This window comes from Salvelinus alpinus, chromosome 19 (genome assembly GCF_045679555.1).
Source record: "Salvelinus alpinus chromosome 19, SLU_Salpinus.1, whole genome shotgun sequence".
In the NCBI taxonomy this organism is placed as follows: Eukaryota; Metazoa; Chordata; class Actinopteri; order Salmoniformes; family Salmonidae; genus Salvelinus; species Salvelinus alpinus.
In genome coordinates, this window is record NC_092104.1 from 51,836,058 (window position 1) to 51,980,236 (window position 144,179).

General features: G+C 42.4%; 2 protein-coding genes, 1 long non-coding RNA gene and 1 pseudogene across 18 annotated transcripts; 3 read left to right on the top strand and 1 right to left on the bottom strand.

The window, feature by feature from the left end:
• The window catches only part of LOC139545978 (sesquipedalian-1-like), a 791-nt pseudogene extending 265 nt beyond the window's left edge, over positions 1 to 526 (top strand).
• Positions 527 to 13,694: 13,168 nt separating this feature from the next.
• Positions 13,695 to 81,625, top strand: LOC139545802 (SH2B adapter protein 3-like). 5 transcript variants are annotated; one of them, XM_071353999.1, is made up of 10 exons: positions 13,718 to 13,822; positions 26,374 to 26,464; positions 28,421 to 29,398; positions 72,715 to 72,816; positions 73,156 to 73,247; positions 75,959 to 76,135; positions 78,170 to 78,261; positions 78,750 to 78,964; positions 79,109 to 79,274; positions 79,533 to 81,625. In XM_071353999.1, the coding sequence occupies exons 3-10, from the start codon at positions 28,448 to 28,450 to the stop codon at positions 79,871 to 79,873; spliced, it is 2,136 nt and encodes a 711-aa protein (XP_071210100.1). In that variant the 5' UTR covers positions 13,718 to 13,822; positions 26,374 to 26,464; positions 28,421 to 28,447; the 3' UTR covers positions 79,874 to 81,625. The 5 variants fall into 5 exon arrangements, with proteins under 5 accessions (XP_071210099.1, XP_071210103.1, XP_071210100.1 ...); XM_071354001.1 differs by lacking the exon at positions 13,718 to 13,822 and adding an exon at positions 13,845 to 13,968; XM_071353998.1 differs by lacking the exon at positions 26,374 to 26,464 and having other exon boundaries at positions 13,695 to 13,822.
• A 911-nt stretch (positions 81,626 to 82,536) lies between these two features.
• Positions 82,537 to 113,416, bottom strand: LOC139545800 (ataxin-2-like). Of its 12 annotated transcripts, none has more exons than XM_071353993.1 (25): positions 112,905 to 113,416; positions 108,320 to 108,357; positions 108,078 to 108,137; positions 102,226 to 102,297; positions 100,946 to 101,096; positions 99,733 to 99,747; positions 98,850 to 98,983; positions 98,624 to 98,715; positions 98,251 to 98,448; positions 96,392 to 96,558; positions 94,602 to 94,802; positions 92,306 to 92,485; positions 91,929 to 92,105; positions 91,612 to 91,719; positions 91,421 to 91,491; positions 89,266 to 89,576; positions 89,014 to 89,080; positions 88,720 to 88,866; positions 87,849 to 87,866; positions 87,211 to 87,283; positions 85,031 to 85,224; positions 84,750 to 84,870; positions 84,090 to 84,481; positions 83,804 to 83,969; positions 82,537 to 83,145 (listed from the first exon to the last, which is right to left on the bottom strand). In XM_071353993.1, the coding sequence occupies exons 3-25, from the start codon at positions 108,108 to 108,110 to the stop codon at positions 83,126 to 83,128; spliced, it is 3,108 nt and encodes a 1,035-aa protein (XP_071210094.1). In that variant the 5' UTR covers positions 108,111 to 108,137; positions 108,320 to 108,357; positions 112,905 to 113,416; the 3' UTR covers positions 82,537 to 83,125. The 12 variants fall into 12 exon arrangements, with proteins under 12 accessions (XP_071210094.1, XP_071210087.1, XP_071210092.1 ...); XM_071353986.1 differs by lacking the exon at positions 108,320 to 108,357 and adding an exon at positions 108,415 to 108,448 and having other exon boundaries at positions 87,217 to 87,283; XM_071353991.1 differs by lacking the exon at positions 108,320 to 108,357 and adding an exon at positions 108,415 to 108,448 and having other exon boundaries at positions 84,147 to 84,481.
• LOC139545804 (uncharacterized) lies at positions 109,252 to 132,350 on the top strand. The gene is made up of 2 exons (XR_011669146.1): positions 109,252 to 109,437; positions 132,096 to 132,350. It is a non-coding gene; the product is annotated as an uncharacterized lncRNA (long non-coding RNA).
• Positions 132,351 to 144,179: the final 11,829 nt, after the last annotated feature.

Consider the following 144,179-nt stretch of genomic DNA (forward strand, 5'->3'; position numbering starts at 1 on the left):
GATAGCGGCGAAGAACCAGGCAGCCATGGAATCTTGGATGAAAGCTGTGTCACGAGCCAGCTTCGGCTACATGCGCCTGGTGGTGTGGGAGCTGGAGGAGATCCAGGATGGGCCTGGACGGCTGCAGGGCATGCCCAAGTCCTCCAGGAAGGTTGTGGCGGTGGCACGCTCCAAATCAGGAACATCATCCAGTGCTGCCCTGGTGCCCTCTTCCCAGGTTACAGGTTCAGCTATCGCACAGGGGGAGACTCATACCCTCAGCCTTCAGGAGGAGGTGCAACTCCTTTCAGGCAATTCTAAAGAGAGTAAGCCCTCTGCTCAGGTCAATGGGTGCGCAGACTGCCCCCCTCTGGTGTGCCGTGGGAGGGGAACAGAAATGGGAACGGAGGGGGCGATGTGGTCAGGCCTCCGCCTGTGCCTCCGCGCAGTAGGGGTGCGTCTCTCTCCTGAGTTTTGCTTCTCCAAATTTCACGACTGGTACAGAAAATAGGTTGCTGAACTGAGGGTGGAGTGGCTTCAGAGCTAGTTAGGCGCCCCTCCCTCCCACCTCACAGCCCAACATTAGAAAGGGTACTTGTCACCTCGCACATTTGATTTTAATGTGAGAGTGTGTCCTTGTAATTCCAAACACTGTCTTGGGGCAGTCTGGGAAGCTGGCTGGTTTGCTAAAAGCAGCACTTTCCCGGTAGTTTTAGCTGTCATGGGCCATCGGTAGTATGATGTGTGTTGTCATATGACTTTACTGTCACTTAATTTTATATGTGAGTATGGTATTTCAAAGAAAAGCTTTGTATTTACACATTTCTAGTTATTTTGTATTTTTTAAATCTTAAACTACAATTGAATCAGCTATTTTATCACGTTTTATATCATTGTTGTTTTCTACCATTTTTCTATACACAAAGGATGACCCCTGAATGTTACTGAATTGAGTATGTCTGACAGATGATAGAAATCAGTATATCGGTACGTACAGTACCAGTCAAAGGTTTGGACACACCTACTCATTCAAGGGTTTTTCTATTTTCTTGTCACGTAGCTAGGAGTGGTGGGTGTGGAGTCAGGCGCAGAGAGCAGAGGTTTCGGGAAAAAACATATTTATTTCGGTAAGTAAATGGTCACGCCAAAACAACAGGCGAAAATAATGACCGACCCAAAACAGGACACCAAACAGTCCGGAAAATACAAAATATAACCATCCACAAACAAAATAGAGAACAAGCCCGCACAAAAGCAGGCTGGCATAAAAGGCTTAAATAGCCCTGAAACAACCCCCAAACAAGAAACAGGTGAAACCAATACAGACATAACCAACAGAAAAAGAAAAGGGAATCGGTGGCAGCTAGTAGACCGGTGATGACAACCGCCGAGCGCCGCCCGAACAGGAAGAGGAGCCACCTTCGGTGGAAGTCATGACATTTCTACAAAATATCATCTATATTTGAGATTCTTCAAAGTAGCCACCCTTTGCCTTGATGACAGCTTTGCACACTGTTGGCATTCTCTCAACCAGCTTCATGAGGTCACCTGGAATGCATTTCAATGAACAGGTGTGCCTTGTTAAAAGTACATTTGTGGAATTTCTTTCCTTCTTATTGCGTTTGAGCCAATCAGTTGTGTTGTGACATGGTAGGGGTGGTATAGAGAAGATAGCCCAATTTGGTAAAATACCAAGTCCGTATTATGGCAAGAACAGCTCAAATAAGCAAAGAGAAACGACAGTCCATCATTACTTTAAGACATGAAGGTCAGTCAATCCGGAAAATTTCAAGTACTTTGAAAGTTTCTTCATGTGCAGTCGCAAGAACGATCAAGCGTTAGGATGAAACTGGCTCTCATGAGGACTGCCACAGGAAAGGAAGAGCCAGAGTTAAGTTCATTAGAGTTAACTGCACCTCAGATTACAGTGCAAATAAATGCTTCACAGAGTTCAAGTAACAGACACATCTCAACATCAACAGTTCAGAGGAGACTGCGTGAGTTGTTTGACATTTTTTTGGTTACTATGTAGTTTTCATTGTTTTGATGTCTTCACTATTATTCTACAATGTACAAAATAGTTTTAAAAAATCAGAAAAACCCTGGAATTAGTAGGTGTGTCCAAACTTTTGACTGGTACTGTACATTGTTGAAAATATGCATTTTATGATGTTTTACCAGAAGTCTTGAAATGGGGTCCATTGAAGAATGAACACGGTTTCATTATTTCTTTAAACCACAATGATTATGCTCATGCTATGGATTACATATTTTGGAAATTGTTCTTTCTCTTTAACCTGTGCCTTTTGATTTTCCTCCCAAACCTGTCATTGACGATTCGACACACAATATTGGTCCGTCTAATAATGACAGAGTACCCTCTGCCTTCATCTCTGCCTTGTGTTTTTGCCAAAGCCACATCTCAGTGGAATTTTGTTCATTTGTGACATTTAGCCAGATTTAACGCAAAGTATTATCATTAGTACCTTTAAAAAAATATATATATATGATTACCGATAATGGAATAACCAGATATTTTTGCGTTTTTTCTTTCCTGGTCACACCATCCTAACCTGGTAGCTTCAGACAACACTGTTGTGTTACTTGTCATGTAGGACAAGGAACAACAACAAGATCTGTGACCTGGCTAAACTATACTCTTTTATTGATTTCTTCTAGAGAAGGATGGACTGTGAGGCTGGAGGTGGTGATACAGATGTGATTATGACTAACCCTCACTGTTGCTGGGTGAAAGATGATCAGTTGTAATTTACTCATTATTATATAATTATTACATCAATTTCTCTGACACTAGGAGATCATTTTTGTACTTACTGATTATATAACTAGTTACATTTCCCTTTTTAATGACATTATATTTGGAGTATGTCAAATTATCGGATGAGACATTTCAAATATCTGTAAGGTCCCTCAATCGAGTACTACATTTCAAGCACATATTCAACAACAAAGACCAGGGAGGTTTTTCAATTACTCGCAAAGAAGGGCACCGATTGGTATATGTGTAAAAAAAAAAAAGCAGATGCTGAATGTCCCTTTGAGCATGGGGAAGCTATTAATTATACCCAGTCACTACAAAGATACAGGCATCCTTCCTAACTCAGTTGCTGGAGAGGAAGAAAACTGCTCAGGGATTTCACAATGAAGCCAATCGTGATTTTAAAACAGTTAAATAGTTTGATGGTTGTGATATGAGAACTGAGGATGGATCAACATTGTAGTTACTCCACAAAACTAACCAACAGAGTGAAAAGAAGGAAGCATGTATAGAATACATATATTCCAAAATCCTGTTTGCAACCAAGCACTTAGGTAATACTGCAAAAAATGGAGCAAAGAAATTCACTTTTTGTCCTGAATACATTTACATTTAACATTTAAGTCATTTAGCAGACGCTCTTATCCAGAGCGACTTACAAATTGGTGCATTCACCTTATGATATCCAGTGGAACAACCACTTTACAATAGTGCATCTAACTCTTTTAAGGGGGGGGGGGGTTAGAAGGATTACTTTATCCTATCCTAGGTATTCCTTAAAGAGGTGGGGTTTCAGGTGTCTATACAAAGGGTTATGTTTGGTGCAAATACAATACAATACATCACTCAGTATCACTCATCATATTTTCAAGTATGGTGGTGGCTGCATCATGTTATGGATATGCTTGTCATTGGCAAGAACTAGGGAGTTTTCTGGGGATAAAAAGGAAAGGAATACAGCTATTAGCACAGGCAAAATGTTGTCTGATTTCCAATAGACACTGGGAGACAAATTCACCTTTCAGCAGGACAATAACCTAAAACACAAGGCCAAATCTACACTGGAGTTGCTTACCAAGACGACATTGAATGTTCCTGAGTGGCCTAGTTACAGTTCTGACTCAAATCAGCTTGAAAATGTATGGAAAGACTTCAAAATGGCTGTCTTGACTCGTACTGTTAATACTTACGTAAATGAGAAATTTCTGTATTTAATTTTCAATAAATTAGCTAACATGAAATAAGCAGGAGATACAGAGGAACCTATAAGTCACTTAATTAAACAAATTTAAAAAGCTCCTTATTTTATCCAATTGTTTATCCTCGATTTAAGTGTTTGAATGAAAACATTTATGTTGGACAGATTCTCTATTGGCTGGAATACCTTTTTGAGGGTGAACTGATGCCAGTTTATCTGTGTTGGCATTGGCATGTCTGTAGAATGTTTGTGAATAAGGATGGGTGTCCCGCTAGCGGGACAACTTCTGGTGAAACTGGAGGGCGCGCAATTCAAATAAATAATCATACAAATTATGGATATTAAACATTTAGGAACATTCAAGTGTCTTATATCGGTTAAAAGCTTAAATTCTTGTTAATCTAACTGCACTGTCCGATTTACAATAAGCTTTACCACGAAAGCATGCCATGCGATTGTTTGAGGATGGCGCCCCACATCAAAATATTTTTCCACCGGCACAGGTTTCATGAATTCACAAATAGCGATTAAATATTCACTTACTTTTTGAAAATCTTCCTCTGATTTGTCCAAAGGGTCCCAGCTATAACATGTAGTGTCATTATGTTATATAAAATCCTTCTTGATATCCCAAAAAGTCTGTTTAGTTGGCGCCGTTGATTTGAGTAATCCACTCGTTCAACATGCCAAGATAGGAATGCAAAAATCTTCCCCTCTTCCCCTCAAAATACGTTTCTATTAAATCCTCAGATACCCTAAAATGTAATTAAACTATAATATTTCATACGGAAAGAAGTATGTTCAATAGGAAAAGTTATTAGCAGGTCCTCTTCCTCGCGCGCGCATACACGAATTTCCAAGTCTGTATCCCTGTGGTAAAACGTATTATTCTTCCTCGTTTTGGAAGTAACACGCCTGAAACCTTGAACATTGAGTGCTGAAACACAGTGGAAGCCATAGGAATTGCTTCCTGAGAGCTAGATTTCAGAATGTCCCTTTACTTTCCATTGTAAGAGCATGGGCTCTCAAAAAAGAAATGTCAGTTTGGTTTTTCTTTGGATTTTCTCCTATCATATAAATTGTGTTATAGTCTCCTACATTATTTTAACATTTCTACAAACTTCAAAGTGTCTTCTTTCCAATTATATGCATATCCTGGCTTCTGGGCTGGAGCAACAGGCAGTTTACTTTGGGCACATCAGTCAGGCGGAAATTGAGAATAAAGGACCCTAGCCCTAACAAGTTTAAATTAACGTGAGTGAGGAAACATAAATGCACGGCTTGAATCAACATCAGGCGACGAGTCCAGAGGGGACAATAGGAAATCAAAACATTTTACTCCACCAGATGTCGCTTCAAAGAAATGTCTAGGTGACTTCTCAAATTGGGGTATGAAAGCTGTATGGAATGGGTGAATATTATAAATTGTATGGCCAAATCTACAACAAGACAATTCGTGTTTTTATTTATTAGTGTTATAAGGATGTAATGTGTTGTTTTTTAACACTAAACTTTAAGTCTAACATGATAGTCTAAATAATAATTCAAATAACTTACCATACAGCATTGAATAATTTTTGTAACTTTATTCTTGCACATTTCACTTGTTCTGTTTCCCCAAAATATCAATACGGAATGAACTTGTTTTATGAGCTACTTTAAATAATTACATTTATATTAAATGCATAAGCTAGCCTAATCTTCTAGGGGGTGAAACCCAGTGCTTGACTTGGTCTGAAATAAGTGCTGGCAGGGGCACAACTTTGGTTTTAGAAGTGAGAGGGACATTCTTTTTGTATATATATATATATTTTTAATCCAGTCAGATAAACACTTCAAACAGCCTACCCGACGCTCGGAGGCGTCCGCATGGTCCTAAAGAACACCCTACTCGTTTTGTATCACATTCCAATGATAAAACTGGGGGGGGGGCAGACAAAAAGGCAATTTCAGAATCCCCACGTCCCCAGTGAAAGTTGTGCCCCTGGGTGCTGGTACTCAATTAATCCATGCTTTTGTTACTTCTAGATTAGACTACTGCAATGCTCTACTTTCCGGCTACCCGGATAAAGCACTAAATAAACTTCAGTTAGTGCTAAATACGGCTGCTAGAATCCTGACTAGAACCAAAAAATGTGATCATATTACTCCAGTGCTAGCCTCCCTACACTGGCTTCCTGTTAAGGCAAGGGCTGATTTCAAGGTTTTACTGCTAACCTACAAAGCATTACATGGGCTTGCTCCTTCCTATCTTTCCGAGTTGGTCCTGCCGTACATACCTACACGTACGCTACGGTCACAAGACGCAGGCCTCCTAATTATCCCTAGAATTTCTAAGCAAACAGCTGGAGGCAGGGCTTTCTCCTATAGATCTCCATTTTTATGGAATGGTCTGCCTACCTATGTGAGAGACGCAGACTCGGTCTCAACCTTTAAGTCTTTACTGAAGACTCATCTCTTCAGTAGGTCATATGATTGAGTGTAGTCTGGCCCAGGAGTGTGAAGGTGAACGGAAGGCTCTGGAGCAACGAACCGCCCTTGCTGTCTCTGCCTGGCCAGTTCCCCTCTCTCCACTGTGATTCTCTGCCTCTAACCCTATTACAGGGGCTGAGTCACTGGCTTACTGGTGCTCTTTCATGCCGTCCCTAGGAGGGGTGCGTCACTTGAGTGGGTTGAGTCAATGACGTTATCTTCCTGTCTGGGTTGGCGCCCCCCCCTTGGGTTGTGCCGTGGCGGAAATCTTTGTGGGCTATACTCTGCCTTGTCTCGGGATGGTAAGTTGGTGGTTGAAGATATCCCTCTAGTGGTGTGGGGGCTGTGCTTTGGTAAAGTGGGTGGGGTTATATCCTTCCTGTTTGGCCCTGTCCGGGGGTATCATCGGATGGGGCCACAGTGTCTCCTGACCGCTCCTGTCTCAGCCTCCAGTATTTATGCTGCAGTAGTTTATGTGTCGGGGGGCTAGGGTCAGTTTGTTATATCTGGGGTACTTCTCCTGTCTTATTCGGTGTCCTGTGTGAATTTAAGTATGCTCTCTCTAATTCTCTCTTTCTCTCTTTCTTTCTCTCTCTCGGAGGACCTGAGCCCTAGGACCATGCCTCAGGACGACCTGGCATGATGACTCCTTGCTGTCCCCAGTCCACCTGGCCGTGTTGCTGCTCCAGTTTCAACTGTTCTGCCTGCGGCTATGGAACCCTGACCTGTTCACCGGACGTGCTACCTGTCCCAGACTCTCAACTCTCTAGAGACCGCAGGAGCGGTAGAGATACTCTTAATGATCGGCTATGAAAAGCCAACTGACATTTACTCCTGAGGTGCTGACTTGCTGCACCCTCGACAACTACTGTGATTATTAGTATTTGACCATGCTGGTCATTTATGAACATTTGAACATCTTGGCCATGTTCTGTTATAATCTCCACCCAGCACAGCCAGAAGAGGACTGGCCACCCCTCATAGCCTGGTTCCTCTCTAGGTTTCTTCCTAGGTTTTGGCCTTTCTAGGGAGTTTTTCCTAGCCACCGTGCTTCTACACCTGCATTGCTTGCTGTTAGGGGTTTTAGGCTGGGTTTCTGTACAGCACTTTGAGATATCAGCTGATGTACGAAGGGCTATATAAATAAATTTGATTTGATTGGATTGGATTTTGTGTGCCAGCACTGTTTATATTAAGGTGCAGGAGAGCCACAGTACTTTTGAGCTAATATTCTGTAAGAGGGACAGGAGCTCAAGCAGTAGAACATTTTAGGTGCCGGTACTCAGCTCCAGTGTCCTCCTGCCCAAGTCAAGCACTGGTGAAATCTGAAAACATGCACTCGACCACTGCAATTTTGACAGCGGAAATGAGGCCAACTTTTTTCCATGTAGAGTTTCATCTGTGTGAAGCCAGAAAAGCCAACCAACAGCTGCCTACAAACATGCCCTTATCTCTGTGATATGCAAAATAAAAGTCCTGCGAATAAATGGCATACGAACGTCATAGTATTGGAGTATTTTATGTTACATTCTCATTAAACATGATTATATATAGGCTATACGGGTCATTTCACCAACAGGATTCCTTTTGGGTAGTGTAATTTGGTCAAAACGTTTTATTTTACCTAATTTTAGCATTGTCAATCAATCAATTAAATGTATTTATTAAGCCCTTTTTACATCAGCCGATGTCACAACATTGTCATAAAGAGCACACGTTCAAATTCATAAAAAAGCTTTTCTTCCCCATCTCAAGAGGTTTCAAATTAAGAACAATTACTATAGTAAGTGTCAATTAAAGTAACAGGGTTGAAGTTTTCATCTTAAATCAGCCATAACTCCCCTTCTGACAGGTGGAATGGACGCTTCTTCAACATAATGGGCTGTTTGAATGCAAGCTTCACAAAAAAAATTGGAATTGTTAAAACATGTCTAGCCTATCTATCTATGGGTATCAGGTTTGACATGTTATGCCCGACCTGCTCAGTTCTCCACCACAAAACACACGAAAATGGCCAAAAAGAGTAGAACCAGCTCACCTGCTTTCACACTATGATTTGACTACTTATTAATGTTCAATGTTTCTTTTGAAAAAAACGAATTATGATTTTTTTCACCACATTAAAATGAGAGTTCAGTTCACTAAACAGGGTTGACTTTAAAATGAGTGACAAACCTAAATGAATCACTAATCATGTGACACAAACAATCTTCAGAAATGTCAAAGCAACAAAGGAACTAACTAGGGATTTACAATTATAGTGAAAGCTTGGGGCCATTTTTTGGTTAAGTGGTTTAAAATCTACCTAGAAGTCGGAAAAGCTGGAGGGACATGTCAAAATGCTGATTATTTGGCACTTTAGAAAGTCTTTATTCATCTTAAAAATCTGATTTATAGGGCCTCCAAATTGGCGCAGCGGTCACTATAGACCGCTGAGGCGTCACTATAGACCCGGGTTCGATCCCAGGCTCTGTTACAGCTGGCCATGACTGGGAGACCTATGAGGCAGCGCACAATTGTCCCAGCATCGTCCGGGTTAGGGGTGGGTTTGGCTTGCCGGGGTGTCCTTGTCCCATCATGCTCTTGTGGCTGGCCGGGATCTTGTAAGCTGACTGGTTGCCAGTTGTAGGGTGTTTCCTCCGACACATTGATGCAGCTAGGTTCCGGGTAAAGTGAGCAGTGTGTCAAGAAACAGTGCTGCTTGGCTGGGTCTAGTTCCGGTGAACACATGTCTCTCCTGAGTCCGTATGGGAGTTGCAGTGATGGGACAAGACTAACTACCAATTTGGGAGAAAAAGGGGTATTTATTGACGTCAGATACCATAGGTTGATGATAGAGGAGGTTTTGTTGAAAAGGTATAATACCCATATCGTCGACCTACGGATATGCCATAGCCATGAATTTTCTGCAGCACCACGTTCAGCAGCCCGACTACATTGCATCAACCAACAGTTGTGTGCTACATCATTGACTAGGCATCAGATTGTTATATCATATGATGTGGTTAGCTGCTATGTTAAATACCTATCCAGCCGTTGTAAGATTTGACATGCATCTGCATGTCAGGAACAGGAACTCTGAAGAACGGTGTGCACCGTTTTGCAGAAAGGTGACATTCGACTCATTCAGTGCAAATCTTCACGCAACGTAGCAAAACTAACCTCAGCAACAGTAGTGTAAAAACTGGTTAGAGTAGTGATTGAATAAAGGACTGTATCTTGATGTTGCTGGTTCGAGGTGGAGCCATCATGGTGGTGTGTCCATTAAAACACAGAGATGGATGCATTTTAACGGTCTGTTGCTAAGGTTAGGATGATTTAAGGATGGGATAGTTAACTAGGAAACAAGAAAAGAGCATACATGGTGGTAATTTCATGCAAGGTAAAACAAATGCAAATAAGTACACTCAGGAATCTCAATAAAACAAAGGAATACTACAGGGAAGAAACTTTGGCAGTGGATTCAAGCATGAGTAAAACAAATGCATAAGGAAAACAAATATATCAGAGGAGGCTGGTGGGAGGAGCTATAGGAGGATGGGCTCATTGTAATGGCTGAAACATGTAGTTTCCATATATTTTATGTGTTTAACGTTCCATTAATTCCATTCCAGCCAATACAATGAGCCCGTCCTCCTATAGCTCGTCCCACCAGCCTCCACTGAAATAGATCAAATAATAACAGTACAAATGATAATGTAAATCAAGAAATAAGAACAACTTTGACGTAAACACATCAAAAAACAAAAAGGTGACTTAAAATGTTTTCTTGATGGTGTTGTATTGGCAAATGTATTTTCTGTGTATCATGTATTCAAGTATGCAGTGTGTTGTCTATTTTAATTTAATTTTAACAGTAAAAAAAAAAAGTAATATGTTTTTGGTTTTTACATTATGAGAGGATGAGGTGGGACCGCCAGGGGTATATTTGGGATGGGTAGAGTGGGATGGTGTGTTTGTTCAAAAATGAAATTGTTATTTTTTTAATGATTGTGTTGCTCTTGTGATCCATTAAAAACAATTGTTCACAACAACAACAAAAAGATAAAAGGTGACATGCAAACAAAGGATTTGGTCAACCACACTGATTGGGGACAGGTGCGAGTATTTGACCTGTTGGTGGAGCCAAAGTCCCACCTCTGATAGAAGAGGATTGGACAGGGGATGGTGGTTGGTGATAGGATGAGGGGGACTGTCAGGTTAGGGGCAATTTGACAAAAGAGCCCAAAATATGGCACTATATTTTATTTCCATCCTCTAACAATTGCCAACTGTCCATCCTCATCCTCTGGTTCGAGAATCTCAGCCCTCCGGAGTTTGGCTCCAACTCGAATGAGACCTGTGGACTTGTCCACTTCAGGAGAGAGGTTTTGGAGTCGGCTTTCGTTGACAAGTAACAACTAAGCCTACCTACAGTATAGGACATTCTGTGCAGTGAAGTCCAATATGACAGGAGTACATGCAATCTTTCCATGGCTGGATTACCGACCGAGCACGCAGGGCACATGCCCAGGGGCCCGAACTCCAGGGGGCACCCATTGATTTAGTCATAATGTTTGAGTGACTCAGATAGCATGTGAACATGGCCATTGCAAAATGTGTAGAATTGCAGGAAATTGGCTTTAATGCTGCAAAATCTTCTCAGCCCCATGGCAAAATGTGTGGAAATGCAGGAAATTAGCTTTGAAACTGCATATTGTTCTCTCCGCCGCTAAGATCCTGGGACTAAACACCTCCCTCTGCAACTGGATCCTGAACTTCCTGACGGGTCGCCCCCAGGTGGTAAGGGTAGGTGACAACACATCCGCCACGCTGGTCTTCAACACGGGAGCCCCTCAGGGGTGCGTGCTCAGTCCCCTCCTGTACTCCCTGTTCACTCATGACTGCATGGCCAGGCATGACTACAACACCATCATTAAGTTTGCCGAAGACACAACAGTGGTAGGCCTGATCGCAGACAACGATGAGACAGCCTATAAGGGAGGAGGTCAGAGACCTGGCCGTGTGGTGCCAGGACAACAACCTCTCCCTCAGCGTGATCAAGACAAAGGAGATGATTGTGGACTACAGGAAAAAGAGGACCGAGCACGTCCCCATTCTCATCGACTGGGCTGTAGTGGAGCAGGTTGAGAGCTTCAAGTTCCTTGGTGTCCACATCCCCAACAAACTATCATGATCCAAAGACAGTCGTGAAGAGGGCATGACAAAGCCTATTCCCCTTCAGGAGACTGAAAAAATTGGACATGGGTCCTCAGATCTTCCAAAGTTTGACAGCTGCACCATTGTGAGCATCCTCACTGGTTGCATCACTGCCTGGTATGGCAACTGCTTAGCCTCCGACCACAAGGTACTACAGAGAGTAGTGCGTATGGCCCAGTACATCACTGGGGCCAAACTTCCTGCCATCCAGGACCTCTATACCAGGCGGTGTCAGAGGAAGGCCCTAGAAATTGCCAAAGACTCCAGCCACCCTAGTCATAGACTGTTCTCTCTGCTACTGCATGGCAAGCGGTACCGAGCGCCAAGTCTAGGTCCAAAAGGCTTCTAAACAGCTTCTACCTCCAAGCCATAAGAATCTTGAACAGCTAATCAAATGGCTACCCAGACTATTTGCATTGCCCCCCCCTCTAATAGGCTGCTGCTACTCTGTTTATTATCAATGCATAGTCACTTTAACTCTACCTACATTTACATATTACCTCAATTACCTCGACTAACCGGTGCACCTGTACATTGACTCTGTACCGGTACCCTCTGTATATAGTTTAGCTATTGTTATTTTACTTCGGAAAGTATTTAGACCCATTGACTTTTTCCACATTTTGTTCCATACAGCCTTATTCTAAAATGGATTAAATAGTTTTTTCCCTCATCAATCTACACACAATACCCCATTAATGACAAACCTCGCTATTGTTATTTTACTGCTGCTCTTTAATTATTTGTTCCTTTTGTTTTAAATTTTTTATACTTATCTATTTTTTACGTAACACTTATTTTTCTTAAAACTGCATTGTTGGTTAGGGGCTTGTAAGTAAGCAAGCATTTCACTCTAAGGTCTACAGTACACCTGTTGTAAACTGGTCATCTCTGTATACCTGTCGCAAGACCCACTGGTTGATGCTTATTTATAAACCCTCTTAGGCCTCACTCCCCCCTATCTGAGATATCTACTGCAGCCCTCATCCTCCAAATACAACACCCGTTCTGCCAGTCACACTCTGTTAAAGGTTCCCAAAGCACACACATCCCTGGGTCGCTCCTCTTTTCAGTTCGCTGCAGCTAGCGACTGGAACGAGCTGCAACAAACACTCAAACTGGACAGTTTTATCTCAATCTCTTCATTCAAAGACTCAATCATGGACAATCTTACTGACAGTTGTGGCTGTTTTGCGTGGTGTATTGTTGTTTCTACCTTCATGCCCTTTGTGCTGTTGTCTGTGCCCAATAATGTTTGTACCATGTTTTGTGCTGCTACCATGTTGTGTTTTTCCCACGTTGTTGTCATGTTGAGATGCTACCATGCTGTGTTGTCATGTGTTGCTGCCATGCTATGTTGTTGTCTTAGGTCTCTCTTTATGTAGTGTTGTGTTGTCTTTCTTGTCGTGATGTGTGTTTTGTCCTATATTTTATTAAAAAGTATATTTTTAATCTCAGCCCCCGTCCCCACAGGAGGCCTTTGCCTTTTGGTAGGCCGCCATTGTAAATAAGAATTTGTTCTTAACTGACTTGCCTAGTCAAATAACAGTTAAATAAAATTAAATAAAATTTGGCCCATGTGACAATAAAAAAATTTGATTTGATTTGAAGAGGGGGGGACATCTGAAATGATCTTGCCCATGGCCCCAGATTATCCGGCCCTGGATTTTTCCATGGGTTTGACACAGACATCATTTTCATTCTCTATTGAGTTTTCAGTGGAGGCTGGTGGTAGTAAATATAGGAGGGTGGGTTCATTGTATTGGCTGGAATGGAATACATTGAACGTTATCAAATACATCAAACATATGGATTTGTTTGACAATATTTTTGAATCGTTTCCATTTATTCCATTTCAGCCACCAGCCTCCTCTGAGTTAGATACTGATTATGCAATAGTAAATAAAATAATTATTTCACCAGCAATTATTTCACCAACAATTTATAATAATGGCCGAAATGTCGTTAATGAATCGTTAAGAATTCACAATTAATTTCACCGCCGTTTGTACTTTTTCTTTCTTTTAGGTCCGTACTTTTATTTTGAAGGTTTTGCCGGAACGTCACCCGGAACTGATCACCACGATATTGCTAATGCTGCTGGCGTTACACCAGTCAATTTCCTTCCTGAAAGTTTGTAGCCTGTTGCACGCATTCAAAATGAGAGAGAAAGCAACGGGCTTTTGGGCATGCAGGTACATTTTAAATACATATTTATTATTATTTACCGAGGTTGGTTTTAGTTATTATAAATGTTTCTCAACGCATATGGGTTATGCTACGTCACATTTTTGGTACGTCGTCTTGCTACGTGTGCTCATCCAACAAAATAACAGAGAACGTAAGTATGTTGTCAAGAGCCGTGTCAAATTTGGTCTCGTTTCTGTAGTGCTCAAAACTCCAATCGTTAGAATAAGTGTCATAAAGAATATGGTGGCTTGCTTGTAGTTAGTTGTTCAGAAAGTAATTTCGGGAAAGATTGATAACGAACTCCGAATATTTTTTGTTGTTGATAGCGATCTAGTGTACTTTTCTGGATGACATTTAAAGAGCTGTCCTCTCCATCACTGAGGTGAGGACTGGTTGCCACTACTTTGGGTAGTTTCTTGCAAAGCATTTTGATAACTAACTAGCAAACTTGTTCTCAGAAAGACTACCACGTCAGACCACGAACTGGATTTATTTAGTTAGTAAAACAGCCAACCTTGCTGAATAGTGATGTAATACTGTTTTTACTGAAACACAATACCAGAAACATTACACCAGGGCACGTTCATCGCAGTTCTGTAACGTTATAGTTATGTAGAACTCACATCCCTCTGACAGGGTGAATAAGGAATCATGTCTATTTGTAACATTTGCCTAATGAACATGTCGTTTGGGTAAATGGAAATGGTGCTGTCTGAACTCCAGGGTCGCATTTAGAAGGGTGCAATATAGTGAACTTTGCAGATAGACATGTAATTTTTAAAAACTCAGCTGGCACAAATCTTACCTGTCAGGCATACATGTTTGCTTGCTAGACATGCATTTTCTTCTACATTATGTTTATCTGAACGCTCTACAAAATGTTGCCCTGTTGAACAACATTTTGCAACGGTGAAACCTACTGAAGATAACCAAGCAGCACAAAATAGCCTACACCCATCCTCCGGTTGCTCAGAGGGTGGTTGTATACTGTGCTACTGCACAAGCTTGTCAATTTCTTAAAATAGGTCACTTGCTGCTTGGGGTCACATACAAAGATCAGTGACACACAAAGATCACATTTGGTATCTGATCCAAACTTAATATCCCTTGGGTTGGCTTGGACTGGCTAATCAGCGTCCTCCCAAAAACCTATGGATGGGCTAAGTCTGGATTTGCACTCCACTAGAAGTAGACTACTCCGTAGAGGCTCCACAACCTCTTTGTGAATTCACCACACACCGCACAGAGGGCTCCACATGGAGATTTCGATGCATGGCAGAATTTGTAGGCCTAATTATGCAAGCAACAGTGATGTTTCACTAAGGAGAACTCTTCGTGGATGCTTCACCTCACCAAGGCGAGGTGATGCAAAAAAAGAAAAGTGGAAAGTGTTGTTTTACAGGGTCAGCCATAGAAGTACGGTGCCCCTTGAGCAAATGGGGGTTAAATGCCTTGCTCATCGACAGTTTTTTCACCTTTGTCGGCTCGGGGATTCGAAACGGGGAACTTTCGGGTTACTGGCCCAACACCACTAGGCTACCAATGGTTGCATGCCACATCATCGACTGACACATTTCTATAATATATTATGCAGTTAGCTGATACTTAAAATACCTATTTAGGTGTGGCATCAGCAACATTTAAGCATAGGAACCCCTAATCTTAGCTAGAAAACTCAAGTTGTCAAATGCTACACTTTGGATTACATTTGGTCATCTGATTGGGTGAAGGTGAACTGACATGACGTGAACGCGTTATTAGGCTAACTGACCAGTTTTTTTCTGAATTCTACGTTAGCGCGACTCCTAATTTGAATTTGCTAGTTATCTAAGTAAGTTGCTGAATTAATAAGTTGGACAGGGCATCGTATTGGGTTAGCTTTCTGCAGTGTTTGAGAAGTCAATGTCCTTTGGATGAGTTCTGTACAGCCGCCACTGCTATCTTGATTTCCTCGTTTTTTTCTTCCGTGTCTGCTCCTCCCCTCCCCCCTCTTCTCCAAGCAAAGCAGTATTTGTATCTATTAGGCCTATAGGCTACTCATCTGAAAGCTTACGCATTTCACTGTAGCCTAACCAATAACCTAAAGGTCTACATATTTCGTCTATGGCAATGTCGCTTAACTTTTAGCCTAGGCCAGGCTGCTTCATGTTTAATTATAGAATATCTGAAGGCCTACTTGAAGTACAATTCCTGCCTGCCTTTAGGCTTGTTGAGCAATTACAAAAAGTAATATCATCATATCCTATTTTTAGGTCAATTTGATCTTTTCTAAATAGCAACTGACATGGGCTTTATTCATTCTTGCTCACAGTTTACGCAAACTGAAGAAATGCAGAACTGACAAACGTTTCATACAAAATAACAAGAAAACAATTAACACATTTGTAACACAAATACAAACACTAAAATACATAATAGGCTACAGAGCATTTATTCTCTTGATGGGAAAACTGTGTTAACAAAAAAAAGATTACAATAGATTTGAGCTACAGCGAACTCTTCAGCTTATTTTCTGTAATAATTTTCAGCACGGGACAGCTCCTGTAACGACAGTTAAGTTCCACTTTGTAACAAGTGCACTGTGTGGTGTTTTTGGAAATGGGTGTGACATCGTCAGACGTTGACTATCGTAAAAAATAATGTGTAGAATAACACCCAAACATGCAAAGTAGGATATTGTACCTTTTTGTGTACCTATTCAGGACATGTAACCATGAAGAGAATTATAATTATGAATTTCTGTATAGTACAGATCAGGGACCCATGATGTTGTTTAACTTTGCAATCAATGGATTTTGTTTGGAGTCTGTCATTCTGTTACCATGCAATTAGTTGCAGTTGGTTAAACAAATGTGAAGGTATTGGTGTCATGTCTCCTAAAACTGCACACCGTTTTTGATATATAGTTTTTGTTTGTTCATTTTTCTTGTTGTCTATATTTTAATTTCACCTGGCAACAGTGTCAGCGTGCACTGCACCCAGCCCGCCACAGGAGTCGCTAGTGCGCGATTGGACAAGGACATACCTGCCGGCCAAACCCTCCCCTAACCCAGGTGACACTGGGCCAATTGTGCGCCGCTCCATGGGTCTCCCGGGCGGCCGGCTGCGACAGTGCCTGGACTCGAACCCAGACTCTCTAGTGGCACACTGCGATGCAGTGCCTTAGACAACGGCGCCACTTGGCAGGTGTACACCGTTAAACTTTATTTGAGGTACAGTGCATTTGGAAAGTATTCAGACCCATTTTTCCACATTTTGTTACGTTACAGCCTTGTTCTAAAATGTAATACATTATTTTATTCCTCAATTTACACAATGACAAAGCAAACACACGTTTTTGCCAATTTATTACAAATAAAAAACTGAAATACTTTATTTACAAACAAACAAAAGTTTGGGGTCACTTAGAAAGGAACATCGGAAAAATAAGCTTTTTTTGTGCATATTAAACATTTCTGGGATAATTTTATTATAGCTCATGAAACATGGGACCAACACTTTTCATGTTGCGTTTTATATTTTCGTTAAGTATACATAAGTATTCACACCCGAGTCAATACATGTTCGAATAACATTTTGGCAGCAATCACAGCTACACTATATATACAAAAGTAGGCGGACACCCCTTCAAATTCGTGGATTTGGCTATTTCAGCCACACCTGTTGCTGACGGGTGTATAAATTTGAGCACACAACCATGCAATCTCCATAGACAAACACGGGCAGTAGAATGGTCTTACTGAAGAGCTGTGACTTTAAACGTAGCACCGCCATAGGATACCACCTTTCCAACAAGTCAGTTCGTCAAATTTCGTCTCTGCGAGAGCTGCCCCGGTCAACTGTAAGTGCTGTTATTGTGAAGTGGAACCGACTAGGAGCAACTACGGCTCAGCCGCGAAGTGGTAGGCCACACAAGCTCAGCACTCGGCGGTCCCGTTCTGTAAAGCGTGTAGCGCATAAAAATCGTCTGTCCTTGGTTGCAACACTCAATATCGAGTTCCAAACAGCCTCTGGAAGCAACATAAGCACACTAACTGTTTGCTTCATGAAATAGACCAGCAGCTGCACACAAGCCTTATATCACCATGCGCAATGCCAAGCGTCAGCTGGAGTGGTGTAAAGCTCGCTGCCATTGGACTCTGGAGCAGTGGAAATGTGTTCTCTGGAGTGATGAATCGCCCTACACCAATTGGCAGTCCAATGGACTAATTTGTGTTTGGCGGATGCCAGGGGAACGCTACCTGCCCGAATGCATAGTGCCAACTTTAAAGTTTGTTGGAGGAGTAATGGTCTGGGGCTGTTTTTCATGGTTTGGGCTAGGACCCTTAGTTTCAGAGAGGGGAAATCTTAACGCTACAGCAAACAAAGACATTCTAGACGATGCTGTGCTGGGTAGGTCCTTTCCTGTTTCCTCATGACAATGCCCATGTGCACAAATAGAAATGGTTTGTTGAGATCTGTGTGGAAGAACTTGACTGGCCTGCACCGAGCACTGACCTCAACCCCATCAAACACCTTTGGGATGAATTGGACCGCCGACTGTGAGCCAGGCTTATCGCCCAACAACAGTGCCCGACCTCAATAATGCTCTTGTGGCTGAATGGAAGAAAGTCCCCCACAGCAATGTTTCAAAATCTAGTGAAAAGCCTTCCCAGCAGAGTGGAGGTTGTTATAGCAGCAAAGGGGAACCAACTCCAAATTTAATTTCCCATGATTTTGGAATTGATGTTCGACAAGCAGGTGTCCACATACTTTTGTTCATGTAGTGTATGTTTCTTTTTGCGTAAGTCTAAGAGCTTTGCACACCTGGATTGTATACTATTTGCCAATGATTCTTTAACTTATTCAAGCCTTGTCAAATTGGATGTTGATAATTATTAGACAGCCCTTTTCAAGTATTGCCATAGATTTTCAAGCAGACTTTTAAGTTAAAACTGTAACTCGGCCACCCAGGAACATTCACTGTCTTCTTGGTAAGCAACTCCAGTATAGATTTGGCATTGTGTTTTCAGTTATTGTCCTGCTGAAAGGTAAACTAATCTCGCAGTGTCTAGTGAAGCAAATTTTCCCTCTAGGATTTTGCCTGTGCTTAGCTCCATTCCGTTTCTTTTTTTATCCTGGGAAAATTCTCCGGTCCAAAACAATTACAAGCATACCCGTAACATGATGCACCAACCACTATGCTTGAAAATATGAGGAGTGGTACTCAGTAATGTGTTGTATTGAATATGCCCCAAACAACCATTTTGTATCAGGACAAAACGTTAATTGCTTTGCCACATTTTTTTCTTCATTACTTTAGTGCCTTGTTGCAAACAGGATGCATGTTTTGGAATATTTGTATTCTGTACGCTTCATTCTTTTCACTCTGTCAATTAGGTTAGTATTGTGGAGTAACTACAACGTTGTTAATCCATCCTCAGTTTTCTCCTATCACAGCCATTAAACTCTGTATCTGTATCGTGAAATCCCTGAATGGTTTCCTTCCTCTCCGACAACTGATTTAGGAAGGACATCTGTACCCTTTGTAATGACTGGGTGTATTGATACACCATCTAAAGTGCAATTAATAACTTCACCATGCTCAAAGGGAGATTAAATGTCTGCTTTTTCTATTTTTACCCATCTACCAATGGGTGTCCTTCTTCGCGAGGCATTGGAAAACCTCCCTGGTCTTTGCTGTTGAACCTGTGTTTGAAATTCACTGCTCAACTGAGGGATCTTACAGATAATTGTGTGTGTGTGTGGGGTGCAGAGATGAGGCAGTCATTAAAAAATAATGCAACGTGACTTAAGCACATTTTTACTCCTGAACTTATTTAGACTTGCCATAACAAAGGGGTTGAATACTTATTGACTCAGGACATTTCAGCTTTTCATTTTTAATTTGTACAAAATTTAAAAAGCATTCCTCTTTGACATTATGGGGTATTGTGTGTAGGCCAGTGACAAAACATCAGTTTAATCCATTATGAATTCTATCTGTAACACAGCAAAATGTGGAAAAAGTCAAGGGGTGTGAATACTTTCTGAAGGCACTGAAGATATAGTATAGGCAACAAAATAAACATTCCAGTGACACTGACAGGCTGACCACACCGCTCGCGTTGCAAAATACATTTAGGAATCTATGTTATTCAATTATTGCACCCACACTGCTCGCGAGCGTCTGCGTTGCTAAGGGCTAAAATAGAAGTTATTCCTATTTCTGACGCAGATCGCGCTGCAAGTCCTGCCTCTCCCATCTCCTCATTGGTTTATAGAAGCAGGTACCCACGTGCCATCTCCTCATTGGTTATACCCACGTGGGTGATTTAAAGACGAACTGTGTTGCCGGTCGGTGTAGTAATACTATGAAAGTTTAGATGCCAATCACCATATAAGTTCAAAGATGGAAAAAGCCTGGAAGGAGGAGAGCTGACTAGAAATGATTCGGTTGACCGTTTTATGTGTGGATTAATTGTCGGAGTAGAGGACCTTGTGCATTTTAGGTAAGATAACAACTCAATGTTTATATCCCAGGACAAATTAGTTAGCAACAGCAAGCTAGCTAAATAGGACAAATTAGCTAGCAAGTGCAAGCTAACTAGCGAAATTGCCATAAATGTTTAATGCTTTGATCGCGTTTGGCGTAGGGGGATAAAATAAATGTATGCACGATGGCGCACGCGCACTGCCGGTTTGATTTCCGTGTGACTCACCCATTGATGATGATGAAGCATAGGCTACTCACCGGTGATGGCCGATGTGCTTGTGCCAATATCTCAAGATAAGGTACTTTGAAAAACAGTACTGAAAATGTTTGTTTTTGATTAGTCTTCTCTTTTCAGCAGTAGGCATTTGCTTTCCAAATGGTAGCCTATGTTTTTCTTGCGATTGTATTTAGAAATTTGTGAAAGGCAAACTGACAGCTGCAATAAACCATAAAAATAGAATCCCTAGATGGCAGTTCCCATTCAAATCATTTCTGGCAGCCATTGCTAGTGTACCCATGAGTTTAACAGTCAGTGTCGGGGTTAGAGGTTCCAAAATCCTTCTATGGATTATACAGTTGAAGTTGGAAGTTTACATACACCTTAGCCAAATACATTTAAACTCAGTTTTTCACAATTCCTGACATTTAATTCTAGTAAAAATGCCTTGTCTTAGGTCAGTTAGGGTCACCACTTTTATTTTAAGAATGTGAAATGTCAGAATAATAGTAGAGGGCATGATTTATTTCAGATTTTATTTGTTTCATCACATTCCCAGTGGATCAGAAGTTTACATACACTCAATTAGTATTTGGTAGCATTGCCTTTAAATTGTTTAACTTGGGTCAAACGTTTTGGGTAGCCTTTCACAAGCTTCCCACAATAAGTTGGGTGAATTTTGGCCCATTCCTCCTGACAGAGCTGTAACTGAGTCAGGTTTGTAGACCTTGCTCGCACACACTTTTTCAGTTCTGCCCACAAATTTTCTATGGGATTGAGGTCAGGGCTTTGTGATGGCCACTCCGATACCTTTACTTTGTTGCCCTTAAGCCGTTTTGCCACAACTTTGGAAGTATGCTTGGGGTCATTGTCCATTTGGAAGACCCATTTGCGACTAAGCTTTAACTTCCTGACTGATGTCTTGAGATGCTGCTTCAATGTGTCCACATAATCTTCCTTCCTCATGATGCCATCTATTTTGTGAAGTGCACCAGTCCCTCCTGCAGCAAGCACCCCCACAACATGATGCTGCCACCCCCGTGCTTGACGGTTGGGATGGTGTTCTTCGGCTTGCAAGCCTCCACCTTTTTCCTCCAAACATAACAATGGTCATTATGGCCAAACAGTTCTAGTTTTGTTTCATCAGACCATAGGGCATTTCTCCAAAAAGTACGATCTTTGTCCCCATGTGCAGTTGCAAACCGTAGTCTGGCTTTTTTATGGCGGTTTTGGAGCAGTGGCTTCTTCCTTGCTGAGCGGCCTTTTAGGTTATGTCAATATAGGACTTGTTTTACTGTGGATATCGATACTTTTGTACCTGTTTCCTCCAGCATCTTCACAAGGTCCTTTGCTGTTGTTGTTCTGGGATTGATTTGCACTTTCACACCAAAGTACGTTCATCTCTAGGAGACAGAACGTGTCTCCTTCCTGAGCAGTATGACGGCTGCGTGGTCCCATGGTGGTCCCATGGTGTTTATACTTGCGTACTATTGTTTGTACAGAATAACGTGGTATCTTCAGGCGTTTGGAAATTGCTCCCAAGGATGACCCAGATTTTTTTTCTGACGTCTTGGCTGATTTCTTTTGATTTTCCTATGATGTCAAGCGAAGAGGCACTGAGTTTGAAGGTAGGCCTTGAAATACATCCACAGGTACACCTCCAATTGACTCATATTATGTCAATTAGCCCATCAGAATCTTCTAAAGCCATGACATTTTCTGTTATGTTCTAAGCTGTTTAAAGGCACAGCCAACTTAGTGTATGTAAACTTCTGACCCACTGGAATTGTGATACAGTGAAATAATCTGTCTGTAAACAATTGTTGGAAAAATTACTTGTGTCATGCACAAAGTAATGTCCTAACCGACTTAACAAAACTATAATTTTGTCAACAAGAAATTTGTGGAGTTTTAGGTTGGAGTTTTAATGACTCCAACCTAAGTGTATGTTAACTTCCGACTTCAACTGTATCTATGGCCACAATGCATCAAGCTGTTCTATGTTAGGTGCGAGAAATTCCCAAATTGCGGCCTTCCCGACTTTAAGTGCTTGTTATAAAACGTAATCCACAGCCAGTTTTTGAGAAGCTATTGATCCTCTGTGGCTAAATTATGCTCTCTATTGTAGTAATTTGAATGATGTTATTTATTTCTGTTTAGACAGGAGTAATATAATTTTGTGGGAAATATTTTTTGGTCAAATTTTATTTATCATTGGCCCCAGCACCCCTAATTCACGCTGCTATGGGTAAATCAATTTTAGTTCTATCACTTTTTGATTTGAACGAAGCCATCCGTACCTATTTGCCCGTTGTAGAAGTGCTCAGAAAGTGACCTTTTGGACCTGAATGCCAGAACATTCGAGGTCCTCAATGTTGACCCATTTTACATACCCCACTGTATTATGAGACATCCATATATTCATCACTGGAAAAGATAAACGGTTGAGAGTTGATATCATTTAAAAGCTTACAAGCTTACAGGGTTGTCAAACTATTGTATAATTTTCTGCATAAAAATGTTTTTAATAAAAGTATGTAATTTGTTTAACCTTTTAACGTCAATTAGTGCCTATTTTACATCATCTAAGGTTTTTGTGTTGTGCCCGCCATCAGCTGAGACAACATGCTCATGTTTAATAACTGTAAAAAAATTCAACATTCAAGATGGTTGGAGTGCCACACTTCGAATAATGTTTTATTGAATGGAATATCTGTTTTTAAATTATACTGTCAATCCTCCGTAGGAAACCTAAGGAAATATAGATAATAGAATATACATGACAATTTAACTTGACATTCAATGGTAGGTGGACCGGCAGTCATCTTTGTGGTAGTAATTAGAAGTAAAAATGTACATTTAAATATCAAGATAATCCGTCCACCTGACAGGTGTGGCATATCAAGAAGCTGATTAAACAGCATGATCATTACACAGGTAAACCTTGTGCTGGGGACAATAAAAGACCACTCTAAAATGTGCAGTTTTGTCATGAAACACAATGCCACAGATGTCAAGTTTTAAGGGAGTGTGCAGTTGGCATGTTGACTGTTGGAATGTCCACCAGAGCTGTTGTCAGATAATTTAATGTTCATTTCTCATTTTGGAGAATTTGGAAGTACGTCCAACTGTCCTCACAACCGCAGACCAAGTGTAACCACGCCAGCCCAGGACCTCTACATCCTGCTTCTTCACCTGCGGGATCATCTGAGACCAGCCACCCTGACAGCTGATGAAACTGTGGGTTTACACAACCAAAGAATCTCTGCACAAACTGTCAGAAACCGTCTCAGGGAAGTTAATCTGCCTGCTTGTAATCCTCACCAGGGTCTTGACCTGACTGCAGTTTGGCGTCATATCCGATTTCAGTGGGCAAATGCTCACCTTCGATGGCCACTGGCATGCTGGAGAAATGTGCTCTTCAGGGATTAATCCCGGTTTCATCTGTACTGGGCAGATGGCAGACAGCGTGTATGCCGTCGTGTGGGCCAGCGATTTGCTGATGTCAATGTTGTGAACAGAGTGCCCCATGGTTGCGCTGGGGTTATGGGCAGTCATAAGCTATAGGCAACGAACAAATTGCATTTTATCGATGGCAATTTGAATGCAGAGATACTGTGATGAGATCATGAGGCCCATTGTTGTGCCATTCATCCGCCACCATCACCTCATGTTTCACAAAGATAATGTACGGCCCCATGTCGCAAGGATCTGTACACAATTCCTGGAAACTGAAAATGTCCCAGTTTTTCCATGCTCTGCATACTCACCAGACATGTCACCCATTTAAGCATGTTTTAGATGCTCTACAGTGTATTCCAGTTCCCAACAATATTCAGCAACTTCGCACAGCGATTGAAGAGGAGTGGGATAACATTCCACAGGCCACAATCAACAGCCAGATCAACTGTATGCGAAGGAGATGTGTCGCGCTGCATGAGACAAATGGTGGTCACACCAGATATTGACTGGTTTTATTATCCACGCCCCTACTTTTTTTTTTTTAAGCTATCTGTGACCAACCGGTGCATATCTGTATTCGCTGTAATGTGAAATCCATAGATTAGGGCTTAATTTATTTATTTCAATTGACTGATTTCCTTATGAACTGTAACTCGGTAAAATCTTTGAAATTGTTGCATGTTGCGTTTTTATTTTGTTTGCGTTCTATATTGCAGTGTAAATCCAGGAAATTGTTTGTGTTCCTTCTGTGCATCTAAAGTATAGCTACATTGTGTTGGGCTGAGCTTGCATTGTTGTGTGTAAAGCATGTTGAAGGACTGGGGATTAAAACAAAGGGTAGACTTTATGGCTCCTCTGCCAAAGAGGAATCAACTATACTGGTAACGTACCCAGAAGCTACTAGAGAGGTAAAGAAAAGCTCCAGTTGCCAATACAATATACTCCACTAGTAGCCTATACTATAGTTTACGGCCGCTTTAGATTATTGCTTTGTATGGACAAAGAGTTGACACAGAGAACTGAACACAGCCTACGTATCCCATCCCTTTCCCACATAGCCTACACCAATATGATGTCGTTGCTGTATGTGGACTTCAAGCTGGCTGGTGTGCACTTCAGCTTCCTCTCTGGCTCAGGGTATTGAACTGTATGGGAGCTGGCTCCCACCGTTTCCAGGCTAGTCTGGGGGTAGGGTTTCTGTTGGAGCTGGTTGCCAGGCCCGGGCAGGGCAGGGTTTCCTGTTCCTGAGATTGCTGCCCAAGCAGAACTGGTCGCTAGAGCTATCTTTTGTCTCAGTGAGTCTGCCACCTGGGTTCGTTCCCTCCCTCCCTCAGAGACCCAGGCCAGAATGTGGCTTTTACATACTTCTCTGTGTGCCCAGTTTGTCAGTGTTTTCTTCTTTCCTGAAAACGACTTGTATTCAAACACCAAACCAGTGCAATATGGAGAATCAACAAGAGTTTTGGATTGGATTCAAGTTATCGTGCGATAACAGGGGATTGGCTACTTTAACAGTTACTTATGTAGCCTAAGAATAGAGGGGTGGTTTCTCTTGCTAAAAACAGCCTCAGTAAAACAGTCAACTTTATCTCTGTGTCATAATATGTTCAAGGTGAGTGTTTGTCATCTGCCTGGGATAAACTCTTTACTGGGCCCACTGCAGCAGGCTTGAGAATGTAGACAAGTCAGTGAGGGCTCTTTTGTCTTCTCCATGCCCGAAAGTAACCGCCGTTCCCACCGGGGCTAACAAGAAACACTGTGTAGTGTGTGAGCACAGATATGACCTCAGATATCTAGGTCCACCCTGCAAGAGGGCATCCACTAGGGCTGATAATATCACATGATGACACTGCTGTGTATGTGTAGGGTTGTCTCTGCTCTGCCTCTAGTAAAACATGATGGCACAGTGAGTATGGACTGTTGGTGACCCAGGGAGGAGGGTTGGGGTAGTGTCACTGGGCACACGGCTGAGCCCAAAGAGAATGCGGGGGACTGAGACAGCCTAGGCCAGGGCAAGGCAGGCACACTGGAGGAGAGGAAGTGTGTGTTGCAGTGCTGGAGGCTGCTGAGTCATGACTGAGCTGGCTACGCTGATAGAAACAGTGATCTAGGGGCCAGCGACAGGGGTGGGAGTGCCAGCGGGAGCATGCGTACAGGGGTTTTGGGGTGGTGAGGAAGGGTTAGTGGGGCATTGATGGTTGGTGACGCAATATATCTGGATGCTACCTATGCCTCTGAAACGCATTGAAGTGACGTCTCAGACTCCTATACGTTATATAAAAAAACATGGTTTGTTAGTGAGCCAAAACAGGAAAAAAGTGGGGCACGCAGTCAAATTTAGGTTAGAGATTTCAGTCCAAGAGACCGCACTTTTTTTTTCTTTTTTTTTTCTCTCCATGCAGGGCTGGGCCACTCCCCCTGATTCTGTGGTTTCTGTGATCTGTTGAAAGGTTCGCCCCCACTTCCTCTAGTAGACCTTACTCTGCTGCGAAGGTATGTAATGAGGAAATTATTGTTTAATACACCATGAAAGTGCGTAACTCCAGCATTGAGTTGTGTTGCTTTTTGATGTTGGGAGCCATGTTGAAAAACAAACCTTAGTCAGAGATTGTCTTTTGAAAAAAAAAATCCGTTCTCAGAAGGGTCATTGAATGTCTCTATTTTGGAGAGATGGATGCATCAGTCCATTGACCCATTACTTTAAGGACGCGTCCAGTGATTTGTTTAATTTCCTTATTCCGGTTAAAATGTGTATGAGAGTAGAAAGCTGAGGTTTGATCACTGCACCCATTGATAAGGCAACTGGTAAGTGATCTCATTTCACAGCATGTGACCTTTCGGTTTTTGAAGGCAGTTGGAGACTTTGACGTTAGACTTTGACTATTTCCACAAAAGCAATGAATTCTGGCTAAAACCGTAAGGTCTATACAATATCACAATTAAGCTCAGAATGTTGGCGTTTCACAGGCCTTGGTCTTCTGTCTCGAGGGAGGGAGAGGCCACAGATGACTGCCTAGTGTGTGTTTTGGCAACAGTAGTCCACAACATGGGCTCTCATCTTGAAAAAGGAGAAGCCTCAGCTGTTTGTAGCATCCATTGAGAAATGCTAAAGCCAACTTCCTCTATTTGCCCTTCATTCACTGTCACATTACTGTATTGGCTCCATTCATGTGGCCTTCTTCCTCTGTAAAGCATATGAAACTGATTTGGACTTAATCTAATCAGGTTTTATTGTCCCGCCTTTTTAGTAACTCCGGTAAAAAATTTTATGTAACCTTTTATTTAACTAGGCAAGTCAGTTAAGAACAAATTCTTATTTAAAATGACGGCCTACACCGGCCAAACCCGGGCGCCGCTGGGCCAATTATACGCCGCCCTATGGGACTCCCAATCACGGCCGGCTGTGATACAGCCTGGAATCGAACCAGAGTGTCTGAGTGACCCCTCTAACACTGAGATGCAGTGCCTTAGACCGCTGCGCCACTCGGGAGTTGAGGTTTAGTGAAGTTGTTCTCAAGGTAGGCTAGCAGGATACTTTTTCCTTATTATTGTGCTTGCCGAAAGCAAGAACACTAGACATCTCACCCTCTTTATTATTTGCATTTCAATGGTCATAGAAGTAAATAGACTCACTTTGCTACAACAATTACTTCAAGACTAGCAAGCACACACTTTTTTAGTTTTTTAAGGATATATGCTTTTATAGTTTGACTGAGGCTACTATAATCATCCAGTAACTTTTTCCTTCTGGTTGCTCTTCAGATTGATCAGAATCTTGTGTGTGTGAGATATATGTGTGTGAGATACATGTGTGTGTGAGATATATATATATATATATATATATATGTGTGTGAGATATATGTGTGTGAGATATGTGTGTGAGATACATGTGTGTGAGATACATGTGTGTGAGATACATGTGTGTGAGATACATGTGTGTGAGATACATGTGTGTGAGATACATGTGTGTGAGATACATGTGTGTGAGATACATGTGTGTGAGATATATATATATATATATATATATATATATATATATATATATATATATATATATATATATATATATATATATGTGTGTGTGTGTGAGATATATGTGTGTGTGTGTATTTTCCCAATGATTCAAATTATATTTTTGGGTGCAGAAGATACTTAATCTGTAAATAAATTGAATTTGTTTTATTGTATATAAAATCTGAAATCTGCTCTCCTTTTCCAAATGTCCAACTACGTGTTGTGTATCATACTCTTCCCTTAGACTTCCAAAGGTCTTGGATTTTGGGTGCACAGAGGTTCTTAATGATAGTTGAAGGTTTTAAGTTAGATTGAATAGGCCTTGGATCTGTATCAATAGATATTTTTCAAATGTAAGTGAATGTATTAAAATGGCCCCTATTAATAATACATCTCTTCCCTCCCCTGTCCCCCCAACACCTTTTTAATTTGTAGTGATTCTCAGCTGTGCTGGTTACTGCAATGAATGGTGACACTATCCATCAGGCGACAACCACAGCTTCCGTTGCAGCACCGTGTGGCTGGAGGGAATTCTGCAAGTTGCATGCCATAGCCACGGCCCGGGAACTAGCCAACCACTACCGTAACTTTGCCAGGGAGCGGCCAGATCATGATGTCATCCCACCGGACAGCTTCTCCAAGCAGTTCAGCGAGCTGTTCCAGCAGCACTTCCACAGCGAGGTGGCCGAAAAGATCCCTGCATTGGCCCCTTCGCCCATGATGGGCCAGCTCCGCATCACCTCCTCCTCCGGGGTGCTGGACTACCGGGAGGCGGGCCAGCCTGGTGCCCCGGCCCTGTTCACCGTGCTGGACCCAAAGCCGAAGCACGGGGTGGTGGAGCAGCCCCTCCAGTGCTCATCAGCCAAACAAGGGGTGCGAGCTCGAGCTCCCGTCCGGAGCCACAGCCAGGAGGAGGTGTCTGTGTCGGAGCGGCGGCCTGTGTCTGAATGGTACACCCCCACCTCACCCTCCTCCGCTGCTGCTGATGTCACGCACTTCTCTGTCAGCCAGATCAGGCAGAGCGTGCGCTGTCTTCTTAAGGAGCCCCTGCCGCCACCTCAGGACCTGCTGTCGAGAGGGCCGGGGGACAGGGGAACAGGAGGGACTCTGGACGAAGTGACAGCCTTATCGTTGTCAGCGCTGACTGTGAACCCCTCCCCCGAGACCTCTGCCTCGTCCAAGGCGGTCCACCTCCTAGACCGTCTGGCCAGCAGGTTTGGCAGTAGGCAGAGTGTGAAGCGCGGGCCGCAGGCTGCGGGCAGGTGCAAAGAGGGGCAGCTGAGGTACCTGGTGGTTGACGACACGATCTCGGACACACAGCATCGCTGGGAGCGCTGCCGCCTACTGGTGAGGAAGATCAGAGACGGCCTAGCAGGAGAGAGGTTCCAGCTGGAGCTCTATGACCCGCCCAAGGTAAAGCCCCCTGGTCCCAGCTGCTGAACTGGGCTCTCCCCTTCTACTATCACATTAATCTGGCTCTTTCTGATGGGGTTTTATTTCATTAAACTGGGCTTCACCTATTATTGGCAATTGCTGCTGCAGGAGCTCTGATAATTTGGAAGTGACGTTTAGGTTGCTCTACCTAAACTGGCTGTCAAATACAGGTGATCTAAAGCTTGACATAAACGTTTCAGTTCAGCTGGCATGGTCTTTCTCTTTCTCTGGGCAGTAACTACAATAGATGTAGTACCCTAAGGGGTACTATAGACACACACATTAAGCACATTGCTTATATTTACAACAGCAGTATAGCCTACCTAGCTGGCATGAAAATAAACCACGGGGAAAAGTGTCCTCCATTCGCTTTTTAAGTGCATAGATGACATCCCGCTGACCCGGTTTCGATACAGGTGCATGATAATGGTCCATTCTAAATCAAAACAACTTTCACACATAAACTCAGCAAAAAAAAGAAACGCCCTCTCACTGTCAACTGCGTTTATTTTCAGCAAACTTAACGTGTAAATATTGGTATGAACATAACAAGATTCAACAACAGACATAAACTGAACAAGTTCCACAGACACGTGACTAACCGAAATTGAATAATGTGTCCCTGAACAAAGGGGGGGGGTCAAAATCAAAAGTAACAGTCAGTATCTGGTATGGCTATCAGCTGCATTAAGTACTGCAGTGAATCTCCTCATGGACTGCACCAGATTTGCCAGTTCTTGCTGTGAGATGTTACCCCACTCTTCCACCTAAGGCACCTGCAAGTTCCCGGACATTTCTGGGGGGAATGGCTCTAGCCCTCACCCTCCGATCCAACAGGTCCCAGACGTGCTCAATGGGATTGAGATCCGGGCTCTTTGCTGGCCATGGCAGAACACTGACATTCGTGTCGTGCAGGAAATCATGCACAGAACGAGCAGTATGGCTGGTGGCATTGTCATGCTGAAGGGTCATGTCAGGATGAGCCTGCAGGAAGGGTACCACATGAGGGAGGAGGATGTCTTCCCTGTAACGCACAGCGTTGAGATTGCCTGCAATGACAGCAAGCTCAGTCCGATGATGCTGTGACACACCGCCCCAGACCATGACGGACCCTCCACCTCCAAATCGATCCCGCTCCAGAGTACAGGCCTTGGTGTAACGCTCATTTCTTCGACGATAAATGTGCTGTCTGGTCCAGCGACGGTGGGTTTGTGCTGACGTTGTTGCCGGTGATGTCTGGTGAGAACCTGCCTAACAACAGGCCTACAAGCCCTCAGTCCAGCCTCTCTCAGCCTATTGCGGACAGTCTGAGCACTGATGGAGGGATTGTGCGTACCTGGTGTAACTCGGGCAGTTGTTGTTGCCATCCTGTCCCGTAGGTGTGATGTTCGGATGTACCAATCCTGTGCAGGTGTTGTTACATGTGTTCTGCCATTGCGAGGACGATCAGCTGTCCGTCCTGTCTCCCTGTAGCGCTGTCTTCGGTGTCTCACAGTACGGACATTGCAATTTATTGCCCTGGCCATGTCTGCAATCCTCTTGCCTCCTTGCAGCATGCCTAAAGCACATTCACGCAGATGAGCAGGGACCCTGGGCATCTTTCTTTTGGTGTTTTTCAGAGTCAATAGAAATAGGCCTCGTTAGTGTCCTAAGTTTTCATAACTGTGACTTTAATTGTCTACCGTCTGTAAGCTGTTAGTGTCTTAACGACCGTTCCACAGGTGCATGTTCATTTAATTGTTTGTTTCATTGAACAAGCATGGGAAACAGTGTTTAAACCCTTTACAATGAAGATCTGTGATATTTGGATTTTTACGAATTATCTTTGAAAGAGGTTCCTGAAAAGGGACGTTTTTTTTTTTTTGCTGAGTTTATATTATTTAGTATATGTAAAGACAAGATTAAATCACGAATAGTCTAATGGGTGACAATATTAGCCTATCAGTTGTGAAATATATATTATCACTTGTGAATGATGCCCAGCATAAGAAACAAAGCCTTTTTTTGCGACTTTTTCTAATCATAGTCGCACACCCTATGTAGCTTAGCCCATATGCCTATAAGTTTTGATACAAATATTATTTAAACAAAAGGGGTTTAAATATGTAAACTCATTAATCCGCTTTACAAGGGGTGTAGAGCCTAAGTGCGTGAGTTTCAAGTTTGTGGAAGATAATTTTCACCACATAAATGCATCTTTAAACTCAAAGCATTACATGCATAATTGCATTTGCGGTCACTTTTGACAATGGTGTTTTTTGCGCTAATGGAACTTACTACCATGTGCGCATTGCTGCGCTTATAATGTGAATAAATTGTCTAATAGTTTATAAAAGCTAAACGTTCTGATCTGTTGCGTCAAAAGTTTTTTTGATGCTAGTGGTTGTATTAATTTGGGATCTATGGATCTATCGCATCCCACAACTGTCCCAGACTATGTTTTGGATTATTTAGAATAGAATAGGTTTACCTTTTGTACTATGGGGGATAGTAGATTGACAGACAGTGCTTCGAAAGTATTCTCTGGACTTTTTCCACATTTTATGTTACAGCCTTATTCTAAAATTGATTTCAATGTTTTTCCTCATCAATCTACACAAAATACCCCATAATGATGAAGCAAAAACAGGTTTTATACATTTTTGATTAATTTATTTAAAAAAATAAACAGATACCTCATTTACATAAGAATTCAGACCCTTTGCTATGAGACTCGAAATTGAGCTCAGGTGCATCCTGTTTCCATTGATCATGCTTGAGATGTTTCTACAACTTGATTGCAGTCCACCTGTGGTAAATTCAATTGATTGGACATGATTTGGAAAGGCACACACCTGTCTATATACAGTTGAAGTCGGAAGTTTACTTACTTAGGTTGGAGTCATTAAAAGTCGTTTTTCAACCACTCCACAAATTTCTTGTTAACAAACTATTGTTTTGGCAAGTCGGTTAGGACATCTACTTCGTGCATGACAAGTATTTTTTCCAACAATTGTTTACAGAGAGATTATTTCACTTATAATTCACTGTATCACTATTACAGTGGGTCAGAAGTTTACATACACTAAGTTGACTTTGCCTTTTAAACAGCTAGGAAAATTCCAGAACATGATGTCATGGCTTTAGAAGCTTCATAATTTGAGTCAATTGGAGGTATACCTGTGGATGTATTTCAAGGCCTACCTTCAAAATCAGTGCCTCTTTGCTTGACATCATGGGAAAATCTAAAGAAATCAGCCACGACCTAAATGTATTTGGCTAAGGTGTATGTAAACTTCCGACTTCAACTGTGTGTGTGTGTATAGATATATAGATATATATCTAGATAGAGATAGCTAGCTAGCGGGATCATTGTTTTTTTCTCAGCATTTTAGCCTGCAAGGTCCAGGCACATGCACACACAGTCCAGGCACACACAGAATTATTTATTTCAGCTTTTATTTCTTTCATCACATTCCCAGTGGGTCAGAAGTTTACATACACTCAATTAGTATTTGGTAGCATTGCCTTTAAATTGTTTAACTTGGGTCAAATGTTTCGGGTAGCCTTCCACAAGCTTCCCACAATAAGTTGGGTGAATTTTGGCCCATTCCTCCTGACAGAGCTGGTGTAACAGTTAGGTTTGTAGGCCTCCTTCCTTTCACACGCTTTTTCAGTTCTGCCCACAAATTTTCTATAGGATTGAGGTCAGGGCTTTGTGATGGCCACACCAATACCTTTTACTTTGTTGTTCTTAAGCCATTTTGCCACAACTTTGCTTGGGGTCATTGTCCATTTGGAAGACCCATTTGCGACCAAGCTTTGATTTCCTGACTGATGTCTTGAGATGCTGCTTCAATGTGTCCACATAATCTTCCTTCCTCATGATGCCATCTATTTTGTGAAGTGCACCATCCCTCCTGCAGCAAGCACCCCCACAATATGATGCTGCCACTCCGTGCTTCACGGTTGGGATGGTGTTCTTCGGCTTGCAAGCCTCCCCCTTTTTCCTCCAAACATAACAATGGTCATTATGGCCAAACAGTTCTAGTTTTGTTCATCAGACCAGAGGACATTTCTCCAAAAAGTACGATCTTTGACCCCATGTGCAGTTGCAAACCGTAGTCTGGCTTTTTTATGGTGGTTTTGGAGCCGTGGCTTCTTCCTTGCTGAACGGCCTTTCAGGTTATGTCGATATAGGACTCGTTTTACTTTGGATATACAGTGGGGCAAAAAAGTATTTAGTCAGCCACCAATTGTGCAAGTTCTCCCACTTAAAAAGATGAGAGAGGCCTGTAATTTTCATCATAGGTACACTTCAACTATGACAGACAAAATGAGAAAAAAAATCCCGACAATCACATTGTAGGATTTTTTATGAATTTATTTGCAAATTATGGTGGAAAATAAGTATTTCGTCAATAACAAAAGTTTATCTCAATACTTTGTTATATACCCTTTGTTGGCAATGACAGAGGTCAAACGGTTTCTGTAAGTCTTCACAAGGTTTTCACACACTGTTGCTGGTATTTTGGCCCATTCCTCCATGCAGATCTCCTCTAGAGCAGTGATGTTTTGGGGCTGTTGCTGGGCAACACGGACTTTCAACTCCCTCCAAAGATTTTCTATGGGGTTGAGATCTGGAGACTGGCTAGGCCACTCCAGGACCTTGAAATGCTTCTTACGAAGCCATTCCTTCGTTGCCCGGGCGGTGTGTTTGGGATCATTGTCATGCTGAAAGACCCAGCCACGTTTCATCTTCAATGCCCTTGCTGATGGAAGGAGGTTTTCACTCAATCTCACGATACATGGCCCCATTCATTCTTTCCTTTACACGGATCAGTCGTCCTGGTCCCTTTGCAGAAAAACAGCCCCAAAGCATGATGTTTCCACCCCCATGCTTCACAGTAGGTATGGTGTTCTTTGGATGCAACTCAGCATTCTTTGTCCTCCAAACACGACGAGTTGAGTTTTTACCAAAAAGTTCTATTTTGGTTTCATCTGACCATATGACATTCTCCCAATCTTCTTCTGGATCATCCAAATGCTCTCTAGCAAACTTCAGACGGGCCTGGACATGTACTGGCTTAAGCAGGGGGACACGTCTGGCACTGCAGGATTTGAGTCCCTGGCGGCGTAGTGTGTTACTGATGGTAGGCTTTGTTACTTTGGTCCCAGCTCTCTGCAGGTCATTCACTAGGTCCCCCCGTGTGGTTCTGGGATTTTTGCTCACCGTTCTTGTGATCATTTTGATCCCACAGGGTGAGATCTTGCGTGGAGCCCCAGATCGAGGGAGATTATCAGTGGTCTTGTATGTCTTCCATTTCCTAATAATTGCTCCCACAGTTGATTTCTTCAAACCAAGCTGCTTACCTATTGCAGATTCAGTCTTCCCAGCCTGGTGCAGGTCTACAATTTTGTTTCTGGTGTCCTTTGACAGCTCTTTGGTCTTGGCCATAGTGGAGTTTGGAGTGTGACTGTTTGAGGTTGTGGACAGGTGTCTTTTATACTGATAACAAGTTCAAACATGTGCCATTAATACAGGTAACGAGTGGAGGACAGAGGAGCGTCTAAAAGAAGAAGTTACAGGTCTGTGAGAGCCAGAAATCTTGCTTGTTGTAGGTGACCAAATACTTATTTTCCACCATAATTTGCTAATAAATTCATTAAAAATCCTACAATGTGATTTTCTGGATTTTTTTCCATTTTGTCTGTCATAGTTGAAGTGTACCTATGATGAAAATTACAGGCCTCTCTCATCTTTTTAAGTGGGAGAACTTGCACAATTGGTGGCTGACTAAATACTTTTTTGCCCCACTGTAGATACTTTTGTACCTGTTTCCTCCAGCATCTTCACAAGGTCCTTTGCTGTTGTTCTGGGATTGATTTGCACTTTTGCACCAAAGTACGTTCCTGTCTAGGAGACAGAACACGTCTCTTTCCTGAGCGGTATGACGGCTGCGTGGTCCCATGGTGTTTATACTTGCGTACTATTGTTTGTACAGATGAACGTGATACCTTCAGGCGTTTGGAAATTGCTTCCAAGGATGACCCAGACTTGTGGAGGTCTACATTTTTTTTCTGAGGTCTTGGCTGATTTTTTTTGATTTTCCAATGATGTCAATTGAAGAGACACTGAGTTTGAAGGTAGGCCTTGAAATACATCCACAGGTACACCTCCAATTGACTCAAATTATGTCATTTAGCCTATCAGAAGCCATGACATCATGTTATGGAATTTTCCAAGCTGTTTAAAGGCACAGTCAACTTAGTGTATGTAAACTTCTGACCCACTGGAATTGTGATACAGTGAAATAATCTGTCTGTAAACAATAGTTGGAAAAATTACTTGTCATGCACAAAGTAGATGTCCTAACCGACTTGCCAAAACTATAGTTTGTTAACAAGAAATTTGTGGAGTGGTTGAAAAACAAGTTTTAATGACTCCAACCTAAGTGTATGTAAACTTCCAACTTCAACTGTATATAGAAGTAAATGTTTTTTTGTATAAAAATAAAACATCTGGTAACATAAACATAATTGTAACATAAAAAACATAAATACCTTATTTACGTAAGTATTCAGACCCTTTGCTATGAAAATAAGCTCAGGGTGCATCCTGTTTCCATTGATCATCCTTGAGATCTTGAGATGTTCCTACAACTTTTACAATTCCAGGACTTTTCAAAGATTGTTGATTTAACACTTTTCTCATCTTTCTATCTCAAAAATATTACTGCCATGTATGAGAAACGCATTTCAGCATATAGTTTCCAAGAGAATCTTAGCTACAACACATAATTTTCAAGATATCAACAATTGCTTCCGTGAAAGCCTGAAGAATACATCTCAGAACAATCACACAATGTGGTGAATGCACAATCTTCTGAAGAGAATATATGGTGCATCAATAACCATCACATCCAGATCTGTTATGGATATTACGGATATCAATACGCTAAAAAAGGATACTGATAATGAAAAGAAAAAACAATTATAGACCATATAAAACCTTGAAAGAAGTTCGCTTTACAGAGAAAGTTTCAAGATGATCTGATGTAAGGTGCATTTTTGACAAAACCTTTTCCTAAAAGTACTTTATGAATGTTACATTGCTTGTCCCAGTTGCTTCAATAACATTTCATCTTCATAACTAACACTGGGGGACAGTGTGGAAAAACAAGTTCTGTGAGCCCTTTTTAAAAGCCATGAAATATGATTGACTGAAAATACTTTTTTGAGACATGACATCCTACTCTGTAATGGTCTAAATTCATACAATTTACTAACTGAACATTTCAAATAAAGCCTGAACTCTAACATATAGACCTTTTTTTAAAGATACATTTGACCATGGTTTCATTTGAAAATGACTAACTTCATTTGTGGATGCTCAGGTTGACTTTCCCACGGAATTGCCCCAATGGAAAATACTTTTTATACTACCAAACCTCATCGGCCATCTGTTTTTTGTTAGGGCCTATACTTCAAACCCACAAAGCAACATGCAGCGTTAATTTCAGTCACACTGCATACCACAACTAAGCATCTGAAAATTTAGCCTGAGCCAGTGAAAACAGTTACTCAATTAGCCGCCCTCAAGAGTTACAGGAAACGTAATGAGTGATGAAAAAGACATGCTTTAGTACTCAGAATAACCCTCTCTGCCTTCTTGTTCTTTTTATCAAAGTTAAAGCTACGCAAATTTGTACTGTCTTCTCTTAGGCTATCATTATGCACACCAGTGAGTTTCTTGTTTAGGCCTAGTCACTACACCGTTATGGAACTAGGAATGTGAATTGACTCAAACTTTGATTGAAATTGTGGGAATTGTTCCACTATTTGCTATTGGGGAAATGTTTTTCTGCTTTTTAATATAGTATTTATATAATGTTACAATGATCCATTATTGGGATGTAATGTAATATAAGCCTATTTCCATATGCTTATGGCCTTATGATATTATATGAAATGATATTGCGATCTAGGCCGAGACTATTTGGTAAAAAAACAAAACGATATCAATTTGAAGAGAATAGATAACCAAACTAGGGGTGCAAATTTCTGTCAATGTTGGTTCCGACTAACCAACCCTCATTAACCGATCAACAAACTGTATTTTTTTCCCCCAAACAGTAAAATAACAAAAAATGCTATGCATACATACAAGGAACTGACATTTTTCATTAAGAGCTTAATGAAAACATGGAATAATGGCAAGCCTATCGTCTTAAAGGCTATAGCCTATTATTGAACATGCAAATGCTGTAATGAAATCTCATCGACGGGGCTGTAGTGGAGCAGGTTGAAAGCTTAAAGTTCCTTGGTGTCCACATCACCGACAAACTAACATGGTCCAAGCACACCAAGACAGTCGTGAAGAGGGCACGGCAAAACCTATTCCCCCTCAGGAGACTTGGCATGGCAAACTTCCTGCCATCCAGGACCTCTATACCAGGCGGTGTCAGAGGAAGGCCCTAAAAATTGTCAGACTCCAGCCACCCTAGTCACAGACTGTTCTCTCTGCTACCGCAAAGCTTGCAGTTCCCGGAGCACCAAGTCTAGGTCCAAGAGGCTTCCAAACAGATTCTACCCCCAAGCCATGACTCCTGAACATCTAATCAAATGGTTACCCAGACTATTTGCATTGCCCCCCGCCCCCTTTAAGCTGCTGCTGCTACTCTGTTATTATTTATGCATATTCACTTTAATAACTCTACCTACATGTACACTTCCGTTCAAAACTTTGGGGTCACTTAGAAATGTCCTTGTTTTTTCCATGAAAACATACATGAAATGAGTTGCAAAATGAATAGGAAATATAGTCAAGATATTGACAAGGTTATAAATGTTTTTTATTTTTATTGAAATGATAATTGTGTCCTTCAAACTTTGCTTTCGTCAAAGTATCCTCCATTTGAAGCAATTACAGCCTTGCAGACCTTTGGCATTCTAGTTGTCAAATTGTTGAGGTAATCTGAAGATTTCACCCCATGCTTGTTGGATTGGCTTGATGGGCACTTCTTACGTACCATACAGTCAAGCTGCTCCCACAACAGCTCAATAGGGTTGAGATCCGGTGACTGCGCTGGCCACTCCATTATAGACAGAATACCAGCTGACTGCTTCTTCCCTAAATAGTTATTGCATAGTTTGGAGCTGTGCTTTGGGTCCTGTTGTAGAAGGAAATTGGCTCCAATTAAGCGCTGTCCACAGGGTATGCCTGTGAGGGATGGCCTTCCTTTTTCAAGATCCCTTTTACCCTGTACAAATCTTCCACTTTATCACCACCAAAGCACCCCCAGACACCACATTGCCTTGACCATGCTTGACAGATGGCGTCAAGCACTCCTCCAGCATCTTCATTTTTTTCGAATGTTGTTCTTTGTGATCTGAACACCTCAAACTTAGATTTGTCTGTCCATAACACTTCTTTCCAGTCTTCCTCTGTCCAGTGTCTGTGTTCTTTTGCCCATCTTAATTTTTTTTTCTTGGCCAGTCTGAGATATGGCTTTTTCTTTGCAACTCTGCCTAGAAGGCCAGCATCCCGGAGGCACCTCTTCACTTTTGACATTTAGGTGGATGTGTTGCGGGTACTATTTAATGAAGCTGCCAGTTGAGGACTTGTGAGGCGTCTGTTTCTCAAACTAGACACTCCAATGTACTTGTCATCTTGCTCAGTTGTGCACCGGGGCCTCCCACTTCTCTTTCTATTCTGGTTAGAGCCAGTTTGCGATGTTCTGTAAAGGGAGTAGTACACAGTGTTGTACAAGATCTTCAGTTTCTTGGCAGTTTCTCACCTGGAATAGCCTTCATTTCTCAAAACAAGAATAGACTGACGGGTTTCAGAAGAAAGTACTTTGTTTCTGGCCAATTTGAGCTTGTAATCGACCCACAAATGCTGATGCTCCAGATATTCAACTAGTCTAAAGAAGGACAGTTTTATTGTTCTTTAATCAGTACAACAGTTTTCAGCTGTACTAACATAATTGCAAAAGGGTTTTCTAATGAACAATTAGCCTTTTGAATATTATAAACTTGGATTAGCTAACACAACGTGCCATTGGAACACAGGAGTGATGGTTTCTGATAATGGGCCTCTGTACGCCTATGTAGATATTCCATAAAAAATCTGCCATTACAGCTACAATAGTTATTTACAACATTAACAACTGTATTTTTGATCAATTTGATGTTATTTTGGGGCGGCAGGTAGCCTAGTGGTTAGAGCGTTGAGCCAGTAACCGAAAGGTTGGTGGATGGAATCTCTGAGCTGACAAGGTAAAATCTGTCGTTCTGCCCCTGAACAAGGCCATTAACTTCTCTGTGCTACGGATCCCTTTAGCGGGATCATTTTCCTAAACAACCGCTGAATTGCAGGGCGCAAAATATTACTAACAATATTTATAATCATGCAATCACAAGTGAAATATACCAAAACACAGCTTAGCTTGTTGTTAATCCACCTATCGTGTCAGATTTTCAAAATATGCTTTGCAGGGAAAGCAATCCAAGCTTTTGTGAGTGTATCAATCAATGCTACAACAGCTAGCCCCAAATTAGCATGGTCACGAAAGTCAGAAAAGCAATAAAATTAATTGCTTACCTTTGATAATCTTTGGATGTTTGCACTCACGAGACTCCCAGTTACACAACAAATGTTCTTTTTGTTCGATAAATATTACTTTTATAACAAAAAAATTTGCAAGCCATTTGGGTTGCACGTTATGTTCAGAAAACCACAGCCTCGTTCCGTTCGACGAAAATTCCAAAAAGTATCCGTAATGTTCGTAGAAACATGTCAAATGTTTTTTATAATCAATCCTCAGGTTGTTTTTAACAAACATAATCGATAATATTTCAACCGGACCGTAACCTATTCAATACGAGAGAAAAATAAAATGGAGAGGTACCTGTCTCGCGCGCAGGAACTAATCAGAGGACACCTGACTAGTTTTGAAAAATCTTGCTCATTTTTCAAATTAAAAGCCTGAAACTGTCTAAAGCCTGGTCACAGCCTGAGGAAGCCATTGGAAAAGGAATCTGGTTGATACCCCTTTTAAATGGAAGAAAGACGGGCCAGGAAACATAGATTTAAAAAGTAAATAAAATAAAATCACTTCCGGGTTAGGTTTTCGCCTGCAGAATCAGTTTTGTTATACTCACAGACAATATTTTGACAGTTTTGGAAACGTTGGAGTGTTTTCTATCCTAATCTGTAAATTATATGCATATTCTACGATCTGGACCTGAGAAATAGTCTGTTTACCTTGGGAACGTTGTTTAAAAAAAATAATAAAAAAAAAATCTGACCCCTAGCGTCAAGAGGTAACCCACGGTTCCTAGGCCGTCATTGTAAATAAGAATTTGTTCTGCCTAGTTAAATAAAAATTTAATGGACAAAAAAATTGCTTTTCTTTCAAAAACAAGGACATTTCTAAGTGACCCCAAACTTTTGAACGGTAGTGTACATATTACCTCGACTAACTGGTGCCCCGCACACTGACTCTTTGCTGCTGCTCTTTAATTATTATTATTATGGGGGATTTTTTATTTTTTTTCTCTAAACAGCATTGTTGGTTAAGGGCTTGTAAGTAAGGTATACATACACCTGTTGTATTCGGCGCATGTGACAAATCAGATTTGATTTAATGAAGTAGCTAATAAAATTTACTTTTCAAACATTTGCCAAAATGCAATTCGCGGGAAAACACCGTTCTAAACAGCGCCCCTCATGCGGTTCCATATGTGACAGAGATAAACAAAAATTGCAGTTAGAAACTTAGAGGGGGAATCTAATACCAACAACCAGGGTGAGTTGCTAATATGATTATGATTGTGCCTTTGGCTTTTGGACAACAAAAGAAAGTTGATGTGAAAACCAATAGAACAGGGGAGAAATGCTCGTTAACGGCATGAGGAAGTCTATAAAATAATTGCCGCGACATTTCTACGGTTGGATTTTGGCTAGGCTAATTTCAAGCAAGGTAAGACATTCCTCGTTATTTGAGGTAAAGTAAGACGTTCAGGTTTCAAACAAGTATACTGCCTCAAGCTCACATTGTAGTTGTGGGTGACGCGCCGATTGCCTGTTTACCGTTGACTATAGCCTATGCACTCGAATGGGAGGCGCACTTTTATTTACGAGTTGAGAATGAGAAATAAAAATAATGTATTTTTAATCGTATCCATCAAAACAGTTTTAACACGCAATTGCATTTAGAATTGTTATTTGTTGCGCAATGACTGGGTTTATAAAAGCATGTATCACTCCAGTACCAGCTTTTTGAGGAGCTGCTCTTGCGCTGTCTGACAGGTGATAGGCCATTCCGCTCCTCAAACTAGACTCTGTATGCTGTGCGCCGTGTGATAAAATACGACGACAAACGAAAATACACATGCGCCAATTTAATTCCACAAAATTATGCAAATTAACCTATAGACCTATAAGCATGACCGGTCAAATGTATTTTCAGCGGCTAACTGATTAACGATTAATGGTTAACCATTAACATCCCTAAACCAAACACCATATTTTCTGGAATGTATAAATCAGAACACCTGCTACTAGCCTACCGCACTCAGACGAATGAAAACCAACTAAACTGGCTCTAGTACAGGGTTCATAATCATCCACAGATATTACTAGACACTGCAGTTTCAGTTTTCATCACTCGGGTCTCAATTTCAAACCAACTGTCTTTCTCTTACCAGGTCCTGTTTCTTGAAAACCCTAAGCAATTTTGCAACCTTGAAATTGTAGAATTATGTAGGCAAAACGAATCTATAAATTTAGTTTGCTTGTTCCAGGCAGGCATAAAGGCATTGCCAGTGTATTATCTGCCAAGTAATATGCCTACTAGGCCTGAATGCATTAAAATGCCACCATTTTCATTTTCATGTGCTATAATTACATTTTTTATTCATGCTTAATAAGGAATCATAGGCTAGCCATTGTATGGGAGTTGACACTACGCATATTATTGTGTATATCCACATGTGAGAGAGAAACAGTTCACACACCAACAGTGACTGTGTGCAAAGGGCAATGTGTGGTTAATTAATGTTGCTTTTAAATGTGCTTAATGAGATGCATGGCTTTCCGCCATTTAAAATGTGTCAGTGGCCTCCTTACGTGTAGACTGGCAAGTGTCCTCCGGTGGAAATAGATCTGAATGTAACGTGCCATGTTTCTAACAGAATTGTAGCACAGTCAAATGATCATGATAATTTTGCACATAACACCCAAGCTGCCATTTTGATAATGTATGTTTTGTGATTAAAAACTAGGAAAACCTGCTGTCACTGAAATAGTATTTAAATGTATTTTAAGCAGCAGCGGTCAAGTAAACGGTCAATGCTGATGCTGGATGTCATCAAAACGGTATTTGATTGACCTCTGCTCCTTAAAAAAAAAAACATTACATTTTAACACATACTGTGAGTGGAGGTTTTCGTTTTGTTTAGTTAGTCTCATTTTCAGGCTAAACCAGTTCCCAAAATGGCCAAATCAGTCCATTCTCCATGCGCTGACCTCGGGACCAAAACGCTGCTTTCTTACCAATAATCTTACTATAGGTCTATACAGTGAATTCAGAAAGTATTCAGACCCATTTACTTTTTCAACATTTTGTGTATGCACACATTTAAGTTTGTGCATGTGTGCGTGCACATGCGAGCACAGAAGCAAACCATCAGAGATAAGGAGGACTGGTAAAAGTGGGAGACTGTGAGTGTACACTCCAGACATTTGCTCTCCCTTGTCTTTGTCCACTGCTGGGCACAGAATGAAACATGTACAGCTCTGCAGTTTTGACCTCTGACCGGGGCTCCTAAAATAACAGGGCCTGGCCCCGGAAAAACAGGCCCAGAGGTGCAGCACCGATAAAGCAGCCTTCGTGGCTCAGGGGCTTAGTGGTGGTGCGTCTGGCTCTGTCTGTCAGTTGGTCTGTGTACACTGGCCCTGGCTCTGTAAAAAGCTATTCAGGCAGATCAGTCAATCACACGGGGCCACTCATCTTGTGTACAGGCTAAAGACGGTAAACCACACACAGTACCATGTCTCACACACACAGGGGGGTAGGGGCACACAGCCAAAGAGAGTGGAGGCATAGACCGAGTGATAGGGGAAAGAAAGGGGAAATGTGATTTAAAAGAGAAAATTACCTGAGACAGAGAGCAGAGGAAAGGGGTTGCAGAGACAGAGGTAAGCTAGATGAGAGACAAAGCTCCCCTTAGGGGCTTTCCACAGGCAACTCTGCAAGGTCACGTGCACTAGCACTGTGGTTACAGTCCATCACAGAGCGATGAGCATTGTTGCCCACAACACACACACATCAGCGAACTAGTGTTGCACGGTATACCAAAACGTCTGTACTTTTTCGATACTAGAACATAAATGGTCTGGTACTAGAATTTGTGTTAATTTCGTTACTTCTGAAATGTGTCTCACGGATCCAGACAGTATATCAGTGCAGCCGACCCCTTGTTCCTTGTTATATCGCGCACTGTGCCTGCTCCACTTACTCATGCTAGCCTGTTGCGCCTTTGTTTAGACGGCTCGTTGCGGAAGCTTCCGTAGGCTGGTGTCCTTGAGCAACAAAATCAAAACTATTCGGTTTCACCAAAATATAGTTTCCAGTCAACAGAGGCATATCCCATATCTCTAGGAACGATTTGACAAGTTGAATGTGTCCTTCGCTATCAAACAAGCATTTTAAAACACGTTTCTATCCAGGCTCTCCCATTTTCTGTCTGTAGAAATGGGAGATTACCTTGTACCTTGCTTTCGCATGACTGGGTGGTCTAGAATGGACTACAATGGCAACCCACAGGCATAAAATGGGAGACCCTGGATAAAAATGTGTTTTAAATGCTTATTTAACTTTTTAGGGATAGGGGGCAGCATTTTCACTTTTGGATGAATTGGTGCCCATAGTGAACTGCCTCCTACTCTGTCCCAGATGCTAATATATGCATATTATTATTACTATTGGATAGAAAACACTCTGAAGTTTCTAAAACTGTTTGAATTATGTCTGTGAGTATAACAGAACTCATATGGCAGGCAAAAACCTGAGAAAATATCCAAACAGGAAGTGGAAATTCTGAGGCTGGTTGATTTTAAACTCATCGTCTATTCACATCCCAGTAAGATATGGATCTGTTCACACTTCCTACGCCTTCCACAGTCAGTAGAACGTGGAATGAAGCCTCTAGTGTGATGTGGGGCCGGATGGCAGCTATTTGAGTCAGTGGTCTGGCAGAATGCTAGTTCCTGGTTATGCGCATTACTCATGATATGGCCATGCGTTCCATTACTCTGTAGACAAAAACGTATGCTCCGGTTGGAACGTTATTGGATATATATGATAACAACATCCTGAAGATTGATTCTCTACTTAATTTGACCAGTTTATTCGACCTGGAATATAACTTTTTAAAGTTTTCGTCCGAGTTCGCCTGGACCGGCGCCAGCGTTTGGACATGTGAACTAAACGTGCTAGCAAAAGTAGCTAATTGGACACTAGTAATGGACATTATCGAACAAAACAACGATTTATTGTGGAACTAGGATTCCTGGCACTGCATTCTGATGAAAGATCATCAAAGGTAAGGGAATATTTATGATGTAATTTCGTATTTCTGTTGACTCCAACATGGCGGAGAAATGTTGTGTATTTCTGAGTGCCGTCTCAGATTATTGCATGGTATGCTTTTTCCTAAAGTAAAAAAAAAAATATCTGACACAGCGGTTGCATTAAGAACAAGTGTATCTTTAATTATATGTAAAACATGTATCTTTCATCAAAGTTTATGATGAGTATTTCTGTTATTTGACGTGGCTCTCTGTAATTACATATTAAAGCTTATGCATACGCTAAAGTTTTCAGACCCCTTTACTTTATTTTGTTACGTTACAGCCTAATTTTAAAATGGATTAAATAGTTTTTTCCCCTCATCAATCTACACACAATATCCCATAATAACAAAGCAAAAACAGTTTTTAATTTAGCAAATTTATTAAAAGTAAAAAACTGAAATCATATTTACATATGTATTCAGACTCTTTACTCAGTACTTTGTCTGAATGCACTGTATATGCATAGGCCTATATGAGTCCAAGCCCCCAAAAACGTAATTAAAATGATTGTCCCGTTATACAAAACATAGCCTACCGCATATTACACACGGCAGAAAGACATTTAAGAAATATATATATATATTTTTTGTTGTTGGTACAGTTAGCCTACAATTATAGTGAATTTGTATTTTCTTTTTGAATAGCATAGTAACATAGTTAATAGGCTGACATATTAGCTTTAGCTACAGAATATCTTACCACCATGCATTTCCATCTTCTCCCCTCTCTCCTTTCCTTTTTCCAGTGCGCAGAGAGAAGGGCTTTCAACAGTTGAAATATGTTTAGTTGTGAAAACATGTTACTTTTAATGTTCCCGAACAGATTTGACTTGCTCAAACACTTATGGCTGCAGGAACAGGGTTGGAGAGCCCATGGCATACAGAGGTTGGGAGGAATGTCACGTAGCGAAATAACCGGAGTAGCCTACCCAACATGAGTGAAAAATGAACATGCGGTAAAGTGGTCTCCATTCGCTATTCGAGTGCATATTAAATCAAAACACACGGATCCTCTACCAAATCACTCCCCCCCCCCCAACCCCCTCCCATGCTCTAACAGAGCACCAACCCAAAACCAGACTTAAAGTAGGCATGATATACAATGACCAATATTATCAAATACTAAAAAATATATATATTATTCAAAAAGTTTTTAAAAATGATACAAAATCGAATTTGGGTTGGTTTATGGAGTTGTGAAATTAGCTGGATCCATGTCTTCTACAAAGGATAGGATGGAGTAGTGTATTTTCTCTAGCTTGTGATATTGCATAACTTCCTTTTCCAATGGTTAAAAGTAGGAAGAAACCATCCTTCCACTTAAATAGTATAAGACGTCTAGCTAGAAGAGTAGTAAATGCCAGCATGTTGCCCATAACTGTTTAACCTCTCTTGGGTAGGGGTCAGTATTTTCACGTCCGGATGAAAAGCATGCACAAAGTAAACTGCCTGTTACTCAGGCCCAGAAGCTAGGATTTGCATATAATTGGTAGATTTGGATAGAAAACACTCTAAAGTTTCTAAAACGATGTCTGTGAGTATAACAGAATTGATATGGCAGGCGAAACCCCGAGGACAAACCATCCCTTCCACTGTTTCCAATGGCTTTCATGTTTATTATGAGGCGAAGTCCTCCCAGATTGCAGTTCCTAGGGCTTCCACTGGATGTCAACAATCTTTAGAAAGAGTGTCAGGCTGGTTTTTGGAAAAATGAGCTAGAAGTTGTAGTTTTTCTTAGTGGCTCCCATTTTGGCTGTAGTGTTTCCATGCGCGTGGGTGAAAGCACGTTCTTTGTTATTTATCTTCGGTAATGAACATACTATTCTCCGTCTTAAATTGTATTGTTTATTTACGTGTTAGGGTACCTGAGATTTGATTATAAAAGTTGTTTGGATAAGTTTATTGGTAACGTTTGGGATTCATTTTGTATTAATTTTGAAGGAGGGAAACCGGTGGATTATTGAATGAAGCGCGCCAGCTAAACTGAGTTTTTTTTTTATGGATATAAAGAAGGACTTTATCGAACAAAATAACCATTTGTGATGTAACTGGGACCTTTTGGAGTGCCAACAGAAGAAGATCTTCAAAGGTAAGGCAATGATTATATCGCTAATTCTGACTTTCGTGTCGCTCCTGCCTGGTTGAATTTTTTTTCTTCATGTTTTTGTATGCTGGGCACTGTCCTCAGAAAATCGCATGGTGTGCTTTCGCCGTAAAGCCTTTTTGAAATCTGACACAGCGGCTGGATTAACAGGAAGTTAAGCTTTATTTTGATGTATAAAACTTGTATTTTCATGAATGTTAAATATTTATATTTCTGTAATTTTAAATTCGCGCTCTGCAATTTCACCGCATGTTGGCCAGGTGGGACGCTACCGTCCCACCTGCCCATAATAAGTTAAAGGGGCCTCCTGTGGTGCCACACTGAATAATGCAATAAAAGCAGAATGTTCTATAGGTCTCTCCAGTATCTTAGAAAAGGTCTCAAATTGATATCCAGAAGTCTGTCAATTTTGGGCATGTTCAAATCATGCAATAAAGTAGAAGGAGCCTGCTATCATGTACTCCCGCGTTTCCCTTCCAGCATTCGAAGCCGGTCCTAACAACCATAATCACGCGTACATGGCATCAAACATTACGCGCACCTGCGGTTCATCATGAGGCACACCTGGACATTACCTCACTCATTACCTCTCCTTTATATGGCACTCCATTAGGTTAATTCCCCAGGCAGTATTGCTTCTGTGTTTCATGTCAAGATGCTACTCCAATGTTGTATCATTCCATATTCGTTGTTTTATTAAACTTACCACCTGTACCTGCTTCTCGACTCTCAGCGTCTATGTTACAGAATGCTGCCTCTACAAATGGAAGCAGCAGGAAATCAGAACATCTCTCAGATGGTTGACGAACAGGGATACTTACTTCGTCAACGTCACGACCAGCTGGCGCAACTGTGGAAGGCTATGGAAGAGGTTCTTTGCAGTGTTAAACGTCTTGAACATACCCGAAAGGCTTTGACTTTCTCCACCACCAGTCGATCCAGCACACCATCCCATTCAACAACCCGCTCAGGTCAGCGACACCCATACGTCCCTTCCAGATGAATATGACGGCACCCCATGCCGTGGCTTCCTACTACAGTGCTGCCTCGCACCAGATGGAAGCCCCAACCGCCGAGAGGTCCAAGGTTGCCATGGTTGTTTCTCTGCTGATTGGGCGGCCGTTGGAATGGGCCATGGCCGTCTGGGAGACAGGAGAGGAGGAGCTGGATTCATATGAGGTGTTCATGGCTATCTTTGATAATCAACCGGAGGTCAGAGCCGGCGCTTCGTACGCTATTCAGAGGACTACACGATGAGGTCCAGACAGAACTGGCCTGTCGAAATGACAACCTCTCCTTTGAGGCACTCATCGCAATGGCCATCCGTCTGGATAACCTACTTCGCGAGCGTCGGTACTCTCATCGCTTCTCTTCCTCCCTCAGTGAACACTTTGGATCAGAGCCTGAACCCATAGAGGTAGGCGCTTCCCCGCGGCGGCGCAACGCAGATGGATACAGCTGGGGCTCTGTCTCTATTGTGGTCAAGGAGGGCTCCAGCAATGTCCGGTACGTCCCAACTTGGGATCCACGAGAGCGGAGGGCCGGTCACGTCGTCTTCCACCTCCTAGGGCAGGTGTGAGTATCCCCTCTTCATCACTTTCTGCCAAACCCTTTTTGGTGTCGATCACACTAGTTGACTGTCCCTCATGTACTGTTTCTACAGCATTAGTGGGTTCCAGTGCCGCAGGGGCCTTTTTTGACCAAACCCATCCTCTCTTACCATCACCTCATACCCGCTCTCATCTCCTTTCCCGGTTCAAGCCGTCGATAATCGGCCACTAGGTTCCGGGACCATCACACATCACCAAACCACTCGCCCTCACTGTGGAGTCCATCCATCTGGAGAACATTCCCTTCATCACCAGTGCACTAGCTCACAAGATCATCCTCGGCCTCCCTTGGCTTCAACGCCATAATCCCACCATCTCATGGTCGAGGATGAAAATTACAGACTGGGCACCAGAATGCCGGAGGACCTGCTTGCTCATCCCCTGTGGTTCCATGTCAGTTTGAGTCCTGCGGTTGCCCTTCAGTCCAACATCCCAGAGGTATACCAGGACCTGCGGGAGGTATTTTCCAAAACCCGCGCCACCTGTCTCCTTCCTCATCGCCCCTGGGACTGTGCCATCGGCCTGCTTGCAGGCTCTGCGCGCCCTGCGCAGATGCATCTACCCTCTGTCGGTGGCTAAAACCAAGGCATCCATGATGCACTCCAACAATGATTCATCTGCATGTCCACTTCTGCGTCTGCAGGCTTCTTATTCGTGACCGAGAAGGATGGAGTGTTACACCTATGTATTGACTACAGAGGACTCAATGATATCACCACCAAGTACCACCAAGTCCCGTTACCCTCTCCTGTTGGTGACGGCAGCCATCGAACAGATCATCGGGGCCCGTCATCCGCATCTGGGAGGGGGATGAATGGAAGACAGCTTTTAGCATGATGTCTGGTCACTATGAGTACTTGGTGATGCCATTTGACTTATCCAATGCTCCGTCAGTGTTCCAGGCATTCGTCAACAAGGTGTTCCCGGGACATTCTCGGACTCCAGGTGGTTGTGCATATTGACGACATACTGGTCTCCTCGGCTACCTTGGAGGATCACATCGCTCACGTCCGAGTAGTCCTGGAACGCCTCCTGGCTAACCAACTGTTTGTCAAGACAGAGAAGTGCCAATTTCATCTGGAGGCTGTCTCCTTCCTAGGCTACCAAATCAGCCTGCAAGGGGTGAAGATGAAATTCAATAAGGTAGATGCAGTCAGGTCATGGCCAGTTCCAACCACCATAAAGGGGTTACAATATTTTTTTGGGTTTTGACAACTTCTACTGCTGTTTCATCAGGAACTTTATCTCCATCGCCACTCCTCTCACCTCTCTCCTCAAGGGTGGTCCCTGTAGGTTGGTGTGGAGTCCATCAGCTGACGAGGCCTTCCGCCTACTGAAGGGACATTTCACCTCCGCCCCATTGCTGAAACGCACAGATCACACGATACCCTTTGTGGTGAAGGTGGATGATTCAGAGGTTGGAGTGGGGGCAGTTCTGTCTGAACGACAAGGTAATACACAAAAATTGTATCCGTGTGCGGATTACTCTAAGAATCTGTCCCCTGCCGAGAGGAATTACGATGTTGGTGATCAAGAGCTCTTGGTGGTGAAGTTGACATTAGAGAAGTGGAGACACTGGCTTGAGGACGTCAAGGACCCATCCGTCATCCTCACTGACCACCGGAACCTGGAGTACATACGGACAGCGAGGATGCTGAATCCGCGCCAAGCAAGGTGGGCCCTTTTCGTTACGAGATTTGACTTCACGCTGACCTATCCCCCAGGTTCAAAGAACACCAAAGCCGATGCCTTGTCCTGTCTCTACGACTCGGGAGAGGGTCCTGTCCTGAATGCACCCATAATCCCTTCCTCTCGAGTCGTAGCCCCTGTGGTCTGGGATGTAGATGTGCACATTCACCAGGCTCTGGAGAGCGAGCCCGCACCCACTACCTGTCCTCACGAGCGCATCTACGTTCCCACGGGGATAAGGGATCGGCTGCTGACCTGGGTGCACACAGCTGTCGTCGCTGGACATCCAGGTATTTCTATTTCCGAGAAGTACTGGTGGCAGGACGTTATTCACGACGTCAACTCCTGTTCCGTATGTGCTCCAACCAAATCCCCCCCCGGTGCGCTCCAGCAGGAAAACTCCTTCCCATGCATCAGCATCATTGGTCTCATCTATCCATTGACTTTGTCACTGATCTCCCCTCCTTTGACGGTTTCACCACCAATTTGGGTTGTTGTGGATAGATTTTCTAAATCGTGTCGTTTCATCCCTCTCTCTGGTCTCCCTACTGCTCTTCAGATTGCTGAGATATTGTTCCAGCAGGTCTTCCAGCATTATGGCCTTCCAGTGGACATCGTCTCTGACTGTGGCCCCCGATTCACATCACGGTATGGAGAGCCTTTATGGGGAAGCTCAGGGTCATGGTCCGCCTCACTTCCGTGTATAGGCCTCAGTCTAACTGGCAGGTGGAGAGGATGAACCAGGAGCTGGGGAGGTTCCTGAGGAGTCACTGCCAGGACCGGCAGGGAGAGTGGGCCCAATTCCTTCCATGGGCGGAGTACGCCCAGAATTTGTTACGTCACACCTCTACCGGGCTGACTCCCTTTCAGTGTGTTCTGGGTTTCCCTTTGGCTCCGTGGACCCTTGGCCAGACCGAAGCTCCTGCGGTGGAAGAGTGGTTCAGGCGCGCAGAAGTGTGGAGCGACGCTCACGTGAGACTCCAGCGTGCCGTCCACCGTCCGAAGGAGCAGGCAGACCGCCACCTCAACGAGACTCCCGTGTTCCATCCTGGGGATCGTGTATGGCTCTCTACCAGGAATCTACCACTTCGCCTGCCCTGCAAGAAGCTGAGCCCCCAGTTTTTGGGGCTGTTCAATGTTCTCCGGAGGGTCAACGAGGTGACGTATAGGGTTAGAGCTTCCCAGTGAGTACGGTATCTCACCTTCTTTTCATGTCTCCCTTCTCAGGCCGGTGGTTCCTGGTCCCCTGGCTGATGCTGTCCCCCACGACACCCCTGGACGTCGAGGGAGGTCCCGCCTATTCCGTCAGATCCCAACTGGACTCCTGACGTTGTGGGGGTTGGCTCCAGTACCTGGTGGAATGGGAGGGGTACGGACCAGAGGAGCGGTGTTGGGTTCCGGTGGAGGACATGCTGGATCCCAACATCATTCGTGATTTCCATCTTTGCTGCCCATCCGCTCCTTGTCCTCTGGGCCATCCCTCTGGTCAGCGTCGTCCTGCGGCTGGAGCTGGGGGGGAGGGTTCGATGTCGCTGGTTTACTAACCACCGGTCCTGGCAACCATCATCACGCGCACCTGGCATCAATCATTACGTGCACCTGCGCTTCCATTGCCTCACTCATTAACTCCCCTTTATCTGGCACGCCCTTAGGTTCATTCCCCAGGCAGTATTGCTTATATGTTTCATGTCAAGACGCTACTCCAATGTTGTATCGTTCTTTGTTTTATTAAACTTACCACCTGCACCTGCTTCTCGACTCCCAGCGTCTACAATACACCTGCGTACATCGTTCACAAGTGTGATCTATTTCTGGTCTAATTTTGGATAATTTGCCTTTGACCATAGCAGCCGATTTAACTATTTTAAATTGAATTTCAGCATGTCTTAGACATATAGATGAAGAATGTATTCTCTGAAGCATACTCTGCCAAGTTTAGTCATAAAGTTGTTCACCTAAATCCTCTTTCCATTGTTTCTTAACCTCTCTAGGGTACGTGGTACAGTAGCGTCCCACCTCTTCAACAGCCAGTGAAACTGCAGGGCGCCAAATTCAAAACAACAGAAATCCCATAATTAAAATTCCTCAAACATACATGTATTTTACACCATTTTAAAGATACACTTGTTGTAAATCCAGCCACAGTGTCCGATTTCAAAAAGGCTTTTACGACGAAAGCAAACCAAACGATTGTTAGGTGAATGCCTATTCACAGAATAACACAGCCATTTTTCCAGCCAAAGAGAGGATTCACAAAAAGCAGAAATATAGATAAAATTAATCACTAACCTTTGATGATTTTCATCAGATGACACTCGTAGGACTTCATGTTACACAATACATGTATGTTTTGTTCGGTAAAGTTCATATTTATATCCAAAAATCTGAGTTTACATTGGCACCTTACGTTCAAAAGTTCCAAAACATCCTTTGATTTTGCAGAGAGCCACATCAATTTACAGAAATACTCATTATAAATGTTGATGAAAATACAAGTGTTATGCGTGGAATTTTAGATGCACTTCTCCTTAATGCAACCGCTGTGTCAGATTTCAAAAAAGCTTTACGGAAAAAGCAAACCATGCAATAATCTGAGGTCGGCGCTCAGAGCCCAATCAAGACAAAAATATATCTGCCATATTGTGCAGTCAACTGAAGTCAGAAATAACATTATAAACATTCACTTACCTTTGATGATCTTCATCAGAATGCACTCCCAGGAATCCCAGTTCGACAATAAATGTTTGTTTTGTTCGATAATGTCCATCATTTATGTCCAAATTCCTCCTTGTTGTTCTAGCGTTCAGTACACTTTCCAAACTCACGACGCGCGGAAAGTACGGACGAAAAGTTAAAATTATATTACAGTCCATAAAAGCATGACAAACGAAGTATTGAATCAATCTTTAGGATGTTTTTAACATAATTCTTCAATAATGTTCCAACCGGAGAATTCCTTTGTCTTCAGAAGTGCGATGGAACAGAGCTCGCTCTCGCATGAACGCGCATGGTCAGCGCATGTTCAGCTCATGGTAGACCTTACTCAATCCCCTCTCATTCGGCCCCACTTCACAGTAGAAGCATCATACAAGGTTCTAAAGACTTTTGACATCTAGTGGAAGCCGTAGGAAGTGCAACATGACCAATATCCCACTGTATCTTCAATAGGAGCTGAGTTGAAAATTGACCAACCTCAGATTTCCCACTTCCTGGTTGGATTTTTTTCTCAGGTTTTTGCCTGCCATATGAGTTCTGTTATACTCACAGACGTCATTCAAACAGTTTTAGAAACTTCAGAGTGTTTTCTATCCAAATCTACTACTAATATGCATATTCTATCTTTTATGGCTGAGTAGCTCTTTTCATCCGGATGTGAAAGTACTGCCCCCTACCCCAAAGAAGTTAAGAGTTAAGGGAATCTAGATTGTGCGACTTTAATAATGTGTAGATCAAGCTTATGCCCCCTTTGATATAAGGGTTCACTTTAAAAATAGAATCTAGAAGGGAGGTAGGTGGGCGTGATGGGAAGTGACTAGAGTATGAAGAGGCCTACAATTACGTAGTTTTGTATCTAAAGAAATGGGATCTAGGAATATCAAACTTTTGTAGTAACTTATCAAAAGATGCAAAAGTCATATCAATGTACAAGTTGTTCAGTGAGGCGATCCCTTTTCCAGACCAGATATGAAATGACCGGTCTAATAATGATGGAGAGAACGTATGGTTCTTTAATAATGGAGCAGAATTTCTTTTAATTCCCAGAGACCAAACAATCGCCTGAACTGTTTCCAGATTTTTTTGAGAATGTTTCACAATAGGGTTTTTAGTGTATTTGGAAACAGGCTCAGCTAATGCAAGTTTTGAGCAGAGTAAGGCAGCGGGGCCACATGATGAGATCTCCAAGGTCATTCATTTCAGGCCTGTAACATCTGGGATTTCTGTCAGCCAATATAGAATGATTCTTATATTAGCTGCCCAGTAATAGTATTGAAAGTTCAGAGGTGCTAGACCACCCTGAGAGCGAGATCTCTGCAATACGCTCTTACGTATCCAAGAGTTTTTCTTGTTCCGGATAAAAGCAGATGTCAGTTTATCTATGGAGATAAAAAAAGATTTTGTCAGAAAGATGGGAATACATTGAAATAAGTATAAAAACGTAGGTAATAGATTCATTTTAATTGTGTTAATTCTTCCGCCCAAAGAAAGAGAAAGTAAATCCCAGCGTTCAAGTTTCTGTTTCAGGCGGAGTGTTTTTAAAATTTATTTTTATTTTAACCTTTAACTAAGCAAGTCCGTTAAGAACAAATTCTTATATACAATGATGGCCTACCCTGTCCAAACCTGGACGACGGTGGGCCAATTGTGCGCCACCCTATGGGGCTCCCAATCATGGCCGGATGTCATACAGCCTGGTATCAAGGGAAATTGGCTTTATAGATTTCTTTGAAATTGTGTGTGACTCAAATTCCTAAATATTTTAATTTCTTGTGTAGTGACTCTGAAGGGCACATGACTAAAATAAGTTTAATAGGCATCAATTCACTTTTTTGTAGATTAACCTCCAGACCTGGTTGTCTGGAAGACCAGTTAAAAAGTCAGACATATATAATAGCATGTTATCTGCATAGAGTGAGACTTTATGCTCTAAGCCCCCTCTTCAAATACTTTTGATAGTGGTGTTATTACGTATTGCTATGGCTAAAGGCTCGGGGATAGAGGACAACCCTGTCTTGTCCCACGTTGAAGTTTGAAATATTATTATTTGTGCGCACTGCAGCCATGGGAGGGGTAAAGAATTTTGATCCAGGACATAAAATTGGGACTGAATCCAAATTGTTTGAGAGTATATAATCGATAATCCCACTCCACCTTATCAAAGGTATTCGAAGGCATCAAGTGATAACATCTCTGGAGTGTCAGATGAAGAGGGATTATGAAGTATATTGTAAAGATGTTAAAAAAGATGTTAAAAATGAAATCTGTAGAGATAATGGAGGGAAGTACTGACTCAAAACAGCAGGTAATCATCTTAGAAAGTATCTTTACATCACAATGCAGTAAAGAAGTTGGCCTAAATGAACCACACTTAATATTAGTTTTTTTTCCTTTTTCAGAATAAGTGAAATACATGCTTCTCATTGTTGAGGGTAAAGAGTTTGAGGAGAATGATTCCTCATGTACGGAAAGCAAGAGGAGAGAGTTGATCTGAGATTTCTTTTTAAATAATTCACTCGGAAATCTGTCGGATCCAGGGGATTTACCACACTGCATAGATTTAATTACCAACACAATCTCTTCTACAGATAGCTGCTGAATTAGAAGAACAGTTATCTCAGGTTCAACTGTAGGAATATCTAAGTTCTCAAAGAAGGTGTCCAGTAAGGTGGCATTACCAGCTGATTCCGAAGTGTATAGTTGTGAGTAAAAGTTATGAAAGCATGAATTGACCTCTAAATGATCAATACATTTTTTACCCAGCTTGTCAGTTATCTCAGGTATGGTTTGATTTGCAGCTGGTGTGTGAGCATTTTCCCTGATTTCTCTCCATGTTCATGAGTTTTGTATCGAGATTTACTAATTTGATTTTCAGCTTGTCGAGTTGAAAGAAGATCCAACTCTGTCAAACATTGTTTTAGTAAATCTGCAGGTGGAGAGTGTGAATATGCCATATCCAAATCCAATATTTTATTTGTAAGTTCTCCTAGGCGTTGAATATTGCACTTCCTTAATCGCACTGTACGAAATAATTTGTCCCCTTAGATAAGCCTTCATTGCTTCCCATACTGTTGTAGGAGACATTCCAGGGGTTTGATTAACCTTGAGAAATAGCTCAATTTGAGATTAAATAAAAGCAACCAAGGTTTCTTCTGATTGCAGGAGTGAGTTAAGTAGAAGTAGTTTCATAGTAAGGGGAGAATGATCCAAAATGACTATAGCTTGGTAATCACACTCAGTGATAAGTGGCAGAAATCTATTGTCTAGGAAAAAGTAGTCTATACATGAGAAGGTCTTATGAACTGGTGAGAAAAAATAATACTCCCTAGCTATGGGATTGCGGAAACGCCAAGCATCAGATATGCCGTATGTCTTAAGAAATGGCTAATTTGTGGATACTGTGTTTGATGAAGATGATACCTTAGGAGAGCTACGATCCAGATTGGGCGACAGTGCACAATTCATATCACCACCTAGTATTAGGTGGTGTGTGTCCATATTTGGTAATCGAGAAAATACATTTGTGACGAATTAACTGTTATCCTAATTTGGTGCATAAATGTTAGCTAAAATAACAGGTGTATTATTACAGTCTTCCTACTACAATAATGAAACGGCATGCTGAGTCTGCCTCTACACTTGACATTGCGATTGGTATGTTTTTACTAATTAAAATGGCTGCTCCTCTAGTTTTAGAATGAAAATTGGAATGATATGATTGACCGATCCACCCTCCTTTTAAAAGAGAGTGGTCGAAAGTGCAGAGATGTCTCCTGAAGAAAGATGATATCTACTTTAAGGTGATATAGATGAGAAAGAATCATTTTACGTTCCACTAGGTGATTTTAAAGATTTAACATTCCAGCTAGCAGAAGTGTCCCTCCCAGTTGTCCCTCGTGAGATTAGGCCTGGCCATGTAAAGTCAGGTGGGGAAAGGATAGATGCCAGATTACAAGAATAACTGATCCATATTTTGTTTCTCCAAAAATGCAAAAAAAAAAGACAAAAAAAAGTTGAGGAATAAAAAAACAATACGTATGAAAAAGAAAACCCACCCTGGTCTCCTTAAAGAACAAGGTAACCGCTAATCCCCACGCAAAGATATCCACACTTGATGTGCTTGTAGTGGGGAACACTAAACCTAACGAGTAGAGAGCCCTGCTGAAATAGTGAAGGATTTTAAGCAAGTTGCGCATAACAAATAAATAAGAGTTATTTACAACCCAAACTAGGCTGTTTTAAAAGCAAGTATAAAACATTTTATAAATCGCATCTTACAGCAATACCACTAGCAGCAATGTCTTTAAATAAATGACTTAGTGCTTTTTTAAATGTGATTTTATTTACCCCCTTTTGCCCCCTAATTTTCGATCTTTTGTCATCGCTGCAACTCACCAACTGGCTCGAGAGAGGCGAAAGTAGAGTCGTGCGTCCTCCAAAACATGACCCGCCTAACCGCGCTTAAGAGCCTCCAGTTTAACCCGGAAGCCATCCGCACCAATGTGTCGGAACACTGTTCAACTGGCGACCGGGGTTAGCCCGCAAGTACCCGGCCCGCCACAAGGAGTCGCTAGAGCGATAAGTCATGTAAACCCACACCGGCCAAACCCTCCCTTAACCTGGACGACGCTGGGCCAATTGTGCGCCGTCCTGTTGGACTTCCTGGCCACGAACGTTTGTGGTACAGCCCTGGAATGAACCCGGGTCTGTAGTAATGCCTCTAGCACTCCGATACAGTGCCTTAGACCGCTGCGCCACTCGGGAGACCCAATAGAACTGTGCTTTATCTACCCTGGATACGGGTACCATCGAGAAATAGAATTAGGGATGCACGATATATCAGTAAGCATATCGGAATCGGACGATATTAGCTAAAAATGTCAACATTAGCATCGGTCCGATGTCTGTCTAGTTTAAAGCCGATGTGCAAAACCGATGTAAAAGCTGACGTGCATACCTACATAACGTAGGTAGATGTAGTAATGACGCCACAAAAAATATAGTCCTCACGTGCAACACAGCATTCCTAACCTAGCCCACAATGTCTGCTGTGTGGATCGAGCAGACAACAAGTCAAGCAGTCATTTGAAAGACTAAGAACATTTCAGCGAGACAACTCAAAGGCGAAATCCATTATCGGATGTACACAGTATTGTTGAAATGCACATCCATGAGTTACTGCTATTAGCTTCCATTTGGACCAGCGACGTCAGCCCCATGAGCATGCTGAGTCTGACAGCACAGTGGGTCGATGAGGATTTCGTACTGAGGAAAACCGTATTGCATGCTCAAGAATGTGCTGGTTCTCATACCGCTGCTGCCATTTCAATGGCATTTGAGAACATGTTTTTTGCCGTGGTATCGTTTTGGTATAGAGTATCGTGATGGTATCGAGTATTGCAATACTTAACCTCGTATCGAAATTAAAATTCCGGTATCGTGACGACACTACCGCAAACCACAGGCGTGCATCCACGAACACACATGCACACACCAAGGTTATTATAGTTTTGTGATTTTCCATTCGTTTTTATTTCTATAAGTTTTTAGATTTATATTTGAAATTCTGTCTGGTTTTCAGACTTGATTTACTAGTTTTTATTCTGTTTTTATTTTGTTTTAGTGTTAGGGACAGAAAGTAGCCTTATGCATGGGAGGCTAGGAGCAATTTATGTGATGTAGGCCTATAGCACGGGTACTATTATACAATTTGAGATGGTCCTGTAATAGAAATTTCCTATGTGACAAAAGTCCGGATGCATTGTCATGTATCGGCATAGTAACAAACGCCCACCTCGCAACCCATGAGACCCCAAACACCCTTCTTGTTGGCAGAGAGAAAAATGTGCAGTTTCAAAGCACATTTCCTGTAATTCTAAAAATGTTCCATGTCTTATGTGTGTTCATATGATACCAGGAGTCGAATCCTGACCGAATTGTAAAAATAAAATAATAGCTGTCTCACTCAAAATAATCCCATATAAGGCTTTGCCTTTTGCGACCGACCACTGCTGGTGTTGGGGTTTGCTCCTGCCATTGTTCACACCTATGGTTCACGCTCATGCTCTGCGCTCGCCCGTGGAATACTTCCCTGTTAGCTTCTGATAGCTAATGATAATATTGCACAAGATAGGCCTATTTGAAACATTGCCATCTACTGGCAGCATTTACATGCCAGATTCAGAAGCTAGAAAAGCCCTTTTGAAAAAATACTTGATTTAACCCATTTGATTTTTGCCACAGACAATAAAAAAAACTAAATTTTATGTTTTTTTATTTTGTATTGGCTAGTTTTGCAGTCAGTTTCAGTAGCCAATAGTTTTTATTTCAGTTTACTCAAATGTTTTTCCAATCTTAGATTTTATTTTAAGTTTTCGTTTACTATAAAAACCTTGATATACACACACACACACACACACAAACACACAGTTTTTTTCAAATCTGTCGGTTACAGACTCATTTTCAGCAGGCTTCATTTACCACTTCAGGCTCCTTTTAATTTAAAAGTTTAAATTCACTAGTACGTCGAGTCCTCTCCCGCTAGAATGAACGAAATGCATCTTCTAGTGATCTATTAAAGCGAGCAATGACAGGCAAACACTGCAGAGAGGAAGGTTTCACTCTCGCCAAAATCTGTCCAAAATAAGCCCAATGCGTTTCTATGGGCTTATTTTGGACCTAAATTTGTCACCTTTGGGACAACAACTCCTATTGTTAGGGCGGAGACATGAGTATCTCGTCATTATACTGTGTAGCTACAGATCTCTGGTTGCAGTCAAATTTCTTTACACTGATGGAGAGAGCATGATCCTCGATGAATTTGCTCGCCCCATGTAAGGTAATGTAAGTGGTAATGATGAGTCGAAATTCACAATTTAGGCTAATTATTGTTTTCTGACACATTCTTCACATAGCCAGCCACGCGGAGTCGTGGCGCATAGTATGCCTAGGCTATTTACTGTGCATTGAGTTACAACTGAACAGCAAGTGTTGATTAGTTTAACTTCTTGCAACTATAGGGGGTGCTGTTCCGCATTAGCATATTTGGGTCTCCAAATTAAACTGCCTCGTGCTAAATTCTTGATCGTACAATATGCATATTATTGTTATTATTGGATAGAAAACAGTCTATAGTTTCTATAGGAGTTGAAATTTTGTCTCTGAGTGGTACAGAACAATTTTTACAGCACTTTTCATGACAGGGTTCAGATTTCAGAAATTTTTACCTCTGATCTGGGGTCTGTTTATAAGGCCACAGTGAATGCTATGAAGAAACCGACACTGCCTACGTCTTCCTCTGGGTGTCTGTACGTCATCACGTTTTCAATGAAATCGATGGGACGTTCACAGCCATTATAAATGACCAAAATGTACAGAGACCGCCCTTTCTCAACGTGCGCCTCAAGCGTGAAGGCCATCGGACCTGTCTCGTTCCAAATCGTTTTCTAACCAGCTATATTTCTCCGGTCATGTTTTCAGTCGTTATAGTTGTTAAAAACATCAGAATGTAGTTAATTTTAACCGTTTTATAGCAATTTATATCCGTTTAGTGCGATTCTGAGGAATTTATTTGTCGTGCACTTTCTAGCTTTGGGAACGTTTCGCGGTCTCGGTCGTTGTTAGTGGACATTTCGAAGGACAGAGGACATCTATCGACCAAAAGACGTTTATAACATAGAAAGGATACATTGCCCAAGAATATGATGGAAGATCAGCTCAAAGTAAGCAATATTTAATATGATAAACCGTGTTTCTGTCGAAATATTTTAAACGCATACATCGCCATTTTGTTTGGTATAGCTTCACTTGGCCAACCCTGTATTGAAAAGTAAGGATAATTTTAAAAATGTAAATCAGCGGTTGCATTAAGAACTAATTTGTCTTTCGATTCCTGTCAACCCTGTATTTTTTAGTCAAGTATATGATTAGCTTTTAATTAAACTAGATCACTCTGATAGATGACGTCAGACATATTGAGGCTTGATTTCCTAGTATTTTTATTGTGTAACCACGGTTTTGTATGGCTAAATATGCACCTTTTCGAACAAACTGTATATGTATGTTGTAAAATGATGTTACAGGAGTGTCATCGGAAGAATTCTGAGAAGGTTAGTGAAAAAATTAATATCTTTTGGCGGTGATTACGTTATAGCGCTCTTTGGCTGGAATCGATGCTCTGGTAACGTTTTCACATGTAGTATGCTAACTTATCGATTTATTGTGTTTTCGCTGTAAAACGCTTAGAAAATCTGAAATATTGTCTGGAATCACAAGATCTGGGTCTTTCCATTGCTATGCTTTGTCTATTCTTATGAAATGTTTTATGATGAGTAAATTGGTCATACACGTTGCTCTATCTAGTAATTCTAGTCGATTTGCGATGGTCGGTGCAATTGTAAACTGTGATTTCTACCTGAAATATGCACTTTTTTCTAACAAAAACTATCCTATACCATGAATATGTTATCAGACTGTCATCTGAAGAGGTTTTTTCTTGGTTAGTGGATATCAATATCTTAGTTGAGCCGAATTGGTGATAGCACCTGAAGGAGTAAGAAACTGATGGAGTTAGAATAGTGGTGTATTTTGCTAACGTGTTTAGCTAATAGATTTACATATTTTGTCTTCCCTGTAAAACATTTTAAAAATCTGAAATGGTGGCTTTATTCACAAGATCTGTATCTTTCATCTGGTGTCTTGGACTTGTGATTTAATGATATTTAGATGCTACTATCTACTTCTGAAGCTATGCTATCTATGCTAATCAGTGTGTGGGGGGTGGGGGGTGATCCCGGATCCGGGGTTGAGGTTCTAGAAAGGTTAATAAAATGTGTCGAACTGACTGAATAAAGTCGATTTGCTATATCCCTTTGCCATTCATAAATCATGCAACGTCGTATCGCATCGGGGCAAGTAAACCAAAGGATTACCCAGGTTTCCTTTCCTGAGTACTAGGATATTGGGGCTTGCCAGACCGTGACGCTAAAGTGAGTGACACTTCTCGTCAGTCAGCGTAGACTATCGCATAGGTGAGAAAGCCATTCATTTGTCTCCTTAAGTTGTATACGCTACTGGTAGGCCTCGGCTTTTTGGTGATTATCTGCAGATCAATTATGAAAACACCTAATGAAGATGGTGAATCATCACTGTAGGAACAACTAAATGTATTGGAAATTATTTAATTTGCCCAAGATAGATATTTCGAGAATGCCCGTCTGTGTGCGGTGCGAGCGTCTATCACTTTGTGTAGCCATTAGCGATGATGCTAAGTCAAACAGTCTTCTGGTAGATGGAAAGGCTTTCACAAAAACCTTCTCAATGAAATGTTAACTACAAAGTAGCCTATGGTTACCTGGCAGAATATTATGATTATTTTTATCAATCCAGTGGGTACTTGTTTTGCAAACTCTACGATCAAGTGTGCTACAAAAACACTGCTAAAAAAAACAACCTCTGGCTAGGTGTGCACTTGAATTAAAGGGTAACTACACCCAAAAATCAAAATTTCTCAGATTTTTCCCAGTGTTCTCCTGATGTGGTTTAAGCATTGTTGTGGACTTTAAAAAACAACCAAATGCAATGTTCTGTTATAAAATCAAGGAAAAACGCAACCCCCCCCAAAAAAAGGAACATTTATTTTTCGTAATGTGTGCTATTTACTTCATATTTCTGTTTCAATAAAATACATAATTTGAAGAACAAACATCATTGTGGCAATTCATATCTTGCAGTATAACTGTAAATAAGGCTAGAATCTCAAGAGAAGACAGGTTAAATGTTTAATTTTTAATGTTCTCTTACTTAGAAAATAGTCCTGATCATATAAACCTGGACAATATTCAAAACTACTAGCAATACACTGAATTCATACATTTTCAGTGATTTAAATTGTAAAGTCTTTCTACACAATAGCACAACTAAAAATATAGTTTTTACAACCGTTTGAAGCTGGTGTAGAAATTGTATTTCATCTTATTAAACGATATTTCACAGCAATTTAGATGGCACAATGATTCCCTACACTATAAAGAGCTTGTTTTCTCACATAAACTGAAATTGAACGAACAGTGTAAAATTTTAGCAACCAGGAAATGACAGAGCGTTTTCCACTAGATAATATAGCCACAAAGTCACAACAGGTTTCCCAGTTTGACAACAGATGCCAGTCCTGCGTGAGAAATCAATAGGTGAATATCATAGCCAATCATGACACTGGCGGGTAAGTAATACAGTGATACACTATCATTCCACTATTAGCGGCAGATATATTCTGGACATTTTCTGAAATTACAATGCACAAATTCTATGTGTAGAACCTTTAATGTGCTGTAATATCTATTATTACCATTTAATTCGAAGATACTTGACACAAATTCTAATAGAAAAATAGGGTCTATTCATTTCTGTTGACCTCTTTCACTTTGTTTCCCTGGCACACATCAACAGACGGTGTCTCTGAAATGTTTCCTAGAAACCTGTCATTTCTCAGTTTTACCTCGGCCCCGCTGTCCCCACATCCTTGCTGATGTCATATCTCGCTAGATCTGATTCGGAGAGCTTTATCACCATTCTATTCGCTGCTGGTCCCTTTAGAGACTCCAGAGAGTCTAGGGGACTCTTTCTTTTCTGTGACACTTCTGAGGATGTAGAGTTGTTTGAAAACCTGCTTCACCATGAAGAATGCAATGCATCCATGCCGAAGCTGATTTGCAAGCACATAGCCTAGTGTACCGGAGGCCATGGGTGGATGTGGTAAAGGACCTATTCTAAACGTGAACTACCAAATTCTCAATAACCTAATGAGTTTGTCAACCAAATTAAATCTAAATCAAATGTGGCATATGAAAATCAAATCCCCTTTATTGTGTGTGTGTGTATTAATAGCAGAGGGGAACATTTGGAAAGTCTCTGGAGACAGTTCTGATGATGACGACAACCCCAGGGTCAGCGGAATGTTAGAGCAAAGCAGGCTTGGAGTCCTGCCCCGGGTGGACAGTTACAGCGGTCTTAACCCTCTTAGGGGGATAGCGGAATTCTGGGTGAGTGGGGTGTTGTCATGGAGACGGCCTGAGAATGGGACCCTGGGAGGCGCTAGGGGACCCCAAACTTCCTGTGTCTCCTCTCTGGTTCAGTATGACTGTGTGGGTGGGGGTGGGTCTGAACAACCAATATGACTTTGTGTTTAAAGGGATAGTTCACCCAAATTACATTTTGGTTTCCTAGTCTATTACATTGCAATCATTTGATATAGTGATTTTCATTACAAACAAGAATCTTAGTCTATGGACAAGGTGTGATGACGGCAATACATGCTTTAGTTTAGTTTCCCTGCTGCCACTGTTTCTAAATGCTAACGTTTTAGCATTTGTAACACAAATCCCATACGAGTCATGGGACCAATATAAGCATTTTCTGGACATGTCCAAATCATCAAAGTATCTCAAATTGATTGTGAAGCTCACCAAAGTCACTTATAGATGATTTGAACACGAAAAATGCAAATATTGGTCCCATGACTTGAATGGGATTTGTGCTAAAATGTTAGCGTTTGGAAACAGTGCCAGCCACCGCCAGGGAAACTAAACCAAGCATGGATTACTGTCATACCTTGTACGTTGGTTTCCTTACCCCGTAAGCAGTTTGTGTCCGTTTGTAATTTGGGTGAACTATCCCTTTAAGTGCAGAATGTTAAGGTCTACCTACAGCTGACACCAACACTTTTTTGTGTTGTCTTGTAAGTTGAAGCCTGTACATACAGTATGTGTAGCCTAAGTTTGTTTGTGAATGTGTAGATGAAGTAGGCCTATATGGGCCTAGGCTTATTATGTAGTCTAACTCACGCATGTTGAGGTTTGTGAATGTGATCGTGTGAGTATTTGCTTTGCCCACGCGTCTGTGGGTTAAATTGGCAATTTCCTCAAACCACAATATCAACTGTTATGTTTGTGTGTGACTGAAGCTGAAAGGCCGACGTGCACTCACTTGTCTCTCGGCATCATATTGAGTGGCTTTCTGCAGTTCAAACAACAATAAAAGGCACCCCGCCACTGTTTTGGTACGCAGCTGATCTCTGATGTGAGATGTGGTTGGGACGGGCGCTGACTGAGTAGCATGAGACCCCCCGTTCTGCATGTGTGCTGTCCGCTGTTGTCACCCAGTCATTTCTGCTTCGCATCAAATTTCTTGAATTTGTGTCGCATCTCTTACTGCCTACACCATGTTCTATTTGCTCATCACTTGTGGCTTCACAGGCTCAGAGCATACCTTATGAAGTACACAGAAATGTACAAAACAAGCTTGGAAACGGACAAACAGTTTCGATGCGTCGTGTATACAATCGAGGAGATGGTGTCTGGCATTTCGAAGTAGACAGCTACAGCAAGGGCAATTCCACAGTAACAGAGTGATGCTGTTCAGTGGAAATTGTTGAGAGTAGTCCTTGTGCATAGACATTAGTTTTCAAGTGCTCACAGGCTTCTAATGTCATCACCCTCACAAAGCCTTCCTGTCACATACTCTTAATACATCAGTCACATGTAGCCTCTCTGGTGTTCTTTCCTGTTTGTATTAAAGGTTGAAGAGCTCTGGAGTTTTTCTTTACGCTAGACCCTCTACCGAGTCATTCCACGACATTTCAGCATGCCATGACACCCACCATCTCTGATTGTTCTGAAATCGTTTCTGTATTTAGAAACAGATATTAGCATTCCTGCAAAATTGTTTTATTGAAAATTAATTTAGATATCTGAGAAATTCAGCTTCACGATTGCACCCAAATTAGCCCTTTTAATTTATAGGATTAACATAATATTCAAGAAATATAGTATCCAACATCTGATTTGCATAAGACATGAGGAATCCAATAAAATAGTAAAAAGCCACCCACACATCCCACGCAAATCCTACCCCAACAACCACTACACAGTATTCAGTTCAGTACTCAGTTCTCTGTCTGACAAGGCCTTGTTATGGATCTGCAGATTGGAGTATTGCTTCTTCATCCTTTGTCGTGTATTCCCTGTGAATCTGGTGATATTTTTCCCCCCCTGTTCAGAGAAATGAGCTGTTGAAGCTGCTTGCTTTATTTACCATGAACTACAGTGAACTTTCACACTAGATGCCGCTGTTCCTGCTACTGCCACATCCTTTTATACATTTTGCTGGTCTCTTGTGTTTCTTAAATTATGGATCGCAATATTTTCTTTGCAATTTTGGATTGAAAACCAATAGCTTTTGCTCATGATGAAAAGCAATTGTGTGGTGATCTTCACAAGTCAAGCCAGTCCTCCATGAAAGCAATTCACTCTCTAGTGGGCCAAACAAACAAAGCATCACCAAATTTAGGGCTGTGGCTGTCCTGATTTTTTCCCCCCAGCAGGTTATTGTCATGCAAAAGTCCGCTGGTCTCACGGTAATTGACCGTTAATTAATAAACACCTTTAGCATATCTAGGCCTCCACACATATAAGCTGCTGATGTGGCATTTTTGAACATCTACACATCTACAACCAATTTAATGTACACCATCACAATAAATCTTTTATTTTAGTCGGGTCTAAAGAAACAACATGATATGAAGAAATTGTATTTCAGGTGAATAGAATATGAGTTGGCTTACTGTAGGCCTATGAAATCTGGCTATGTGCCAATCCATAGGCTGTATGCTTATAAATCCTGTGCAATTGTTTTATTTTATATGATTTTAAAGAGGAATATAATTGAATTTAACTGAATAAAATAGAAAGGATATTTTTCACATTATGTAGCAAGTGCGCATATTGCGCTATGTTGAACGTAAAAGTGATAATTTGAAACCGGTCCTATATGCTAGATTTAGTTATTTGGCAATTTTAGTTGTGAACGATATCAACCTTAGAATGTCTTAGAAATCAACAAACTATATGGGCTACATGGTGGGACTATAGGCTATTGATGATTTGAGAAAGTAGCAAAAAAAAGCTTGCCCTCTGTTCCTTGCCTCAGGCTATTCTCAATTTAATTTGGTCTTTACTAATATGTAAAATTTGTTTAGATTCAGAATGGTCCATAATCAAATGGGCAGGGGAAAAATAAGGGGATGACAAGCAGATAAGAGGCAATCCGTAATTTCGATTAAGACATTAATGAGCGATCTAGGACGGACTTAGTCAATAAAAGTATTTGTTTAGCACTTTTGAAATGTACAGCGACAGAATTCATGACATGGGCTGTTCTTACAGTGTTCTCCCTGTACACCAAGTCAGAACCGTAGGATAAATCAAGGGGGCATATATTCTATGATTAAATTTCTCTACAACAGGCTATAGGCTACATGTGCACCACCAAGTCAATACAGTAGGAGAAATTAAGAGGGGTAAATAGACCAAATTATTAGGGTGAGGCACATGGGCTACTACCATCTTACTACACAACATACACTTAGTATTACTTTCTAAGCTACAGTATACATATCTCCCTGGCATATTACATAATTTATGCAGCAGCATACAATACATTTTTGGACTCGCCTTGTTGTGCTGCGCTCACTTGAACAGGAAGGTGGCGTGGCGGTCCTTAGTGGGCAAATTGTGTCATCAAAGGCTGGTACATCAAAGTCTGGCATTCTCTGGATTTATGCCGCTTTCAAAACAACTGGGAACTCTGAAAAAAACAAGTTTGAATCATGATGATGTCATTGATCTTCAGGTCGTAGCTATAGAAAGAGGCCATATTTACAATTCCGAGTTGGATGACAGTTCAAAACGTTTTTTCCCAGTCGGAGCTCGTTTATTCCTTACTTCCCAGTTTTCTTGAACTCACTGAAGTCAAGTTTTCGCAGTTCCAAGTTAACAGTTGTTTTGAGCGCAGCACAAATCATGCTTCATTGACAGCATGGCCAATGTTGAATGTTTATCATTTTAAACTTGGGAAAGAGCCCCTTAATCCCAGATTTGGGACCACACAGCCACTGTCACTGATTCCTTCCAAACCAATCATTGTTGAATTTGCAATTTCCAACTTGTTGTGTAATGTTTATGGCCGATGAGCACCAATACGTTTTATCTGTCATTTAAAAGGGATTTACCAGTAGATTGTCAACTTGATTCATGACGACGACTGCTAGCTAAGATTTTGAAAGTATGATGTTGACATGATCAGTCCAATCAAAGCTACTGTACATATAACGTGATTTGATGTCATTTTTCAGTGGCCAATGACTTTGAGCCTTCTTGGATGGGCACTTCTAATGTAACTCTATGGTAGCACCCAAGGGGCTAGAATTTTTGAGGTCTACCCTTAGACTTGGCAGTGACGTAGTGTCCCCATGAGTTACAGAACACTGAGCCAATCACGCCGCACCGTATTTTCTGCTGGCTTGCCCCACCACCACAGAAATCACTGAAATAGGCTGAAACACCTTCATTTTGGAGCTTCCTTACTCAAGAAATCAAAAAAGAGACCGTGTTTGTATGCGGCTTTATTAACTGAATGATATTTTTTTATACATTGTTTGAAAACTGAAATGTGACACGTATTAATGCCAACATAACATGCAAAACAGGCAAAACATTTGGAACTCAAAACCGGTGTGCCCTGAATGACGGGTCGCCACTGGCCTTGCGTAATATGCGGTAGGCTATGTATTGTGTAACTGCACAATCATCATTTTCATTCAGGTTGTTTTTTTATTTTAGGTTTAATGCATAAGCTCTAATATGCTTATTTGTGTTTTGAATGAATCATCCCCTTAGATAGCGCTGTCCATTTCGTTGTGTTAGGCTTTGAAACAACATCCACAACAACCATGTTATAGACTGTTTCAACCTGCTGTTGAACTTATTTCTTCCGATTGATGATCACAGTGAGATGAGTTTTACAAGTATGATAGGCCTACTGTTTGGATAAGTGTTTGATGTGATTTTCGATATCATTTGCATTGATGTCAGAGTAGTTAGAGGGAGAATTGAGCCCTGAGTACCAGGACATGATGATAGTTAGCAAGTTGAGTGCTACCAAAGCATGTCCAGAGTGCATAAAAGGAGATTATGTGACTCAAAAGTCACGTGGAATTTTACTGCAGTCATGACTCATGACTGCCGGTGTGGTGATAATATGGTCACAGCAATAGCCCTAACCAGATTTACAGGGAATACATTACAAAGGATGAAGAAGCTGCAGCCCTGTACTTCTTGTCAGACATACAGTATACTGAACTGATAGTGGACATACAGTACACTGGTTGTCGGGGTGGGATTGGCATGGGGTGCGAGGCATCCGTGGGTGGATGGCTTTTGATTCATTTTATTGGATTCCAGAGGTCTTACTCATTGTTAGGAAGAATTATGTTTGAATCCTGTGGAATCAATTATCTTAATTTCTCTTATGTTTCTAACTACATAAAAGATTTCAGCACAATCTGAGATGGTGAGGGTCGGATATTGCTACCTTTTCTTGCCAGTCTGTTCCACTTGTTTGACAGTGTCAATAGCTATTGATCTTTCTTGCTCTTATCAATCAACGAACGCTATGTATACATAAGTATTTGGACACCCCTTCAAATGAGTGCACCCATTGCTGACAGGTGTATAAAATCGAGCACACAGCTATAAGTGCTGTTATTGTGAAGTGGAAATGTCTAGGAGCAACAACGGCTCAGCTACGAAGCACACAAGCTCAGAGAATGGGACCGCCGAGTGCTGTACGTGTGTAGTGCGTAAAAATCGCCTGTCCTCGGTTGCAACACTCACTACCGAGCTACCGAGTTCCAAACTGCCTCTGGAAGCAATGTCACCACAATAACTTTGTCGGGAGCTTCATGAAATGGGTTTCCATGGCCGAGCAACCGTACACAAGCCTTAAGATCACCATGCGCAATGCAAAGTGTCAGCTGGAGTGGTGTGAAGCTCGCCGCCATTAGACTCTGAAGCAGTGAAAACGCGTTCTCTGGAGTGATGAATCACACTTCACCATCTGGCAGTACGATGGACGAACCTGGGTTTGGCGGATGCCAGGAAAACGCTACCTGTCCCAATGCATAGTGCCAACTGTAAAGTTTAATGGGAGGAGGAATAATGGTCTGGAGCTGTTTTTCATGGTTCGCGCTAGGCCCCTTAGTTCCAGTGAAGGGAAATCTTAACGCTACAGCATACAATGACATTCTAGACGATTCTGTGCTTCCGACTTTGTGGCAACAGTTTGGGGAGGTCCTGTTTCAGCATGACAATGCCTCAGTGCACAAAGTTAGGTCCATACAGAAATCGTTTGTCGATTGGTGTGGTAGAACCTTACTGGCCTGCACAGAGCCCTGACCTCAACCCCATCGAACACCTTTGGCATGAATTGGAACGCTGACTGCGAGCCAGGTCTAATCGCCCAACATCAATGCCCGACCTCACTAATGCTCTTGTGGCTGAATGGAAGAGTCCCAACAGCAATGTTCCAACGTCTAGTGGAAAGCCTTCCCAGAAGAATGGAGGCTGTTATAGCAGCAAAGTGAGGACCAACTTTATATTAATGCCCATGATTTTAGAATGAGATAATTGACAAGCAGGTGTCCACATACTTTTGTTCATGTAGTGTATGTAAACTGAGAGTTTGGGGTTAATGGTTACTTGGATTGTTGATACTTGACAAAGCTGTGGAGTGCGCACTGAACCTCAGGTACATTTGTTTGAGTGTCGGTACAAAGGCTCGGCTTGGCTCGGCTTGTGCTGTATCGTGGATATTTGTGTAGGCCAATTTATGATGGCTGGTGTGTGTGTTTGCCTATGTTTAGCGTGTGTGTGTGTTCAGCATTTGGTATATATTACCCCCATCCTCACTCAGACTCAGCATGGTGGATGGGACAGGTCACATGCCCATAGGACTGTTTAAAAAAAAAAATATTGAACTTTTTGGAGTGTGTGTGGAAGGTAGGTTGATGGAGTTGGCAGAAAGAAAAGCTGTGTGTGTGTGTGGGCACGCACTCATTTGTCTGCTTCTTTTTTGTACACGCTCAGTCAGTGAGATGGTTTCTCAGAGAGCCAGTTAGTCATTTCTTCTCAGATCCCTTCAATGAGTCAAATACTTTTAATTTCTCCCTAAAGCTGTTTGGATGAACAATGACTCTGTGTTATTAATTTATACTAAGACTCATGAGGAAAGGAAACGAGGGGGAAAGGAATCTCCTTTTGATGTGCCCAACCTGTCTGTGATTATTCCAAATGGCACACTATTCCATATGTAGTGCACTACTTTTGACCAGGGCCCATAGGCCTCGTCCCAAAATGAATTCACTGTATAGTGGATAGGGTGCCATTTGGGATGCACCCATAGACATTCCTCCCGCTCACACACTGTGACATTTGCATAGGGTCACACTCATCTGACTCAGCCTTCTGGAATACACCTCTTGAGTGTTGCGCCAACTGTGCTTTGTTGCTCTGCTGTTTGATCCCCATTTCTGGGATTTATTGTAAAGGAGCAGAGAGAGTGAGACGTTCTGGTGATTCATGTCATTGTCTTTTTAGGGATTATCTACAAAAATAATGGAGATCTAGGCTTAGTAATTGGCTGTACAGTGAGGAGATGTACATTTTGGGTTATGCCGTTCTGACTACACCATATGCAAATCCAGTACATATTGTTTCCACCCACCCACCCACTCTCTCCAAGGTACACCTGCCTTCACATAGCATAAGGATTCCTCATAACGAGGTGACTGGGGCTGATATCACATGCACTTCAGCCAGCTCGTGGAACAGCTCACACATGACACACACAAAAGCCCAGCTATCATCAGCACACAATGAGCACCTTCTGCTCTCTTTCCCTCCACCCATTTGCGCTGGGGGAAAAAGCGACGAGATTCAATTTGGAAAATGGTGAACTCTCCTCCTCTCGTGTCCTTTCCTCCTTCTGAGCTGGGCTGGAGAGTGCGTGTTCCGTGAGCAGTAGCCTTCCTCCAGCCCACTCTCTGGGTCTCTCCAGTCTGAACGGGGCCTGGTGCTCAGCCCAGAGAGCTCCACTGAGGGACGCTCCAGGGTAAGAGCCAAGCTGGATTTTCAAGAGCAAAGACTCATGCACACAGGCACACATACTTTAGACACACTGAAACTGAGAGAGGCACGCACGCACACACAACCTGCATGTCCCAGTGAATGTGCGTTTCCCACTAGTTCCTCCACCATCTGGTACCCCTCTCCATCCAGTTCTGGAGCTCCTGTCAGAGAGATCTGTAGAGCAAAAGGAAAACATCAAAACAGCGATAGATAAAATTCATGCAACCTAATATTTCTACTCTCCAAACCAACACAAACTTAACCTCCTCACCACAAACACTGGCTAAAATGGTCCTGACGAACGAAGATGTACGTAAAGCAGAAGCAAACTCTAGCTCGAAACTTCTCTTAATGTGGCACAAACACACCGGTGTGACGTACGTGGTGTTTTAAAGGGAGTTCCGTCGATGTGGTGTGTTACTGGAACAGAGTGGTGTTTGAGGGGTCTGGAACATGACATGCTGTCTCAATGTCTGCTTCTTCTCTGTCTGTCTATCTCTCTTTCTCTCTCTCTCTTTCTTTCTTTCTCTTTTCCAGGGCTCTAGTCCCAAACTGACAGTTCATTGCGCAGACATCCTGGCGATCCGCCGCTGCAACCGCCTGGAGATGCCCGACAACATGAACACGTTTGTTTTAAAGGTGAGGAGGAGACTCTCCCCTGCTAGTGATGCTGATCCATCTTCCTGCCTTGTGTCGTGTCCCTTCGCCACATGGTCCATGCACACATTCAGCCAAGGAGTCAGCTTGTTCTGTCCAAAAGCACTCTTGGATTTATAGTGCCCATTGAGCAGTGAGCTTCCACATGAAACATCACTCAAAAGTGTATACACGCAAGCAAGCATACACACACACACACACACACACCCTTTGCCAAACTTGTCTGTTTCTTTCCATTCCTGTTCTTGAGGGTGTGTTTGTCACATATTTCTGTGTGTGTGTGCATACAATCTCCTTTACCACTAGTTTTGTCTCCTCCAGGTTAATCACTATCCAGGTAGTCTCATATTTGAGACGGAAAATAACCAGCAAGTCAGCTCCTGGACAACAGAAATTAAAGAATGTATCAACAGGTGAGGGACACGGCACACTGTAATGTTATCAGTACACTAGTTATTTAACATGCTACTCTCCCTCCCCATCTATTTTGTATTTTCTTCATCTAGCTTTATTCCATGTGTTCTGTGGTGTGTGTGTGCACGTGTTTCTGTGTGTGTGTGTTTCTCTGTGTGTGTGTGTGTGTGTGTGTGTGTGTGTGTGTGGGGAGCTATGTGTCAGGCGCAGCCATGTGAAAGAGGAAGTGTGGGGGAGGTCTGAGTCTCAGTGGGGGAATCTCAGGACCTTTCTCATTTCTGCAGATGTCTGGAATTCTCTATCTCGCTTCCCCTCCCCAGACTCTGGTTTTCAGTCCAGCACGGCTTCAGCTCTGTAGCCCCCATGTCCCGAGGCCTTCCACACACACACACACGCACACACACGCACACACACAGAGTTAAAATGTAAGTAAAAATGATCATCTTCTTGCTAACGGTTGGACCCCCTTTCATTGGGGCGCCAAACATTAAACTTCCATCTCAGAAGGCAGTGCTTTATTTGCTAGACTATAACAAGCTAGCTACTGTAGCTGTCGGAATTGCTGACAAAGGCTAATGAATACAATACTTATTTCAGTCTCATGCATTTCTCTTAAGCAGTACTGACACATAGTATGGTAACACTTTTGTCATCAAAATGGACACCCTGTAAAATGGTTGAAGTGTGCAGGGAATGGTGAGCTATTGACACTGATAGTGCTGTCATTTCCTATTTCGGATGATAGGATCATGCTCTCTATCCATGGCATGGCTGCGCTTTCAACATGTATGCTATCATGCTGTTCCAAATCAGGCAGTTAGTCACAGTACTCAAGATTGTACTCAAGATTGTATGAGTGTGCACATTCATGAGTTTGCGCATGTGTGCGTCTATTTTTAGTGTGTGTGTCTTAGAGAAATATATAGAGGCTTCGTCTTTCTCCTTCTGGGTGGAGGACCTGTGAATATGTATGAGGAGGAAAAACTCCATCTCTCTCTCTCTCACTCTTACTCTCTTTCAAAAGACAGACAGACCGTGTGTGTGATATTGGGGGTGGAGTGGAGGTATCATGTACAATAACACTAGCGTTTTCAAGATTTACTGTAACAAGACATCCTTCCTGACCGAGCCCCGACGCTTTTGTGTGCCTCCGTCCTGCTGCTTCCTGTAGACTCGATGGCCCCCATCCCTCTCTCCCGCTTCCTCTTTCTTTTTCTTTTTCGTTCTTTCACTTCTCCCCTAGTGTAACCACAACTCCAAAGCTCCCGTTTGTGGTTTATATGATTGAATAAGCAGATTGTTGGATTAATATTGACCTAGTGTGATATAAATGTTTACTTTCTTGTGAATAATGCAGTATCTTTACGAGAGGCCAATGCACATACCGATAGGACGCATGGGGAGTGAGTAGCTCCGTTTTGTACCCTCAAAACTGTGATTCTATGTAGAAGTCGGACAATATCGTTTAAATTAAGCCTCTAAAGTCAAAAGATCAATATATCCCCAAGCAACTGGAGGAGAGTGAGCGGTCAGTTATTTACAGCCACGAACCAATCTATGTTAAGCGACGCCAACAAGCCATGGCTTCCGTTGACGAAGAGGAAAAGACAAAGAACAACTTGGAGATGCAAATGAGAGCCACGGACGGCTAAAGGATATCCAGGAAAACATAGCTAAAATGCTCTCAACGCTCACCAAAACAAGCAAACTGTTACAATCTGTTGTTAAAGAGGTAGATTTGCTCAAAAGGAAAGTAGAGTATCGTCAGATATGCATATACAGGGCAGGCGCGTGGACGAATAGGACAACAAAAATGGCCTTCTGGAGAAGAGAAGAACTCTAAATATCCTCACACGGTATGGGAACACAGAGGATGGAGTTCACAAGTGCCGATGAAGCCCTGAACAGGCTGCAGTAAGCCTTTCCAGTTGAAAGAGAGCCCAATGCCCTGAGGAGGAAGAGGCAGAAAAGTGATAAGCACACTAGGCTACATACAATGATGCCCAAGACCATCTTATCGTAAGTTGAGAAAATATTATTTCTCCCCCCCCCCCCCCCCATACAATCTAGACTCCATTGTCTCCAAGTAACTGTTCTTATCTAGGAAGTAACAATTGAATTAGTCAATGCCAATGAGATACATGGTCAATGAAAAGACAATATAAAAAAGGAATTATAAACCGGTGGTTCGGGCCCTGAATCTGGATTGGCTGAAAGACGTGGTACATCAGACCGTATACCGTCGGTATGACAAAGCAAATCGTGTTACTGGTCTAATTACGTTAGTAACCAGTTTATAATGGCACTAAGGCACCTCTGGTGTTTGTGGTATATGGCCAATATACCATGGCTAAGGGATGTACCCAGGTACTCCGCGTTGCGCCGGGCATAAGAACAACCCAAATACCACACCTCATCGGGCCTCATTGCTTAAATATAGCATGTACAGTACCAGTCAAAAGTCTGCACACCTACTCATTCCAGGGTTTTTCTTTATTTTTTACTATTTTCTACATTGTAGAATAATAGTGAAGACATCAAAACTATGAAATAAGACATATGGAATCACGTAGTAACTAAAAAAGTGTTAAACAAATCAAAATATATTTTAAATTTGAGATTCTTCAAAGTAGCCACCCTTTGCCTTGATGACAGCTTTGCACACTTGGCATTCTCTCAACCAGTTTAACCTGGAATTATTTTCCAACAGTCTTGAAGGAGTTCCCACATATGCTGAGCACCTGTTGGATGCTTTTCCTTCACTCTGCGGTCCAACTGATCCCAAACCATCTCAATTGGGTTGCGGTCGGGTGATTATGGAGGCCAGGTCATCTGATGAAGCACTCCATCACTCTCCTTGGTCAAATACCCCTTATACAGCCTGGAGGTGTGTTGGGTCATTGTCCTGTTGAAAAACAAACCAGATGGGATGGTGTATCGCTGCAGAATGCTGTGGTAGCCATGCTGGTTAAGTGTGCCTTGACACCAGCAAAGCACCCCCACACCATAACAGCTCTTCCTGCATGCTTTACGGTGGGAAATACACATGCGAAGATCATCCGTTCACCTACATGCGTCTCACAAAGACACGGCGGTTAGATCCAAAAATCTCCAATTTGAACTCCAGACCAAAGGACAAATTTCCACTGGTCTAATGTCCATTGCTTGTGTTTCTTGGCCCAAGAAAGTCTCTTCTTATTATTGGTGTCCTTTAGTAGTGGTTTCTTTGCAGCAATTTGACCATGAAGGCCTGATTCACACACACTTCTAAACAGTTGATGTTGAGATGTGTCTGTTACTTGAACTCTGAAGCATTTATTTGGTCTGCAATTTCTGAGGCTGGTAACTCTAATGAACTTATCCTCTGCAGCAGAGATAACTCTCTTATGCTGTATGCATGGGCTCCATGATGGGGGGAAAAAGCATATGGTTCTCGAACACTTAACCACATCTGCTGACAATCTCTTTTTCTTGCAAGAGTTACATTTTTCTTTTAAAAGGAGAGAAATGTAATATTTAAAGAGGAGCTGGATTGGAGAGGCCCATGCTGCCACCTACTGTAGTAACAGTAGAGGTGTACGCATCCTGATAAATGAGAATAAATGGGAACGGTATGAAGTCCAAAAGTTATGGTCGGACCTAGAAAGTTAGCTGTCAGAAGTATTGCTGAACAAATATGTAAATGCAACATTCAACAATTTCATTTTACTGAGTTGCAGTTCATATGAGGAAATCAGTCAATTGAAATAAATTAATTAGACCCTAATCTATGGATTTCACATGACTGGGAAAACAGATACCTTTAAAGAAAAAAAGGGGCCTCACAATGGGCCTCAGGTTCTCGTCACAGTATTTTTGTGCATTCAAACTGCCATCGATAAAATGCAATTGTGGTCGTTGTCCGTATCTTATGCCTGCCCATACCATAACCCCACCACCACCATGTGGCACTCTGTTCACAACGTTGACATCAGTAAACCGCTTACCCACACGATGCCATACACGTGGTCTGTGGTTTTGAGGCTGGTTGGACGTACTGCCAAATTCTCTAAAACAATGTTGGAGGCGGCTTATGATAGAGAAATTAGCATAACATTCTCTGGAAACTGCTCTGGTGGACATTCCTGCAGTCAGCATGCCAATTGCACACTCCGTCAAAACTTGAGACATCTGTGGCATTGTGTTGTGACAAAACTGCACATCTTAGAGTGGCCTTCTACTGTGTCCAGTACAAGGTGCACCTGTGTAATGATCATGCAGTTTAATCAACTTCTTGATATGCCACACCTTTCAGGTGGATGGATTATCTTGGCATATGAGAATCGCACACTAACACGGATGTAACCACAATTGTGCACAAAATTTGAGAGAAATAAGCTTTTTATGTGAGTATGAAAAATGTCTGGGATCTTTTATTTCAGCTCATGAAACATGGGACCAACACTTTACATATTGCATTTATATTTTTGTTCAGTATACAATGTAAACTTACTTTTAATCCATCTGTCTGCATATTTCAAGACATGGCATATGGGGTTGTCGTGAGGTACCCAATGGGCTAAATCCCTAGCAAACATAGGTGATTAATCAAATTGCATTCTATACTGAAGATCATGATTAGGTGATTATTGGAGTCAGGTGTGTTAGCTGGGACTGAGGCAAAACTGTGACACTAATCAGGCCCTCGAGGACTGGAATTGCCCACCCCTGGTCTAGACGATTCTCTTCTCATCACTCATCTTGAAAAAATGTATCAATCAGTCCGCCATCATTAACACAATGGAAAAATCTAATGATTTATTTTAATAGTACATTTCAGCCTTGTGCAGTTGATGGCAGTGTCATGTCAAGAAGGATGGGCTAACATTTTAGCCCAGTCTGGATTGGCTGCTGCTAACTGAAGTCATTGTTTATTACACAGGTCTGGCAGTGTGGATTTGGAGCTCCTAACCTACCCTGTGGACAATGCTGCGATGGCCAACCGGAGAGGGAACTCCGAGTCAGGGAGTCAGGGTGGGTGTCAGGGACAGGAAGGGTCGGACCCCAACCTGGAAGTGTGTAACAATTAATATCTCAGGATGATATTGTATCTTTATGTTTGAAATTATGCTGTAGTGGTTGGCCCAGTCACTTGTAACGGTTTGAGGAGTTGTGGGTATGATTCCTGCATGGGCTGCATGTATATCTTATGAACATTCCGGCAGGGTGACAGGTAGTCTAGGGGTTAGAGCGTTGGACCAGTAACAGAAAGGTTGGTGGTTTGAATACCCGAGTCAACAAGGTAATCGGTATTCTGTCGATTTCCCCTTGAGCAAGGTGATTAACCCAAATTTGCTCTAGGGGCACCATACTACTATGGCTGACCCTGTTAAACAACAAATTTCACTGCGACTATCCAGTGTGTGTACCCCCCAAAAAATGAGCTATTTTTGGATCAAAGTGTCTGCTAAATGACCATGTTACATTCTGTTCTTACACTTCACTTGTTGTCCCCCCACTAGGATCTGCGACCTTTGCCCTCTCGGAGCAGGTGTACCATAAGACTGACCACTTCCTGTGTTCATACCCCTGGTTCCACGGGTCCATCTCGCGGGTGAAGGCGGCCCACCTGGTCCAGAACTTGGGCCTGGAGGGCCACGGAGTGTTCCTAGTGAGGCAGAGTGAGACTCGCCGCGGAGACTACGTCCTCACCTTCAACTACCAGAGCAAGGCCAAGGTGGGGCGCACACACCTTGGATCTACCATAGGTTCTAGAAGAATACCTTCTTAGTTTTTGATATCATGAAGATGTCTGAATAAAAGCATTGTTGACATTGTTGTTCATGTCGATGCATCTCCCTCCGCCTCTCTCTTTCTGCAGCACCTGCGTCTGTCTCTAACAGAGTGGGGTCAGTGTAGGGTGCAGCACCTGCGCTTCCCATCCGTCATGGACATGCTCAGTCACTTTCGCCTCTACCCCATACCCCTGGAGTGTGGCACTGCCTGTGACGTCACCCTCTCAAGCTTCGTGGTGGCTAACTCCCAAGGTGAGCCCTCGTCACTGACCCCTGACCTACACTGGACACAAACACACGCACCCACCAATACTTTTGAACTTAGGGCTACTGCTAACACTTAACTTTACATAAATGTCTCTAAAAAAATTGCACACAAAGAAATACTATTTTATTATAGATGTGCCATAAACAGCTACTTGGATATAAAGTATATGGGAATCCGCACAGGATGTTACAAGTGAAACCCTTTGTCAGCATAAATAATGTTATGTCATTGTGTCCTCTCAGGTCAGATTTCAGCGGCTGTTCTGGTTCCCTTCTCCCTGAACTGCTGGAGCTCCGAGCCCAGCCTGGCCCACTGCAGCCCAGCCACCTGCCCCAGCCTGCTCCCCTCAGCAGGCCCCTCTCCAGGCCCTCTGCCCCAGCCCGGACACCCTCATCTATACACCTCACCCCTCCCAGACCTCCCCACCTCGGGTCCCCTGCGTCGGAGCGAGTCGGTGGGCCGCAGACCCCTACTGCGCCACCCCAACCCCCACCCACCCTTTACTCAGCGAGACTCCGACTACGAACTGGAGCCAGACAGGGGCCGCAAGCGGGCCATCGACAACCAGTACATGTTCCTCTGACCGGCCGACTCCCTTTCACAGCCGGCCCAGAGGTCACCGCAAAACTCCAAGCAAGTGCCAGATGGACTCATGAGTGAACGTGTATGCCCAAGTTGAGGTCTGTTTCGTGGTGGGGGTGACAGAGTTCATTATGAATGTATTTTTAGGAAAGTGTTTAATATTGTTATGATTATTCTCATTTTATGAAGCAGATGTCGTTGTTTTAAGGGATGTTGCTACATGGGGAAGGTCTTCCCTCAGGCAGGGGAGGGGGGCACCCTCACTGCCTCTCCCTCCCCCTGTAACCCCATAAAGAAAGCGGTCGGGAGGGGACACACCCTATTCTAGAGTCCCTGTTCCCCTCCACAGCCTCGACTCTCAAGCCCTGTGCACAACTCTTGTATAACACATTTCACACAATGTTCGTGATACAGAGTTTGTCTGCCCAAAAATGTTTACACAACCACTGTGCAAAACTCTGTTGTATCACAAAGCATTGTACAACTTGAATAGGGCAAAATATTAGCATGTTAATTTCCTGTTAGCATTTAACAGAAGAGTCCTTACCTTCATAGCATTAACTTCTTTCATCTTAACATTGTTCTCTCCAGCTCTACGACTCAAGGACAAAGCTGGACCTTTCTGAAGGCATTTGTTTTTTGCTAGTTAAATGTTTCCAAATGCTACATTTGAACGTTTGTCTTCTATGGCTTCTTAATCAGTGAGCTCTTGAAAGAGACAAACTTCGCCAAAGAAAAGACTGCACTCCCTTGCTTTGACGAAGAACCCTTGTGTACATGGCCCCTTAACACATTTTATGTAAGCAACCGTTCTGGTGTACATTTTGTTTAGTAATTAAACATTCTTCTTTAACATACCAGTACCCGTCACTTTTCTGTATGTACATCTTCTTTCCCTTGCCTAACACTAACTTAGCAGTGAAACCTTAATCATTGAGTTGTACAGCTTACCCTCTAGAAGTCCTACAGTATTTATGTTCATTTCTTATCATAGAAGGGCTTTGTTTTTAAGAAATGCACAAAGGCAGGTTGATTTCCTTTTTAAATGATCAGGACATCGACTTGCCTTTTCATTGCATGACCCAGCTAAAAATCTATCAAGGAATTTTACAATGGTTTTTAATCAGGTACCTTCCAAAATTTTAACTGACATTGTCAAATGTTTAGGTGGGAAAAAAGGTTAGACAATTGCGGTTTGTTTCCTGTGCTTAAATTTAAACTAATCCCAATCTGTTCTGCAAATGCAACAGGAAAGCAACGGTATCATTGACTTATCAGTCCCTGTAGCCAGAAAGACTGCCTTGCCTGAAAACTGCTGTTGCTTTACGTGTTTGAACTTAGTGCAATAACTGAGATATTTCCAATAATTTAGCCTATGGCACATTGAACGCTTTATATTATAGCTTAACCTGTACATCGTCTTTGCACTCAATCATATTGGGAAAACACAAATCACACCAAGAGTTCTGGCAAGCTTAGTGCATTCCACTACTGTAGTCTGGTGTTGCTCACTCTTCAACACCTGTCTGCACATATCAGGTTAGTTTTATACTCCAAATGGCCCCAATGTACCTCAGGCCTATGTATTAGAACATTTGCTTACATGCACTTATTTTGCCCGGTCAGTCAAGCTTTCTGACATTGTTCCAAGTTCAACTGATTTAATGTGTCTTCTCAATACTGTTGATTACCTGTTATGTATTAGCACTAAACATTCCATTCTCCCCAAGCTAATTAAACCACAAAAGCTTTCCATCTGTCAATCTTTGATCAACTGTCACATTTTCCTTAGTTATAAGCATTCTAAATTATCTCAACTGTATATTTGACTTTTGTAATATAAAGCTAACCCAAAAAATGTACCTACAACACAGCAATTTTTTTGTGACTATGAAAAAGCTCCACACTTCCCTCGTGGTTGTTTTTCTGCATATTACTTTGACAAGTCTAAAAATGTGTGCTCTGAAATTAATAGACACAGGTATAAAACAGCATTGTATGGCTCCTGCACATAGCCCTATAATGCTTTCACCGGTCTAGTCCTTTCAGATCAAAGTGGGTGAACCAAGAACAACTCAAGAGACATGGTGTGAAACGTGAATCTCGTTTATACCTGGTGGTAACCTGCATCCTGATCTCATTGACATTTTAAGACCGGTTTCGGTTCATCCTGACCACCTCCAGAAGTAGTCAGGGATAAATTGATTTGTTGAATGAAAGCAGTGGGCAGAGCTTAGTGACAGGTCAGGGTCAAATAAAGGCCTTTAATGATTGTAGGTTGGAGGGCGTTAATTATTCTAAAATTAGAGTAGCGTACTAGGCACAGGTTCTAATCTTGCAGATCTTAATTTTAAAAAAGGATTTGTAAACATATCTGGATGGTCAAATCATTATACCACCCTCTAAAATCAACGGGATAGGGACCAGAAAGTCACAGATTCTTGCCGATGCCCGTTCTTACGTGTGAACCTTGCTTGGCCATTTGCAACTGACTTGACCAATTTACCGGTAACTACAATGCATATTTACTGGAAATTAAATTGTAATTCGTATCGGTCAAGGCCACTGACAAACCTATACTTCATTTTTAGACGTAATCAATGAATGGCATTACAAAATTAACACTTGATTATGCAAAAAAACACAAGACTGCCAATACAGCTATCCGGTTTTTAAAACTTTTTTTTATTTTTCCCCCCAAATGTTTTAAATTATTTATATTATCTACAAAGTAAAAGTTACATAATGGTCAGGTGAGAAGTGGGATCACTTTAGCCATCATAATTAATAAATAATGTTTGTCCTTCAGGCCGAACTTGTTATTAATTACAGGAAGATTTTAATTTGTTTTAGTTTGGTTAAAACCTGTTCTGAAGTCTTGAATGCAGCAGCTGTTAAACAGTAACATTAATGCTGTCCAAGTTGGAAGAATTTTCATATCAAGGTGCAGATAATTATATATTTCTTTCAATTCTTAATTGGCAAGCTGAATCAAGTTTTATTAGGGACCCTCTGCAGGTTTCTTAAAAGGTGTGTGGGGAAGACCGCGGGATCCGTTCTGTTATTAATCAAACTCTTAATCCATAAAACCTCTCCAATGCAACAACCTGTTGAACATTCTTTATGACTGGGAGAGGAAAGCATATGTGTAGTAGCATGACGAGAGATCTGTGTGGCTTCTGTGTCAAGACCCTTGAAGAGAGCGAGGGCTGGATAAGGGGTCCAATGTTCTCAGTAGCACCCTCCACAGCTGCTACTGATGGTGCTGTTGCACTGGAGGGACACAAAACGGAGGAAATCAGTGAAATTGGCCAGTCGTGGTTAGAATACATTAATCATCCAATCAAATTTGATTTGTCACATGCACCAAATACAACTGGTCTAGACCTCACTGTGAAATGCTTACTTTACAAGCCCTTGACCAACAATGCAGTTCAAGAAAGAGCGTAAAAAATTCTAATCAATCAAAAAGTAACAAATGTACATGACTATATACAGGGGGTACCGGTACTGAGTCAATGTGCGGGGGTACAGTTTAGTCGAGGTAATTTGCAAAGTGACTATGCATAGATAATAAACAGTGAGAAGCAGCAGGATAAAAACAAAAGGGGGGGGGGGGGGTCAATGTAAATAGTCCAGGTGGCCATTTGATTAATTGTTCAGCGGTCTTATGGCTTGAGGGTAGAAGCTGTTAAGGAGCCTTTTGGTCCATAGCACTTATTACAAGAATTTCAGTTTTCAGCTAAATGTATCATTAACGATAAGGCTGGGGAAAATTGGATCAAACATTAACGTGATGAACAAACATATTTGCCTCAATTTAATACTTGGAAGTGTATTTAGTTGAACAAGCCGTACAGAGACATCCGTCAGGTGATTGGAAGAGTCCTACCCCTGAGGCATATAGGGATGGGGTGACGTAGAGATGTACCTTGGGGGTGTGCCAAGTAAGAGAAGTGTGTAGTGGAGGACACCGGGATGGGGTTGAGGGCGTTCTGGGGGAGTTGGGGCTGGTGGCCGCCTGGCTGCTGGGTGGCCATCAGCATCATCTGAGGGTGGCCAGGGTGGGAGGGAACCATCCCAGACTGCATATGGGCCTGGGGGGGGGGGGGGGTGGAGAGAGAGAAAGAGAGAGAGAACATTAGTAGAAAGAGATACATACAACTGTTACTGACTCCATAAAAGGGTTTTGTGTTTTTGTCCCTGGGACCACTAACCTGTTCATATAGTATGTACTCAGAGTGAAGGGAAGGGCTTCTGAAGGTGGAGCTCACCTGCTGCATGTGGGCCATGTGGGAGGGGTTATAGCCGTGCTGCATCTGCTGGGGGTGGAGGTAGACGGCCTGCTGGGCCGAGGGGAAGCTGCCCTGGGGGGACTGGGGGTTGGTCCCCGGGGTCATGGAGGGCGGGGTGGGGGCCAGGGCCTGGTACATCTGCTGCTGGGGCTGGTTGCCCATGTGCAGGGCCTGGGCGGCTGCAGCCTGGTGCTGTTGGACGGGGCTGGGAGCCGGGTGGTTTCCCCCATGCTGCCCGCCCTGCTGGGCCTGGCCTGTGGGCGTGACCGAGGGTTGGGGGTGCTGGTACTGCTGCGGCATGGGGCCTTGTGACACTGGAACCCCAAAACAAAGACTGGGTTATTGGCACGGACCAGATTGAATGTAGAGTGTTTGCTTTACCACAACAAAGTTATCTAAACGTAATTCTTTTTGGGGAACTGGAGTGAGTATGCAACGCTATTACAAATTTCTCTACTTCCGGTCCCAGAACCTAAATGAAGTAGCTAATTTTGTTCTGGGTGCCAAGATAAGGTACACAAAGACAGAAGACTAAACAAAGTGACAATAGAGTGACACACAGAGGGGGGGGGCGTTGCTTACCATACATGGTGTGAGTCTGCTCGCCATACTGGGTGGTGGAGGAGGAGACCAGCTGGCCGTGGTTGGGAGGGGCCATCATCCTGGCCTGACTCTGCATCACCGGGCTGAACACATGCTGAGCCTGGGGAGGGGTAGGGGACACATTGCTTGTGCATGTGTGTGGGTGTGTCCTATTCACAAGACACTGCTAATGATTTAAAGGCATACATGCCAATCTTTTCTGATACCTTTATGGACCGTGGAAAGACTCGAGTCGAGTTGTAATTTTGGCATATTGTTACCTGTGACTGGTAGTGGGGCATCTGCTGCATCAGTTGCTGGCTGGTAAACTGCTGTGGGCTGCAGGTGAAGTACTGGGCTGAATAGGTGGGGCTTTGGGCCACAATGGGCTGCCCCGCGGCCTGGGCCGGGTGCATCATGGTGGGTGTGCCCTGGGGGTGGTGCTGGTCTGACCTCTGCTGGGGCATGTTGGCTACTGCAGCAGCCAGTGGAACACAACATCCAGGATTACAGGAAAGAGATAGTTGAAGTCGGAAGTTTACATACACTTAGGTTGGAGTCATTAAAACTCGTTTTTCAACAACTACACAAATGTCTTGTTAACAAACTATAGTTTTGGCAAGTCGTTTCGGACATTTACTTTGTGCATGACAAGTAATTTTTCCAACTATTGTTTACAGACAGATTATTTCACTATCACAATTCCAGTGGGTCAGAAGTTTACATACACTAAGTTGACTTTGCCTTTAAACAGCTTGGAAAATTCCAGAACATGATGTCATGGCATTAGATGCTTCTGATAGGCTAATTGACATAATTTGAGTCAATTGGAGGTGTACCTGTGGATGTATTTCAAGGCCTACCTTCAAACTCAGTACCTCTTTGCTTGACATCATGGGAAAATCAAAAGAAATCAGCCAAGACCTCAGAAAAAGAATTGTATACCTCCACAAGTCTGGTTCATCCTTGGGAGCAACTTCCAAACGCCTGAAGGTACCACGTTCATCTGTACAAACAATAGTACGCAAGTATAAACACCATGGGACCACGCAGCCGTCATACCGCTCAGGAAGGAGACGCATTCTTTCTCCTAGAGATGAACGTACTTGTGCGAAAAGTTCAAATCAATCCCAGAACAACAGCAAAGGACCTTGTGAAGATGCTGGAGGAAACGGGTACAAAAGTATCTATATCCACAGTAAAACAAGTCCTATATCGACAACCTGAAAGGCCGCTCAGCAAGGAAGAAGCCACGGCTCCAAAACCGCCATAAAAAAGCCAGACTACGGTTTGCAACTGCACATGGGGACAAAGATTGTACTTTTTGTAGAAATGTCCTCTGGTCTGATGAAACAAAAATAGAACTGTTTGGCCATAATGGCCATCGTTATGTTTGGAGGAAAAAGAGTGAGGCTTGCAAGCCGAAGAACACCATCCCAACCATGAAGCACAGGGGTGGCAGCATCATGTTGTTTGGGTGCTTTGCTGCAGGAGGGACTGGTGCACTTCACAAAATAGATGCCATCATGAGAAAGGAAGATTATGTGGATATATTGAAGCAACATCAAGACATTAGTCAGGACGTTAAAGCTTGGTCGCAAATGAGTCTTCCAAATGGACAATGACCCCAAGCATACTTCCAAAATGGCTTAAGGACAACAAAGTCAAGGTATTGGAGTGGCCATCACAAAGCCCTGACCTCAATCTCATTGAGAATTTGTGGGCAGAACTGAAAAAGTGTGTGCGAGCAAGGAGGCCTACAACCCTGACTCAATTACACTAGCTCTGTCAGGAGGAATGGGACAATACTGACCCAATTTATTGTGGGAAGCTTGTGGAAGGCTACCCGAAACGTTTGACCCAAGTTAATTTAAAGGCAATGCTACCAAATACTAATTGAGTGCAAGTAAACTTCTGACCCACTGGGAATGTGATGACAGAAATAAAAGCTGAAATAAATCATTCTCTACTATTATTCTGACATTTCACATTCTTAAAATAAAGTGGTGACCTAACACAGGAACTTTTTACGAGGATTAAATGTCAGGAATTATGAAAAACTGAGTTTAAATGCATTTGGCTAAGGTGTATGTAAACTTCTGACTTCAACTGTATGTTCACGGGGGGGAACAGCCTTCTTAAATTCAATATTAGTCTACAGTACTGAATTTAACCTATGACATGGTTTCCAAAAGCACTGTTAATCAGAGCAGCTCCCAAGCAGTTCGCTCCCCAGCAGACTAGACAGCAATATCTAACACCGCTACGACCCCATGCAGGCCAGGTGTTACAACTAAAAATGTACCTGCACACGTGGTCTTATTCTCTTTTGACTATGCGTTTGCTAGAATGCTTTGACTCCATACGCATGTGTGTCTGACATACCAAGATGCTGAACTGTGCTATTAGTGAAGACAGGGGACTGCATGGGACAGACAGCACTGGCAGTGAGCATTCTCACCTTTACCTGGTCTGTAGGGCTTGGACTGGCTCACCGTCATATGAGGCATCTGGACATGGTACATCGCTGGAGACTGAGAGATGAGATCAGAAGAAGACAACGTTTAACCAACTGAAACCTTCCATTGATTCACCGCCCACCCCCCCACCCTTTCAACTTCGACTCCCTTCTCATCCACCCACACTCCTTGTTCACAGCATGCCGTGTGGACTTGGAGTGAGAAGAAAGGTTGGCTGGGCACTTACCTTAGGCCACATGGATACAGTGCAGCTGTCCAATGGGTTCCAACATAGCCCATTTACTAACCTGGATGACCATGCACTTCTTATTCTATATCTATCTGCAAACATTAATGCAGGCTTATCAAATAAAGACGTGAGATATGCTCTGCATTGCTTCGGTGTTTGTAAACTGTGAGCAAGAATGACATTGATACTAGTCATATTATTCTAGGCCTGGGAGAAAGAATGTCACTTAAGAAAGCTGTTAAAACAAGGATGAGGTTAAGTTATTGATAACTGTAGCCAATTGCAAATGGCAAACCAACATCTGATGAGACATTTAAGCAAGCAAAACATCTCATACGGATTTTGGCAAAAAGGTAAGAAACAAGTAGATAGCTTAAGAAATGCACGAACCTTCCAGATAATGCTTTTCTAATGGAGAGAGAGGAAAGGGAGAGAGAAAAAAAAAAAAGAACCATTCTTTAGTTGCTCGTTTTTTTCTTCGACCAGAAATTATTCTCTGAACTCAAATGACCGATGTTGGATTACCAACAATTTCTGATAGCAACTTCAAAACCAAAATATATTTTAGAACAATAAATCACTTAGTCCAGAGAAATCACCATCACACCATTATATATTTCACAACAGATTAACTTCTCACAAACTGCATTCACTCAGAGCTCTACATTACTTCCAACTACCCTACAACAAAACACTTATCTTCAAGGCTACACAAAAGTTTAAAAATGAGAGATTCAATTCAGAGAAAACATTAATTCAACCTCGACTCGAATCAACCTAAAGTCTCTGGAAATGTCACAAACCAATATCAACAAGCAGTAGGCTACTGTACATGACTACACACACGATGAGTTTATGGCTGTGGGATGGTGAAGACCGGTCAAAGTGGGGAATGGTGAAACCAGACAGGCCAAAGTGAGAGGAGAGGGCCTCCAACATGTGCATGCCACAACTGCATATCGAAATTCTGACCACACAAATGCACCCCCCCCTCCCTCATTTCTTCCTGTTGCATGATACATTCCTTGCAAGGAGAGAGGTGCAGGGTTGATGCAACAGAGAGGACAACAGTGAGAGATATGACAGGAAAGGAGGCCAACTAAATATTTTAGAACACTCATACATCTTCCTTGCTGCTTAGGAACTCTGCATGCCAATCATTAACCAATTATCATTGAAGGGTATGTCTGAGCTTCCACAAGTACTCTTCTGAGCTGCAGAGGCATGCAGGTGGGATGGAGAGTGTGTGCATGTGTCTCACCTGAACTCCAGGGCTGACTGGGGTCAGAGGGTACATCTGGGGGAAGCAGACCGTCTGGCTGTAGACTTGTTGGGGCTGCTGCACCACGATGGAGGGGCTGGGCTGGCCCTGGGGCCGCGGGGGGGTTGGAGTGGTGGCCGGCTTGGGCTGCAGGCCACACGCACGCACACACACACACACACACGACAGGGAAACTCTATAAAAATCACTACAGCTTAAAAAGGAATGTCTGTCTCAAGTGGCAATGTCAAAAAGCAGGATGAGAATAGTTACTGGGGCAGTCAGACAACTAACCTGAGTATTGAACACCCTGGGTTTGAACTCATGGGCATTAGGATTGAGAGTCGACTTCATGATTTGACTGCGGACCGGGAAAAAAGAACACATAGTTAACGAGACAAAATCATTTTTTCCCCTCAACATTTTTCGCTGGTCAGTTGTCGTTTTAAGCCACATTCTGTTATTTGTGCTTACCCTCAGAGGCCCATTCTAAAACACCAACTCAAATAGAAATAATGGGAGCAAATGCGTGGCCATGACACTCACTCTTTGACTGGCTCCTTTTCTTCTTTGTCCTCAGGCTTGGCCCCTCCGCTGAAGGTGGGTGCAGATGTCTGGACACCCTGTGAGGTCACGTCAGGCCCCCTCTTCTGCTCCGTGGCAGGACAGAGGGTAGAGGAGGATGGTGCTCCAGGGCTGCCTGTCTTGCTGCTCCCGGTGGGGGCCACGGCGCCCTCCTCAGACCCCTCCAAACCCTTGTCCAGAGGAAGCTCCTTGGGCTTTTCTCCCGCGGCATCTGGTGAAGGCTTGGTCATCATCTGCTCAAACTGTGGATCTGGGTTAGAGCTGGACTGCAACTGAGCGAGAGAAAGAAAGCGAGAAAGAGCGTTTTGATCTCAAGCCGATAGTAAGTCAATACGACTAGCAATGAAGAATTGGTAGTTAGCTATCCACGAAGAATTGACAGCATAACATTAGTTTTAGTTATTTTTTTCTTTCAACTAGCTGGCTAGATATTACGATTCACAAACAGCTAGTCGATAATTATGAAGTAAAACATTTTCTTTGTGTACATATATATATCTTGTAAAGTTTATTGCCATTGTCCTGGCTGGAAAAAGGTTCAGTAAATGATGAGGTGCAACCAGCGTGAGGTAATACAGCAGGGAGGAGTGCGAGTGCCTTTCAAATGTAGGTTGTCCACCCACTCTGCCCAGTGGGTGAAAATGCACTATGGTGATTAAATTTCACTTCCTTATGTTCTAAAATACATTTTACCAAGACAAATATGATTAATCATGTTCTGAATCATTCAGTGGGGTCTTTCATTAAGAGCCAGTTTGCGCTGTTCTGTGAAGGGAGTAGTACACAGCGTTGTACGAGATCTTCAGTGGCTTGGCAATTTCTCGCATGGAATAGCCTTCATTTCTCAGAACAAGAATAGACTGACGAGTTTCAGAAGAAAGTTCTGTTTCTGGCAATTTTGAGCCTGTAATTGAACCCACAAATGCTGATGTTCCAGATACACAACTAGTCTAAAGAAGGACAGTTTTATTGGTTCTTTAATGAGCACAACAGTTTTCAGCGGTGCTAACATAATTGCAAAAGGGTTTTCTAATGATTAATTAGCCTTTTAAAATGATAAACTTGGATTAGCTAACACAACGTGCCATTGGAACACAGGCGTGATGGTTGCCAATAATGGGCCTCTGTACGCCTATGTAGATAATCCATAAAAAATACAAAAAATCTTCCGTTTCCAGCTACAATAGTCATTTAAAACATTAACAATGTCTACACTGTATCTCGGATCAATTTGATGTTATTTTAATGAACAAAACATGTGCTTTTCTTTCAAAACCAAGGACATATCTAAGTGACCCCAAACTTTTGAACAGTGGTGTATATCAGAAAAATCGTATTTCGTAACCCAATATATCCGATAATAAGCACCGAGCTCTGTTGCCATAGCTGTGCAGGTTATGGGCGAACAACTTGAGAATTTTACATGTGGTCGTCGTCTTTAGAAGTTGTTTTAACAGGTTATGACACGAGCTGAATTCAATAGAAAAGGCTTTGAAAATAAAACGCTTGTTGTATGCTCAGCATTCCGTTGACATCTCAGAGATCCGCTACGTCATCTCTCAAAATTGATATCCATCTTACCGCTATATTGTTTTATGTCCTGCGGAGAAGATGACGAGTTCAACAGGAAAGTGAACCTGTCAGGTAGCCAGTAGCATTAATTCTTGCACAGAATCCAGCCTAGCTGACATGATGCAATTTTCTTTATTTTTGACCACTTTTTCTCTGGTCATTGATTTAGTCACCCAAATTCTGGCCATCCTACAAGGGTAAAAACTTTTGAACAGATTATGAAAGAGACATGAGGTTTGGACCATTGGTTTTCTTAGAGGATTATCTACACAATTAACATTATTTTACCCATTGGTAAAAATAGACATTTTTGATTGGACACCCTATCAAATTTAATATTTGATGTATTCTCCACATAAGAACATTCTCAAGAGAACGTCTGCGGAGAATGCACTCAGAGCATGAGAGCGTGGAGACAGTAGTATGCATATTGAGAAACACCTTAAAATTCTTTGTGACAACTTCTGTATTTTACTGTCAATACTTCTTGATGAAGGAAAGTGACACTACAATAAATGCCTGATAGTGAGGACATTTAACTTACCCTAAAATCGACACTAAATTTCTTTAAGTTGTCTATTTGTTTTCTGTGGTCTGGTGCCATGGAGGGGGGTCCTGCAGCGAAAGAGAAATAAAGCGAGAGAGTGGAGACATCGATCATTTCACCGCTACAGTTTGATTTGAGACATTGAAATATAATCTTCCTAAAAAGTGAGCCGTGTCCACGCTGCAGACCTTTAGAGAGGGGTCTGCTGATACTAGGGGGGCTCTCCAGAGGCTTCATGTTCTCCTTGTTGGCCGTAGGGGAGTTCTGTCTCGTCTCCTGGACCCGAGACTCTTTTGCTATATCGACGGAAGAAAGAGAGGAAAAGAGTCATCCTCAGTTCTATCGTCGAGTGCGGCCTAGCAAACTGCTTTGTTTCAGACGGCTTAGCCTGAGCTCACAGCAAAGGGGAGCCACAATTTTACCATTGTGTATCAACTCTTCCCAAAATGTTCTACGTATAAAAATGTTTAAAAACAGTCTGCATGGATGTGGCAAACAGACTTACCCTCTGCTGAGGGAGTGGCGGCCATATCCCGGGCGGGGCTAGCAGCAGTGGGTGATGAGGCTGACTGCGTGGTAGCAGGTTCTACGGGGGTGGTCCCAGTTTGGGCCAAGTGGAGGGAGGAAGGGCCAGGGGAGGCCCCGCCCATGCTGTTCTGCCGAGGGGAGCGAGGCCTGTGTGCTTTAGGAGAGCAACGAACGCTGTTAACATAAAGTCACACAGAACTACATCCCTTGCACTATATAGCCTTCACAGCTACAATACACACGTGCCTACTATGACCATGCAGTGGCTATTTGAGTAACATTTCTGTACAATCCAAGTTATTGTCAGGGGGTGTCATTCCAATCCCAATCCTGAGAGACAGAGTGGTCTCTTACCTCCGCTGACCACGGAAGACCAGGTGCCACCGGAAGAGCTGCTGCGGGTTGGCGGGGGCACAGGCACCTCTCCTGGAGCATTGTGGGGCATGAAGTCTACTCCCGGAGGGACTCTACCCCCAGGGGGAACTCTGTGGGTGCGTGGGGTGCGCTGTGTCTTCGGTGACATCCTGGGAGGGCCTGGAGGGAGAGAGATTGTTGTGAGACATCACATCATTTAGATAGAAGCGGAGGTAGGGACTGCAATCATCCATTAGTACCCGTAGTGCTCCGTCTGTTGGACCAGGGATAGCAGGGACACCCCTGCCAAAAGAAAAGGTTAAATCAAATTAGCTGTGGGCCTCCCGAATGGCGCAGTGGTCTAAGGCACTGCTTTGCAGTCACTACAGACCCGGCTGTGTCGCAGCCGGGCCGTGACCGGGAGACCCAAAAGGCAGTGCACAATTGGCCCAGCTTCATCCGGGTTAGGGGAGGGTTTTGCCGGCTGGGATGTCCTTTTCCCATCACGCTGTAGTAATTTGTGGCGGGCCAGACTCATGCACACTGACTTTGGTAGCCAGCTGTGCGGTTTTTGCCTCCTACACATTGGTGCGGCTGGCTCCCGGGTTAAGCGAGCAGTGTCAAGAAGCAGTGCAGCTTGGCGGGGGAGTGTTTCGGAGGACGCAAGGTTCTTGACCTTTGCCTCTCCCGAGAAGAACTCTGGAGCTCTGTCAGAGTGACCATCGGGTTCTTGGTCACCTCCCTGACCAAGGCTCTTCTCCTCTGATTGCTCAGTTTGGCCGGGCGGCCAGCTCTAGGAAGAGTCTTGGTGGCTCCAAACTTCTTCCATTTAAGAATGATGGAGGCCGCTGTGTTCTTGGGTATCTTCAACGCTGCAGACATTTTTCGGTACCCTTCTCCAGATCTGTGCCTCCACACAATCCTGTCCCGGAGCTCTACGGACAATTTCTTCAACCTCTTGGCTTGGTTTTTGCTCCGACTTGCACTGTCAACTGTGGGACCTTATATAGACAAGTGTGTGCCTTTCCAAATCATGTCCAATCAATTGAATTTACCACAGGTGGACTCTAATCAAGTTGTAGAAACATCAAGGATGATAAATGGAAACAGGGTGCACCTGAGCTCAATTTCGAGTCTCATAGCAAAGGGTATACTTAATACTTATGTAAATAAGTTTTTTTTTTTTACACATTCGCAAAAATTTATAAAAACCTATTTTCGCTTTGTCATTATGGGGTAGTGTGTGTAGATTGATGAGGAAAAACATGTGATTATTTTTAGAATAAAGCTGTAACATCAAAAAAAGGGAAAAGGGTCTGAATACTTCCCGAATGCACAGTATTAAATGTATTTTATAACATTTTCACGGTGGGAAAACGTTTTCAGTGTAAACTTTAAAAAATTAAGATAATGGACCTATATATTTTTCTATAAAATCATCTTTGAGAACTAACAACCACCAGTATAAAAACTAGACAGTCAAAGAGAATCTAAAATTCCCAAAATGTTGTGGAATCGGGCCCTCATTGATTTTGTTATAATATTCCAGTCACTCATATAGATAGCAAGGCATAAGCCATGGCAAAATGTGTAGTATTCCAGGAAAATTGCTTATAAACTACAATTTCTTCTCTCAGCCCCAGACAGAATGTGTAGAATTGCAGGAAATTTGCTTTAAAACATATACATTTTTGTCTCTGCAGACAAGAGGGCCTCAACATTTCCGTTGGAGACCGCACCATTGGCCATGCCCACACGCACCCCCCCCAACAATAACTGTCACCACTGCTGAAAACAAATCCTAGGGGAAACACTGATCATGCATACATACACCATATTTACATTCAACAATACAATGGCCGTCAATTCACCCAGTGGACATAAGCACTCACCAGTCTGCGTGACAGCAAGACTTTCACAATGCCACACATGGAAGTGTTACCGGTGAGTGAGACACACAGAGACCCAGCCCCCTGGAGAGACTGCCATGAGTGACCAACACCACACACAATTCACACTACAATGCAAATCGGTGTGAGTTGAGGAGGGAGAGAGGCGAGAGCACGAGAGAGAAACAGCGAGTGAGAGGAGGAAAGGTAGGGTGAAGACGAAAACACACAACAACAAAAAAATGTCAAAGTCCAAAGCCGTGACTCAAAAGCAGCGTCAGGAGATTAGTGAGCGAAACACTACGAGAGTAGCAGTAGCACAGCTAGCCCAGTGTCAACCTAGTTCAGTGAGCCCAGCGGTGCATGTGGCTCTGTGTTCGCCACTCTGTTGGGAGGGAGGTAGCTACCTTCGGAGGACATGCGTCTATTGGGCATAGTGGAGACGAGAGCTGGAGCGCCGTGGGCGGAGGGGTGAGACGAGGGCCGGGAAGCCCGCGAGGGAGGTCTGGAGGGTGTGGCCACCCTGGTTGGGAGAGAGGGCCCTGACTGGTAGCAAAAAGGAGGACGCAAGGAGGGAGATGGGCAGGGAGATGGCCACAAGGCGGTACCTAATAGGGACAATTGAGAAAGCAAAGAAAGAAAGAGGACAAAACATTAAATAATGACAAATAATAGGGAGAAGTGGTAAATAGGAGGGATGAGGTCTATGAGGAAAAGGAGGGTGATTCAAGGAAAGGCGGAGAATGGTTTAGGTAGAGAGAGATAGAAACAGCGTAGCAAAGAAGAAAGAACTCCAGTGATGTTCTGATGAAAACAGTATAAACTTGAAAATGGTCAAAGAAACTTAAGCAGGTGCAGAACAAGAGGACATTTCAGGAAGCGAAACTCAATTGACATTCAAATTGTTAACGCAGGACGAGATGCATGTGATGAAGGTTTTTGGATGAGAGGATGACCCTAGTCCCTGAAACGCGAGACCAAACCCATATGGGCCAGTTTCGCAGACACAGATTAAACATAGGCCTGGACTAACAAGCACATTCCATGGAGATATTCATTGACAAAGAAAGGTTTCGAATAAAAATAAATAAAGTTAAAAAATAAAAATAAAACATTTTTATATATATATATAAATGTTTTATTTTTATTTTTTCAATTGCTTTCTCAATTGTCCCTATTAGGTACCGCCTTGTGGCCATCTCCCTGCCCATCTCCCTCCTTGCGTCCTCCTTTTTGCTACCAGTCAGGGCCCTCTCTCCCAACCAGGGTGGCCACACCCACCCGGCCTCCCTCCAGACCTCCCTCGCGGGCTTCCCGGCCCTCGTCTCACCCCTCCGCCCACGGCGCTCCAGCTCTCGTCTCCACTATGCCCAATTTGAATGTCAATTGAGTTTCGCTTCCTATATATATATATATATATATATATTAAAAAAAAGTATTTTTTGCGCTTTGCACAGTGCTTATTCTGTCAGAATAACCTGAATCCTACAGGAGAAAGTCTTAACTCAAATGTTGCATTTCGGGAAAAGGAAAGGATTTATATTCAAGAAAAACTGTTCTGAAGACTGGTAAGCATACCGGTGAACTGAAAACAAGGAACGCTGAAAACTAGGGATTGGGTAGATTCAAGAGTCTGAGATGGACCCATGCAAGGACAGCCAAAGCGATGTCCACACAACTGCCCTCTAACTATAGGATGCCTGTAACAACCCACTCAGGGTGAGAATCTCAATTGTATTTCCTTGATTCTTCATGTTCTCTCTCCTCACCTCCTTCTCAAAACCCATTGGATGAGAAGGTCAGAGGTCCCTCCCCTCTGACGTCATCTAATGGGTTTTGAGAAGGAGGCGAGATGACAAGGAATCAAGGAAATGGCTCCCGAGTGTTGCAGCGGTCTAAGGCACTGCATCTCAGTGCAAAAAGCGTGCGTCACTGCAGTCCCTGGTTCAAATCCAGGCTGCATTACATCCGGCCGTGATTGGGAGTCCCATAGGGCGGCGCACAATTGGCCCAGCGTCGTCCGGGTTTGGCCATCATTGTAAATAAGAATTTGTTCTTAACTGACTTTTCTAGTCTGGTTCTCCCAGGGTGACCCAACACGCATACTTCCTCTAGCTTTGACAATAGTGCCATCTCATTCTCAGTCATTGTGTGGTATCATTATTGTTCTGTGCTCTGGGGTGCAGGGGGTCCTTACCTCCGTTGACAACCCGCTGGTCGGCTCCAGAGCTGGGGCTGTAGTCATGGGGACCTGGCCGCGGAGGTCCGCTGCTGCTCTGGACCAACTTGGGGGAGTTCTGACGACCCACTCCCCATGACATCCCCTCTCTGTTCCTCTGGCCCGGGGGAATGTACTTGTTTTCTCTATGGAGAGATCAGAGACCCAGGTGGACTAATGCAACTGGTTACAAACTAATGCAACTGCCACAATGTCAAATCAGAGTTGTGAATTGGTGGAATCCTGCAATAAACCTACAAGCGCTCTTCTGAAATGTCCACAATGGAACAAGAGCTTGAAAACACTGCAGTATGCTAACCCTGCATGACTTAAGGAGCGAGTTACAAGTGAATGTCTGAACATGGCTGTAGCAACCTTTACAACCGGCAGGTAGCCTAGTGGTTAGAGTGTTGGGCCAGTAACTGAAAGGTTGCTGGATCGAATCATCGAGCTGACAAGGTAAAAATCTGTTGTTCTTCCCGAGCAAGGTATTTAACCCACTGTTCCCCGGGCGCCGAAGACGTGGATGTCAATTATGGCAGCCCCCCGCACCTCTCTGATTCAGAGGGGTTGGGTTAAATGCGGAAGACACATTTCAGTTGAATGCATTCAGTTGTACAATTAACTAGGTTTCCCCCTTTCCCTAAAGTGTTGGTTCCATGTTTCATGAGCTGAAATAAAAGGTCCCAGAAATGTTCCATATGCACAAAAAGCTATTTCTCTCAAATTTGGTTCACAAATGTGTATACAATGCTGTTATACAATGCAGAGAATTGAATGTTCCTTTCTCTACCATAAGCCACCTACAACGTTGTTTTGGAGGATTTGGCAGTACGTCCAACCGGCCTCACAACCGCAGACCACGTGTCTGGCGTTGTGTGGGCGAGCGGTTTACTGATGTCAACGTTGTGAATAGAGTGTCCTTATGTTGGCGATGGGATTATGGTATGGGCAGGCATAAGCTACGGACAACACAATTCCATTTTATAGATGGCAATTTGAATGCACAGACATAGTGACAAGATCCTGAGGCCCATTGCCCTGCCATTCATCACCTCATGTTTGAGCATGACAATGCACGGCCCATCGCAAAGATCTGTACACACTTCCTGGAAGCCGAAAATGTCCAGGTTCTGGCCTGCATACTCAGACATGTCACCGATTGAGCATGTTTTGGATGCTCTGGATCGACGTGTACGACAGCGTGTTCCAGTTCCCGCCAATATCCAGCAACTTCACACAGCCATTGAAGAGGAGTGGGACAACATTCCACAATCAGCCTGATCAACTATGGAAAGGAGATGTGTTGCGCTGCATGAGGCATGGACTGGTTTCTGATCCATACCCCTACCTTTTTTTAAAGGTATCTGTGACCAACATGTATTCCCATTCATGTGAAATCCATAGATTAATTTATTTATTTCCTTATATCCTACTTGCACATCATCATCTGCTCATTTATCACTCCAGTGTTAATCTGCTAAATTGTAATTCTTCGCTTCTATGGCCTATTTATTGCCTTACCTTCTCATGCCTTTTGCACACACTGTATATAGACTTTATTTTTTCTACTGTGTCATTGGCTTGTTTATTGTTTATTCCATGTTATTCCATGTGTAACTCTGTGTTGTTGTATGTGTCGAACTGCTATGCTTTATCTTGGCCAGGTCGCAGTTGTAAATGAGAACTTGTTCTCAACTAGCCCACCTGGTTAAATAAAGGTGAAATTAAATTAAAATTAAAAATATGAACTGTAACTCAGTAAAATCTTTAAAATTGTTGCGTTTATATTTTTGTTCAGTATAATTATGTTGAACTCCCCCCTCAGAGAGACCCACCTGTTGAGTGTGTGTGGCTCCCGCTCTCCCTTCTCTCCGCGCACCACAGCTGAGTACTTCTCCTCCTCGGTGCGCTCGTCGTTCTCCAGGGCCACGCGGGCCTTGTAGGTGGCACTGGCCTCGATCTCCTGCGCCAGCTGGGCTGCCCGTGCCTCCCGCTTCAGGAACTCCTCGGAGTTATCCCGCTCCAGGGCAACACTGCATGGGGCAACACAGCACAGGGCAAACCTTAGACACACACCCGTCCCCAAACACACAAACAAAGCTAGGTGGGTGCTACACACTGGTAGTGGATGAGGCGAGTTCCTCCTTGATACACTTGACTGTGCCTGTACGAGGCGTGAATGGAATGAGAGAAGCGAGTGCTGCTTACGTGTAGGTAGACAGGCTGCTGTCGTAGGTCGACATGATGCCATACTGCTCTTCGTTGTACTTGAACATGTCATTCGGGTCCCATCCATTAGACTGGAGAGAAGAAAAAGAGAAAGAGGTTTTTGGTCAGATGGCGTAAACTGATGGTGAGTGGGGAGTAACAGCGCTACAGTGTGCACTAATGAACACACCCCGGTACATGCAGAGCACTAAATGGAAAGCAATACCACGTCTGTGTCCAGGGACTCCAGGCTGCCTGAGACAACGTGCTGCTGCTGCTCCCCTCCATCCCACGGCTCCAGGTCCTTCTCCTTGTGCTCCCCGTTGATTCTGCCGCTCACCGCCGTATCCGTGAAGTTGTCTACATGTTACATCACACATTCACATTTATATACAGTAGACAGACACGCATGCAAACAGAGGGGCCAAACACACACATACACACTGCAGGTGTCGAGTGGTACCACACACAAACAGTGCAAGTGTGCTCTCTGCTTTGGCAGTGATCATGTCAGGCTAACCATTAGACAGTCACAACCCAGAGGTAGCAAAATCAAAGGGTTGACATTAGGGAGAATGAGTACAGAAATCAGTGAGGGTAAGCAACAACAAAAAACATGCACTTAGATTGCAGTCATGTAGGATGACATATTTGACTTATGGCCAGCCTGGAAATGGGATAAGGCAGAATTGATTGAATAAGCAAAATTAATGTTAGAATGCACAAGCCAGATTCTTATACTTGAGATCAGAAGAGAAAAGTGCCATATTTCAGCACAAATCTTAGCGTTGTACACCTGTGTAAATACTTTGATGTGTTTCAGTTGCATTTATTCAATAGATTCGTCCAAATCACACTTTGTTTTTCTAAAATCACCCCTCTGGCTTTACTTCGAAGAATAAAGCTCTTTAGAGAATAACGAGATTCGGGTGGGGTACTGGTGGGTCCTCCATTGAAATACTGTCTGACTGAAACAAGTTCAATATGAGGATTGTCCATTAGCAAAGTTTGCATTTCCGCAAAGCTTTAGAGATATGACAGTTTAGTCCCTTTCAAAATGAAAATGTGTCAACAAACAAAAGTGCAAGAACAGAAAACAGACATATTACCTGTGTCGGTAGAGACTACACCCATTTGAGAAGACAGAGACATGGAAGAGAAGGTCAGTGGAGCGACGACAGGTAGCCTAAACCTAGCCTAACCCTAGGGTTCCCAACCTTTTTCCTAAAGCACCACCGTATATTGAGGTTTCCATTCCAACCACTTAGTTATGTTTATTTTCTTTTCAAAACAAATGGGTTACTGATACGGTTATGGGTTAGCTGTTCAATATGGCACATGGCCATCACGTTTTGGAGATAATGTATGCATCTAAAATGACCGGCAGACGTGTGCAAGCCTTAACATGTGGCATTTGCCGTTTGTCAGCTGGAAACTGAGTCGGCGAGAACAGGAACACTGATCCAAGATCAGATCCCTGGACACTCAGGAATGCTTCAGATTTGGAAGTAGGGAAGCCCTGATCTAACCTATCTCTCCTTCACACAGTGCCACGTCACTAGTTGATTTGATTACAATGCTAACTCCCAGAAAGAGTATCATAGTTCACTGTGAAGTGTATGGGCCCTGACAGGTTTAGTGGCGATATACAGTGCAGTCAGAAAGTATTCAGACAATCCATTTTAGAAAAAGTGAAGGTAAAATAATTTTCTTCCTCATCAATCTACACACAATACCGCTTAATGACAAAGTGAAAACAGGATTTTAGAAATGTTGGTTAATTTATTACAAATAAACAGAAATATTCAGGCCCTTTGCTATGAGACTCGAAATTGAGCTTAGGTGCATGCTTTTTTCCATTGATCATCCTTGAGATGTTTCTACAACTTGGAGTCCACCTGTGGTAAATTCAATTGATTGGACATGATTTGGAAAGGGACACACCTGTCTATATAAAAGGTCCCCACAGTGCATGTCAGAACAAAAAAAACAAGGTATGAAATTGAAGGAATTGTCCGTAGAGCTCAGAGACAGGATTGTGTCGAAGCAACATCATGCTGTGGGAATGTTTTTCAGCGACAGGGACTGGGAGACTAGTCAGGATCAAGGGAAAGATGACCAGAGCAAAGTAGAGAGATCCTTGAAAACCTACTCCAGAGAGCTCAGGACCTCAGACTGGGGCGAAGGTTCACCTTCCAACAGGACAACAACCCTAAGCACAATCTTTGTATTGGCCAACAAATAAACAGCTATTTGTGCATCCAGTCAACTTTAGGGGACAGTGACAACCTGGAGTGTATAGGTCTTGACAGTAGGCCTTACTTTTACTGGCAAAATTGAGGTCCACGTCTCTGAAGTGCACCACCACCACGTCAGAAGCCTTGAAGATGATGCTTTCCACAATGTCTTCCTGTCGCGGGCCCTCGCTGGGCTTAGGGATCTTCCTGTGGGCTGCATCTAGGACCAGGTCACACTGGGTGGACAAAGAGTGGTGAGAGCTAAATCACTTATGGTTGTAAACGCTTGCTTCCTGGAGGAAATGCATGGTTATGTTTTACATTTTGTGTGCTTGACGTGAGATTATGAACACTGTCCGTAACTGAGCCATGCAATGCATTTACCCTGAATGAATTAACGACAATGCTGTTAAACTTGAACCTAATGTTGAATGTAGGCTAAAGCCCTATTCGCACGGGACTAATTACTATTGAACGTTGGTTATGTAAAAATTTCCCCAGCATATCAGTTTCGCCAGTGGATGATTCAGACAGGATTTGTTTTAACCAAACTACCCCTGTAATTCTTTCCCCCCCTCTAATTCACAATTGACCATTATGACGGAAGCCTGGAGGCTCTTCTAGGCGTGAAGATATTTCAAATATAGGCCTAATGACCTTCAGTTCAGAAAGTCTAAATATTAATGTACATCAATAAGAACCATGAACTGTAACCTATGCAGATATTTAATTACCTGCTGTATTTGGCAATTTATTAATTGGCACAATATCGTCCCCTTCATCTTTTAAAAGAGAAGTATGGCACTAGGAATGTTGATATGACAAAACAGATCATTTATCTGTAGGCTATGTGCATAGCAACTTGTTTTAAGCATCAATTTGTTCCCATCTTCTTACCCAAACTGGGTGCTGCACTTGTTAAACTCTAAATATCCCTCAAAACACAGGTATGACAATTCGCACAGGATACTGTAAGTATTATCAGAGAACTTCGGAGTTTGCTGAAAAACAGTAGGTTTAGGGCTGTGATAACCTTCCTGCCAAGTACAAATGACTGACATGGCAGATTCTAACAGGACAAAAATTACAGATGTGGTGATTTGTGCTTGTGTACATAATGACATTACCTGAGCTCCCCCAATAAACCTTATCCCATCCGAATAGGGCTTAAGGTCCAGTTTTTTTGTGTGTAAGCCTCCTTTTTTTATTACCAAGAAAGATTGAATATGCTGGACCTCAGGTTATAGAACACTGCTCCAGCCACAACAATTAATTGACTTGTCACCTAATAGGAAAAAGGACAGAGCAGTATGTGGTGGTGAATGTTGAAGAGTTGCCATTGTTTTATGTGATTCTCCTCCTTACCTCTGGGCCATATGTTTTAAACACTCCGTCATAAACCAATCCATTTTTAACCTTCAGTTCGCATTTGGATCCCTGAAAATTAGAAAAACACTTTATTTTCATACACATGAGTTATACTGTTTAACTATGACCTTTGCCCTGATGCTAGGAATAACTCCATTGGCAGTCTGAACAACACATTTTAAAGACATGCTCCATAACTTTGACTAGTAAGTATGTTTTTAAACCTCCCGCTTTGGGCTGGATGTGTCAATGTGTAGTTCATACTAGGGCTGGGCAGTATACCATATTTTACTATATACCGGTATTGATGCACGGGCTGGTTTGGGTTTTTAACTTTACCATGTATAATGAAATTTCAATGTTTGGTTTGTTAAATGTCTTATGCCACTCCGTCCTGTGCAATAATGTCCATTTCCCTCTCTGCTTCCAAACACCAAGACCCGCCGCATGTCACTCAAGGAGAGCTGTTTATTGCGCTACCACAAGAGATGGAAGAGAAAGCAAACACCCCACTCGCTGTTTATTTTCTGGTTCAATGAAAGTAAATGAACTAAGTAGACCAGACTAAGTATACCAGCTGCTATTGCATAGGCGTCTATGGGAGACCCACCCCGTTAAGTAGACCGGAATTGACCTTTTGTTTTCAATGGTAAACGACCTGAGTGAATTATCTTCATTTGTCCACCATCTTTGCTACCACCCGGAGTCACAACAACCACACAGTGAGTCTGCATGGTCAATAAATGCAGTGAAGATGCAATGCTGCAGATGGTGACAACAATGCTGCTTTCTACTTTGCGTCTTAATATAAATCCACAAGCGTTCTGTAAGCACAATATTCGTTTGTTACTGTCTGTAAACAGCTAGTTTGTCTTCTTAGCGAGTTGTTTAAAATAAATCTTGTTAGCCACTAATGCTAATCGCTAGTTAGCTGGCTAAATGTACTTAGTCAGAGCAAAGGTAGCTAGCTAATATATCCCGATACCAGTACTGGTGTATGCCTACATCCGTTTGTGAAATGGTATATTCTAAATCGAAGAGGAATAGGCAAAGCATTAATATTTTAGCAACAATGAGACATTTAATGTAACATTAGTGTCCACTGGGAAACACTGACCAACACGTTGGTTCCTACCCTGTCACAACCTCTCCCTGGCTTTTTCATTTTATGTCACGTTAAACACTATATTCAGTGTCCACTATATTCCAAATTTTGGTTAAAGTTTCATTGAACAGTATTTAACAATTAGAATGGACAAAGCCTCATTGACTGTGTGTTGCCACCAAATGATTTATATATACAGATGACTGAAGGGGGGCACTATTTTGAAGCCACCGCGCCTCCATCTTGGCACACCCCCCACCCTTGTAAAAAAATATTTTGGAAGCTATAGAAATTAATTTACTCATGTCCACTTGTTTTTTTCCATGTCTATTACATTAGACACATTAAAGCATACTTTTAAATTACAGTATGTGAGCAAAGCAAACATTTTTTAGAAAGCACTGAAGTTACTGTCACCACTACCACAAAGAAATACTTAAACATTTAATTTTGTCCTTGAAATACTGTAGAACTCCATATTGTTTTTCTGAGGAGAGCCAATATGGCCAACCGGTGGCTTCAAAGCCTCTCATTGGCCAAAACATAGCATCAACAATCCAGGGTTATATATATATATATATATACACAGTGGGGAGAACAAGTATTTGATACACTGCCGATTTTGCAGGTTTTCCTACTTACAAAGCATGTAGAGGTCTGTAATTTTTATCATAGGTACACTTCAACTGTGAGAGGCGGAATCTAAAACAAAAATCCAGAAAATCACATTGTATGATTTTTAAGTAATTCATTTGCATTTTATTGCATGACATAAGTATTTGATCACCTACCAACCAGTAAGAATTCCGGCTCTCACAGACCTGTTAGTTTTTCTTTAAGAAGCCCTCCTGTTCTCCACTCATTACCTGTATTAACTGCACCTGTTTGAACTCGTTACCTGTATAAAAGACACCTGTCCACACACTCAATCAAACAGACTCCAACCTCTCCACAATGGCCAAGACCAGAGAGCTGTGTAAGGACATCAGGGATAAAATTGTAGACCTGCACAAGGCTGGGATGGGCTACAGGACAATAGGCAAGCAGCTTGGTGAGAAGGCAACAACTGTTGGCGCAATTATTAGAAAATAGAAGAAAATAGAAGAAGTTCAAGATGATGGTCAATCACCCTCGGTCTGGGGCTCCATGCAAGAGCTCACCTCGTGGGGCATCAATGATCATGAGGAAGGTGAGGGATCAGCCCAGAACTACACGGCAGGACCTGGTCAATGACCTGAAGAGAGCTGGGACCACAGTCTCAAAGAAAACCATTAGTAACACACTACGCCGTCATGGATTAAAATCCTGCAGCGCACACAAGGTCCCCCTGCTCAAGCAGGCGCATGTCCAGGCCCGTCTGAAGTTTGCCAATGACCATCTGGATGATCCAGAGGAGGAATGGGAGAAGGTCATGTGGTCTGATGATTCAAAAATATAGCTTTTTGGTCTAAACTCCACTCGCCGTGTTTGGAGGAAGAAGAAGGATGAGTACAACCCCAAGAACACCATCCCAACCGTGAAGCATGGAGGTGGAAACATCATTCTTTGGGGATGCTTTTCTGCAAAGGGGACAGGACGACTGCACCGTATTGAGGGGAGGATGGATGGGGCCATGTATTGCGAGATCTTAGCCAACAACCTCCTTCCCTCAGTAAGAGCATTGATGATGGGTCGTGGCTGGGTCTTCCAGCATGACAACGACCCGAAACACACAGCCAGGGCAACTAAGGAGTGGCTCCGTAAGAAGTATCTCAAGGTCCTGGAGTGGCCTAGCCAGTCTCCAGAACTGAACACAATAAAAATTCTTTGGAGGGAGCTAAAAGTCCGTATTGCCCAGCGACAGCCCCGAAACCTGAAGGATCTGGAGAAGGTCTGTATGGAGGAGTGGGCCGAAATCCATGCTGCAGTGTGTGCAAACCTGGTCAAGAACTACAGGAAACGTATGATCTCTGTAATTGCAAACAAAGGTTTCTGTACCAAATATTAAGTTCTGCTTTTCTGATGTATCAAATACTTATGTCATGCAATAAAATGCAAATTAATTACTTAAAAATCATACAATGTGATTTTCTGGATTTTTGTTTTAGATTCCGTCTCTCACAGTTGAAGTGTACCTATGATAAAAATTACAGACCTCTACATGCTTTGTAAGTAGGAAAATCTGCAAAATCGGCAGTGTATCAAATACTTGTTCTCCCCACTGTATATATATATATATAAATATAAATATAAATATATATATATATCATTGGTTGCCATCCTTGGGTCATGCAAAAAATATTTATAATTTATAATTTAAAAAATTATCAAATATTCAAAAATGGGAACAATATGATATTTGGCCATGTCGCCCAGCCCTAGTTCATACACGCATAATCTATGAGCAGAATTAGTCTTACCTCAATTAGCCACAAATCAATAGTTTGAAAGCTGTTTACTAGAAGCTGTAGAAGCTGTTACTAGAAGCATTATTTTCCATATATTTTCCCCCACCTGGGCCACCCCCCTAGCAATTTGAATTCCAGCCAATAAGCTTTAGCCCCACACAGCTAGCAAGATGCGCACATACAGCAGTGAGAACGAGAGCAATAACGTGGTGCACATACAGTTGAAGTCGGAAGTTTACATTCACTTAAGTTGGAGTCATTAAAACTTGTTTTTCAACCACTCCAAGTTTCTTGTTAACAAACTATAGTTTTGGCAAGTCGGTTAAGACATCTACTTTGTGCATGACACAAGCAGTTTTTATCAACAATTGTTTGCCATTATTTCACTGTATCACAATTCCAGTGGGTCAGAAGTTTACATACACTAAGTTGACTATGCCTTTAACCAGCTTGGAAAATTCCAGAAAATTATGTCATGGCTGTAGAAGCTTCTGATAGGCTAATTGACATCATTTGAGTAAATTGGAGGTGTACCTGTGGATGTATTAAGGCCTACCTTCAAACTCAGTGCCTCTTTGCTTGACATCATGGGAAAATCAAAAGAAATCAGCCAGGACCTCAGGGGGGGAAAAAAGTGTAGATCTCCAAGTCTTGTTCATCCTTGGGAGCAATTTCCAAACGCCTGAAGGTACCACGTTCATCTGTACAAACAATAGTACGCAAGTATAAACACCATGGGACCACGTAGCCATCATACCGCTCAGGAAGGAGATAAGTTGTGTCTGCTAGAGAGGAAGTACTTTGGTGCGAAAAGTTCAAATCAATCCCAGAACAACAGCAAAGGACCTTGTGAAGATGCTGGAGGAAACGGGTACAAAAGTATCTATATCCACAGTAAAACAAGTCCTATATCGACATAACCTGAAAGGCCGCTCAGCAAGGAAGAAGCCACTGCTCCAAAACCGCCATAAAAAAGCCAGACTACGGTTTGCAACTGCACATGGGGACAAAGATTGTACTTTTTGTAGAAATGTCCTCTGGTCTGATGAAATAAAAATAGAACTGTTTGGCCATAATGACCATCGTTATGTTTGGAGGAAAAAGGGGGAGGCTTGCAAGCCGAAGGACACCATCCCAACCGTGAAGCACGGGGTGGCAGCATCATGTTGTGTGGGTGCTTTGCTGCAGGAGGGACTGGTGCATTTCACAAAATAGATGGCATCATGATATAGGAAATGTATGTGGATATATTGAAGCAGCATCTCAAGACATCAGTCAGGAAGTTAAAGCTTGGTCGCAAATGGGTCTTCCAAATGGACAATGACCCCAAGCATACTTCCAAAGTTGTGGCAAAATGGTTTAAGGACAACAAAGTCAAGGTATTGGAGTGGCCATCACAAAGCCCTGACCTCAATCATATAGAACATTTGTGGGCAGAACTGAAAAGGCGTGTGCGAGCAAGGAGGCCTACAAACCTGACTCAGTTACACCAGCTCTGTCAGGAGGAATGGGCCAAAATTCACCCAACTTATTGTAGGAAGCTTGTGGAAGGCTATCCAAAACATTTGACCCAAGTTAAACAATTTAAAGGCAATGCTACCAAATACTAATTGAGTGCATGTAAACTTCTGACCCACTGGGAATGTGATGAAAGAAAGCTGAAATCACTGAAATGTCAGAATAATAGTACATTCTGAAAATAAAGTGGTGATCCTAACTGACCTAAGACAGGGGTTTTAACTAGGATTAAATGTCAGGAATTGTGAAACTGAGTTAATGTATTTGGCTAAGGTGTATGTAAACTTCCGACTTCAACTGTATGTGATGTAGTACGCAATTTTCGGGGACCCTTTTGTTTCATGAGCGTTACTTTCAGAACTACTAACTGAAAAGTATACAAAAGTACGAGAGAATCATTTTAAAACAATGAGTTTAGAAAAACATGCAGTTAAAAAGCTGAATAATTCATTCATTGCAAATTCACTCCGAAAAACAGATGCCTCTGTTCTTTCAAATGTATCTGTCAATCACACATGGCGTAATTATCGCAAGTGCAGATTTTGTGGACAAACATGTGACTATTACTTGCTTGATATGCAATACAATACTTTTTTGACTCCATGTTACCCCTTCCATGACTCGACAGCTCCTGTAGCGTGCTGTCATAAGGATTCCAGCGACCATTAACTATGTCCAGTATTTCCCCTGCTATGAGGAGTGGGGACAGCTTCCATATATAGCTTGCTCTGCTACCTCTGTCTATAGAAATATGTCCTCAATTAGTTTATTTTGCCAGCCTTGATCATGCATAAAGTGATGGGGGTAGCTAAGAATAATAAGAACAGGAGGGAACATACCACTACTGATGTCAAGACATGGACCATCCTCATGTTTGCATATACACCGTTGAAGACAACCTGAAAGACAAAAAAAAAATGTATCATACAATTCAAACCTGAGAGCCCAAAACAAAATAACGCCAAAGGAAACATCTGCACTCATTGTGGACAAAGCCTGTGACAAACCAAGCAACTGAGTATGTACCAGTGTGCTGTTTTTTTTCTCTCATTAGGAAAGAAACCAATAGTAAATAAAATACCGTTCAATTTCACAATCTAGGCGATCTTCCAACTTCACCTGCCCAATACAAATAATGGGTTAGAAAAATGTAATAAATTATTAAACTTAACTTACTGCTGCCGAAGTACCTTTGGCACTATGCCGTCCCCTGAATAAAGCCAAAAATAATGGTCAATATCATTGTCATTAGGGCAAGTTTCAACTAGAAATATGGCCTGCTCACTAGGTGTGCAGTGGTTACTTCACTTTACAACAAACACACAATAATTTCCTTTTGGATTAGGAAATATGTGACTTGAATTACATTCATGCTAGACCCCCCCCCAGCTCATATGGTGAGAGCTTCATTGTATATTATATGCATGGGTCTGGACTCCAATGAAACGCGTACTGTAGTCCTGCCAATAGTTTACTGTCAAAATAGACTGAAATGCTGCTGAAATCAAGCCCATCGGGTTAACGGTAGTTTTTACAAATGTCATCTTTCAAGGGCACAATTTTACATAAGCAGCAGCGACAACACCAAGGTTGAAAGCCCGTCGTTGGTCTCTAAATTCTCTTTGACCCAAACCCCCTGGCCGCCCCGCCCCCCTTCTTACTCGCACGCACCCATTTATATTACAACTTCAAAATGATTGCAACACTATTGCTGTGATTGTGACTTCACAACAAAAAGGTAGGAAGCTATTGAAGGTAGCTAGGCAATTTTTACCTTCAATTGTCGGTGCCAAAGCCTCCATCTTGCAACAAGATGTAAAAGCAAAACGTTGCGTAGAAAGGTGGTGGTATCCTAACATAGCCTTGCTACATAATTGGTAACGGGATTTGTGATTCTCCATACCCGTTAGAGCACGTGTCAAATTCATTCCACAGAGTCCGCTGCTTTTTGCTCCACCCTTGTACTTGATGAATTAAGGTCACTAATTAGTAAGGAACTCCCCTCACCTGATTGTCAAGGTCTTAAAAACAAAACCCACAGACACCAAGCCCTCCGTGGGACAAGATTGACACCCGTGTTAGAGGTTCGCTAATGAAAAGCCTCGCAATACATTTTCCCAACTGTTATTGGCGATACTTTCTTCGTTCCCGATTCGGTGACCAGTTGCAGTTGGTTCTACAAAATCCAGTGAAAACTCGGTAAGATATTAAATCCACATTTTGCACAGAGTGAAGTTCCCTCACCATTTTAGCTGCCAGACAACTTGCATTTCCCAACATATTTGCAGGAACTAGTCATTTCCAGATGATGCGGCCACATCAAAGACGATACAACAGGGTTCCCCAACTAGCGGCCCACATTTTATTAGGCCCCTCAAGTTTTCTATTGGACATAAGAGTGTAAAAACCAGTAAATCGGCTCGAAGTGATAAGAATTTTGGAAATCTGTTCCAACGTATTCCCATGCATAAGAGACATATGTGCTTGTATACAAATGTAAGCAAGGTTTGAAATGATTGTTTTAGTCAAATATCTGTTTGGGATTTTTGCGTTCAATTTGCAGTCTACAAATTATTTGTAATCATGTTCCGGACCCCTGAAGCGTTGCGCCAAAGATGGTGGATAAATGAAGACAGTTCACTAAGGCCATTAACCATTGAAAAAAAATGTATCAATTGCTGTCTGCTTAACGGGGTGGCTATTCCATAGATGGGTTAGCTAACAACGTCAAATTATGCGCACGCTTCAATGGGGCATTAGTCCATGAGTTGATGTTATTCTGGATGGCCAGATAACTATCAACATTGACAAACTGCCACGTGGAAAATTGTAAGTGAGTGATTTCAGCTAGATTCATCTTGTTCTTGATACCAGGTCTTGTTTTGGGGTGTTTGACTGATTTCATGTCAATGCTAATATGGCTAAAACCGCTAGCTAACTAACAATGTATGAAAGATGTTCTCATTGTGCAAATGTATTTATGTTTTCAATAAACATTGGAGAAATATAGTTTACATGTTGGAAACCATCTGAGCCAGCCCAGTCTGTTTTGCCCCATAGTTGAGCACACTTCGGTTTTGTTAAACAACCAACCCATCAGTAGACACCAACGTGATAGCAGCTAGATCTGGCCTACTTATAAACTGAAACACATTTATATAAGTATTTAGACCCTTTACTTAGTACTTTGTTGAAGCACCTTTGGCAGCAGTTACAACCTTGAGTCTTCTTGGGTATGACACTACAAGCATGGCACACCTGTATTTGGGGAGTTTCTCCTATTCCTCTCTGCAGTTCCTCTCAAGCTCTGTCAGGTTGGATGGGGAGCATTGCTGCAGAGCTATTTTCAGGTCTCTCCAGCGATGTTCGATCAGGTTTAAGTCCAGGCTCTGGCTGGGCCAATCAAGGGCATTCAGAGACTTGTCCCGAAGCCACTCCTGCTTTGTTTTGACTGAGTGCTTAGGGTCATTGCCCTGTTGGAAGGTGAACCTTTACCCAAGTCTGAGGTTCTGAGCACACCTCCCTGACCAAGGCCCTTCTCCCCCGATTGCTCAGTTTGGCCGGGTGGCCAGCTCTAGAGTCTTGGTGGTTCCAAACTTCTTCCATTTAAGAATGATGGAGGCCACTGTGTTCTTGGGGGCATTCAATGCTGCAGGAATGATTTGGTACCCTTCCCCAGATCTGTGCCTTGACCCAATCCTGTCTCGGAGCTCTATGGACAATTCTTTGGCCTCATGGGTTGGTCTTTACTCTGTCAACTGTGGGACCTTATATAGACAATTGAATTTACCACAGGTGGACTCCAATCAAGCTGTAGAAACATCTCAAGGATGATCAATGGAAACAGGATGCACCTGAGCTGAATTTCAAATTTAATAGCAAAGGGTCTGAACCTTATTTAAGTATCTGTTTAAATGTTTTTATAAATTTGCCAAAATTTCTAAACTTGTTTTCGCTTTGTCATTATGGGGTATTGTGTGTAGATTGCTGAGGATTTTTATTTTATCCATTTTAGAAAAAGGCTGTAATGTAACAAAATGTTGAAAAAGTCAAGAGGTCTGAATACTTTACAGGCACTGTAGATGACAGGACGTCACACAGTGCAAACAAAACATATCTACCCACATGCAAGAAGCATTTCTCACTCTGTACAAAACATGGATTTCATACCTTTGTGTTTTTGTTGAACCAAGGACATTTCGAAGATACTTTTTTTACCAAATCGAGAACAAAGGCGGCATCACCAAGCATAGGTTAGTTTAAAAATCTATGGCAGCGTATGTATAGGGCTTTCTTGTAACACCCAGTATGAAAACATATACTGAACAAAAATATAAACCCAATATGCAACAATTTTACTGAGTTGGTTCAAATAATGTAATCAGTCAATTTAAATAAATTAGGCTCTAATCTATGGATTTCACATGATTGGGCAAGGGCCCAACCACATGGAAGCCAGGCCCAGCCAATCGGATTGAGTTTTTCCCCAAAAAAGGGTTTTATTACAGACAGAAATAGTCGTGTTTCATCAGCTGTCCTGCTGGCTGGTCTCAAACGATCCCACAAGTGAAGAAGCCGGATTTGAGGTCCTGGGCTGGCGTGGTTGAGGCAGGTTGGACGTACTGCCAAATTCTCTAAAACAATGTTGGAGGCAGCTTATGGTAGAGAAATTAACATTCAATTCTCTAACAGCTCTGGTGGACAAACTTGAGAGATCTTTGGCATTTTGTTGTGACAAAACTGTACACTTTAGTGGCATTTTATTGTCCCCAGCATATAATGTCAGGTGGATGGATTATCTTGGCAAAGGAGATATGTCACTAATAGGGATGTAAACTAATTTGTGCACAAAATTTTAGAAGATTTTGTATAGACGGAACATTTCTGGGACCCTTTATTTCAGCTCGTGACACATGGGACCAACACTACATGTTGCATTTTATATTTTTGTTCAGTATAATATCACATTGCTGATTCTGTTGCAAAACGTTTTGCAACAAACCATTTACTCAAAACAAACTCAAACAAGAGTTTCTATTGGACAAAATCAGGTAGGTCCCGCCCAGTTTCGTTTACCATTTCAGAACCAGAAGTAAAAGGAGCAAACGGTTTCCGTAATGAATACACCCCTGGCTAAATTGGTAGCTAGAATTAGCCGATTTATCCAATAATACCATTTGATGCTGATACAATGGCATGAATTAATGGTAGTTGGCTAACGTAGCCTAAATCTAGTGAAGAAGCTAGTTATGTAGTATATACGTTTGATAAGTTGCTGTATATGCATCCTCTTGTCACAGGGTTATCCTGGGAAGCAATTGACACAGGACACAAACCAGCAACCACTGCTAGCTTACTAATGTTCTCAATACTCGTTAGCTACTAACAAACAGATGGAGCTACCAAAATAACTAAGTACCGCAATACTGCTGGATTGTGTGTCAGCATGATTCGTAGGCCTAACTTGCTAGCTGGCTGGCTAAACTTGACCACCAACAACGTAGTAAGCAGTCAGGCCCCACTGAAATGTGCATTCACATAACACGTTTTGACGTTTATCGCGGAAATGTCAGCTCCTGTAACTAAGAGCATAATAAGCTTATGTTAATTTTCAAACGTTGGCATTATATTTGCTAACTAAAATGTCGACTGAATAAATCACCGACCTGCCCAAATTCTGTCGTCCGGCCCCAGCGGCAGCACCACCGCCGGGTTTGCGATTACCACCGGCCTGCTTCATTGACATTATCCCATAAACGACAACGTTTGCGGTGTACTCCTAATATCTCAAAAACACTATACACTGCAACCAAATGATGAAAATATAATATTAGGGTGTGTTAGCGAGCTATATAGCTTTTATTAATGACCGCTAACGTCCACTTGCTAGTTGAGCTACTCGCGCATGTGATTCAAAACCTTAAGAGAACCTTGCTAGCTATTAGCTTACTTAGCAAATAGCAGGCTAGCTAACGTATGTGTAATGCCTATTACAACAGAACAGTTAGCTATCCTCTTTAAAAATAAATACAATATGCGCCGATTACACTTAAGTAATACATTAGTGACTTGAACCTGCGGTCAATTTATTTTTCGATTTGCTCAAACGGGATTTTCAGCTAACAGCGAAAGGAGCAGGTATAATGTACGCCGGCTTCTTCTTCTTTGAGGTTTATTGGCAGACTCCGCTCAGTGTATTGCCGCCACCTACTGTACGGGGTTGTAAAATATCCCCAAAAACAAAAGATGCATACACCTACTTTCCTGGCACAATCTGTTAAACCAAACACAACGTACACAATCTGCTTGCGCATGTCATGATTAACTGATCATGCCCTCGAAGCCGGTGTTTTGTTGGATATATTGTTACGGGGCAAACCGGTAACACTGGCTTCGAGGGCATTATCACTTTTATACAACGGGTTACCAACATATTCAAATGATCGACATATTTTCATTAATCGTTATTTTGCTCAATTTATTCGTACTATTTCATCCTTCCACAAGATATAGTCCCGACACAAATCTAGGGATGCTACTCCCTTGGGTCCAAAGGATTCTTTGTGGCCTTGTTATATTCGAGTGTGGCGTATCTGAGAGAGAGAGAATGTGTTATAATATTGTTTTCCAGTAGCCTAATTACGAGTGCGACTTAGAAATAACAAACAGGCTATGAACAACATACATTAGACCGTTCTCGTCTGTTTTTACGAAGGATGAGTTGGGCTAAAGTTGCCAGTTCTCCTCTTCGACCCAGATGTAACTGGAGGTCGAACCACACTTTCTGGACCAGACCCTTTGGTGTACCGGGATTCAGAGCCTGGGAGTTTTGGAGCTGGACCATGTCCTTATCGGTGATGGGAGGGTGGCTGTTTGTGATATATTTTCCTTGCCTTCTTAGCTGTTTGATATTCACCAGAAATACATGATTCGAGGTGGTAATTTTAGTATCCTTTACAAGGCACCAGCTGCGACCGATGGGTGGGTCATTTAGAAACCGGTTGAGCCCACTAAGGAGTGCCAGGTAGCTACTTACACTGTACTGCTCCCCCCTTCCCATTTCTTTTCCCCATTCATCCATAGTCATGCCGCGGAAAATATCAAAATAAATGTTCCACTCATCCATTTTAGTTTTCGCAACAAAGTTTTGATTTAGTCAGTGAACTGATAACAGTTTTGCATGTTGCTCTGACTAGCCAGTTCAATCTGCTGTCAATGTCAATCGGACACAGCCCAGTTTGTATGGTACTGTAAAGGTCGTAATTTAATATTTCGAGTTAGACGGCAATGTTTATACAAATCTCTGCTGTCGAATATCAAATGCACTAGTCCTCCAAGATATGGGAGACAATGCCTGGGTAACAGTATAACTTTGCGTCATCTCTTTTCCCCGATTCGATCGCGAATCAGGGACCCTCATGCACGCATCGAACAACTGATCAACAATGAAGCATCGTTATCCACTCACTCCATAAAAGTTGTAGTTCTTGCAGAGCAAGGGGCAACACTACGTATTGATTTCAGAGCCAGTGAACTGATAACAGTTTTGATATGTTGCTATTGACATACCAGTTCAATTTGCTAGTCAGTGTCACGTTCGTGACACTCACCCCCTTCAACCTTCTCCTTATCCGCAGCGACCAGTGGATCCGGGTCAACAGTATCAATATAATAGTATAACTACGTCGTCCCCTGAGACAGGCACGAGCCAATGTCCTCTATACAAATCATCTGCTGTTGAAAACCAAGCATCGCTACCCGTCGCTAAAAGAAATGGGCACGACCCTTGCAGAGCAAGGGGCAACACTACATATTGGTTTCAGAGCAAGTGACGTAACTGATTGAAATGCTACTAGCGCGTACCCGCTAACTAGCTAGCCATTTCACATCCGTTACATCTAGATGCTTTTTATAGTGGAGATCAAGTTTATACATTTCCTGGCAGGGTTGATGAGACAGTGGATTGCGCAGTGAGATTGAACAGAGTAAATAGGTATTTCAATATCATAGGTTTAGCCGGTGGTAATTTGTGGAATAGACAACGGCTGGAATGCGGTTTTAACTTTCACCATTCAGGATTAGACCCACCCATTGTATAATTCCGCATGTCCAACAAAGAAGCACATCTGTCATGCTTCACTGTAGATGGTCAAATCAGTTTACCCAGGGTAGCTGTCGCTTTAAGCCATCCTGTATCGCTGTACATTCAAAATATTAACAGACTATGACATCCATGAAGACCATGGCCTTATAACAGGCCATTACATTTTTCCTAATCTATGTTGTCATCAGCACAAGGACAAGGTGTTTCCTGTGGATGTATTGTTGATAAATTCCAGTTTCGCTGTGTAAGTTTCCTAACGTCTTCCGAGACACTGATGGCATAAGTTTTGCATCATGGTTTTGTATGTCCCCTGGAGTCACAAAGTACTCCAGTCACTTTTCCCTTATGGCCCAATTCTGTGCAAGTACCAGAATCCTTGACGGTGTTAACCCAATACACAGCCAACTGTGTATATCCTCCCTCAATGTTTGGTGGATCTGAGTTGGGCTCTGGGATGGTGCAACTGTTGAGCATCTGAGTGTATGGTTGTTTGTGGGGGAAAGGGGTTGTGTGTGTCTCAACTGTTGTGAGGGAGTAAAAGATGTTAGGGACAATATAGGATGAATCACAGTAATTGTTTGCTAAAATAATAATTGCTTGCCAAAATGTAATTTTTGTAATGGCAATACTGGTAAGAGGTAACAATCCTTTGCATAAACTGCCTACATTACTACAAATAGTCATGGGTAATTATGGAAATGAAGATGAACAGGAATTTTTTAATATATATTTTAATAGCTATATGTAATATAAATCGAGGTGAGGGTGATGGAAATGCTTTTGCCGGTAGCAATGCAAATATCATGGTGCAGCTATATAGACACTCAATCATCATGTTACTTTTAATGGTGTTTTAAATCAAATCAAATTTTATTGGTCACATACACATGGTTAGCAGATGTTAATGCGAGTGTAGTGAAATGCTTGTGCTTCTATTTCAGACCGTGCAGTAATATCTAACAAGTAATCTAACAATTTCACAACTACCTTATACACAAGTGTAAAGGAATGAATAAGAATATGTACATAAATATATAGATGAGCGATGGCCATGCGGCATAGGCAAAATGCAGTAGATGGTATAGAGTACAGTATATACATATGAGATGAGTAATGTAGGGTATGTAAACATTATATAAAGTGGTATTGTTTAAAGTGACTAGTGATACATTTATTACATCCAATTTTTCATTATTAAAGTGGCTAGAGATTTGAGTCAGTATGTTGGCAGCAGCCATGCAATGTTAGTGATGGCTGTTTAACAGTCTAATGGCCTTGAGATAGAAGCTGTTTTTCAGTCTTTCGGTCCCAGCTTTGATGCACCTGTACTGACCTCGCCTTCTGGATGATAGCGGGGTGAACAGGCAGTTGCTCGAGTGGTTGTTGTCCTTGATTTTTTTGGCCTTCCTGTGACATCGGGTGGTGCAAACATATATTATGATAAATATAATTTAAACTTGTCTCAATATGGTAATTGGTGAAATAAGTGTAGCCAGTTGTAATTGTAATGGCTTAGCAGATAATAAGAAAAGATCAGTATTTACCTGGCTAAAAGAGAACAAATATAATATATATTGTTTACAGGAAACTCATTCAACAATTTTAGATAAAGTTTTGTGGAAAAGGGACTGGGGAGGGTGAAATATATTTCTCCCATGGGAAAAGAAATTCAAAAAGGGGTGATGATATTAATTAACAGTAGTTTTGATCCAAATGTGCAAATTGTCCAAACAGATCCTCAAGGTAGATGGATGATTTTAAATATGTTATTGGACCATAAACAGAGATGGCTTATTAACCTATACGGTTCAAATGATGATGATACATGCTTCTTTGAAAATATACATAATGTATCAACCCTACAAGCAACATAATTATTTTTTTTTTAACATAAGACCCTTATTGTGATGGGAGATTATAATGCAGTTTTAAATACCTCTATGGACCATAAAGTAAATCACACTACAAACTATTACACTCAGGCACTTAAGGAAATCATGGATATATTGGAATTTGTTGCTATATGGAGGCTCAAATACCCTGACCTAGTGAGATATACATGGTGGAGGCTTAATCAAGCTAATCGTCTTGATTACTTTCTTATGTCATTCTCTCTGGCACCAAAAGGTTAAAAAGTGTTGATAGGGGACAGAATGCGGTCGGACCATCACATAATTGGCATATATATTACTCTTACACAATTTCCACGTGGGCGAGAATATTGGAAATGTAATCAAAGCCTACTGGATGATAACTTTCTTTTAAACTAGGACAGAATAATTTATAACTCACTTTTTCCAACATAACATAGGTACAGCAGATCCCCTTATTGTATGGGACACTTTTAAATGTGCCTTTAGAGGCTATGCAATTCAGTACTCATCTATAAAACAAAAGCAATTTAGGTCAAAAGAGTCCATATTAACAAAGGAAATTGAAGGACTAACAGTACAGATAGATAACAATAAAAACTCTACCATAGAGGCTCAGTAAGTTTGAAGAAAAAAGAAATGGAGGAACTTAATTCAAGAAAGATCTAGTGTAATATATTATAAAAAATAAAGCAAACTGGATGGAATATGGGGAAAAATGCATCAAATTATTTTTCAATCTTCAAGATAGAAATGCGATATTTTGAAAGAGGAAGTAATGTACTTTAAGCATATCCACTAACCGAGGCGAATTGTATGTATTTTTTTCCTCTTACAGCTACCCCCCCCCCCCTCTTTCAATTTCCACCTGAAGACATACCCAAATCTAACTGCCTCTAGCTCCGGTCCAGGAGCAAGGATATGCATATTCTTGGTACCATTTGAAAGAAAACACTCTGAAGTTTGTGTTAATGTGAATTGAATGTAGGAGAATATAACACAATAGATCTGGTTTAGATAATACAATGAAAAAACCATACGTTTTTTTCTTTTTAATTGTTGTATCATCATCTTTAAAATGAACAAGATAAAACAAACATTCAGATATGAATATGGGGACAATTTCAGTGAAAAACATAAGAGGGCAACAGTACTTGTGCAAAGTTCCAAAATGAGTGTGCTACATGACATTTATCATGAAGTCACCCAGGTGTCCCACACAAGTAGCCCAAATGTGGCCAAATTGGTGAAGGTATACATTTTGAAACAAATAACTATATACAAAATAACTATATACAAAATACCAAAATGGTATTCTAACACACCCCCCCAAAAAATGGAGGGGGGAAAATGAAGAATTTTTTTTGAGGAAAAAAAATATACATTTACAAAATAACATGGGTAACTATTTACACACTTTCAATATTTGGAAGACCCTCAGTCCTCTATCAAATCTATTTATATAGCCCTCAAGAGTAAATATGAACAGTTTACCTCTAGATGGCCCGGGAGGTCTGGAGCCAGAGACTGCAGGGGTCCAGCTGGATGAACCAGCTTCAGAGGGGGATGGACACACGTTGGGGATGGACACGTTGGCGGGAGACACGCGCATCTCGACCATGCTCCCTCTAATCCATAATATGTAGACTGAGTTGAGGAAGCATACGCTGGAGGAAGTATAGCCAATGTGTGTACTTTACACATTTCATTACATTTTTATATATTGCAAATAAAATGTAAAAACAATCACAAATAATATTTTATATTATTAATTTCAAACAACGGCTTTAGCATGAGAAGAACTTACCAGTCCAAAACAATGTCCTCTCCGTTCAAAAAATATGCTTCCATTTGAGTCATGGTCGCTAACTGAGTCGTCTTCCAAAAGCATATGTTTCACTTTCACGATCAAATAATTTTGTCGACATTCGTATATCTAGTCTTAGATTTAGCTTTCCCTGAATTATTCGCCATGATTTTCGATATATTGTAATGACCTGACTAGATCATAAATTAACAATCGTCCAGACAGAGGTTTGAGTTTGCGAATTGACGGTTTATTAAACCAACTTTACACAGGCTACTGTTTGGCCATAGCCCACGCCAAATAAATGACAGAACCCACAAGCCAATCGTGACCTTCTCTTGTGAAGCCCAGAGGTAAGAGAGAGAACAAAGGCTAAACCTGCTCTTAACTTCCAATGCTCCATCCTCCTGCCCAACCCCCCTCCACGCCACTCCGCCAACCACCAGGATGCCCGGCATCAGAACATTCCAGGCATTCCCGTGATTGGCAGATAGCAGTTTGATTGACATGTCGGACCCCGCGAACACTGGGTACTGGTCAGTACAACATAACCACCTACTAGCCTAACACATAACACACAGCTGTCTGTGCGGGTCGCTACAATATAAACATCTGAAGATGCTTGTTACCGAAACAGTGCTGTGCGTAATGAGTTTGGCTACTTACAGTATGAAACTTCAATGGCGAATGACAATCTTTACGCCGGAGTTTACTACATGGGTTGGTCTTCCAAAACACAAACATTAGATATTGCCGTTTACCTCTGCTCATTGGCTATCTACCCAGCTAGATACAGTCAATCAACGAAACCGGTCATATAATTGGTGCACAATGAGGTCGTTACTTGTTGTCTTCCAATCGTTTTTTTCGGGTCAATACGTCCCGCGAAATGACCCATCAAGTTTGGTTGTGTTACAAACAAACAGTGGATTGCAAGGAAACCAAACATGACTGGATAAAGTCAGGTTTAGTTTGTGTATTTACGTCGAATGTTTAGTCAAATTGAATGATACGAGATAAGCGTTCACAATGTTTCGTGTTAGGCTATAAAAATGGGTTTAACCGAACAAAAGACCATTCATTGTGTAACAATGAGCCTTGGGATTGCAAACAGAGAAAGATCTTCAAAGGTAAACGATTTATTTCATTGCTATCTGTGATTTTGTTACGCCTGTGCTGGTTGAAAAAGTATTTTGGTATGGGGCTCTGTGCTCAGATAATCGCATCATATTCTTTCGCAGTAAATCATTTTTTAAATCTGACAACGCAGTTGGATTAGCAAGATTCTAGGCTTTTGAAGCAATACATTTGAATAGAAAGTTAGCAAAAATAGATAGGATCTTGTTACCATGGAAAGGAAAATACCTGTCTATTTGTGGAAAAATCACCCTGATTAACTTTAGTCATTTCACAGTTGACCTATTTGCCTATGGTTTTTGCCTACCCCAGCGATCTGCTTTTTAATATTATATGAGCAAAAAATATTCAATTTTATTTGGAATGGCAAACTAGACAAAATTAAAAGGGCCTATTTATATAATGAATATGAATTCGGAGGGCAGAAATTATTAAATATTAAAGCATTAGACCTCTCACTAAAGGCATCAGTCATACAAAAGTTATACTTAAATCCGAAATGGTTCTCTCGTAAATTAGTAAGAATGTCTCACCCCATGTTCAAGAATGACCTTTTGCCATTATTCAGATTACAACCACTCACTTTCAGTTATTTATTTCAGTTAGTTATAAAATAATCTCCAATATTGTTATTTTTTAAACAAGCCATTGAAAGTTGGTTACAATTTCAGTTTAATCCACCTGAAAAGACAAAACAAATAATATAACAAATATTGTGGTTAAACTCAAATATACTAATTGATTTAAAAAAAAAGTTATACCTTTTTTTTAAACATTTCATAAAATTATCTGTGTAAATGATATCACCAGCCATACTGCTCGTTCTGTGTGATTTCCTGCAAGACATGAATGTCAGTGTTCTGCCATGGCCAGCGAAGAACCCGGATCTCAATCCCATTGAGCACGTCTGGGAGCTGTTGGATCGGAGGGTGAGGGCTAGGGCCATTCCCCTCAGAAATGTCAGGGACCTTGCAGGTGCCTTAGTGGAAGAGTGGGGTAACATCTCACAGCAAGAACTGGCAAATCTGGTGCAGTCCACGAGGAGGAGATGCACTGCAGTACTTAATGCAGCTGGTGGCCACACCAGATACTGAATGTTACTTTTGATTTTGAACACCCTTTGTTCAGGGACACATTATTCCATTTCTGTTAGTGACATGTCTGTGGAACTTGTTCAGTTCATGTCTCAGTTGTTGAATCTTGTTATGTTCATACAAATATTTACACATGTTAAGTTTCCTGAAAACAAATGCAGTTAAGTGAGAGGACGTTTCATTTTTTGCTGAGTTTATGTACCATAGAAGAACCAAGAATTGAAGAGCGACACTAGGGCTGCCATTTTGGGCTTTTATGTCGATCTGCAATAATATTATGAAAAGACAGGACAGGAACACATCAGTCTCCAATCCACCATCTGACAAGTTGTTCTTTCTCAGCGTTTTCTCTGACTCACACAATTACATTCATACATAAAGCCGTAATGTATAGAATAAAATAATAAACTATCTTTAATACAAAGAATGTATAATAGTAATTCGTAGACAATAGAGCTATAAATACATTTATCCAGCTTGTGTGTAATATTTAGTCAAAGGGTGGATTGATAGTCACTACCTTAAACATATAAATTCTTCTAAGATATACCAACCCAAAACTGTATATCTGTGTGAAATGTGTTAGAATCATAAGAATATAATCTGATGTGTGTAGCTTGGTTAGAATTATAACTAGGGCATTGTATTCTTTTGTAGCTATGCAAGCAGGGTACAACTGTGAGACGAGATAACTATGTATGGGGGTAGTGGGAAAGTACTGCCTGCCTAAGCAGGGAGTAGCCTATGAAAAGACTTGCTCTGCACTAGGGGGGCAGAGCGCTCTCTGAATAAAGAACTGATCATTTGTATCCTGGGAATCTGTCTGTTTCTTACAACTGGAGCTTTACAACCTCCAGGATACAGATAGTTATAAAACAGTTCAGTTAGAACATTGCGATAGAAATTCTCGTGACATGTACCTCTAATAATGTTATGAAAAGACAGGACAGGAATACATCAGTCTCCAATGCACCATCTGACAAGTTGTTCTATAGAGGAGCATGAAGGTAAAACACATATCCTGTCTCACATCTCCAATACAATTCTAGGTGCTTTCAGTGTTGACAGTATTAAAATGCAACAACTCGTACAAAAACACTAATACAAACAAGCTACAACGTGAAATCACCTTTATCCCATTCAGACCTTAGAGGGCTAAAACTACATCTCCCATAGTGCAACGCTAGCAAAAATCAGCAGCTATCTAACCATCTGCATCATAGAAAGACATGCTAGCTAGCACCAGCAATACTTTTTAGCACTCTGTATAACTATATCAATAACAACGATAAAACTCTGAAAGTTACATGTTTCAATAGTCTCACACTCTCTTATAACAATACCTAAAGCATCCCAAGGCTAATGCTATATTTATTTAACGTTATGGACTTCTAATCTGCGACAAATAGCTTTCTCTCTCAGTGTTTTCTCGGACTGAGGAGTAGTGATGGGTTGTTCGCTAATGAGTCGGCTCTTGAAGGTGAACCTTGGGAGCCGGCTCGCATATCAGAAGAGCCAAATCTATTTATAAAAATAAAAAAAAGATATGAATAATCAAAAGATTTAAATGAATAGAATTAACTAATTCAAAGAAGAAAAAATAATAATATAGGCCTAAATTCTCAAGTGCACACACACGTTCTGACTGTCTGCTCAGACCAACAGCCTCACCTGTTGTTCCTGTCAATAAGACACGCAGTGTCAACCAATGAACCAAAGATGCGTGAGGGAGGGCCGAGCGAACTCAGTCACACACAGCCGAGGAGAGAGAAGAAAGGACAGCTGTGAAAACAACAGCTGGAAAATGAGTCAGAAGCACATTAGCATTTTTGGATGCATTTTAATAATGTAGATGTTACGAATCCCTTTGGCTCTACAGTCTAGGGGGGATGGCAACGAGACACGTAACATAACTCATGCAAATTATAACAGTGAAAAAGTAACAGTGAGAACGAATAAACACAGACAACATAAATCTACCGTCAAACACTCATGGTTTATTTGGTAAACACATGGTAAAGGGGGGGCAGGAAGAGGGGCTGAGCTGGACCCAAGGAAAGAAACAACCATCCAAAAACACCCCTAAACTAGACTAGCCTACTTCAATAACAGCTAACTAACTAACCAAAAATACAGTGGGTGATCCGCGCAGTTCTAACTAGTGTTCTTAGACAAAGTTCACCTACGGGTAGTGTATGCCCATGGGCGACTTGTCTTGGTACCCCCTTTTCCCACCATCAAACAAACAGTCAAACACCATAACAAAAACAATACTCAAAGGGTAACGGACAAAGTGACATGTAGTTGCTAAACCAAACAAGAGATCTACAGAGAGATGGCATGACAGAGAGATTGAGCTCTAGAGAGAGGGAAAGGGAATGTGATTGGGTAAGGAAAAAAGAGCAGGTGTCTTCTGATTGATGACAGATTGGTGACTGATTGGGGAAGGATGATTATCATCTGTGAGGGGAGAAGGAGAGAAAAGAAATACACACACAGGATACACACACGGGATACCTGTATCCGTAACAGTAGACAATGTTAGAGCACAGTGTAGAGTTAGCAAAAACAATCTCATATAAAGCCGGTTCTACGCACAACCTACACCGGCATATGCGAACTGTGCACCCAACTGTGAAGCTAGCTGAGCGGAGCTTCGAGAAACTAGGGGACCTGCTAGTGATAGTGGTGGAGCCAGCACCTCCACACGTGGAGATGTATCCACTCAGTCAAGTAGGCCTACTCCACGACCCACAGCAACGCAGTCTTCTATGGACCAGTTTATGCCAATGTCTGTAGCAAAACAAGGCCAAATTTATATTGCATTGGATAAAATGATTGCCACCGATTTCCAGCCATTTTCGATCGTTGAGGACAGAGGTTTTGAAAATTATAGCAATATTCTAAATCCAATGTACACAATTCCAAGCAGGAAAACCCTTTCTAAATCACTTATTCCACAACTGTATGAGAGCACACAGGCTTCAGTGTGGGAAAGAGCCCCAAAAGCTACTGCAGTGTGCCTTACCACTAACTGCTGGACATCAAAGGTAACCATTTCTTAAAATCAAATCAAATCAAATTTTATTAGTCACATACACATGGTTAGCAGATGTTAATGCGAGTGTAGCGAAATGCTTGTGCTTCTAGTTCCGACAATGCAGTAATAACCAACAAGTAATCAAACCTAACAATTCCACAACTACTACCTTATGTAACAGTATAACTTTAGTACGTCCCCTCGCCCCGACACGGGCGCGAACCAGGGACCCTCTGCACACATCAACAACTGACACCCACGAAGCATCGTTACCCATCGCTCCACAAAAGCCGCGGCCCTTGCAGAGCAAGGGGCAACACTACATATTGGTTTCAGAGCAAGTGACGTAACTGATTGAAATGCTACTAGCGCGTACCCGCTAACTAGCTAGCCATTTCACATCCGTTACACTCACCCCCTTTCAACCTCCTCCTTTTCCGCAGCAACCAGTGATCCGGGTCAACAGCATCAATGTAACAGTATAACTTTACGTCGTCCCCTCGCCCCGACACGGGCGCGAACCAGGGACCCTCTGCACACATCAACAACGGTCGCCCACGAAGCATCGTTACCCATCGCTCCACAAAGGCCACGGCCCTTGCAGAGCAAGGGGCAACACTACATATTGGTTTCAGAGCAAGTGACGTAACTGATTGAAATGCTACTAGCGCGTACCCGCTAACTAGCTAGCCATTTCACATCCGTTACACTTATACACACACAAGTGTAAAGGGATAAAGAATATGTACATAAAGATATATGAATGAGTGGTGGTACAGAACGGCATAGACAAGATGCAGTAGATGGTATAGAGTACGGTATATACATATGAGATGAGTACTGTAGGGTATGTAAACATAAAGTGGCATAGTTTAAAGTGGCTAGTGGTACATGTATTACATAAAGATGGCAAGATGCAGTAGATGATATAGAGTACAGTATATACATATGAGATGGGTAATGTAGGGTATGTAAACATTATATTAAGTGGCATTGTTTAAAGTGGCTAGTGGTACATTTTTACATAATTTCCATCAATTCCCATTTTTAAAGTGGCTGGAGTTGAGTCAGTATGTTGGCAGCGGCCGCTAAATGTTAGTGGTGGCTGTTTAACAGTCTGATGGCCTTGAGATAGAAGCTGTTTTTCAGTCTCTCGGTCCCTGCTTTGATGCACCTGTACTGACCTCGCCTTCTGGATGATAGCGGGGTGAACAGGCAGTGGCTTGGGTGGTTGTTGTCCTTGATGATCTTTATGGCCTTCCTGTGACATCGGGTGGTGTAGGTGTCCTGGAGGGCAGGTAGTTTGCCCCCGGTGATGCGTTCTGCAGACCTCACTACCCTCTGGAGAGCCTTACGGTTGTGGGCGGAGCAGTTGCCGTACCAGGCGGTGATACAGCCCGACAGGATGCTCTCGATTGTGCATCTGTAGAAGTTTGTGAGTGCTTTTGGTGACAAGCCGAATTTCTTCAGCCTCCTGAGGTTGAAGAGGCGCTGCTGCGCCTTCTTCACGACGCTGTCTGTGTGGGTGGACCAATTCAGTTTGTCCGTGATGTGTACACCGAGGAACTTAAAACTTTCCACCTTCTCCACTACTGACCCGTCGATGTGGATAGGGGGGTGCTCCCTCTGCTGTTTCCTGAAGTCCACAATCATCTCCTTTGTTTTGTTGACGTTGAGTGTGAGGTTATTTTCCTGACACCACACTCCGAGGGCCCTCACCTCCTCCCTGTAGGCCGTCTCGTCGTTGTTGGTAATCAAGCCTACCACTGTAGTGTCATCCGCAAACTTGATGATTGAGTTGGAGGCGTGCATGGCCACGCAGTCGTGGGTGAACAGGTAGTACAGGAGAGGGCTCAGAACGCACCCTTGTGGGGCCCCAGTGTTGAGGATCAGCGGGGTGGAGATGTTGTTACCTACCCTCACCACCTGGGGGCGGCCCGTCAGGAAGTCCAGGACCCAGTTGCACAGGGCGGGGTCGAGACCCAGGGTCTCGAGCTTGATGACGAGTTTGGAGGGTACTATGGTGTTAAATGCTGAGCTGTAATCGATGAACAGCATTCTCACATGGGTATTCCTCTTGTCCAGATGGGTTAGGGCAGTGTGCAGTGTGGTTGCGATTGCGTCGTCTGTGGACCTATTGGGTCGGTAAGCAAATTGGAGTGGGTCTAGGGTGTCCGGTAGGGTGGAGGTGATATGGTCCTTGACTAGTCTCTCAAAGCACTTCATGATGACGGAAGTGAGTGCTACGGGGCGGTAGTCGTTTAGCTCAGTTACCTTAGCTTTCTTGGGAACAGGAACAATGGTGGCCCTCTTGAAGCATGTGGGAACAGCAGACTGGGATAAGGATTGATTGAATATGTCCGTAAACACACCAGCCAGCTGGTCTGCGCATGCTCTGAGGACGCGGCTGGGAATGCCGTCTGGGCCTGCAGCCTTGCGAGGGTTAACACGTTTAAATGTTTTACTCACCTCGGCTGCAGTGAAGGAGAGCCCGCAGGTTTTGGTAGGGGGCCGTGTCAGTGGCACTGTATTGTCCTCAAAGCGGGCAAAAAAGTTGTTTAGCCTGTCTGGGAGCAAGACATCCTGGTCTGCGACGGGGCTGGTTTTCTTTTTGTAATCCGTGATTGACTGTAGACCCTGCCACATACCTCTTGTGTCTGAGCTGTTGAATTGCGACTCGATTTTGTCTCTGTACTGGGACTTAGCCTGTTTGATTGCCTTGCGGAGAGAATAGCTACACTGTTTGTATTCGGTCATGCTTCCGGTCACCTTGCCCTGGTTAAAAGCAGTGGTTCGCGCTTTCAGTTTCACGCGAATGCTGCCGTCAATCCACGGTTTCTGGTTTGGGAATGTTTTAATCGTTGCTGTGGGTACGACATCGTCAATGCACTTCCTAATGAACTCGCTCACCGAATCAGCATATTCGTCAATATTGTTGTTGGACGCAATGCGGAACATATTCCAATCCGCGTGATCGAAGCAGTCTTGAAGCGTGGAATCAGATTGGTCGGACCAGCGTTGAACAGACCTGAGCGCGGGAGCTTGTTGTTTTAGTTTCTGTTTGTAGGCTGGAATCAACAAAATGGAGTCGTGGTCAGCTTTTCCGAAAGGGGGGCGGGGGAGGGCCTTATATGCGTCGCGGAAATTAGTATAACAATGATCTAGGGTTTTTCCAGCCCTGGTAGCACAATCGATATGCTGATAGAATTTAGGGAGTTTTGTTTTTAGATTAGCCTTGTTAAAATCCCCAGCTACGATGAATGCAGCCTCAGGGTGTGTGGTTTCCAGTTTACAAAGAGTCAGATAAAGTTCGTTCAGGGCCATCGATGTGTCTGCTTGGGGGGGAATATATACGGCTGTGATTATGATCGAAGAGAATTCCCTTGGTAGATAATGCGGTCGACATTTGATTGTGAGGAGTTCTAGATCAGGTGAACAGAATGACTTGAGTTCCTGTGTGTTGTTATGATGATCACACCACGTCTCGTTAATCATAAGGCATACCCCCCCGCCCCTCTTCTTACCAGAAAGATGTTTGTTTCTGTCGGCGCGATGCATGAAGAAACCAGCTGGCTGCACCGACTCCGTTAGCGTCTCTTGAGTTAGCCATGTTTCCGTGAAGCAGAGCACGTTGCAATCCCTGATGTCTCTCTGGAATGCTACCCGTGCTCGGATTTCATCAACCTTATTGTCAAGAGACTGGACATTGGCGAGTAGTATGCTAGGGAGTGGAGCGCGATGTGCCCGTCTCCGAAGCCTGACCAGGAGACCGCCTCGTTTGCCCCTTTTACGGCGTCGCACAAGGTCGCCGGCTGGGATCAGATCCATTGTATTGGGTGGAAGGCAAAACACTGGATCCGTTTCGGGAAAGTCATATTCCTGGTAGGAACGATGATGAGTTGACGTTAATCGTATATTCAGTAGTTCCTCCCGACTGTATGTAATGAAACCTAAGATTACCTGGGGTACCGATGTAAGAAATAACACATAAAAAAACAAAATACTGCATATTTTCCAAGGAACGCGAAGCGAGGCGGCCATCTCGTTTCGGCGCCGGATGTGAGGTTACATGTTGGTTACATGTCACTTCATTGAAGATTTTTCGATGTCTAGCTGTCTTCTGGACTGCTTTGAGTTCAGCGACAGACACACACCTCAGAGAACTTGGCAGAGGAACTGTTGAGAGTGGCCAGAGAATGGCAAGTAGATGGAAAAGTGGTCTGTTGTGTTAGCAACAATGCAGCTAACATAACCAAAGCCATGAACATTTTAAAATGGACCCATCATCCATGTCTTGCCCACACAATCAACCTGATTGTAAGAGATGCTCTGAAGGTGATGAAGCCCACTGTGCACAAAGTGAAAGCAGCTGTGGAATACTTCCACAGGAGCACAGTAGGTGCTGAAAAACTAAAGTCTACACAACGCACAATGGGGATGCCTGAGCTGAGGCCTAAACAAGACTGCACTACAATGTGGAATTCGACATTTTATATGTTGAAGCGATTTCTTGAGTCAAAGGATGCCATCATCTCTGCGCTGGCAATTGTCAATGCACCTGTTGATGCTCTGACCCAAGAGGAATGGGAGGTGGTGGAGGAGGTGTGCAGAGTCCTGGAACCCTTTGAGCAGGTCACTGTGGAGCTCAGTGGAGAGAGGTACAGTAAGCAGTTATTACTACATCATTATTTAATCCAGTATTATATATGTATATTATATATGTATATGAGTGCAGTAGATGAGAATGTAGTATCAGTAGACAAAACATGAACCTGAACTAATAAATTACTGTTCTCTCTTTTCAGCTATGTGACAGCCTCAAAAATGATACTCCTGTGTAAGGGTCTGCAGCGAATCACAGCCAGCCACCAGAGAGAAGCAAATGTAACCACAGGACACGTGACAGAGTTGATGGACACCCTATGTTCATCAATGGACAGAAAGTTCCATGGAATATAATCACGTGCTATCAGAAACTGCTGCACTTGACCCCAGGTTTAAGAAGTTAGCCTTCAGTGATGCCAGAGCGATTGATGAGGCTCTTCAAAGAATAACCTCAGCAGCAGGGAGGGGCAGCCCCAGCAGTCAGCTGGCTCAGGCACCACAGCAACAGGAAGAAGAGGGATCAGATGGAGCAGAAGCACTAGCAGTAGTGCAACAAACGTCTGCTGTTTGGATGCTGTTTGACGGGAGAGCAACTGGGGATGCAGCGCGAAGGAATCGCTCAGCAGATGCCATAATGGAGGTCCGATCCTATTTGGAGGAGCCCCTCTGAGCTTGTGAAAGAACAAGGCCTCTTTCTACCTACGGCTTACTAAAGTCATGACAGGGAGATTCTGCATAGTGGCCACATCCATTCCCTCTGAGAGGGTCTTCTCGAAAACGGGACAAATAATTACTGAGAGAAGAAACCGCATCAGCCCCTCAAGTGAGGCAGCTTGCATTTCTGAATGCAAATCTCTCATAAAAGCAAAATATGGTCAGCATTGCTGTGTGCTGCTGGTTATAACATGGCAATAAAGAAGAGAGAAAAGAGGGACCAGTTTAGTGTTAAGTGTGATGCTGCAGTTTTGCACATTTATTTTTCTTTGATATTGTGCAATATTCTATTATGTGCACGCTGACCAGGTCGCTAGGTGTACGGTGTTTCCTCCGACACATTGGTGCGGCTGGCTTCCGGGTTGGATGTGCGTTATGTCAATAAGCAGTGCGGCTTGGTTGGGTTGTGTTTCGGAGGACACGTGTCACGCCCTGGCCATAGATAGGTTTTAATTCTCTATTTTGGTTAGGCCAGGGTGTGACTAGGGTGGGCATTCTAGTTTCTTTATTTCTATGTTTTCTATTTCTTTGTTTTTGGCCGAGTGTGGTTCCCAATCAGAGGCAGCTGTCTATTGTTGTCTCTGATTGGGAATCATGCTTAGGCAGTCCTTTTTCCCTCCTTCAGTGTGGGATGTTGTCTTTGTTTTGAGTGCATGTAGTTTGCACGACGAAGCTGTTCGGTCGTTGTATTGTTTATTGTTTTTGGTGTACATTTAAATTAAAGAAGAATGTACGCCTACCATGCTGCACCTTGGTCTCATTCCGACGACAAACGTTACAGCATGGCTCTCGACCTTCGCCTCTCCCGAGTCTGTACGGGAGTTGCAGCGATGAGACAAGACAGTAACTACTACCAATTGGATACCACAAAATTGGGGAGAAAAAGGGGTAAAAAATTAATAAAAATTATACTTTAAATGCAAATGTTTAATAGCTTTTTTCATAAATAAATGCATTTTTAAACACATTGTAGTTAAGGATGAGTATGATATAATTTAATTAGAATTGTTTTAACATCAATCATAGTCAAACTATCCAAACTGTTTGGATTGAAAAAATACAAAACATATTTATTTTAAAGAGCCGAACAAGCCGGTGAGCTGAGTGAGCTGAGCCGAGCAAGCCGGCTCACTGAAAAGAGCCGGAATGCCATCATTATCTGGACGCTTGTGTAGTAACACGGAACCCAAAACGGCTGCGCACATGCACCATTGTGCGCCATCGTCCATACATTTATTTTGTCCCCCCACACCAAACGCGATCACGACACGCAGGTTAAAATATCAAAACAAACTCTGAACCAATTATAATTTGGGGACAGGTCGAAAGCATTAAACATTTATGGCAATTTAGCTAGTTAGCTTGCACTTGCTAGCTAATTTGTCCTATTTAGCTAGCTTTCTGTTGCTAGCTAATTTGTCCTGGGATATAAACATTGAGTTGTTATTTTACCTGAAGTGCACAAGGTCCTCTACTCCTCCAATTAATCCACACATAAAACGGTCAAACGAATCGTTTCTAGTCATCTCTCTTCCTTCCAGGCTTTTTCTTCTCTTGACTTTATATTGCGATTAGCAACTTTCATAAATTAGGTGCATTACCGCCACTGACCTCGTTCGTCTTTCAGTCACCCACGTGGGTATAACCAATGAGGAGTTGGCACGTGGGTACCTGCTTCTATAAACCAATGAGGAGATGAGAGAGGCAGGACTGGGTGCAATAGTTGAATAACATAGATTTCTACATTTATTTTGCAATGCTCGCGAACGCGACGCGAGTGGTGTGGTGAGCCTGTTAGCCCTTGGCAACGCAGACGCTCGTAGGCGAGCAGTGTGGGTGCAATAATTGAATAATATAGATTTCTAAATTTATTTTGCAATACTCGCACACGTGATGCGAGCGTTGTAGTCAGCCTGTTAGGTGCATTACCTCCACAGACCTCATTCGTCTTTCAGTCACCCACGTGGGTAAAATCAATGAGGAGATGGCACATGGGTACCTGCTTCTATAAACCAATGAGATGGGAGAGGCAGGACTTGCAGTGTGACCTGCGTCAGAAATAGAAAGGACTTCTATTTTAGCCCTTGGCAACGCAGATGCTCATTGACGTGCGCGAGCAGTGTGGGTGCATTAATTGAATAATATAGATTTCTACATTTATTTTGCAACGCTCACGCACGCGATGCGAGCGGTGTAGTCAGCCTGTTTAACACGGACAATTTGTAACGTGCCAACAATGTAACGTGGCAATTTAGCTAGGTAGCTTGCACTTGCTAGCTAATTTGTCCTATTTAGCTATACCATGGTATATACCGTGATATACCGTGGTATACGATCTGATATACTTACTTGCTATCTGTCTCATGTTGTACCGATCATAATCATGAACAAGACTGAATTCTGTTGAGTTGTCAACTGGTCTAGATTCTTGTTAGGAAGATGTTGCTGTTCAGAATGACATCTTTTTGACTGTTGATGTTCACAGGAATCTCCAAATGCTATGTAGAATGAGCGCCGCGGATGAATGAGGGGGAGGAAAACAGACAGCTTCTTTCTCCCACATCTTCACCAAGTCATACAATGTTTGCTTCATGAACAATTGTTACATCAGAAGTAAACACAAAATAATTTTTGTTTATTCTGTTTGTAATATTTTTTTATGCTGGATGTGAATAATTTAGCAGGTCTATAGTATAATGTATTGTTTTGAAACGTTTATTAAATATCTATTCAGTCAAAACTCATTTATTTTATGTTTGCTAAAATAATGTATGTTTTGTACTGTTAATTTTTACATGCTAAACAGTCTCATTAGTTTTGAGCTAGACTATGATCGGGGAAGTGTCTACTGTCAATGTCTACTACCCTTTTTAAAATGTTGATTGAAATTAGCACCGTTTCTAATAGTTTGCTGCTACTGTCTGGTGAGGAAGTGGGCAATATGGAATACATTGGAGGAGGAAGGGAGAATTAATGAGAAATCAGAACTTGGACAATGTCAGGGAATAGGTAGGTAAATGTACAGCCTATCAACGACAAAAGAAACGGTGCAGAGGTAGCCTTAAGATAACATAAGATATATGCATGTTACGTAGCGGACAGATGGCTAGCCAGCTATTCTCAAAATATTGGATTAGCAATTTGAGCGGTGACGTCTCAGTTTGCAGCACATTTTCACATGGACGTATATAGACTGAACAAAAATATAAATGCATCACGTAAAGCCTTGGTTTCATGATCTGAGGCAAGTAGCCTAGTGGTTAGACTGTTGGACTAGTAAACTGAAAGATTGCAAGATCAAATCCCTGAGCTGACAAGGTAAAAATCTGTTGTTCTACCCCTGAACAAGACAGTCAACCCACTGTTCCTAAACTGTCATCGTAAATACACATTTTTTCCTAACTGACTTGCCTAGTTCAATAAAGGTAACAAAATAAAAGATGCCAGACATTTCCATATGCACAAGAAGCTTATTTCTCTCAAGTGTTGCACCCTGGTCCTTCCTCTGCTGCCTCAAGTTTATACATTTTTATAAAACATTTTAATCCAGCCTTTGTGGTTTGGAAAGTATAGTGACTATTATTGCTTTAATTTATTTATCAAACAAATGGGGTTTTGGAAAAGTAGGTACTTTTATCAAAACAATCCTATTTGGTGGATGGAAAGTGTAATTTTCTTCCACACATGGACTTAGAGCTTGATACTTCAGACAAGGAATATGAGTGAGACCAAGGTGCAGCATGAGTAGAGTTCCACATTTTTAATAAACTGAAAACTCACCAAAACAATAAAGTACAAACGAAACGTGCCGCTATACAAAAATAGTGCAGACAGGCAACTAAACATAGTCAAGATGCCACAAAAGGGAAATGGCCACCTAAATATGATCCCCAATCAGAGACAACGATAAACAGCTGTCTCTGATTGGGAACCATGTCAGGCCAACATAGACATACAAAAACCCTAGATGACCCACCCATGTCACTATCACGCCCCAACCAACACAGAGAAAAAACAGCTTACTATGGTCAGGGCGTGACAGATGGATAGCTAATTAAAATAAGAAAATACCTTTATGAATTATGAAGCCTTTATATGCCTTTTTTCAATACATAAATGTTTTTTTTTTTAAATCACAAAATGTGACGTTAGCGACCAAATAAGTTGTTCTCGGCAATTATCCAAAAACAACTCCAAAAACACCATTCCTTACCCAATAAGCTGAACAGGTGTAATGAACGCATGTAAAAATGTGCCCATAACACGCGTTCTAATCAGCTGTAAATGAACACTGAACAGGTGTAATGAACGTGTGTAAAAATGCCCATAACAAGCGTTCTAATCACCTGTAAATGCACACTGAACAGGTGTGCATTTACCTTAGGGTGTTTTTTTAGTCTTTTAGTTTGAAATTGTTATTCTTTTGTTGTTTTTTATCCTCTTATGTTTCTTGTGTAGTAAATATTTCAGTTTTTATTTTCATAGTTTTTTCCTATGAAGTGCATTGTGTTGCATTCATGTCTGAAATGTGCTCTATAAATAAAGCCTGATTTGATTTATTACTTTGTTCTAGAATAAATGGGCTTTGGTTCAGGTTCTTCCTCCACTGCAGCTTCCTCAACAGTTTATTAATTCCTTTAATAATATTAATACAATATTTTCATCCAGGCTTTGTGTCTTGGAAAGGGTAGTGACTATTAAAACATTGATATAATCAAACAGATGGGGTTTTGGAAAAGTAGGTACTTTAGTTAAAACACCCCATCTAGTGGATATATAGTGTCATTAGAATGAGTAGGAAATCACTATTCAAGCTGGAGGAACATATTGTTTCTATAAAATAATGAATAAACGATGGAAGGGATTTGTTTTCACATGGACTTATAGCTTGTAACTTCAGAGGCAAAATTGTTGAAGTATAGAAATTAAAAAAGATCAACTGTATTCGTGGCATTGAGCTCTAGAATGGCATTTGTTTGTCATCAAAGGGAGTCTGTAGGGCAGTTAGTCAGTTTGACCCTTTTCTGATGTCAATGACAACAGAATTTGGTTTTATTGCTTACAATAAAAAACATAAATAATACATTCTGAATTAACATAATAAAAATAGCATAAAAAAAAACACAAAAAGAGCCAAATATGGATTACACAATGATTGAAGACACAGTATGCACCCCAAATGAGTCCATGGCCCAGAGGGCCAAATTTCACACATTTTCCCACTTTGGTGTGGCAAAATCAAATGACAATTTTCATTAAGGTCCATGTCTGTGGGTTATGTTTTGGTATGATAACCACTTTAGGTAGCTAAATGTGGATATCACTGGCATTGGTTATTTGGACCAACATAATTGAGGATATGCAATGTAATTTTGTATTATCAGCGAACAATCATAGCAAAATAAGGCAATTGATATGTTATTAACTTGAGGTATGAAATAATGTATAACATAATTGGAATGTTAATGACAGCTCCATGGGTCCATCTTGGGGGGTCAAAGGTCATACCTGTATGCATTTTTGGGTATATTGATGAAACAGAATGGGCAGCATTGGGATGTGCTTTATTATCACATCGTACCATAGATGATATCTACACCAAACTTCCCACAAAGCACGGAGACCCATTGGAAAAGTTTCATATAGTCATCATAGATTTAATGTAAAATCTGTCACAACAGCCTATTTTCAAGTTGGCCGAAATCCATTTCAATGTGGAGGAACTGAATAGATTTTTCAGGGCATAAATTAAGAACAAATTCTTATTTTCAATGACAGCCTAGGAACAGTGGGTTAATTGCCTTATTCAGGGGTAGAACGACAGATATTTACCTTGTCAGCTCAGGGATTTGACCTAGCAACCTTTTGGTTACTGGCCCAACACTCTAACCACTAGGCTACCTGGATGAGAGATATCAGGGGTGCGGGGCTAGACGTTACACACCCACCAGTGTTACAGTGCATCCTACCCATGAGAGAAATCCGAAACAGTGCAGCACAATTACTCTTATACTAATGTTTCCCATAGCATTGATACAGAAACAGACAAACGTAAGGTATAAAGGTAAGCGCGAATGCACGGACATGGATACACATACGCATGCACGCACAGACACACACATACACACAGAGTAGAACATTGAGACACAGGAAGTGACTAATATTATACTAGTCAAAGGAAAGCCTGACAGTGTAATAGAAAATGAGCTTGAGCAGTTGTTCCATATGATTTCAATCACTTTCTGACTGCAACACTTTTGATTGAAACAAAACCTTAAATACATGTTTGCCCATGGTGGAAGTGGTCAGAAAGTGACTTGTGCCATCGGTTGAGGCACAACACAGCCACAACACAAGTCCTATGGAACGACCCTGAGGTGAGTCAGAGGAACAATTTGGGAAACACAGAACACTGCAGGTAATGAAGCATGAACTATACTTACAGAAACCCAACAACAGGGTTGCTACAGACAGGACACCACAGGACAACACAGAGAACTGTGAATTATGTTTGGGAAAATCTCCTGTTGAAAATGTATCTTGAAAATGTTTTTTGTGTTTGCAAAGACAAAGCGAGTTTGTGACTTACCTCTTTCTGAATTCCAATGACATAGAACGTTTTCCCTTCAAACTTAAATTTGCTGGAACAAAATTCATATTTGTGTAAGACATACAGCTAATCCAAAACCATGATGACATACTGTATGATAATCCTCTTGACAACATAATGAACCAATGCCAATATTCATAAAGTTCATACCAGCTCATACAGTAGACTCCTGCCAAGACTATACTGTATTACATCCAATCTCACTCTGCAGTACTGTACAGTGTACTGTAAATGCATGGTGACACACTGACTCAGGCTTAAGCCGCAGCTGCAGTTCATTCCCGAATTAAAAGGTCTTTTATGACACAAGCAGAACAGATAAGTGAATGCTCAAACAGAATAAATGAAATATCTCCTTTAATCAGCTTAGGTCGATTTGATACCCTGGCTGTTACCCGTTCAAACAGTGAGTCACAGAGAGGATGAGAGGGAAGCAGAGGAACACTGTCTCCATCACAACTGTCACGTTCTATTCATTAAGCCTATCAGTCCCGGGACCCAAGCAAAAATGGGCTTTTCATTTACGTCCTGGGAATTCCTATTATCTATGTAGAAGAACCCCTTGCCTTCGAATGACTCGCGTGTAGTTTGTGGGCGTCATAGAGCAAAACATGTTACATGTGCATGTCCAGCTTTTCATAGATAGCTTTTAATAGTTTTAGCTCAAACCATTCGGACTCTACAGATGTTTGTTTTTTTAAGCCCCGGGCCCTTTCAGGATCCACCCTTGTCTCCCAAAACACAGCTCTAGCTCAGCTCCCGTTAATCAAACAGACTACTGATTGATATCTATGGATGCAGAAGACATAGACAAAGCCAATGGTACAGCCCAGAAGTCTGTAGCTCAAACATACCAGCGTTATGGTGGGACTCATTGAAAATAAAGGTGAGCGTTTGGGGGAGAGGTGGTGGGAGTTACCTTGCAGGGGTGAGGGTCCACTCCGTACGTCTCTAGAGTTTGTGCTCTCTGAAGGAGATGAAGCTCTGCCAGAGCAGAACACTGCCCCCTGTGGAATAGGAGGCCAGTTAGCAGCAAAACTGCAGGTGGGTACGACACAATGGGGTTATAGGGGGCAGTTATTACTCCAACACAAGTGTTTTGTGTTTGAGGTGAGTGCTACATAAACGCAAATCATCTCTATCATTACTTAATGTCAGAGTATTATAACAATATCGTTGAATTATATTCTAATGTTAGCTTTACATTTCTCTTGTTTTCGTTGGCCCAATGTAAGCCCGTCCCTAGATTGCCGGAGGTGTTGCTCAGCATCTTGTATTTGGAGTAATGACAGTCTGCTTATGTTCATTAGTTTAAGTGGTGCTTGGCAAAGCGCATGCTGACGGGCAGCTGCTGGGGGCTCTAAATCAACCTGAGCAGCAGCTTATAATGACTATAAACACAGCCCTCTGGACTCAGCCAGCCCCATTACACCCACTGGGGAAAGGGACATGGGATCAGCAGAGGCTGTGTGTTTGTGTGTGTGTATGTACTGCAGCTATATCTACATCAACATCTGTATCTGGGTCTGAACGGTATGTGTCTGTAGTTGTTTGTATGTGTGTTTGGGTGTCTTTATGTGTCTGCCCCCCTCAGAAAGTCAGAGACATGGATAGATCAACCTCTGTAGTCGATGACGTGTTGTACAGTTTCTCTTCAATGGTGTTTGCCCTATTTATGGTATGCTGGTAAACAATATTTTTAAAGTACAGGTGTAGCGAAAAGTAAATAGAGTGTATGTCACGATCGTCGTAAGAAGCGGACCAAAGCGCAGTGTGGTTTGAATACATTCTTCTATATTTAATGAAGAACACTTAAACAAAAAACAACAAAACGAATAAGACGAACGTGACCGCTATATAAACACTGTGCTCACATGCAACATAACATAGACAATCACCCACAACCCACAATGACAACAGGCTACCTAAATATGGTTCCCAATCAGAGACAACGACTAACACCTGCCTCTGATTGAGAACCATATCAGGCCAAACACAGAAACAGACAAACTAGACATACAACATAGAATGCCCACTCAGATCACACCCTGACCAAACAAAACATATAAACATACAAAGCAAACTATGGTCAGGGCGTGACAGTACCCCCCCCCCCAAGGTGCGGACTCCGGCCGCAAAACCTGAACCTATAGGGGAGGGTCTGGGTGGGCATCTGTCCGCGGTGGCGGCTCTGGCGCTGGACGTGGACCCCACTCCACCATAGTCTTAGTCCACTTTCTTGGCGTCCTTTGAGCGGCAACCCTCTTGAAGGGCCCCACTGAACTGAGGGGCGCCTCTGGACTGAGGGGCAGCTCCGGACTGAGGGGCAGCTCCGGACTGAGGTGCAGCTCCGGACTGAGGGACAGCTCCGGACTGAGGGGCAGCTCAGGACTGACGGGCAGCTCCGGACTGACGGGCAGCTCCGGATTGGCGGACGGCTCTGGCAGCTCCTGACTGGCGGGCGGCTCTGGCAGTTCCTGACTGGCGGGCGGCTCTGGCAGCTCCTGACTGGCGGACGGCTCTGGCAGCTCCTGACTGGCGGACGGCTCTGGCAGCTCCTGACTGGCGGACGGCTCTGGCAGCTCCTGACTGGCGGACGGCTCTGGCAGCTCCTGACTGGCGGACGGCTCTGGCAGCTCCTGACTGGAGGGCGGCTCTGGCATCTCCTGACTGGCGGGCAGCTCTGGCAGCTCCTGACTGGCGGGCGGCTCTGGCGGCTCCTGACTGACGGACGGCTCTAGCGGCTCAGGACAGACGGGCGGCTCAGGCGGCGCTGGACAGACGGGCGGCTCAGGCGGCGCTGGACAGACGGGCGGCTCAGGCGGCGCTGGACAGACGGGCGGCTCAGGCGGCGCTGGACAGACGGGCGGCTCAGGCGGCGCTGGACAGACGGGCAGCTCAGGTGGCGCTGGACAGACGGGCACACCTGTAGGGAGGAGACGGAGAGACAGCCTGGTGCGTGGGGCTGCCACAGGACCCACCAGGCTGGGGAGACCTCCAGGAGGCTTGGTGTTAGGAGGAGGCACCTGAAGGACCGGGCTGTGGGGGAGCACTGGAGCTCTGGTGCGCAGCCTTGGCACCACTCCCCTAGGCTGGATAACTACTCTAGCCCGGACCCTCCAGAGGGCAGGCACAGGTTGAACCGGGCTGTGGGTAAGCACTGGAGATCTAGTGCCTTCTACGTGCACCTCTCCCTTAGGCTCCACTCCCACATTTGCCCGGCACGAGCGGAGCGCAGGCATAGGACGCACTGCACCCTCCCAGCGCCCCGGAGACACAGCACGCAGAGCCGGCCCAGGATACCCTGGACCGAAACGGTGTACCGGCGACCAGACACGCTGAGCAGGCACCATACGCCCTGGCTGGATGCCCACACTCGCATGACACTTTCGGGGGGCTGCCCCATAGCGCACCGGGCTATGGGCACGTACTGGCGACACCGTGCGCTTAACTGCATAACACGGTGCCTGACCAGTAACGCGCTGCTTATAATAAGCACGAGGAGTGAGCTCAGGTCTGCTACCTGGCTTAGCCACACTCCCCGTGTTCCCCCCCCAAAAAAAATTGGGGGCTGCCTCTCGTACCTGTCGCGCTGCCTTGCTGCCTCCTCATATCGCCGCCGCTCAGCTTTCGCTGCCTCCAGCTCTGCTTTGGGGCGGCGATATTCCCCAGCCTGGGCCCAGGGTCCTTCTCCGTTTAAAATCTCCTCCCATGTCCAGGAGTCCTGAGATTTCGGCCGCTGCTGCTGCTGCTGCCCGTTACCACGCTGCTTGGTCCTTTTTTGGTGGGTGATTCTGTCACGGTTTTCTTCTGTGGAAGAAGGAGATGACCAAAGCGCAGCGTGATTAGTGTTCATCATGTTTAATAAAAGACAATAAACTGAACAAAATACAAAACAACAAACGTGAAAACCGAAACAGTTCTATCTGGTGCAGACACACAAAGACTGAAGACATAGAATGCCCACTCAGATCACACCCTGACCAAACAAAACATATAAACATACAAAGCAAACTATGGTCAGGGCGTGACAGTGTAAAAACATCTGCGGCCCTATTTGTATATACTGTAGAAGCAGAGAAGGGAGAAAGTGGTAAAACAAAACTAAGAAGCAATTTAGTAACATTTTACAAAAGTTATGCTGTCAAGTGTTGACAGTGGATGCTGTTGTCAGGGATCATTCTAGCTTTTTGGGGGCCCTAATCAATATCTGGTTGGGAGGGATTTCCACCTCGCGGACAAAACATTTTAATGGCCCCCATTTTGGCTGCGGAGAGAAAAATGTGCAGCTTTAAAGTTAATGTCCTGCAATTCTACACATTTTACCACGGGACATAGAAAATTGTTGCAGTTTTAAATAACATTTTCTGTAATTCTAACAAATGTATTCATAGGGCAGAGAGAAAATGTTGCAGTTTTAAAACACATTTAATGCGATTCTATTCATTTTGCCATGGGGTGGTGAGAAAACTTTGCAGTTTCAAAGCTAATTACCTACAGTTCTACACATTTCGCAATGGGATGGAGAGAATATTTAGCTGTTTTTTTGTTATTTTTTTTATGCAGTTCTACATATTTTGCCATGACTTATGCAACATTAATATGATATCTGAGCGAGAGTGACTAACAACATTTATGGGGCCCCATCCTTTTTACATGGATGATACATTGGACTATTTACATTTTGAGGAATTTCTTGTACAATGGGTTAAAGTTATGTATAGCAACCCTTATGTAATATAGCAACAAAACTAGGACCTGCCTTTTTGATAGTGTTTTTAGGAAGGCAGAGCAGCACTTTATTATGGACAAACTTCTTCCCATCTTAGCTACTATTGTGTCAGTATGTTTTGACCATGACAGTTTACAATGCCTGGACTATTTACAATCCAGGGATACTCCAAGCAGTTTAGTCAACTCAACTTGCTCAATTTCCATATTATTTATTACAAGATTTAGTTGAGGTTTAGGGTTTTGTAAATGTTTTGTCCCAAATACACTGCTTTTAGTTTCACACCATAGACCAGCAAATATTCTTTACATCATCAACATATGAATCACTACAAAACTTATTTTATGACCTCTTATACACTATATTAGGCCCAGTCTTTGGAACTTTGGTTTTCCTAGATATGGCTATTATATTGTGATCACTACATCCTGTGGATGTGGATCCTGCTTTAAAGCAAATTTCTGCAGCATTAGTAAAGATGTGATCAATACATGTTGATGATTTAATTCCTGTGCTGTTTGTAACTACCCTGGTAGTTTGACTGACAACCTGAACCAGGTTGCAGGCATTGGTTTCAGTTTTCAGTTTTTTCTTGAGTGGGAGGTTTGATGATAGACAGTCAATATTTAAATCACCCAGAAAATATAATACATCAAGCATTTCACACATATTATCCATGTAACGCTTGTCGTGGTTGGAAGAAGAGGACCAAAGCGCAGCGTGGTAAGTGTCCATATTCAATTTAATAACTGGACACTAAGAATACAAAAATAACAATGTGAATGATAGAAAACGAAACAGTCCCGTACGGTGAAAACACAGACACAGGAAAACAACCACCCACAAAACACAAAGGAAAACAGGCTACCTAAATATGGCTCCCAATCAGAGACAACGACTGACACCTGCCTCTGATTGGGAAACATACTAGGCCAAACACATAGAAATATAACCATATAACCATTTCTCAGGCTGAATATGTGCTATTTTTAGCACTTTTATGGGATACTTGATTGTTTTTAATGCTTTACTTACTTACTCATGTTATTTATATTGGAGCTGATAGTGCAGGGTGTGCTGCACAAAGTGGTCTTCCTACTAGGGCACACCGCCTCAGTGCTAACAGTGTAACTCTGGATCATAGGCTCATGATTACTGCATACAATAGCTGTAGGATAAACAGAAGGTGGTCAGTTGTTTTCTGTTCTCTCTGCCTCTTATAAAGGGACCCCTCTGAGAAATGTGTGACTGAGACAGAACTCTGCAGGGGAGTGTAGGAGATAAGAGACTAGTCAGACATTCCACAATAAATCAACTTTTGGGAGTGGACATTTGGCCTTAAAAAACACTGGAACTATTGTATCTCTCTTGCAAGTTTATATAGCTGTGTATGCATGGGCTTGGTCTGAAGAGTAGAAGGTAATGACGTATGCAGTGACATCACAAGGGCTGGATATCGGGTTAAATAAAATAACTTGGGACCTTATATATTTTGCAGAACTTACTCGGAAACATGCGTGCTATGTTCCTGGTGTCAACTTCTGTCTGCAATTGCATTAATAAAGTTGTTTTAATGATTTAATTAAAGATATTGTCATAATGCTAATTTTACCAATGAGCCAATGATTAACAAGGAACGAGGAAACGAACCCCAACAGTAGCATTGACTTTAAATTGTTTAACTTGGGTCAAACGTTTCGGGTAGCCTTCCACAAGCTTCCCACAATAAGTTGGGTGAATTTTGGCCCATTCCTCTTGACAGAGCTGGTGTAACTGAGTCAGGTTTGTAGGCCTCCTTGCTCGCACATGCTTTTTCTGGTCTGGCAACACATTTTCTATAGGATTGAGGTCACGGCTTTGTGATGGCCACTCCAATACCTTGACTTTGTTGTCCTTAAGGTATTTTGCCACAACTTTGGAAGTATGCTTGGGGTCATTGTCCATTTGGAAGACTCATTTGCGACCAAGCTTTAACTTCCTAACTGATGTCTGGAAATGTTGCTTCATTATACCCACATAATCTTCCTTCCTCATGACACCATCTATTTTGTGAAATGCACTAGTCCCTCCTGCAGCAAAGCACCCCCACAACATGATGCTTCACGGTTGGGATGGTGTTCTTCGGCTTGCAAGCCTCCCCCTTTTTCCTCCAAACATAACGATGGTCATTATGGCCAAACCATTCTATTTTTGTTTAATCAGACCAGAGGACATTTCTCCAAAAAGTTTGATATTTTTCCCCATGTGAAGTTGCAAACCGTAGTCTGGCTATTTTATGGTGGTTTTGGAGCGGTGGCTTCTTCCTTGCTTAGCGGCCTTTCAGGTTATGTCGATATAGGACTCGTTTTACTGTGGATATAGATACTTTGGTACCTGTTTCCTCCAGCATCTTCACAAGGTTCTTTGCTGTTGTTCTGGGATTGATTTGCACTTTTCGCACCGAAGTAAGTTCATCTCTAGGAGACAGAAAGCGTCTCCTTCCTGAGCGGTATGACGGCTGCGTGTTCCCATGGTGTTTATAATTGCGTACTATTGTTTGTACAGATGAACGTGGTACCTTTAGGCGTTTGGAAATGTCTCCCAAGGATGAGTATATACAGTATATATATATATATATATATATATATATATATATATATATATATATATATATATATATATATATATATATATAGGGTATAGTACAGGGTATAGTATATCCAGGGTATAGTACATGGTATGGTATGTACAGGGTATACGACTTGTGGCGGTCTACAATTTTTTTCTGAGGTCTTGGCTGATTTCTTTTGATTTTCCCATGATGTCAAGCAAAGAGGCACTGAGTTTGAAGGTAGGCCTTGAAATACATTCACAGGTACACCTCCAATTGACTCAAATTTTGTCAATTAGCCTATCAGAAGCTTCTAAAGCCATGACATCATTTTCTGGAATTTTCCAAGCTGTTTAAAGGCACAGTCAACTTAGTGTATGTAAACTTCTGACCCACTGGAATTGTGATACAGTGAACTATAAGTGAAATAATCTGTCTGTAAACAATTGTTGGAAAAATGACTTGAGTCATGCACAAAGTAGATGTCCTAACCGACTTGCCAAAACTATAGTTTGTTAACAAGAAATGTGTTGAGTGGTTGAAAAACGAGTTTTAATGATTCCAACCTAAGTTTATGTAAACTTCCGACTTCAAGTGAACATATCTCACTCTTTTTTGGGGTAGGCTCAAAATGACT

Bases quoted from the DNA above. Each gene is read 5' to 3' on its own strand.
- LOC139545802 (XM_071353998.1), top strand. From the start codon at position 28,448: ATGAATGGTGACACTATCCATCAGGCGACAACCACAGCTTCCGTTGCA. The intron at 29,399-72,714 runs GTAAAGCCCCCT...TCTCTTTTCCAG, and splicing joins AGCTCTATGACCCGCCCAAG to GGCTCTAGTCCCAAACTGAC. The intron at 73,248-75,958 runs GTGAGGGACACG...ATTTTCCAACAG, and splicing joins ATTAAAGAATGTATCAACAG to TCTTGAAGGAGTTCCCACAT.
- LOC139545800 (XM_071353985.1), bottom strand. From the start codon at position 112,984: ATGTCAATGAAGCAGGCCGGTGGTAATCGCAAACCCGGCGGTGGTGCT. The intron at 102,298-108,077 runs GTATGTTCCCTC...TCTAATTTTCAG, and splicing joins ATGTCTTGACATCAGTAGTG to GGATCCAAATGCGAACTGAA. The intron at 91,492-91,611 runs GTCTGCAGCGTG...CTTTCGCTGCAG, and splicing joins CAGCAGACCCCTCTCTAAAG to GACCCCCCTCCATGGCACCA.